Source organism: Budorcas taxicolor, chromosome 4, assembly GCF_023091745.1.
Source record: "Budorcas taxicolor isolate Tak-1 chromosome 4, Takin1.1, whole genome shotgun sequence".
NCBI lineage: Eukaryota > Metazoa > Chordata > Mammalia > Artiodactyla > Bovidae > Budorcas > Budorcas taxicolor.
The window spans coordinates 78065246-78207892 of record NC_068913.1 but is presented as its reverse complement, the minus strand read 5'-3'; the positions used below and the strand labels follow the sequence as shown (position 1 = coordinate 78207892).

The 142647-nt window shown below is 50.1% G+C and overlaps 1 protein-coding gene across 1 annotated transcript; it reads left to right on the top strand.

Moving 5' to 3' along the window:
• Window positions 1-34412: 34412 nt before the first annotated feature.
• ADCY1 (adenylate cyclase 1) lies at window positions 34413-133144 on the top strand. Its single transcript, XM_052638959.1, has 20 exons — window positions 34413-35057; window positions 49065-49214; window positions 62034-62152; window positions 68587-68698; window positions 79286-79413; window positions 86846-87004; window positions 89848-89989; window positions 91396-91551; window positions 98552-98746; window positions 98902-98999; window positions 99936-100020; window positions 103261-103350; window positions 103850-104106; window positions 104386-104512; window positions 119081-119197; window positions 120003-120149; window positions 120768-120866; window positions 128773-128887; window positions 130734-130858; window positions 132806-133144. The coding sequence occupies exons 1-20, from the start codon at window positions 34413-34415 to the stop codon at window positions 133142-133144; spliced, it is 3405 nt and encodes a 1134-aa protein (XP_052494919.1).
• The last annotated feature ends 9503 nt before the right edge of the window (window positions 133145-142647 follow it).

Below are 142647 nucleotides of genomic sequence, written 5' to 3'. Positions count from 1 at the left end.
TTTCCTTTAAAGAAAATTTTAAACCAAAAGAACAATTTATATAAACATCTCCAGCAAAAGTAATTGAGAATCCAGTCATAAAAACTATTGCAACTGCATAATCTACATATTATAGTCTGCGTAGTCTTAATATTTCAAAGGGTAATAAACTATACTAGCCATCATCTCATGTTATTTCTCTGTTAAGTATTTTTACAGCAGATACAAACAAGTTAGGCAAGTTTTAAAAATAATCCCAAAAGAAAAAAATTACTCCAGGGAGTTAGGCATATGGTATAAATAGGGAAAGGCCGATTGCTCCAGACCAGGAGCATTTCCATCTCCTTTCCTCTGTTGTCCGTAATGTGAAAGGCAAGAGAAATGCGGCAGAGAGCTGACTCATGTGGACGAGGCTTATCTGTGACACGGCTCCTTGGGGCAGCCTGACCCATGAATTGCAGCCACTTGGCTGTGACCTCAGAGAGGAGGAGGTGTGTCATAGTCGGTTCTGGTGGCCATAACAAAACACTACAGATTGGGGATTTAAACCACAGACATTTATCTCTGGACACTGGAAACCCAAGATGGAGGTGCTGGCCAACCGTTTTCCAGGGTTTGCAGATAGCAGCAAGCTCACTGTGTCCTCACCCCACAGAAAGAGAAAGCGAGGGGCAAGCTCTGGTGTCTCTTCCGCTTCTTAGAAGACACTAATCCCATCACAGGGCCCACCCTCATGCCCACGTCCAACTCTAATTACCTCCCAAAGTTCTGGCTTCCTAAACCATCATATGAGGTGTTAGGGTTTAACATATGAATTTTGTCCATAACATGGTGCCAGTCAGAATCAAGTTCCCCCAGGAACTCAGAGTGTGGCTGACACCCGCTTCTACATGTCTTGCACTGGCTGAGCCCTGAGCACTGGAGAAGCCTGGACATCTGCCCTAGATGCTTCATGCTCTGGTCATTCACCACTCGCTTCTTTGAGTGCTGGCCTCTATATATCTGCCGGGCCTACTTTACACCTACGATGTCCAGTATGGAGGCTGCATTGTGTCTTCTGAGGCATTTTGTCAAATCCAGGCCTGGGATCAGCTGATTTCAAGTCAGTAATCATGCTATATGGACATGAGTATCTTGTTTTAAGAAAATTCTTAGTATACAGAGCTATTCGTTTCTTGGGCTGCTAGAGAAAATGGCCACAGATTTTGTGGCTTAAAACGATAGAAACTTACTAGAGAAGTCAAGGTGTGGGCAGGCCTGTGTGGCCTCCAGAGGCTCCAGGAAAGGATTCTTCCTGCCTCTTCCAGCTACTGATGGCTCCTGTGTTCCTGGGCTTGTGGCCACATCATTCCAGTCTCGTCTTCATCTTCACATGGCCTTTGCTCTGTGTGTTCCTGTGTGTCCTCTCCTCTTCTTATCAGGACACTCATCCTCGGATCATCACCCTAAATTCAGGATGATCTCATCTTGAGATCCTTAACTGAATTATATCTGCAAAGACCCTATTTCCAAATACAGTCATATTCTGAGGTTCTGGGTGGACACGAATCTAGGGAACACTCTCCAGCCTGCTCCAAAGTAAGGAATATTGTACATTTGTTCTTAGACTCCCTAACCTACAAATAGAATAAGTGTTGCAAGGCAATAAAAGGTAAGTTCTTAAAATCATGTATCAATGCTAGAGTCTTTCTCTCTTCTTATTTCTGAATAATTCTCGACTCAGTTTTCCTCAACAGCCTTTCTTTTTTCCTACTCAAGCTATGTCAGGAAGTATTGCAGAATTTTCCAAGGCCTGAGCCACGACTGCCATTTCTTACCCTGGTTTTGTTGCCTCTGAGTGATTTTCTTGGGAAGAGGCAAGGGGAGTCAATCTTAGGCATCAGGAGGGAGGGATGGTCTTCAGGGTTCAACACGGGGTGGGTAAACCACTTTTAAGAGGAGTCCACGTGGCCATGTGGCCACCACCCAGGGCTCAGGGATGTGTTGGTGGAAGGTGAGCTGCAGCACCGACAGCCTTAAAGCAGACCAGGAGGTAGGGTTGGACTCACTCAACCAGTTGTGGGAAATGATTGGATCTTTCTGAGAAAGAAGTCTAATGGAGCTGTGGTCCATGGTCACTGGTATGTTAACAGCAAGAGGGCACAAGAGGGCCTGGAAGCAGCGTCAGCATCCAGAGGGGGTTTTCTCAGCCTGGACGATAGCCAGGGAGCATGCAGATAAGGCAGTGATCGTAGAACAAGAAATGAGAGCGACAGGCTATTTACAATAGCCAATACCTAGAAGCAACCTAAGTATCCATCGACAGATGAATACAATGGAATATTACTCAACCACAAAAAAGAAGGACATATTGTCATTTGCAGTAACACAGCTGGGCCTAGAGAATATTATGCCTAGTGAAATAAGTCCAAGAAAGACAAAGACTGTATGTTTTCATTCATATGTGGAATCTAAAAAATAACACAAATGAATTTACTTACAAGACAGAGACAGACTCACAAGACATAGAAAACAAATTTATGGCTACTAAAAGGGAAAGAAGAGGGATAAATTAGGAGTATGGGATTATCAGATACATACAACTGTATAAATAACAGCAACTTACTGTATGGCACAGATTTATTCAATATCGTATAATAACCTATAATGGAAGAGAATCTTAAAAATATAGCTATAACTGAATCACTCTGCTGTATATCTGAACAACTCTAGCTTCACTGTAACTGTGTGAGAAGCTGCACTGGGAGTCTGTGCTGGGTGTGTGTCCCGCTTGCTTCTTCACTCCCACATGCTCACTCAGACAGGTAACTCACGGCATTGATCCATCTCCTCAGCACCTGTGGGTGATAGCGGTGCCCCCCATATTGACCGGGGGGTGGGTATGAGGACCTGCTGCCTTTCCTAGCAGAGACACCTGTGGGGCCCGACAGGTCGGATCTCCCCCTGGTGGGGTTGAGCTCTGTGTCTGCTGCTCAGCCTGCCTCTCCCACCCACAGACACTCATCCTGAGGGCACCCAGCAAACTTTGTGCACACGGGCCCCCATCTCAGAGACAGCCTCTGGGACCACCCAGTCTGCAGCAGGGCCTGGCGATTATCACACCTCCTGGGGTGGTCCTACGGACTAAAGAGATGCCGTTGGTGGGATATGAGGGGCCCTTGGCAGGTGGGAGCTAACCAGGGTATGTCACCTTCCAGACTGCTCCAGGGGAGGCAGTGGATAGTTAGGGCAGGGGCTCAGAGTGAGAGAAAGATGCCCTCCTCATTAGCTGAGGGGGGAATGCTGTGGATCAGCCGGCTTCACAGCCCTGGTTGCAAAGAAAATGGCCACCATATTCTTTTGTTCACCATGGACTTGCAACATAGAGACAGGACAGGCTGAGTTTGCAGGAGAGACCAGAATTAGACTGCAGGTGGTCGCGGATCTGGAGGCCTTGGGAAAGCGAGTGCTAACGGCAACGTGGAGATGTTAAAAACTACACACTTAATTGCTCCAGAAAGTGCTGTGAGCATCAGAACTATATTTGGACTGGAAGGGCTTATTGGCAAAATATTGCAGCAGATGCTGGAGGGAGGTTTAATTGGAGGAGTCTGCATGCTCCGTTCCCCGAGATTCTGAGTTTGATGCCACTTAATTTTTGCAAAATAGAACGTCTTTTAAAAGGTTGAGAGCTACAATATAAGCCATTCATAGTTGTTAGAGCGGCATTTTTATTTTCAAAGTAATTTAAAGTAATCTGTAATGACTGAGAAAGAAAATGTGGTTTCTGGGCATGGGGTGAAGGAAAAACTGCAGCTGACATGCTCCATGTCATTATTTAATTTACCCTTCACACTGAAACCCCCAAAATTAAATCATTTCTTTCTCCTTTCAAAATAGATTAGGCATCAGAGAAAGCCAGTGAATAAAATTGATTCTATCATTTCTAATGAGGAGAAAACACTGTACTTGAGAGTCATAGAGTTTTCAAGACACGTTTACAAACATTTTTTATGGCATATTGCAGTAAATGTGGGGAGGCCTAACCCAGCTTCTTATCTAAGAATTGCCTTCTTTTTCTCCATAGTTGTCCACTGAGACTTTCTTCCTGGTCCCCAGACTGGCTGCAGTTGATTGGACTACAGAGCATCACCTGGCAGGAGTGAAATCTGGCTTTCTCTGCTGGGGGTAGAGAGAGGAGGAAGGAAGAGACCACAGCAGCCAGACAGGGATCTTGGAGATGTTTATTCTGGGCTAAGTGGTCCTCCCCAGCACCCCCAGGCATCCCAAGAAACAGAAATTCTGGGTTAGGGCTCCTCAGATGCATCATGGGCTACCCTGGTGGGGTCAGTGGTAAAGAATCCACCTGCAATGCAGGAGACCCGGGTTCAATCTCTGAGCTGAGAAGATCCCCCGGAGAAGGGAATGGCAACCCATTCCAGTATTCCTGCCTGGGAAATCTCATGGACAGAGGAGCCTGGTGGGCTACAGTCTGTGAAGTCACAAAGAGTCGGACATGACTTAGTGGCTAAACAGCAAGATGCAACAAGAATGACCCAGAGGGCATGTTGCTGAGCCCCAGCAACAGCTTCGGATTCAGCAGGGCAAGTGGGGCCTCAGAATTCTCATGTCTAGGAAGTTCCCATATGATGCTGATGCTTCTGGCCTGGGAACCACATTTGAGATCCACTGGTCTAGACAAATATGATGATGTTTCCCATTCAAATACAGTGGACTCTAGAACAACTTGGGAGTTAGGGGCACCCACCGTCTGCACAATAAAAATCTGAGTGTAACTTACAGTGAACCCTCCTAGTCATGTTTCCTTTGTGTCTGGGTTTCCTCCATATTAGTTGTTCTGCATCTTTGCATTCAACCAACTGCTGATTGGATGGTGTTGAACTACAGTATTTACTCTAAGTGGACCTGTGCAGTTCAAATTTGGGTTGTTCAGGATCTGCTGTATAGTTGCAAACGAGATTCACACAGAAATGCAGGCTGGAGCATAGGACATTCTAAGAAAAAATAGGGAAGAAAGTCATTCCTCTACCCTCTACCCAGCCTGAGGTTAAGAATTTAAAGTAGAGGAGATCCCAGAGTGAGTGTCAGAATGAGCTGCCCTCAGGTAGGGTGTGTGCGTGCATGCTCAGCTGGGTCTGACTCTGCGACCCCCTGGAGTCCACTGGGCTCCTCTGTCCATGGGATTCTCCAGGAAAGAATACTGGAGTGGGCTGCCATGCCCTCCTCCAGGGCTTCTACCCAACCCACATCTTTTATATCTCCTGGATTGGCAGGCGGGTTCTTTTTCCACTAGTTCCACCTGGGAAACCTGCCCTCAGGTAGGCTGCTTCTGTTAGGAAGCCAGCCAGACACAGCTGCCCTGTACCCTGCTCCCACCTCTGAGATGGTTCACCTTTCCCTCTCCCACTTGAACAGTGGTGGGTGGAGCATTACCTGAGATCCTTGCTCTCGTGGTCAAGGACCACTGCTAGGTGTCCAGCCATAGGTTGGCACAGGTGCATCAAGACCTAAAAAGTGACTCAAGGTAACCCAGGGTTCATTACACTGTATTTGTACTAAATTAGCATTGTGGTTTTTGCACTCACCCTTTTGCTTGGGTGCTTATGTGTGCCTATGCACTAGGAGAAAAGTTATGTGACCTAAAGCTGTCAATCAATTTGTCAGTCAAGTGACACAGGACACAGGGAGGGACTTGCCACCTCTCCGAAACAACCAACCCCACCGTAGGGCTGCTTCTGGTTTCCAAACAGCCCGCTGTCATCCTTTCTCGGAAGTGACTTTCTTTCTGCTTAATAAAAGTCTTGCTAATTTAAACTGCTTTATGCCCCTCCACTGAATTCTTACCCCTGAGCAGGGCAAGAATCGAGGAAATTGCCATTCCGCCAGTGACACTTCTGGCAGTTACAAGTTCATAAAACAAGATTAGACAAGGCTTCTCCCTTTTTTGTTTAAATATAATAAACATACACACTTTTCTCAAGTCTGAAGCTTGCTGATTTGTTGTAAACCTGTGAATCCCCTGACAACCCCTAAACGAAGAGCCATAGACCATTCTCAGAGCCTCATACGTCCTGTCCGTCTCGTTCTTTCCCAGTCCGCCTCTCCATAACCGAGGTAACTGCTGGCTGATTGAAAGCAACACCACTAATGCGGCCATTCCTGAACTTCACAGGAATGAAAGCAGGCAGCAGGCCCTCTCAGTTCTGACTTCATAATCCTCTGAGATTCATCCAGGCGTTGCCTATAACAGCAGTTCAGCTTTTTTTAAAGGTGTGCAGGCTTGGCCTTTAAACCACTTTTCATTTTGAAATAATTACAGTCTGATAAGAAGTTATAAAATAGAGTGGTCTCCTGTTGCCTGCAGCTGGTCTCCCTGGTTGTTGCCTAACTGTGGAAGATCATCCATACCAGGACGTTGACACAGTACACTGTGTGTGTGGTTATAGTCCTATGTCATTTGTTACATGTGTTGATGCCTGTAAACATCACTGCAATCTACGGCAAGGACCTCCCTGTGCTACCCTTTTGTAGGCCTGTTCACCTCTTGGTGGGTATGGAGCCAAAAGACACAACCAAGACAAAGATCAGGAAAAGGAAGGATTTATTACTTGTAGCAAGTAAAGAGAACACCAGAGATGTTTCCCAAAGCAGTGTCTCTCCCAACAGCAAAAGTGGGGAAGTTTTAAGCTAAGGGTACATGCATATTCATGATGGGGCTTGGGTAGTGGACAGAGACCCAGCCTTAGTTGACTGAAGTCACGAGGGTCAGAAAAGGCCATCGTCATCATCCCTTAGGTTCTAGCTGACCTGATGGTTGAGCTTCAGGCTAATCTTTATCACTGAAAGAGAACTGGAGGTCTTTACAACTGATATGTTATCTTTGCTATTATTACTTTTCTTCCTAGATGGGGAAACAGTAGAAACAGTGTCAGACTTTATTTTTTGGGGCTCCAAAATCACTGCAGATGGTGACTGCAGCCATGAAATTAAAAGACGCTTACTCCTTGGAAGAAAAGTTATGACCAACCTAGACAGTATATTCAAAAGCAGAGACATTACTTTGCCAACTAAGGTCCATCTAGTCAAGGCTATGGTTTTTCCTGTGGTCATGTATGGATGTGAGAATTGGACTGTGAAGAAGACTGAGCACCAAAGAATTGATGCTTTTGAACTGTGGTGTTGGAGAAGACTCTTGAGAGTCCCTTGGACTGCAAGGAGATCCAACAAGTCCATTCTGAAGGAGATCAGCCCTGGGATTTCTTTGGAAGGAACGATGCTAAAGCTGAAACTCCAGTACTTTGGCCACCTCATGCGAAGAGTTGACTCATTGGAAAAGACTCTGATGCTGGGAGGGATTGAGGGCAGGAGGAGAAGGGGACGACAGAGGATGAGATGGTTGGATGGCATCACGGACTCGATGGACGTGAGTCTGAGTGAACTCTGGGAGATGGTGATGGACAGGGAGGCCCGGCGTGCTGCGATTCATGGGGTCACAAAGAGTTGGACACGACTGAGCGACTGAACTGAACTGAACAGTTGTTTGTTCTTGCCTTCTTTTGTTCCCTTAAGATTATTAATTACTAAGGCCTGTCCAAGGGCCTGGTTCTTTCTCTGGGCATCCCCTGGTCTATCTGCTCACAGTCACCCTGCCTTCTTTCTCCCACGACTATCCCTGATGCATGGTACACACCTGTCTCTTCCCCACCCTTATGATTTTGTCATTTCAAGAGTTTTAATTATATGCTATAATTATAGATTATATAACTGAACAATGCAGTATGGAACCACCATTTTTCACTCAGCACAGTGTCCTTGAAATCTTGAAAATCACTGTGTGTATCAACCTCTTTCCTTTTCTCTGCTGAGTAATATTCCACAGGTTGGATGGTTGGAGAGGGAGAGGTTCCACCCTAACCCCTCTTGAGTTCTTTTGGCTAGTCTAATAATTAAATTGACACAGAACATGTTAACGAGAGGAAAAAGAATTAATTTGTGTTCATAGAGGTTTCATAGAGGTGGGACGTCCAAAGTGACCAAAGCAGACTATTTATGCAACATTTTTTAGACAAAGAAACAATGATTTGTGAAGATTTAATAAAACAAAGGGACTTATGCTTGAGAGAGCAAACTAATGAAGAATTAAGCTTTGTTTATACAGCTTTCTTAGTCTTGAATCCCCCAACTCTGGTGATAAAGATGCTTTCTGTCCTCCTGGTATGGGAAGATGTGGGAGATGTATTTCCTGCTTTCAGAGGAAAAGAGTGGAAGGAAGTCAGAGTGTTTTTATATCTTTTTCTTTCACAGGCTGTTTCTCAACTTAATTCAAAATTTTCAAATATGCCACTGTGGCATATGTTGGGATGGCCAGCTCTGAGCCTCAGTGGGAGAAGACTAGTTTGTTTCACCATTCATCCACTAAAGGACATTTTGGTTGTTTCAGTTTTGAGTTATTATTACAAACAAAGCTGATATTCATGTACAGGTTTTTGTGCAGACGTAAGCTTTCATTTCTCTGGGATAAACAGCCAGGAGTGAGATCGCTGGGTTGTGTATTATCAGCGTATGTTTAGTTCTTTGAGAAAACATTATACTATTTTTCAGAGTGGCTATACATTTTATATTTGCATCAGCACCATTATAAAGCCAACTTTTCTGCATGCTTGCCAATATTAGTACCAAATTTTATGTCTGTTTTAGCTATACTAATATTTAATAGATGAGGAGTGGTATCGTGGTTTTTATTTGCCTTTCTTCTAATGGCCACAGATATTAAACATCTTCCCATGCTCTTTGAATATCCCCTTCCATGATTTGTGTATCTTAATCTTTGCCCATTTTCAGATTGAAATATTTGCTTTTTACTGTTGAGTTTTGGGAGTTCTTTATATATTCCAGATATTAGTGTTTGCCAGCTATGCAGTTGCAAAAATTCCACCCGCCTCCCCAGTTTGTAGCTTGTTTTTTAAATCCTTTGGATGGCATCTTTTGCGGAGAGAGCGAAGATTTTAAATTTTAAGCTCAATCTATCATTTGTTTTCTCTTATGAGTTCTGTGTTGATGTCAACTCTAAGAGCTTCGCAACATACGCTAGATCCTGAGAATTTTCCATTCTGCTTTCTTCTGGAAGTGTTATAGTTTTACCTTTTATGTGCAGGTCTGCGATCTTCGTTGAATTAATTTTTATAAGGTGTGAGGTGTGAAATTGAAGCTACGGTTCATTTTCCTGTCTATGGATGTACAAACACTCCGGTAGTGTTTGTTGAAAGCACTCTCTTCCCTCCATTGGATTGCTTTTACATCTTTCTCAAAAATTGCTTGGCTGAGCTACTGCCACCCAGGGAAAGCAGACTGCGGGGGCCTGCCGGGACTCTACTCACGAGGAGGCTGGGCTCCACGAGGCTGCTCTTCTTGGATACTTCTTGGAAACCTCAACAGCTCTCCCCAGGATATTTGGGGCCAGCTGTCAGGACAAACCCCCTCTTCATTGTAGCCTTTAGAGAACATTTCATGAGCAGACTTGCTCAGGACCACATTTTGTGCTGTCCGTGGTTTTCCCTTTATTATGAGTAAGAATTTCATTCTCTGTATTTATGTGATATTTACATTTCATTCTTTATATTTCATTTAATTTCATTCTTTATATTTATGTGATATTTACAAAGCCTTGGTGAGGCTGGTTTAACTATTTCCCCATTTTCCAGCTGAGGGAGAAGAGCTGTGAAAGGTCCCAATCAAATCCAGTCAGTGTCTGGGGCTCCGCATGTCAGCCTGGCTTCCTAGGCCATGAACAGAACTGGCATCTAGGTTCTAACCAAGAGGTTCAGTCAATTATTACCACTGGAATTCACATAGTTTCAGCTCAAAGCAGCAATTCCTGAACTCCAGACGATTCTGCCTGATTCCCTGATGTAAGCATGGGTCTGAGAGCCTATGGAATCAACCAAGTCATTCAGTGAACAAGGGTGACTGGACGGTCATCTCTGAGGCAACGTCCTGGGGAGAGGTGAATGAAGTGCTGCATTTCCTTAGAATCTGCAACACACATGATGCAAACTAGGGGGCGCCCCCTCCACCATCCTAGGGGAAATTGAAAGTGTCAGTTGCTCAGTCTTGTCTGACTCTTTGCAACCCCATGGACTATGTAGCCCACCAGGCTCCTCTGTCCATGGAGAGTCTCCAGAAAAGAATACTGCAGTGGGTTGCCGTGCCTCCTCCAGGGGATCTTTCCAACCAAGGGATCAAACCAGGTCTCCTGCATTGCCGGCAGATTCTTTACCGTCGGAGCCACCAGGGGAGTGATGGGATAAACACAGTGAAGATCTTTGCATGATTTCTTCTGTCCTGTTTGGGGGCATTGAGCCTCACCTGAGCCTGGAGGAGGATGGTCAACAGTGGTTATCCCTCTCAGGAAGCTCACAACCTCTCATGAATTCAGATATCATTCTACTCTGGGACCAGTTTAATGGAAAAAAAGGGAGAAGGGAATATTAACAAGTAATATTTACTGAGCACTGACCATTTCCTGGGTAGCAATATTAAAATATCCTTCCTTGCAATGGCCTTGGAGTTACGCTATTATGACTCCCATTATACAGATGAAAGTCAAGGCCCAGAGAGGTCAACCAACTGGTTCAAGGTTATCTGGCCAGAAGTGTTGGAAGAGGGTTATAACTAATCTGAGAGTAGAGTTTTGTGGCCTGAAGTTGGGGTGCAGAAGACAGGGCTCACTCTACCAGAGGGAGGAGAGTCGTGGGGCTAGGAGTTCAAAGGTGGAAGTTGAGAGCTGACGCAGGAAGGCTGAGCAAGGATTCCCAGGTGGAGAAGATGGGCAAGGGCAGTGAGGCAAAATGGGCTTGGAGGCCATGGTGAGCCAGGTGATTTCCAAAAACCACAAGCCCCTCGAGTCGGTTGGGGCCTGGGGTGTGGGGACAGCTGGGAGGTCAGACAGAAAGGCAGGGGGAGCCTAGAGCATGTGTGATCTTTACAGTCTGAACCAGAGGTGATTAGGAGGCTCTGGACAGCGTTAGGCACAAAGAGACACACCCGTATTTTAGAGAATTCAGCTTAATGACAGTGGGCAGGTGGGGGTGGGTAAGAGAGGGAAGAAACCACCATGGTGGGAAAACAGCTGAAAGGCTCGTGCCTCTCAAACAGCAGGGATGGGGAGAAAGAGACGCAGAGGTGCCCACATGGCCGAGAGATAGGTATGTGACTGGATACAGGAAACAGAAGCATTTAGCATAATCCCCAGGAGTTTTTCTTGGATGATGAGTAGACGGAAGAGTGATTTATTAAACAAAAATAGACCAAAGACCAAAACAAAACAAGAGAAATAATGACAAGAGAAAAAACCAACACGGGCAAAACAGTTTGATTTTAAGGAGAAACCAGGGGGAGGGGATTTCAGTTTTTCACAGACTGAGCTTGCAGGGTTTGTTCAGTAGGTAGAGGAAGAGGCTTTAGAGAGGCCTTGGTGGGCACATTGTAGGCCAGAGGCTTCTACGAGGGGAGACTGAGAATAAGCCGTCACTGCAGTTGCTGAATTTTGTTCTGTGTTTCCGATGATTCGACTCTGAGAATCTGTAAGACAAACATAAGAATGAACAGACCACTGGGGAAAAAGTGACAAAGATGACAGCGCAAGTGCAGATGTGAGCCTTCAGGGTAAATGGGAGTAAATCCTCTCACATCATTATCTGGCCACTCAGAAGCCAGCGGGGGTGGTGCGGGAAGTAGCTGCCACCGTCTGTCGTTTTACAGCAAGGAGCTGGTCCGGGATGTGCAAGGAAATCTAACAGAGACATTAGTCCTGGAAGACAGAATGAGTTAACCTGGCTCCTTTATTAACCCAGACACTCACCAGATGAATGGTGATGACTGAACTGTGCATCAGCGCCAGGAGTGAATCCAGACAGGATTGACCCCGATTGATCTGAAGCTGTTAGCAGGTGTCTCCTCTGGTTTTCGCCACAGAATCAACAGGCTTGGAGGGGACCTTTTCCTTAGAAAAGGTCAGAACCCAGAGTGGGGAGGATATTAGCATTCCGCTGAGATAATGTAGTTTCAAACGGATGTTGGAAAATCGAAACAGATCTTTGGTTTCAAAATAGAGTCTTGCTAAAATAGTCATTGCTTTTAGGGAAATTATTACCTGAGTGGAGGTGAAGGGACCCTGTTGGGGTGCTGGAAATATTTAATGTCTTGATTTGGATGGTACATCTGCGGGTTTATGAATAAGTAAAATTTAATCTGTATTCGTAACATCTATACATTTTATTGTATTGCAGCTGAATCATGTCTCCCCAAAATTTACACACTGAAGTCTTAATCCTTAGACCCTCATAATGTGACCTTATTTGGAAACAGCTACGTCATTGAAGATGTAGCTAGTTAAGATGATGTCAGCTTGGAATAGGGTAGACGCTTAATCCAATATGGCTGGTCTCCATATTAAAAGGGAAAATTTGACATGGACACACACACACACGAGTGCCATGTGAAGACTGAATTAAGCTGCCGCAAGCCAGGGAACCACCAGCAACTGGAGAGAGGCCTGGAAAAGACCCTCCTGACACCTTAATCTTGGACTTACAGCTTCCATAACTGTGAGAGAATGGATGTCTGCTGTTTATGCTGCCTGGCCTGTGTACTTTGTTATGGCAGCTCAAGGACACAAATAAAGAATACATAACATTACCAGTGGCTAAGACTCCATGATCCCAATACAGGGGACCTGGGTTCAAGCTCTGATTAAGGAAATAGATCCCACACACTGCAACTAAAAATGCTGCATATCACAATGAAGATTAAAAATTCCATGTGCTGCAAATAGACCCGGCACAGTCAAATAAATAGTAAAAAAACAAATACACAGCATTAATAGGAAAAATAAGAAAATGATCATTTCAAAGGACACAGGAAAAGCATTTGACAAAATCCAACACCCTTTCACAATAAAAATACTCAACAAATTAAAACCAGAAGGAAACTTCCTCAATATGTTAAAGGTATCTGTGTAAAACTCACAGCTAGCATTATACTTAATGGTGAAAAGTTGAATGTTTTCCTTTAACATCAGGAATAAAGCAAGGATGTCTGCTCTCATACCCTCTATTCAACACTGTACTTCAGGTTCTAGCCAGAACAATTAGGCAAAAAAAAAAAAAAAAAAAAAAAGAGAGAGCGAGAGAGAAAGAAAAGAAAAAGAAATAAAAGGCACCCAGATTGGAAAGGAAGAAGCAAAACTGTATTTGAAGATGATATTATCTTGTAAAAGACAATCACAAGGAAGAAATTTACGAAATAAACCAACGGAGCTAATAAATTGAACCAGTTTGTAGGATACAAGATCAGTGTACAAACCAGTTTAAATAAATGGATAAATGAAGAGATGGCCCATGTTCATGGATTTGATGTCATAATATTTAGATAGCAATACTCCCTAGATTATTAATATCTGCGGATTCAATGCTATCCCTCATAAACTTTCAAAGGCCTTCCCCATCCTCCACCAAAGCAACAAACTTATTCAAAAACCTACATGGGAATGCAAAGGTCCCAAATATTCAAACAATCTTGAAAAAGAAGAATAAACTTTCAAAGTTGGAGAGCTTATATTTCAATTGAAAAAAACTTACTGTAGAACTAAAGTAATAACAGCAATAACTCAGTACAGGAGTGAGAGTGAGGACCCTGGGGCTAAGATGCCCGATAGAGCCCCAGATTACTGCTGTGGGATTGCATGGGCAAGCCGGCTGCAGCTCTGCCCCTCAGTGTCCCCACCTGTCCCGATGTCCAGGATCCTTGCTAGGACTGCAGGAGTCAAGATATATACAGTGTATCTCACAGCAGGGCATGGCACACAGTGAGGGCTCTGAATACTAATCCCTTTTGTTTACAGAGGCTTCTGTCATAGCTCAGTTGGTAAAGGATCTGCCTGCAGTGCGGGAGACCCGGGTTTGTTTCCTGGGTTGGGAAGATCCCTTGGAGAAGGAAATGGCAACCCACTCCAGTATTCTTGCCTGGGAAATCCCATGGACAGAAGGAGCCTGGCGGGCTACAGTCCGTAGGGGTCACAAAGAGTTGGACACAACTTATCGACTAAACAACAACAATAACAACATTATTTATAGGGACCAGAGATCAAATTGCCAACATCTGTTGGATCATCGAAAAAGCAAGAGAGTTCCAGAAAAATGTCTATTTCTGCTTTATTGACTATCTCAAAGCCTTTGACTGTGTGGATCACAACAAACTGTAGAAAATTCTGAAAGAGATGGGCATACCAGACCACCTGACCTGCCTCCTGAGAAACATGTATGCAGGTCAGGAAGCAGCAGTTAGAAATGCACATGGAACAACAGACCAGTTCCAAACTGGGAAAGGAGTACGTCATGGCTGCATATTGTCACCCTGCTTGTTTAACTTATATGCAGAGTACATGAGAAACGCTGGACTGGATGAAGCACAGCTGGAATCAAGATTGCTGGGAGAAATATCAATAACCTTAGCTATGCAGATAATACCACCCTTATGGCAGAAAGTGAAGAGGAACTAAAAAGCCTCTTGATGAAAGTGAAAGAGGAGAGTGAAAAAGCTGGCTTAAAATTCAACATTCAGAAAACTAAGATCATGGCATCTGGTCCCATCACTTCATGGCAAATAGATAGGAAACGGTGGAAATAGTGACAGATTTTATATTTTGGGGGCTCCAAAATCACTGCAGATGGTGACTGCAGCCATGAAATTAAAAAACGCTTGCTCCTTGGAAGAAAAGTTATGACCAACCTAGACAGCTTATTGACTTTCCTGGTGGCTCAGGGGGTAAAGCATCTGCTTGCAATGCGGGAGACTCGGGTTTAATCCCTGGGTTGGGAAGATCCCCTGGAGAAGGAAATGGCAACCCATTCCAGTACTCTTGCCTGGGAAATCCCACAGACAGAGAAACCTGTAGGCTACAGTCTATGGGGTTGCAGAGTTGGACACGACTGAGCTACTGCACTTTCACTTTCAGACAGCTTATTAAAAAGCAGAGACATTACTTTGCCAACAAAGGTCCATCTAATCAAAGCTTTGGTTTTTCTAGTAGTCATATGTGGATGTGAGAGTTGGACTATAAAGAAAGCTGAGGGCCAAAGAATTGATGCTTTTGAACTGTGGTGTTGGAGAAGACTCTTGAGAGTCCCTTGGACTGCAAGGAGATCCCACCAGTCCATCCTAAAGGAAATCAGTCCTGAATATTCATTGGAAGGACTGATGCTGAAGCTGAAACTCCGATACTTTGGCCACCTGATGCGAAGAGCTGACTCATGCTGGGAAAGATAGAAGGCAGGAGCAGAAGGAGACGACAGAGGATGAGATGGTTGGATGGCATCACTGACACAATGAACATAATTTGAGCAAGCTCCAGGAGTTGATGATGGACAAGGAAGCCTGGCGTGCTGTAGTCCATGGGGTTGCAAAGAGTCGGACACGACTGAGCAACTGAACTGATTATTTATAATCACTGTAGAAAATAGGAAAATATATTTAGGAAGCTGTGTCTTCTGTACATTGAACATTTTAACCTGCTTGGAATCATATGAATGCATAATGTTGACTTTCCCTTTTTCCATGCAGCATGAGTTCATGAAAGCCCATTGTCTCATTAATAATTTTAGGTCTCTAGATGCACTGAGAGCTTTCTATTTTTGTTTGTGTGAATATATGAACTAGAAACTGTGGGGAAATCCAGTGCTTTCCCACTGAAACTACTCACTCTGGATCCAGTCAGAATAAAACTCACTGAAGTCATCAACATAAATCTTTAAAGTGATGGAAAAACATTTAGGTAAATGTGAAAATTCTTCCTTTAGCTTTCAAATCCTGCTGTGCTGGATTTAGTGATGTGAATTACAGTTCTGGTCCTGTGATGGTTTCCTCCCCTTGGTGGGTGGGAGTGGTGGAGCCTTCCCCCTTTGCTTTGCCTGCCTGACCCACTCAGAGTGAGAGACAACACAGCGACCACCCTGACAATTTAATGGGAAGAGTCACCGCTTCTGTAATTATGTGGTTATATATAGAACACATTATGTCTGTCAAATAAAACTGTTAATTTCTATTCCTGTTCAGATAATGGGAAATGCAAATTTTAATAATGTAAAAGCATTTCCCCAAGTTTTCAATCAGATTTTGGTGCTTTTATCTTATAAACTGATTGAGAAAATAGAGCAAAACAGGCTCTTTAGGCAGAAAGAAATATTTATTGGTAGTACTTCATAATAAATACAGTAGGTCCCTGGACCAGTAGCCTCACATCACCTGGGAAATTGTTTAAAACGCACATCCTTTGGTCCCAGCCCATACCTACTAACGGAGAAGGCAATGGCACCCCACTCCAGTACTCTTGCCTGGAAAGTCCCATGGACGGAGGAGCCTGATAGGTTCGGACACAACTGAGCGACTTCAATTTCACTTTTCACTTTCATGCACTGGAGAAGGAAGTGGCAACCCACTCCAGTGTTCTTGCCTGGAGAATCCCAGGGACAGGGGAGCCTGGTGGGCTGCCATCTATGGGGTCGCACAGAGTTGGACATGACTGAAGTGACTTAGCAGCAGCAGCATACCTACTAAACTGGAAGCTGGGAGAGGGGAGGGCAATCCTCCAGGGGATGCTGACGCAGACTCAAATTTGAGAACCACTGGTGGCTCGGTGGTGGAGTCCTCCTGACAATGCAGGTGACGTGGGTTCAATACCTGGAAGGGGAAGATCCCCTGGAGGAAGAAATGGCAACCCACTCTTGCCTGGAGAATTCCATGGACAGAGGAGCCTGGTGGACTGAAGTCCGTGCATGCTTCATGCTAAGTTGCTTCAGCCGTGTCTGACTGTGTGCCCCTATGGACTGCAGCCTTCCAGGCTCCTCTGTCCACAGAATTTTCCAGGCAGGAGTACTGAAGTGGGTTGCCATGCCCTCCTCCAGGGGATCTTCTGAAGCCAGGAACTGAACCAACATCTTTTACCAGATTAGTGGTTCTTTACCGCTAGCACCACCTGGGAAGCCCAGGCTTTAGAGTTGCAAAGACTGCGAGAGCATGATTCACAGCATGGGATTTGGGATAATATTCTCCACTACATAATTCAGCAAAATACACACACACATACAAAAACAGTTTAAGTTTCTCTCTTACTTTCATAGGAAGAAACAGTGAGCTAGCAGTGAGGGGGTTCTGTCTGAATGAAAGATAACTTGAATGTTTCTGTAGTTCAGCTTTTTCCTGATCTTGAGAAATAGGCTTTTAAAAAATGTGTGTGCCTTCCTAAAGTTTCATAATTTTATCTCTATAGGACTTGCACCCCTTTTGTTACATGTATTCTTAGGTACTTTACAGTTTTGACTGTCATTATAAATGGGATCATTTGGAAAACTCTGTTCCTGTTTCAGAGATATAAATACATTCTTAATTTTTGCTGCTGATCTTCTAGCCAATCATATTGTTAAACACATATAATATCTGATGATTTAGGTATGGATTTTCCTGAATTTTTGATGTATTTGTTTGACCAAAAAGCTTGTTCATGTTTTTCCATTACATCTTATGGAAAAACTTGAACAAACTTTTTGGCCAATCCAATAGAATATCACATGATATTTAAATAATAATAGCTTGGTTCCTTATGATTTTCCAATGCTTAAAGCTTTTAAATCTTTAGAAACTCTTTAATACCATTTACACTGATTTAATACTGTTTATTATACTTTGCCAGGATCTCAAATAAATAGTGGATATAAATTATGAGAATGGGAGTCTTGTCTTATTCTTGATTTTTAAAGAAAATGATTCTAAGATTTCATCACAAAAGATAATGTTTTTGAAGATTTTTATTAAGTTAAGAAGTCCACTTCCATTTTTATTCAATTAGACTGATGAAGAATGTGTGAAGGATTTTATCAAATGCTTTTGTGGCATCATTTGAGATGATGGTTTGGTTTCTCCCTTATTAATCTATTAATTTGGAGAATGATATTTATAGATTATTTTTCTAATGCTAACAAGGCCTAGTAGTTCATAAAACAAAGTGGAGTGTACCCTCTTTTTCTATTCTCGGGAATTGTCTCTGATTCTGGAGCGATGGATTCCTCAAAAGTTTGGCAGAACTGATCACTAAAATCTCCCAGGCTTACTATTAACTACTGACCCAGTTCTTTTAATGATTATACCACTACTGAAATGTTTCATTTCCTCAAGATGTTATTCATTAGTTATATATTTTTTTCAGGATTCAGATTATCAGTTCAGTTCAGTTCAGTTCAGTTCAGTCGCTCAGTTGTGTCCGACTCTTTGCGACCCCATGAATCGCAGCACGCCAGGCCTCCCTGTCCATCACCAACTCCTGGAGTTCACTCAAACTCACATCCATTAGGTCGGTGATGCCATCCAGCCATCTCATCCTCTGTCGTCCCCTTCTCCTCCTGCCCCCAGTCCCTCCCAGCATCAGAATCTTTTCCAGTGAGTCAACTGTTTGCATGAAGTGGCCAAAGTACTGGAGCTTCAGCTTTAGCATCATTCCTTCCAAGGAAATCCCAGGGCTGATCTCCTTCAGAATGGACTTGTTGGATCTCCTTGCAGTCCAAGGGACTCTCAAGAGTCTTCTCCAACACCACAGTTCAAAAGCATCAAACGCTCTCAAATATGTTGCCACAAATTTTGTAAATGGCATCATCTTAATTTCTTTAAACTGTAGTTTTGGTAATTAAGTCCTCTTTCATATTTCTAATATTTTCTCTTTTTTTTCTTATGATTTTTATTTATTTATTTTAGTTATTTTTGGCTGCCCTGGGTCTTTGTTGCTGCCCTTGGGCTTTCTTCAGTTGCAGCAAGCAGGGGCTACTCTCCAGATGCAGTGTGATGAGTTCTCGTTGTGGTGGCTTTTCGTGCTGTGAAGCATGGGCTCTAGGCACAAAGGCCTCAGGAGTTGTGGCACATGGTAGTAGTTACTCTGCTGCATGTGGGATCTTCCTGGACCAAGGACTGAGCTGGTGTCCCCTGCAGTGCAAGGCCTACTCCTAACCACTGGACCACCATGAAAGTCCCCGTAATATTTTCTTATACTTTCCCTCCTTTAAAACAATCAACTTCTACAAAGAACTGTCAGTTTTCTTAGTCATTTTAAAGAACTTATTTGGCTTTATTGATTTTGAAGATTGAATGTTTGTTTTCTATTTAATTTTAGAATTTAACATATTTTCACATGATATTCTATAGTTCTTTATATAGCCTCTTAGGTTGAGTTCTTAGTTTTTTATTTTTAGCCTCTCTTCTTTCTTATTAAAGTCTTTGAGGCTATAAACTTCCCATTAAATACTTTGTCCATTGTATCTCAAGGTTTGGTATGCAGTATCTTTTATTGCTCAGCTTTGAGTACTTTGCATTTTTCTGGTATTATTTCACTTTGAGTCATGAGTTATTTTGACATATAGAAACATTTAGTAATCATTTTATGTTTACACATATTTTACTTTTATTGTGGCTGGATGACTGGTTTGTAAATATCTGAGTCTTTGACTCAGATTTTTGAGATTTACTTTGTGACCTAGTGTTTAACTTTTGTAAATGTTGCATAAGTACCTAGAAGAGTGTATTTTTGAATAAATCAAGTTTAATAGTCTTCAAACCTAGTTTACCTTTATTCATTTTTTGTCAGCTTAAATTATTGATAATTGAAAAAGGAGGATTGATATCAACTACTCTGAATGCTGCTGCTGCTGCTGCTGCTGCTAAGTCGCGTCAGTCGTGTCCGACTCTGTGCAACCCCATAGACGGCAGCCCACCAGGCTTCCCCTGTCCCTGGGATTCTCCAGGCAAGAACACTGGAGTGGGTTGCCATTTCCTTCTCCAATGCATGAAAGTGAAAAGTGAAAGTGAAGTCACTCAGTTGTGTCCGACTCTTAGTGATCCCATGGACTGCAGCCTACCAGGTTCCTCCATCCATGGGATTTTCCAGGCAAGACTAGTGGAGTTGGGTGCCATTGCCTTCTCCGACTCTGATAATATACTTGTCAATTTCTATTAGTTCTACCAATTTCCTTTTTTTTGGCCATAACTTGAGGCACGTAGGATTTTAGTTCTCTGACCAGGGACTGAACCCATGCTTCCTGCATTGGACCACTGGGGAAGTCCCAAGCCAATTCTTAATTTATATATTTGGAGTTGACTTTTTTCATGCAAATTCAGAATCATTATAATGTATGGATTGAATATTTATCTCCCTCCCCCAAATTCATATGTTAAAATCCAATCTCTAATGCAGTGGCATTAGAAGGTAGGTCATTTGGGAGATAATTAGGTCATGAGGGTTGAGCCCCAATGAATGGGATTAGCACCCTTCTAAGAAGAGGTTCCCAGAGAAGGCAATGGCAACTCACTTCAGTACTTTTGCCTGGCAAGTCCCATGGATGGAGCAGCCTGGTAGGCTGCAGTCCATGGGGTCACTAGGAGTCAGACACGACTGAGCGACTTCACTTTCACTTTTCACTTTTATGCACTGGAGAAGGAAATGGCAACCCACTCCAGTGTTCTTGCCTGGAGAATCCCAGGGATGGGGGAGCCTGGTGGGCTGCCATCTATGGGGTTGCACAGAGTTGGACACAACTGAAGCGAGTTAGCAGCAGCAGCAAGAAGAGGTTCCAGGGAGTTCCTTGGTAGCCTCATGGTTAGGACCCTGGGCTTTCACTGCCGTGGCTGGAGTTCAATCCCTGGTTGGGGAACTGAGATCCTGCAAGCTGCAAGGCCAATAATAAGAATAATAACAGGCCCCACAGAGCTAGTTTGACCTACTCCCACCATCGAAGTAGAAGGGAAGTCAGCTGTTTGCAACCTGGAAGGCAGTTCTCACCAGAACTTGACTATGCTGGTACCTTGACCTTGGACTTCCAGCTTTGGGCCGTGTGGAAAGAAATGTCTGCCATCATGGTGTTCTGTGAGAGCAGGCTGAGCTGACCACAACCTGTGTCCTGTGGAGCTATTGTCATTATGTTGTGATCTTCTCTGGCCTCAGGAACATTTTCTGTATGACACTTATCCTGCCTGGTGTTAGCCTCATTAACCAGTTGTCCTTTATTCAGTGTTTCCATTTCTTTCTTTTTTCTTGATTTTTCATCTTTGGGTGTTGTTACCTATTAACTCTTGTAATCAAGAAATTACTTAATTTTGTTTGTATGCCCGATATTTGTCTTTCTACTCCCCACACAGTTCAGGTCATTTTTTCTGGGTTCATTTTCTTTTTCTCCTGGAGCACTCTTTTAGAAATTTCATTATTGTCCTTATATTGGTGCAATTTTCTTGATCTTTGATTTTCTGAAGATATATTTCGTCCCCATTCAGGAAAGTTTATTCTGCAAATTACGCCATTCTCAGTTGAGAGGTATTTTTACTCAGTCCTCAAAAATTGTAATTCTTCTGTTTTGAGAGCTGTTTGTTGCTATCTGAAAAGTCTGTTCTCAGGCCACCTGTTGTTCTTTTGTAAGTAGCAGATCCTTCCCTTCTGGCTGCTTTTAAGACGCTGTTTATTATAGTCTGTTGCTCGTTCATTTCTGTAACTACACCTTTAATTCCTTAGGAAATATATTCATCATTAGTTATACTCTGTATATGATGGTCTTTGAGGGTCCAAATCCATGGTTGTTTGTTTTCTGTTGACTGTCACATTCAGTAGTTTGTTTTCTTATGTCCTTGATGATCTTTGAGTATGAAATAAGGTTGTTTATCTTCGTCTGAGGAGAATCAGGCACTCAGACCAAGGTGCTTTCTGATGGGTAGCACTTGTGATTCTGTTGGTAGCCAAGGGGCACTTCTGGGTTGAATTTCCTGTAGGTTCCCTTCTTCCTTCCCTCCCTCTTCCCCTTTCTAACTTTCAATATAAAACATTCAAACAGAAGGGAAAATGGAAAGAGTTTTCTTTGATTGAACCAATTTGATGAAAGTTATAGACAACTAATCTGCCTCCTGAGAAATCTGTATGCAGGTCAAGAAGCAACAGTTAGAACCGGACATGGAATAATAGACTGGTTCCAAATTGGGAAAGGAGTACGTCAAGGCTGTATATTGTCACCTTGCTTATTTAACTTATATTCAGAGCACATCATGTGAAATGCCAGGCTGGATGAAGCACAAGCTGGAATCAAGATCGCTGGGAGAAATATCAATAACCTCAGATATGCAGATAATACCACCCTTATGGCAGAAAGCAAAGAGGAGCTAAAGAGCCTCTTGATGAAAGTGAAAGAGGAGAGTGAAAAAGTTGGTTTAAAACTCAACATTCAGAAAACTAAGATCATGGCATCCAGTCCCATCACTTCATGGCAAATAGGTGGGAAAACAATGGAAACAGTGAGAGACTTTATTTTCTTGGGCTCCAAAATCACTGCAGATGGTGACTGCAGCCATGAAATTAAAAGATGCTTACTCCTTGTAAGGAAAGTTATAACCAACCTAGACAACATATTAAAAAGCAGAGACATTACTTTGCTAACAAAGGTCTGTCTAGTCAAGGCTATGGTTTTTCCAGTAGTCATGTATGGATGTGAGAGTTGGGCTATAAAGAAAGCTGAGGGCCGAAGAATTGATGCTTTTGAACTGTGGTACTGGAGAAGACTCGAGAGTCCCTTGGACTGCAAGGAGATCCAATCAGTCCATCCTAAGGAAATGAGTCCTGAATATTCATTGGAAGGACTGATGCTGAAGCTGAAACTGCAATGCTTTGGCCACCTGATGCAAAGAATCTACTCATTGGAAAAGACCCTGATGCTGGGAAAGATTGAAGGCGAGAGGAGAAGGGGATGACAGAGGATGAGATGGTTGGATGGCATCACTGACTCGATGGACATGAGCTTGAGTAGGCTCCGGGAGTTGGTAATGGACAGAGAAGCCTGGCATACTGCAGTCCATGGGGTCTCAAGGAGTCGGACACGACTGAGCAATTGAACTGAACTGAACTGATAGACATTGTGAAATTTCATCCCTGAATATCTCAGCATCCACATCCTAAGAAACAAGACACTCTAGTTTGTAACTGCAACATAATTATCACTCTTAAGAAAAGCAAGTCAGCTGGCCACTTACTAATTACCTGATATCATCTCAGACTCAGGGTATTTTCACATTTCCCTCACTGTCCTCAAAGGCTAGTTTATGGTTAAAAACTAGGATTCCAAAGATTATCATATTAAGTGAAGTAAGTCAGACAGAGAAAGACAAGTATTATACAATATCACTTATACATGGAATCTAAAAAACATTATAAGTAACTTATTTACAAAGCAGAAACAGACTCACAGACATAGAAAATGAATTTATGGTTACTAAAAGGGAAAGGTGAGGGAATAAATTAGGGGTATGAGTTTAGCATATACCACTGTATATAAAAGAAATAAATACAGATTTACTGTATAGCACAGGGAGCTATATTCAGTATCATGAAATAGCCTATAATAGAAGTAAATATGAAAAAGAATAGATAGATAAACCTATATATGTGTAACTGAATCAGTTTGTACACCTAAAACAAACATAATATTATAAATCAATGGTAGTTCAATTAAAAAGTAACAACTAGGATTCAATCAAGGTTCATGTATTACTGTTGGTTATTATGTCTCTTTTATTCTAGAACAGTCTACCCTCCCTTTTGTTTATATAAAAGTGGTTTTCACCTAACACATAATTTCTCAAAGAGGAGTCTGGGATTGGCTGAACCTACACCAGTGAACTTCAGCAGGTGCCCAAGGTGACGGCTCCAGGTTGTCCCTTTCTCCTCGCCATTGGGAAGGAAGGAGTGGAAGACTGCCTGCCCCTCAGCCCCTGAGCCACTCCTTTCCTCATTCCCACATTCCTGAATCACCCTCCCCGGGGGGCTGACCCTCTCCTCTGAAGGTGAGGTGACTGGCTCCCCCTCCCTACAGTCTCTTTCAGGGGATTTGTCAGGGGCTTCCCCCACACCTCCAGAGTGGGCAGATCACCTCATGTTCATAGCAAGGAGGGATCATCCATTACCTTCCTTCTAACAGATGAAAATGTCAAAGTTGAGAGAAGCGAGGCTCATGGAGGTTGGCTCTGGAAGAAGGTCAGTGGTAGCAGCAAACCTGTGGCTATGCAAGGCCACAGCTGAGTTCTGAGTGTTTTTACAAAATGAACCTTGCCCCCCACTCCCATAACTTCCACCAAATTCCAGGTGCAGTGCCTGGGAGCGCCCAGCCTGCCTGCTGTGATCAGGGGTGCAGGCGTGCACACCAGTGTGCTCAGGGCTGAGGCTGCACTCTGCCGCACGGGGGACCTGGGCTATACCACTTTGTGCCCCACGAGCCTTGCACAGTGGGCTCTTACACTGTGACATCCTCACCAGCATCCAGGACTGCCCGTCCCCCCAGGTGCACTGGCACCTCCTTGGAGTTTGTATTCTTGCAGGAACTTCTTAGCATCCTAACTCTCTGTTTCTTCCTGGGAACTTTAATTAATACATGATAAATAAGCATTTACTCCCTACTTGTAACCATCTGTGGGGTGAAGGATGCCCACCTGTAGTGTTCCAGCTCTCTTTTAAAACAACATCTGACCAAAGAAAAAGCGCGTTGACCAGACTTCAGGGCAGCCCAAGGGCTGGTTTGCCATCACTTCCGGCCAGGTCCTGGAGGCAAGCGCATCTTTCCCCTACAGGCCAAGAACAGGGACTTGGTAACTATGAACTGAAAGCACATATAAACTGGCCTGCTTTCCTCTCACTGATAACAATTTGTCTTGACCTGAAAAAGACATATTATTACAATAATAATGTATATTTTGCTTATGCTTTACAATGGCTGAATTGTAATTTATCTATTCTGACTTATTCATTAGTCCTCATAGCAAACCTGTAATGTGTTAGATTTCCAACCTCATGATATTAAATTACATTTTTATGATTATAAAAGGTTTTCATAAAAATTTTATAAGCCATAGAAACATACATACATAGGAGAAAAAAACAAACATCCATATTCTCTGGGGACCTGCGGAGGGGAGCTAAGCCCTGAGGGTAGAGGAGAGGGACATGACAATGAGAAAGAAGTGACTGTGTAGGAGGAAGCTAAATAATTGTCTTTTAAGACTATAAAAGTTTCCTAGGGCTGCTGTAAAAAAAATCCACAAACTGGGTGGTTGCGTTATAGTAGAAATGTATCCTTTCCCGGTGTGGATGCCAGGAGTTCAAAATCAAGGCATTGGCAGGGCTGTGCTTTCTGTGAAACCCATAGAGGAACCCTGCCTTTCAGCTTCCAGCTGAGGTGGTGGCTGGCCAGCCTTGGCATCCTTGGCTTGTGGCAGCATCATTCCAAGCTCTGCCTCCGCCCTCACACGGCCATCTTTTCTTCTCGTTTGTTGTTATTCAGTTGCCAAGTTGTGTCTGACTCTTTGTGACCCTCATGGACTGCAGCACACCAGTCTTCCCTGTCCTTCACTATCTCCTAGAGTTTGCTCAAACTCATGTCCATTGAGTCAGTGATGTCATCCCCTTCTCCTCCCACTTTCAATCATTCCCAGCATCAGGGTCTTTTCCAATGAGTAGGTTCTTCGCATCAGGTGGCCAAAGTATTGGAGTTTCAGCTTCAACATCAGTCCTTCCAATGAACACCCAGGACTGATTTCCTTTGGGATAGACTGGTTGGATCTCCTTGCAGTCCAAGGGACTCTCAAGAGTCTTCTCCAACACCACAGTTCAAAAGCATCAATTCTTCGGCGCTCAGCTTTCTTTATAGCCCAACTCTCACATCCATACGTGACTGCTGGAACAACCAAAGCTTTTACTATACGGACCTTTGTCAGCAAAGTGATGCCTCTGCTTTTTAATATGCTGTCTAGGTTTGTCATAGCTTTCCTTCAAGGAGCAAGAGTCTTGTAATTTGGTGGCTGCAGTCACCGTCTGCAGTGACTTAGAGTCCAAGAAAATAAGTGTTTCCACTTGGACACCTAAATGTAGGATGATGGCATCTTGAGACCTTTAATTAATTGCATCTGCAAAGAATGTTATTTCTAAAGTCCCATTCTGAGGATGAGTTCTGGGGTGGAATCCCATTTAGTCTGCTACAGAGATAGAAGTTGATGAGTGTGGGAAGGCAGGGGAGTGTGGAGGGAATTGGTGTGGGGCTCCTTCGATGAAGAGGGAACTGAGCTGGTCCATAAATGGGGGTGTGCTGATGGTGTTTTATCCTACTAGCGACCCAACCTTCCCCAGTTGACATGGTTCCAATGGGCTGCAAAACTGTGTGTTTTCCTGATGCCCTCTTGCCTAGGGAGGAACAGGACCCAGACTCAGGCTGGCTGTTGGAGACCTTAGGCTCCTAGCACAGTAACGGTCCCAGCAGTGAGCACGTGGGGGCCACTGGGCTGCCTCTGCTGGCATGTGGAGGACAGAGCTAACCTGGAATGACCCAAGGCACAGGAGGCACCTGCCCTTCCTTGTGTTGCTCCCATTGGTATCAGGAAAACATGATTTGGGTTTCAGGACACATCAGAGATGTGTGTGAACAGACCTGCCACTGTGGTTTCCATTCCTCTTGATTGATCTGGAAGGTTTCTGGCTGATACAGTGGGTGAAACTCTGCAAGGCAGAGGAGAGGTTCAGAGAGGACCTGGCCACACGGGGGATGGCAGGGAACAGTTAAAGAATTACCAGTCTGAACTGGGGGCAACCAGCATGCAGTTATGTAGGAGAGGGGACGGGCTGGGTACTGGCCTGCCCAGCCTTGCCCAGGGCGGCACTCATGCTACACAGTGCCCCTAAGTGTTCCGTAGTCAAGTTAGCTGAAAGGCAGCGTTCAGCCAAGGTAAGCGGGGCTCCTGTCTGCAGCATCTCTTGAGAGCTTTCAGACACAGCATTTCTTTTCTTAGGGTTTTCCTCAGGACGCGTGTGCTGTAAAAAACACGCTTGGGGGATGCTCTGAGGCAGTAGGAAGCATCTTTTTTTAGAGTATGGAATGGATAAGATGCTTTCTACATTTTAGGGAAAATGTGCCAGCGTCTGAGTGACGGGAGGGAGGGTGGTTCCAGTGGTCTTGGCAAGAGGCAATGAAGACCCGGATGAAGGCAAGCTGCAGCCGGCGAGAGAGGAGATGCATGGGAGGAAGCTATTTCAGGAGTCGGATTCATAGGACTTGGAGGCAGATTGGACATGAGGCGAGGAAGGCAGGCTTGGAGGGAGAGGCTGCCGGGCTCTTTATGGGTATAAGGCGGTGCCTGGAGACTCAGGGAATCCAGAGTGGGTTGGGGTGGGTCCCACTCGCATTTCCCGTGGGCTGAGCTGAGTGCTGTCAACACTGAGTGTGACTCAGAGCTGCAGCTCTTTAACACAGGGAAGGGTCCGCTTAGCCAGACCCCACGGTGGCGAGGAAGGGGCCAGTGGGCAGCATGGCTCTGCACCAGACTCCACCCTCTGCAAAATGCAAAACACAGGGCTGGGAGCTCATCATCCAGGTGCCTCGGGCTGCATTTACAGCACTCTAAGTCCCTCCCCTTTACAGGAGATGCAAAATGCATTTAAAAATCCTTCTGGAGTTTTGGTTTTCCTTTTAGTCCCAGATGGCCTTTTCAGCCTCTGGCGCCTATATTTAACCTATTTAATGAGATTTCTTTTCCAGTAATTCCTGAAACTGGTAATCTCTAATTGGGTCAAATTCTCTACCCACAAGCCAGCGATTCTATTTTTAGTGCAAATCCTCAGGCTGAAGCTTCCCTGCCTTTCAGGCACAGCTGTCAGAGCCGACTCTCCGCCGCACACAGCTTATTTCCCACCCCAGCGCCACCCCCCCACAAACGCCCGGCACGTTTCAGGGTGAGCCTTTAGCTCCGCTCCCCTACCCCCCCCCCCCCCCACTGCCGTCTTCAGCTCGACCCCTTGGGGAGGGTTTATACAAATCCATTTAGTGCCGGTCAGCTTAGGTCCCCTGGGTCACTACAAATAACTGTCGGCAGGTGGCTTTGGGGCAGTGCTGAGCTGGCACCTCTCCTGTCGCCTTCTGTCCCCGTGGTGGATGGTCTGCCAGGAGAGTTGGTACTAAGAGCATTGTTTCAGGAGCTGTCAGGACCCCAGATGTCACCAGGGAATCCATAGGGAATCCCAGCTTTGTCCTCATCACCCAGGGCCCGCCACTTGGTGTCAGGGTGCATGCCAGGCACTGCCTCTGGGGTGGGTGGTCCTTGTCTGCACTGACCACCCTGTCCTCACTAACAGCAGAGGTGACCATCAGGACACTGTGTCGCCTCCTTCCTCCTGCTGGACAGAACCACACTCCCGTGAGAACACTTGGCCCCCGGACAGTCTCCACCTAGATGGAGAGCTCCCCTCCTTCTCAGAAAACACCAGTGCATACCTGCCCAGAATCTAATTTCTTTTGAAAAAAAAAAAAGCAATATAGAGAACACAGGAAGGGGATGCACTTGCTTTGGCTCATGGAGGGAGGTGTGTTAGATTAGGGCAGATGGTTTTTCCCTGGAGCACCTGAGTCGGCATGGATGGGGCTTGAATGAATTGCTGTCTGCACCTGAGAGTGGCCACCGTGGCCTACATCCCAGGGTCGGTCAGTGGACCTTTTCATCCTACCTGTGTTGATGTCAACCCTCCCAGAGTCATCTGGGCCCTCCCACCCTGCTCGTGGCTGATGTTCACTCCTCAAGAGGCCACTTGTTGTCTCACCAAGATGACACAGAAACTTCACAGGAACCCTGGCTCTGGGCAGTAGAGGAGGTCAGCAAGCCCCATGCCCACCACCGCCTACCACCACCAAGTCTGGATTAATTGTCTAGGCCCCGCAGTGTGCTCTGGGCATCAAGAACAATAGCCCACCCTTCTGGGTGCACAGATGTGGTTCACAGAGCCCAGTGTAGCCTGACCCCTCTCTCCCATCACAGGGGTCTTCCGAGGACATATCCTGCTTTCCCGATAGATGATTGCCACAGGTGCGATCACGTATCTATCTGTGTGATTGCTCCGCCGGCACTCGTCTCTCCCACCAGCCTGGAGTCCTGCTCTGCTTGATGCCAAATCCTAAGTGACAAGGGCAATCGGCGAAAGTGCCTGTCACACCAACCTCCTCCCGCCAGCCGGGTCTCCCTGCAGAAGCGGTGGACACTCAGATGTTATCTGATGCCTTTGCCCCTAGGCTGGCCAGAGACGCTAGCGCAGAAGTGAGGACGCTGAGTCCCCCGGGATCTGCGAGCCCACCACCCTGGGGAGGCAAGTGGTAGAGGCACTTTGAAGCTAGAGTTAGCCCTCTTCCTGCTGGCACTGCAGGGGACAGTGACATGTGAAGGGGAGGCTGGTCATCTGCCTACTGTCATCTATCGACTTGTCCAGGGGCAGCCCCTGCTTGGGCTTGAGGACTTCAGGAGGGGAGCACCTCCCCTGGTGGCCTCCCCGGGCCTCCAAGTTGTGATCCTGGGTCAGCCATCTAGGCTTTCAGTCGGGAGAGTAAAGGGGCCTCTTAGTTTTCAGATTAAAAAAAAAAGTTTTTTTAATTGAGGGATAATTGCTTTATAGTATTGGTTTAATTTGTTCCATGCATCAACATGAATTAGCCATAGGTGTACATATGTCCCCTCCCTTTTGTACCTCCCTCCCACCTCCCACCCATTCCCACCCCTCTAGGTTGTTACAGAGCCCCAGTTTGAGTTCCCAGAGTCATATAGCAAATTCCCACCGGCTATCTGTTTTGCCTATGGTAGTGTAGACGCCTCCATGCTACTCTCTCCATTCATCTCACCCTCTCCTTTCTTCCCCATGCCTTTGTCCACAAGACGATTTTCTATGCCTGCATCTCCATTGGTGCCCTGCAAATAGGTTCATCAGTACCATCTTTCTAGATTTCAAATGTATGCGTTAATATATGATATTTGTTCTTCTCTTTCTGACTTACTTCACTTTGTATAATAAGCTTTAGGTTCATTCCCCTCACTAGAACTGACTCAAGTGTTCAGATTAAGATAGTTGGGGTTGGAGTTCGCCTGCCCCCCTTTGACTGGAGGGTTCCTGAACAGACCCCCTGAACTTTTCTAATCACTGTCCACAAATCATGCCTGTGGGCCTCTCAAGCCCCAGACAAGAAGTCCACCGGAGTGATCTGAGGCAGGCCTGGGAAGGGTGCCTGGCCCGGCTGTCAGGAATGTGCATCCCAGTGTCCCTGGAGGCTGAGCACCCCCAAGCCACCTCGCTGCAGGGCTATTCCACTTTAACGGCTCTCTTTTGAACCTGTTATGTGGGTCATTTGATTAAGAAGCAATGGCTCTGACAAAATTAACTTTGTGGAATGTAGTTTCCTGTTGAACTTTCCTATCTCCATCCCAACCAACTTGCATTTCCACAGTGACTCAGAATCTGTCCACTAGAGGTAGGTCTCTTCCCCACAGACCCACAGGCAGACCTTTGTTCCAAATACAGAGTGGTGGCGTGTGGAATAAGAAACACTTGTCTGCAAGCTAAGTCTCGGCCAAAGTCTGAGGAAGTCCATGGGCTGGCTTAGAGCCACTACCCTGGTATCATGGTCTCTGTTCAGAACGCCTGAAACTTATACATTGACCTCAAAGCGTTTGAATGGCCTTTGCCCCATTCCTGTATGCAGGGATCACTGGCCCATGAGGGGCAAAACCCATTTATTTTGTGCTGATGAAGTAAGTGCAGCTTCTGTGGGCATTTGTGCCTCTCTTCCTACCATAACCCTGTGGGCCAGGGGTTGTTACCTACTCCATCTAAGGAGGACACGAGGCACAGAGAGGCTGAGTAACCAGCCCAAAGTCACACAGCTGAGACGGGTGGTGCTGGGACACCTGCCCAGCTATGTGACTCAGGGTCCACCATCCCTGTGGTGTCTGTGATGCTGAATCTGGCTTCAGGCTGGGTCCACCCTGAATCATACTCACTCATGATCTGAAACTGGATTAGTTTCTGCAAAGTTCAGGGCCGTTGGCAGTTGTGATGCTCAAATGCAAACATACACATGAGATTTGTAAATAATCAAAAATCAGAGGGAGGCCCGGTGGCGTTACTGGTGCAAGAAATACTGCCTGTCTGCCCCAAGAGATGCGCCAGCTCTCCTTAGGAAAGTGGGGAGAGGACTGTGAGCAGCTCACCACAGGGGAGAGGAAAACTTTTGTTTGGTGACAAGGTAACCGAATGTCTGTCCTCCCAGGCCAGCAGGACTCAATGTGGCCCACGATGGTGCCCTCTATCTGCTCATCTCTGCTGGGGAGGACGTGCTCCCCAGAACAAAATTTCCCCTGGTGATCTTTGCAACCCCTTTGCTATCTGTCAATATTTACTCTCTGTAGCATGGAACATTACCCAAGATAAACCATATGCTAGAGGTATTAGTCTGCTAGGGCCCCTGTAATAAAGTATTGCACCCTGGAGGCTTAAACAACAGAAAAGAGATTTGCAAACAATTCTCTCACAGAAGTGGGAGGCCTGAAGTCCAAGATCAAGGTCAGTGGGGAGGGCCATACTTCCTCTGAAGACCCTGGGGGAGGATCCATTCCTGGGCCTCTCTCCTGACCTCAGGTGCTGCCTTGGCTTGTGGCGGCATCATTCCAGTCTTCATGCGCTATTCTCTGCTTGTGAATCTGTCTCCAAATGCCCCCTTGTATAAGGACACCGGTTATATCGGGTTAGGACTCACCCTACTCCAGAATGGCCTCAACTTAATTGCATCTGTAATAACCTCATTTCCAAATAAGATCATGTTCAGAGGTACTGCAGGTTAGGACTTCAGAGTATAAATTTGAGGCGGACACATTTCAAGCCATGACACCCAGTGAGAGTATTGGATGTATGCATTTGACTCTCGGATAATTTCTCTGATAGCCCTGGGTGCAAAGTGCCCATGTGAGGTCTTCTCCTTTCCTTCCAGCCAATGGGATGAGACAAGAGGAACCTATGAGCAGTGCACATCTGTACTGTGATGGTAACAATCTCTCCCAACAGCTGGAGTTAAGGAGCCATAGCCTCCACAGCTCCCACGAAGCTCTGGTGCATCCCCATCTCTGGCCCTGCAGGAGCATCTCCAGGCCTCTGCTTCCTGGTCAACAAGACAAGGGTGATAAACCTTTTCACCAGGATGCCATGAGGTACAAAGGACATGATGGACGTGACAATGATCTGTGAACCATGCCCCGTGGCCCTGGATGCTTTGTCAGGAGGAGCAGTGTGCTGTGTCAGGAGATGCTTTGTGTGTAGCAGCAAACAAAAGGCATGGTGCCGTGGCTGAATCTCTTCCCATCGACCCTGTAATACACAGGCTCTGTAGAAAAAGTATTCATCTTGCCCGTTAAATTTGTTGGGTGAGGAAGAGTGTGTTACTGATTTGTGAACTTTGTACCCAGATCACTTTATCATACTTCTTGCATTCTTACGTAGTTTGATCCATTTTTGGATATTATTCAGCTTTCTTTTCACAAAGTCATTAAGATATAGAAATATACCGCATCATTTAACAAGAGAATCTACTCTTGACACTCAGTACTTAAAAAGAAAAATCTTGCAGACTTTACTACCTTTTGGGGACGGGCAGAAAACCAGATGATGGAAGATGGGCACTTTGCCAAGTGAGGGGGAGGCAGGAGATCTTCCTGGTTCAGTTGCTGCCCTCCCAGAGCTTCCAGATCCATTGGGGTTGGAGACAAATGAACTGATGACCAAACAGAGTGGAGGGTACTAGGGAGAGTAGAAACCAGGATAAGGAAGCAATTGGCTGGGGCAGGGGGAGTCAGGAAGGCTTCACAGAGGTATCCTGTGTGGGGAGGCCATTTCAGGAGGAGGGACCAGATGGCCACCCCAAATTTGCTGATATGAACAGCTACAGCTGGGAAACAAGGGGTGGAGGTGTTCCTGGCCTAGGCAGAGACTGTGAGGTGCTGTGTTTACAACTATCACAGCTGATACCAGGTTACTTCGGACCTTTTATAAAAATGGCAAGTTCACCTGGCTCAACTAATACTGATTCCAGAAAGATGTGACATACACCTTAAATTAAATTTTTGTGTCCATATAAGAGTATATGGTGCAGAGGTTCTCAACCCTAGAGCCCCTCTAAAACAGACCCATGCCTGAGCCACAGTAGTTTAACCTGTTTGTCTAGAACTGGGCTCAGGGAGGACCCCTTGTAGGGGGCTAGCCTCCTGGTCTCTGTGACTCCCTGGGATCTCCGGTTCCCAGTCCACCCACGAGGTGGTCCACTCATATGAGAAGCAGCAGGGGCTGATGGAGCAGACACTGGCTCTGCTGGGAGTCCTGATGCCTCTCCACATCTCCTGGAGTCAGCTGCTTACTCTGAGATCCTTGTGTGCTAAGAAGGACAGAAGCACGGACCCCCAGGGGCTACCGTGAGCATGATGCAGGCTAAGGCTGGCACAAAGCCGTTTCCTTTAGAGTGAGTGCAAGCAGTGGGTGCCACACACGTGCCATGGCAACAGTCCCCACATTTGTCCTGCTGAAGAAAACATCTCATCACTCCGGTTTCCAGCTTCCACTTAGGGCAAACTGCAGCTTCCCCTTTCCTTTCCCTCTCCCACTCCATCCCTGCACCAAGAGCCCCTCACCAGCTTCCCTAGACTCTATTGCTGTGACTCTAACCTGGCTCCTCCAGCACTCAGGTGGCACTGGCTACGCTGCGTGCAGGCCGAACTTCGACTGGGTTTCTGCTTGTCGGATCTCACCACCTGGTCATTGCTTCCACCCCTGCACCCGCTGACAGGGGTGGTAGGAACCAGGACAGGACTTGCCCACAGCCTGCCGTGTGGCGGGCTCTGGGTGTAGAGAGGCTGGGAGGAGGGAGATGCCGCGGGCCACCACCTTCCTCCCTGCCCCCGGGGTCCTAGGGCATCCCCTCACCTCTCAGGACTCTGGCTGGGTATGGGTCTGTGGTCAAGCATGGGCTCCCTTTTGGGCTCCTCTAGAATAGAGTCACCCGCTTTTATTGGGGGGGTTACATTAGACAAGGTAAGCTGCCCCCCCTCGGGGGGAACGGTGCAGAATTCCAGCACTTTTAACGCCCCAAGAGACAGCATAGTGCGAGGCGTTGCGCACCAGTGGGGAAACTGAGGCCGGGAGGGGTCGGCTGGGCGCCCAAGGTCAAGCGACTCCTCGGGCGGCGGGGTGTACAGATTGTGGAGTTGGGGTGCGGGCCTCGCGCACGCGCGTGGGCCTCGCGCGCCCAGGCCCGCGGCTCCGAGCTCGGTTGTCGCAGCGCGGTCGCGGGAGGACCGCGGCCGGGGCGCGGGCGGCGCCAGTGCGCAGGCGCGGCGGGCGGGAGGGGACGCGCTCGGGGCGCGCGCGCGGGGCAGCCGGCGCCCCAACTCGGCCCGCCGCGCCCCGGCGCCTCGCCGCCCGCCCGCCCGCCCGGCGCCCCGGCCGGCGAGGGGCGCGCCCGCTGCATGGCGCTGGGATGGCGGGGGCGCCGCGCGGCCGAGGCGGCGGCGGAGGCGGAGGCGGCGCCGGCGAGTCTGGGGGCGCCGAGCGGGCGGCGGGGCCGGGCGGCCGGCGCGGGCTGCGGGCGTGCGATGAGGAGTTCGCGTGCCCCGAGCTGGAGGCGCTGTTCCGCGGCTACACGCTGCGGCTGGAGCAGGCGGCGACGCTGAAGGCGCTGGCCGTGCTCAGCCTGCTGGCGGGCGCGCTGGCCCTGGCCGAGCTGCTGGGCGCGCCGGGGCCCGCGCCCGGCCTGGCCAAGGGCTCGCACCCCGTGCACTGCGTGCTCTTCCTGGCGCTGCTCGTGGTCACCAACGTCCGCTCGCTGCAGGTGCCCCAGCTGCAGCAGGTCGGCCAGCTCGCGCTGCTCTTCAGCCTCACCTTCGCTCTGCTGTGCTGTCCCTTCGCGCTCGGCGGCCCCGCCGGTGCCCACGCCGGGGCGGCAGCGGTGCCGGCGACAGCCGATCAGGGAGTCTGGCAGCTCCTTTTGGTCACCTTCGTGTCCTATGCCCTGCTGCCCGTGCGCAGCCTGCTGGCCATCGGCTTCGGGCTCGTGGTGGCCGCCTCGCACCTGCTGGTCACAGCTACGTTGGTCCCCGCCAAGCGCCCACGTCTCTGGAGAACGGTAAGTGTCGCCGCGCGCCCTCGATCCGGTCTGGGACACACCTGCTCTCGGGAGGGACTGGGAACGCGGGGAGAAGGGTGCGAATCTACCGACTGGGCAGGTGGAGAGACTGAGGCCCCGAATTGGAAGGGGGACGTTCAAGGTCACTCAGGGAATTGGGGACACATTGAGGGCTGGCACCCTGGGGCCGGACTCTTCCCCGAGTTACAGTCCACAAGCGCTCCTGGATGTGGAGTGTGGAGACCCGAAACTAGCGGGCGTGGAGAGGGCAAGGATTGGCCCAAGGTCACCCAGCTGGTGAGCGGCCGCTGAGCCCAGAGCTCTGGTCCGACGCTGTCTGGCTGGAGCCATCCCCACAGGATGGACAAAAAATAGGTATGAGGAGCCGGCCTGGCAAGCAGGATTGCTGCGGGCTGTGCGCTCAGCCCGGGGCTCCTCTCGCTTGCGCCTGGAGCGCGGAGCGCGTGCTAGGCTCGCAGAGTCCCCCTCCCAACCCTGCCGTCATGCGGGATGTGGGAAGCGGGTAAGGACTTTGGCCCCCTCCAGCCACCCTGGCTCCCATTTGTGGGTCCGTTTGGGGTCCTGAAGGACAGGGTTTGCCAAGGTCGCACAGGGCTCTCTCTGGTCCCTCTCGACCTGCTCTGCCTCAGCCGGGATCCAGGCTCGCAGCGCCTGAACTTTGTCACTCTTTTTCCCCACAGGCAAGATCGTGGTGAGGACCCCATATTGACTGCTTCCTAGGGGCTCCTCCCCAGCCCAAGGACCCCAGAGGTCTTAGGCAGGTGTCTTTCAGCCTGGTGATTTTCCGTGCAGCCCAGCCCATCCCACCTAGTCTTGGAGGGCCCAGAGGGAGGGTTTTGTTTCTCCCTCTGGCTTTATTTTGGCGGGAGCTTGGTGGGAATCTGATGGGTTGGGGGAGCCCATCTAAAGAGAAAAAGGGGGATGTGAGGAGACAGGGGTGAGGAAGGGCACCTGGACAGAGCTGGCTTTGGGAAGAACAACTGGGGGTGGGGGAAGTGATGAGAGTCAGATAGCTGGTTCCAGGGCCCCACCAAGGCCCCTCTACACAGGGACCAAAGGAGGTGCCCCCAGACGGTGATGCCTGGAATGCACAGGGTCAGAGGGGCCATGGGACACCCAGGAGTGACACACATTTCAGGGCCCAGAGAGGCCAGTGTGTGGTAGGGGCTGGGGAGGCGGAGGGAGGAGGAGGGAGTATGTGGAAGGGAGCGGGCTGAGAGGGGCTGGTGGGGTGGGGGAACAGAGGAGGAGAAATAGAGGAGAAGGCCAGAGACTGAGAGGAGGCTGAGATAAAGGCAGAAAAACAGGGAAAAGGGTCAGGGGGCTGGCTGCCCCCAGGGAGGGGAAGGAAGGAGTGGAGAGGGGAGGGCTCCATTCTCCAGCTGGCCTCCCGCCTTGCATCTTAGGCTTTGAGTGGGGCTTGTTTGACCTTCTCAGGGGGCACTCCTGTATCTTTCCCCCCACCACCCTACTATGTGTTGTGTTTGCTCCCCTCCTCCTCCCAGCCAGCTCCTCCCAGCAAGGACCACCTCTCTATCCTGACAGAGGGGGTGGCTCAGTGGCCAGGTCAGCTTCAGGTGAGAGGGGCCCTAAGCTGCCTGGACAGGCCCGGGCTGAGTTCTGGTGCCCCCAGGGGTTCAGGCAATCGCTTCAATGAAAGGCTGTACTATTGTCTCTTTTTATAATCACCAATGTTCTAGGTAGCCTGTAGACATTCCTTTTAGAGAATTAAAAGATTAAGGGATGGAGGGGGAGGCTGGGAGAATCTGTAAAGGTGCCCCAGGCATTCAGAACTCTACCCTTCCCCCAGGATAAGATGAGCTCCTGTATTTTAGGGAGGAAGGGAGCCCATCCTGGACTTAGGTGAATTCTTAGGGAGCAGACACCTGGGTTTCAGTTGGCTAATGGCTGTGACTCCATGGGCTAAGCAGACCCTTCCCTCACTGAGCCTCAGTTTCCTATCCTGTCTTACGGGGCATCACAGCTCACCTTCAGGGCTGAAAAAAGTTCACATTGGAAAAACACATATTCAGAATCTTGTGCCACTTCTGAATTGCTGTGGCTTCTTTAGAATGTTGGTATTCAAGTCCACCAGTCTGTACAGGTGGTGGTGATATTGACGGACAGATGGAGATGGATGCGGAGAAACATGCGGTGATCAGACCGCCTGGTGTCCCAGGGATTCTCCCTTCCAATGAGAAAATTCTGGGAGTCTGTGAAATCTGTCCTTACTGAGCTCTGCAACTTGGTGCTTGAGACTGGTGGAGAAGATGGCACCCACATTTGCGAAGTGTGTTGGTTGCTAGTCATGCTTACGCCTCCCTGCCCTGCAGTGCACTCACCTGCTGGCAGTGCCACTCCCGCAGGACAGAACCCAGGACAGGCAGGAGGCCTGCAGGACACAGGGCAGAGGCTGAAAGGAGGCAGAAGGGCTGGATGGATGAGCCAGTCTGTGCTGGGGTGCCGTCTTTGCTGCAGATACGCAGCGTGTCGTATGCTTGCTGGAGAAAGCCTGTGCTGGGGCCTGAGACCTGGGTTAAAGTGTGGGCTCCTCTGGCCCTCCATAGAGGGGTTCCAGGGGTTTCCTGCAGCAGTCCTGGGCTGCCCTGGTGTGCTTTGGGGCTCTGTAGGGCTCAGGCTAGCCCAGATGCTGGGAGGCAGAGGAGAACACACAGAAAGCCAGACTGCTGAAATTTGGGGGGCTGGTGCTCCTCCCTTTCCCAGGAAGGTGTGCCTGCTACTGCTTCCCACTGGGGCAGAAAGAGTTTAAGGGAAATGGCCTTACTCCCTTCTGGCCCAGGACCAAGGCTGGGCCCCATAAATGTAGACCGAACAGACTCCCTTCTGTGTCCCTTGCTTTCAAGGCCCAGTGGTTGTACCTCAGCACAGTTACTTTTATTTAACTGGGTGACATGTCAGAACTGAAGGCATCCCATGCAAGAACACCAGAGGCCTGCTCAGAGTCAGCAGTGGTGGGCAGGCTGCAGAGTCCTGGGCTTTTGAGGGTGGGGGAAGGAGGGAAGCTGGCAACGCCAGATGTGTCCCTTGCTGACTTACACACTGGAGGTGGCTGTGCTCAGGTACAGGGCGGGGAAGTAGAGTCAAGGGAGTGCCTGTGAAGGTCACTGCCGAAGGTCATTGCCGTGGTGGGGGAGGATGGGTGTCTCTGGAGAAGGGTGGCTGGCTCATGGTGCCTGCCCTGCCCCCCAGGTGCCTTGGCTATGGCAGGTGCAGGAGGCAGAGCCCCAGCTTCCTCCTTGTGCTGCCCCTCTGCTCCCAGCTCCCAGAGACGCGCTCCTCAGCCAGGTGGGGCCGGGCTGCTGTGTTTTTCAGAAGGCGGACAGTGCGGGTCCACTGCAGGGTGCAGTTGGCAGGAAAGGAAAGGAAATAGGTTTACTGCCTGAACCAGGAATGGTAACAGAAATCATGGCTGTCCTGGGGAAGTGGGAGCTGGCCAGATTCCCATCCCCAGCCCTCCCCCTCCACCCCCCACCTTGTAGTGTGGCCTGAGCTCTTGAGGAGCTCGGAGTGCTGGCAGGTGGAGCCACATGACTGCTCTCAGAACCTCCGCGCGTGCTGGCGGTGCTGGCGGTGCTGGTTGCCACACGGGCTTTGGCAACCCATGCCTCTTGCCCCTGTGTCTCCTACTCCTCCTTCAAGGCAGGCCTCTGGGGCATCTGTCAGGACCTGTGTCCCTCCCTCAGCCTAGCCCCTCCTCAGGTGCCCCCCACCCCAGTTGTCCTCTGCCCCACTGGCTGGCCCTCTTCCCCTCTTTGTTTAGTTACTAAGTTGTGTCTGACTCTTTGCGACCCCATGGACTGTAGCCCACCAGGCTCCTCTGTCCATGGGATTTTCCAGGCAAGAATACTGGAGTGGGTTGCCATTTTCTTCTTCAGGGGATCTTCCCAATCCAAGGATCGAACTCATGTCTCCTGCATTGGCAGGTGGATTCTTTACCACTGAGCCACCAGGGAATCCCTCTTTCCCTCTGGTCCCCTGCAGACTCTTTGCACTCCCTGCACTGCACCCTCTCCTGACCGCCGGTGCAGCCCTGCCGCACAGCTGGCCCCTCAGCCGAGCATTGCCCCTTCTCCTCTGGCTGGACTCTTTCCCAGGTGGGGCCCCTCTTCCTGCTCCCCTAACCAGCCTTCTGACCATCGCCACCAATACCTCCCTCTCCCCCCACCCCTACCCTGACTGGATTCTGTCACCTGTTTGTTCACCTGCCTTGGCTGAGCCGAGTAGGGAGGGAGGAGGCGGCTCCCCTGGCACAGGCTTGTCCTGGGCTGGACACTCCTCCCCCAGGCCTCCGGCTGCTGGGCAGGGCGCAGCACTGGCTTCCCATCCCCTGCATCTTTCAGCCTAGGCAGTTTCCAGTGTCTCTTCTAGGCCTGCAGGTTCATGTCCGTGGGCATCTAATCGGAAACTCCTGAGTCCTTGGAACCTGGGCTCCCAGCCCTCTTGTCTGATGGGCGGTTCCCTCCCTAAACCTGGTCTGTTTCCATCACAGCTGTGTTATCCTCTCGCTCAGCAGCCAGCTCCCACAGTAAGAAGTACCTAGAGTTGCCGACACCAGGGCAGCAGGAACTAGGGAGGTGGGGCCTGGGTGGGGAGACCATCCTGCATCAGAGTGAGGGTTCCCACCTGCTCCCCCTCTGGGCAGTCCTGGGGGTCCCAAGCTTTCCTCTGCTGCCATGGATCCCCAGACTGTCCATGTGCTGGAGTCTGGCCCCCTGGGTGGACTCAGCGGAGGGGCTGGGGACCACTGGAGCAGACACAGCTGTGAAGCCTCTGCAGCTTCTCGGGCTGTGGCACCTTCTCTAGATGGTTCTGGGTCCACACTTGGGTGCCAGATGCTGAGCCAGGGGACAGGACCGCCTGCCCTCCAGGAAGTTGGTCTTTGGGGACCCCGATCAACCACTGGAACTGCAATCTGTGCTGGGGGGAGTGTGTGTGACCTTCGGAGAAGAATAAAGGGGACAAGGCAGAGGGAGGGCTCAGGCCTGCCTCCTGGGGACAGAATACTCCAAGGTCCTGGATAGATGAGGCCAAGAGGCTGCTGGGTTCTGGGGCTGCAGGCAGCTGGCTGAGGGAACGAGCTGGTCACCATGGGGCCAGCGAAGCGGGTGTGGAGGAAAGGGCAGGTGTGGGGGAAGCCCTAGTGTTTGGGCCACACAGAATGTTTTCAGGCCTTCCTTAAGCGGGTCCTGTGGGAAACGTCCCCACCCACTGCCCTTTCCATGAGCTCCCTCCCAGTGGTTCTGGGTTGCTGCCCTTCTCTCCTCATGTCTGTGATGTCCAGAGGGCCAGGTTGATGGGCCAACTGCTCTGTGTTGCAAACTTGAAGCCCAGAAATGTTCTTGGGCCATTTCCTGACTCAGATGGTGGTGGGTGGGCTTACAGAGTGGGTGGGGTGGGAACTCCCTGCACCCAGGGGCTCCACTCCAAGCTGTGTAGCTGAGGGCAGGGCCCTTACCCTGTGCATCCCTTTACTCTGAGGTCATGCCTGTGGTTGTGCAGGTACAGGTGGCCACCGGGGACTGTGCCATCCCCACGGCATGGAGCTGGCATTCAGTGAGGTGGAAGCCATCTCCTGTCATGCACTCATACACGAGCACTCACACACACACAGACTCACACCCTTGCACACTCACACAGGAATGCATGCACCCACATGCAGACTCACATACAGGCACACGCTCACACGCTGCACTGATTATTTTTCCCATTTCCTGGGTAGATGTGTTTTCCCCAAGGAAAATGGGGTCTGGGGCCCTCCAGCCCCGCGACCTCAGAGGCCAGACCTTGGAGTGAGACCGGGCCCCAGGCTGCACCCAGATGGGGAGGCTGGGTGACGGAGGCCATGCATGTAGGCCTGAGAGCCATGGGGTGACAAGGACCAGGATCCCCAACTGTTTGGGCCCCTCTCCCCTCTGTCTGCTCTGTGAGTCTCGGCAGGGCAGGTTGGGCTTCCTTGTGCACACATCCGTGTGTGGGGCGTGGCGTGAGAATGACACTCACTGCCTTCACTGCCCCAGTGCAGGCTGCCCCTCACTGCTGCGTCTGTGTCCCTCCTGTCCTCGTCCTCCCTAGGCCCTGCTTTTTCCCCTGCATCTCCCGACCCTGCCTTCCTGGATTGGAGGGTGGCGGGATCTGCTCTGATACCCGAGCTGCCGGTGTTCACTTTGCCTCCAGCTGAGGGAGAGCTTCTTGACTCCTGGGTCTCTGGGTGGGGCTGTGCAGGGCATGAACGCAGCTCTGGGGGTGGGGCTTGTGTGTGTACATGTGTGCATGAATGTGGGCACAAGTGAGTGCACATGTGTAATGTGTGTGGATCTGTGTGGGCATGTAGTTGCCTGTGTGTACACCTGTGCATGCGTCCTCCCGTACAGGAATGTGAGTGTGTTCATGTGTGCGTGTGCATGTATTGATAGCATCCAGAGGCCCAAGTCCCACCCCAGACCTACAGAGTCTGGGTCCCTGGGTTTGAGGCCACCCACTGTTCTTCCAGAATCGAGCACTCACCTTGTGCCAGGCTTGGTGTAGGGTGTGTGGTCTGAGGGCCCACAGTCCGTGCACAGGGATGGAGAGCAGGGCCATTGTGTGTGTAGGTCTGGAGTCAGGGACACTTGCTGAAATGGGCAGTGTAGCTGAGAGGGGGCAGGCCAGGGGTCATGGTCCATAGTGATCCTGTGGGCAGTGGGGCTGCTACAGGCCCAGACCAGGGTGTCCTGCTATTCTCCTGAGGGGTGCCCAGGTGAGGGGGTGCCCAGGTGAGGGGGTGCCCAGGCGAGATGTCCAAGTGAGGGATCCAGGATGCCCACTGAGGGACTAGAGTGTAGGGGAACAGGTCGCCTGCCCCAATGAGTAACCTGGGTGCAAGGGGATAGGATGCCAGTTAGGGACCCTGGGGATGGAACTCCCACCCATGATGCCTCAGGAGCTCTGGACAGCTGGGTGCCCCCTCTTGCCTTCCATGCTCTCAGAGGGGAAGTCCTCCCCAGCGCCAAATTCCCAATCTGAGGGCGGCTTTGTGTTTTGACTCTGAAGTACAGAGTCGCTCTACATAGCTCAGCTTTCCCTGTGCTGAAGTAGACCCTGACCTTCGGGAGCACAGCTTCCTCCACTGGGTGGATGGGCCTTACTGCTCATGCAGCAGCTCGTCTGGGGCCCAAGGCACCACGTGCCCAGGCTGGACGTCAGGTGCCACACACTGGACAAGGAGGATGGCCAGCTACAGAAGGGCCTGGCTGCTCCAACCCGGGCCAGGCCTGGGATCCTGGCCCCATGGTCAGCCTTCCTGTGTGACCTGTCATCCCATGCAACGTCCCCCTACCGCCCTTCTCAGCAGCTGCCCAACGAGCTCCTGGGAGACTGCAGCCTGGGTGCCTCCCGCGTCTGCACTGACAGCTTCATGCCGCATCTGAGCATCTGAGTGAGGTGTCTGCTCTGGGACTCTCTGTCCACTGCTGCTGGGAGAACTGGGTTGTGAGCATTGGTGGTCAGGGTGGAGGGTGCTCACTGAGAGCCTTGTGCTGGAGTGGTGTGCTGAGTGATGACCTCTGAAAGAGTGTATTTTTCTTGGTGCCTTTGCCTGGTTTCCTTATGTGAGAAATGCTGTCATGTTAAAGGAGTATGTTGCCTTCTGAATCATCCGTGGCCAAAGGGATCTGAAATATGTGCTCTTTGAACTTGTTTTGCAAGATGGCTGCTTTTCCAAACATACTTGTCCTGCTCTATGGATGAAAAGCTCAGTGAGCACATTTGGGGAGTCACTGGTGTAGCCTACGGATTTGGAAATATCTCTGCTACTTTATTGTAAAGCAGGTCTTTATCTGCAGGAATCACAGGTGGTTCCTGGGCCCTCACCATGTCCCTGGAGGACCCTGTGCAGTGGGATCCATTCCTGAAGTCCAGTTTGTTCAAGGGTCAGAAATGAGCAGTGAGGTGAGAGCCTCTGTGTGGCTAGAGGCGGTGTGTGACCCAGCCCATGTGTGCACACTTCTGGGAACTGTGTCCCCCCACCCCACCCCGCCCCACCATGCCTGGCTCCCACCAGCTCAGCATGCCCCAGAAGCCACATCACTCCAGACACTGGGACACACTGATGCCGTGCCTCTGTCGGTCGTGGAAACGCTGGGATCCCTCCCCACTGCCCGTCTGATGACAGATGCGAGAGTTGGGCCGCAGTCTTATCAGGTCTTGTCTGAGGCAACCTGGAGAGAGGTTGGGCAGTGCCCCTGGCAGTGCAGGTGTCTCCCTGCACCTCCCTCCGCCCCTTTCCAGGGCTGTGCCAGGGCCAGGCCACCTCCCCACCCACATGCCCTCAGTTACTCATTCAACAAACACCAGAGCACCTGCTATATTATGAGACGTTCCCAGATCTGTCATGGACCTGACAGACTGAGGCCTCTTGAGAGGCAGCAGCAGGCAGGGGAGGTGACAAATGAGTTAATAATATAATGTATTGGAAGATAGTAACTGCTGAAAGCAACAGAGGGAAAGAAGTGGAAACGGCCAGCAGGAGAATCCGGAAGCCGAGGCGGAAGTGTGTGCACTTTTAGCCAGGGGTCAGGTAAGGTTTTCGTAAGGTGACATTGGAGTGGAGCCCCTGCAGGTCAGGAGTGCATCAGGCACTGTGTGGGAAGGAGGTTCCTGCCCAGGAATGCAAGACAGAGGCCCCAGGCAAAGTGGGCCAGGCCAGGGGTACGTGAAGAGGACGGGCTGTAGGGTATGAGCCACAGAGAGTTTTGGGCCCAGGCGGGCTCAGGACTAGGGATTTAGAGCAGAGGACTGTCCAGGAGCCTCAAGGGCCAGGAGGGGCACAGGCTTGGGTCAGGAGGCAGCTTGGCAGCCGAGCGACGGATGGCAGGGAGGGCAGTCAGGGGCCCCTGTGTTGGAGATAGAGCCGGTGGGATTTGCTGGTGGTGGAAAAGGGCCGTGGCCTGAGAGGTTTCCAGGGGCCCGGATCAACTGAGGTGGGAGAGGCTGCTGGGGTGAGTGCTGGGTGCCACCAGGGCCTGTCCCAAGCAGGCTTGAACAGACACCCAGGAGGAGACACGCATGGACAGGGGAGGGGGACGGCTGGCTAGGCCAAGCTGAAGGTGTCGGTTTCGGGGTCTTTGGTACAGGGATGGGCTCCCAAGTGGAGTGAGGCTGAGATACCACAAGGGGTGGAGTTTGGGGTAGAGAGGGGTCCAGATGTGAAGCTTGGACCAGAGGATGCTGGGGAGGGCGCCCATGGAGGGGAGATCACGGCCTGAGCAGGGTGGGCTGGACACTGGGACCTGAGCCTGGGTTCGGGATGTGAAGGTGGTCCTGACCTGGTCACAGACCACCCAGGACAGCTGCAGAAGGGATGGAGGCTGGAACTCCATGGGGCCTTTCCAAGAGTTTTGCTGAAAGGGGAGAAAACTGGGCAGGCCCAGGAGAAGAAGAGGAGTCTCATTTTCAGGAGAAAGAAGTAATCGTGAGTTTGAGAGCAGTAGGTCCCAGCTGGAGGGTAGAGGGGATCCTGGGGGCATGGGTGTGGGAGTGGCTGGGTCGGGCAGAGAGAGGGCCCCGGGGGAGGAGGAACGGGTGAGGATTGGGATGGAGAAGCTCTCCGGGCTGCCGGTGTGAGGTGGTGCACTCACTCCTAGGAGATGGCCGGGTGGGTAGGCCCAGGTGTTTCCTCCAGCAGTGTGTGGAGCTGGATTTGACCAGCCCGGCGTTTCCCGAGTGTGAGGGGCAGGAGAGTGTCCTGCTGGGCCATGGAGTTTCAGCTGGAGAAGAAGAGAGCTCTAAGGGCAAGCCTTCAGGGGTGAGAAAGGTGCAGATGGGGTTCCTGGCAGGGCCCAGGCATCCAGGGGTGCATGGCCTGCAGGGGGTCCTGGGGGCCCTGGATGCTGAGGCCAGATATGTGGGGGAGGTGCCCTGAGGCCAGGAGTGAGGGCAGTTACAGGGAGCCCGGGTGGTGGGGCTGCTGGGTGTGCCCTGCCTGCTGCAGCTGGGGGCCCTGCCCTTCCTCAGGGCCCCTGTGTCTGTAGAGTGAGGATGCTGGTGGGGGTGGCAAGGACCTGTCAGTCCCAGGAGACGTGTTCCCGGCTGTGTGGTACTCAGCCTCCACCCCAGCGTGGACCCCTCCCCAAGCTCAGAAGCCTCAGCCTGGCTCCCCAGCCCGGCAACTACTGCTGCCAGTGTGAACCAGCGCCCCCTTCAGGCCACACCGGCCAGCAGGTGACCTCTGGGCTTCTCTCTGCCTTGTCACCCTCCTCCCTGGTCACTGACTAGGTAGCCAGTCTTGAAACTTCTCTGTGCCCTGTGTGGCAGGACCTGGGCCTCTTGTCACTGCTGTGCCTGTCACCTTGGTTCCTGATCGTGGGGTGTGGGGATTGAGTGGGGGCAGGGAGGCAGGTTGCTGGGGGCTTTGGCATCATGTGGACGGCCTCCTCCTTTGATTTCCTGGGGGAAGATTGGCAGGTTTGTGAATGTGAATGCAGAGCCTCGGGCAGGGGAGACCCCCTATCTCTGCTCCACTCTGCCTGCTAGACTCCAGCTCTGGGGCAGGCCATGGGGCTCTTCTTTGTGTGAGTGGCTCAGATGGTGTTGGCAGGGCATCCAGCTGCAACCAGCTGGGCCCTGGTGTCCCTGGGGGATCACTGTGGCCACAGAGTAAAGGGAAGGTGTGAGGAAGGTGGGTGTAGAGGGGGTGACAAGGTGACCCAGCTCACCCCCACTCTGCTACTGATTTTTCACTTGACCAGATTGCCCAGCCTCTGCCAGCCCTTCTGCCCGTTGGCCCACACCTCTCTGCCCAGACCTCACTGGGGACCTCCACTTCCCCCTGTTTCTGCCACAGGCCACCTGAAAAGCCTTGTCTTCCAGGCTCAGGTGTGGCCTGCCACTTCGTGCACCCTGTACCCAGCTGACCTTGGGTGCCTGGCCCCTCAGTTGGACTCTTTGTCCTCTACGTGGCAGTGACAGCTGAGGGCTTCACTGCAGGGGTGCTGGGCTGGACAGCATCTCAGAAGAGGCATCCTGTGTGTTATCTCGTCTCCACGTTCAGAACCTTAAATCGAAGCTAGGATGGCATGCAGAAGCAATGAATGATTAAGGGTCTACTGGGAGTTGAGTGTTTTGTGCAAAGACTCACTGTTGTTTAAATTTTTAGAAACCTGTCCGGCACTGTACCTGTGAGTGTTTTAAATACACTTAGTATGTGTTTAAATATTGATTCTGCCCGCCTGCCTGCTAAGTCGCTTCGGTCGTGTCCAACTCTTTGCGACCCTATGGATGGTAGCCCACCAGGCTTCTCTGTCCATTGGATTCTCCAGGCAAGAATACTGGAGTGGGTTGCCATGCACTTGTGCCATGCACAACCCTGAAGGTTGTCCCCTTCAGGGGATCTTCCTGACCCAGGGATCGAACCTATGCCTCTTATGTCTCCTACATTGGCAGGCGGATTCTTTACCACTGGCGCCACCTGGGAAGACGAAGTATTGATTCTACTAATGTGCAATGTGTTGTTTCATATACGCTAGTCTTCCTGGTGCCACCAGAAAAGTGCCTTCATCAACAGACTGGCATGAACTGGTCCCAGATACAGCAGGTGGTCCTTTAGACACAGAAAACACTGTCTGGAACGGGGGCCCAGTGCAGCTGCCCTGGGTGCACCAGTGCTGGCCACCAGGCCTGAGACTGACTGGCACTGGCCTCGGAGAAGCACGTGTGTTCCAGTCCTGCACCTGGTTAAAGCATGATGCTCCAGCTAGGGCGGCACTCAGATTTGCAGGTGTTCAGGGTCACAGTGAGGGTGATCAGGGTCACATGCAGGATCACAGGGAGATGATGAGGTCATGGAGATGTCCGGACCTGACTTGGAGATGGTCAGGTCCCATGGAGATAATCAGGGTCACATGAAGTTGCTCAGGTCATATAGCATTGTCCAGGGTCACATGGAGATGGTCAGGTCACAATGCGACATTCCAGGTAATGGCAGGCACCATTTTTATTGGACTTTCGGCTGTTCTCTTAGACTTCTCTCAGGATGGCCGTCCCTCTCTCTTGGGGGGCAGAGGTAGGATCCAGGAGGTGATTTGCAGGAGAGTATTTTGTACACAGTCCTTGTTAGGTGTAAGCGTGTGTCCATCCTCTGCCAAGTGTAAGTGGACAGGTTGTCCCTGTTGAGTTTGCTGGGGGCTCACTCCCCTGCTGGGGGTTTAGGGAGATGACCATTGGGTGCTGGGGTCCTGTGGATTCCAGTTGCTTGGCCTGTCTCCCTGTGTCCTCCTGTGAACAGTTTCCATGTCTCTAGATGGATGTTACTACCAGCTGCGCCCTCCCTGTCCTTGTCCCTCAACTCTCCCTGTTCAGGCCACCTTGCCCGTCACTGCCTGGACTCTGGCAGGTGTCCTCTGATTGTGGACTGATGTCCCATCTGTGTTTATTTGTCCTGTGTAGTCGTGTGTGACATCAGTCCTGGGTGGGGAGTATTTCAGGTTAATCCATGAGGATCGGTGACACTCAGAACCTGCAGGAAATGCTGGAGTTTAATCAAACATAAAATCATCCATTTTTACAGTGACTGTGATGGAGGTGGGTGGGTGCAGCAGTTTTATAAACACTGCAGCCTCACAGGGAGGTGGGTGGGTGCTCTTTCTCTCTCAGGGGCCTGGGGGCTCCAGGGGGATGTGCTGAGGTTCTGTTGGTCCATGGAGGCACCTCTGTCTGGCCCTGGGCCCTGTGGCCATGAGAGGTAGGTACAGGTCAGCTGAGGAGGCTGAGCAGGGGACACGGGGTCTGATCCTTCCCCAGCCCTATCACTCTGTGCGGTGTGACCATCATCTGTTGTGGGTTCCTATGAAGTCCCGTGAGCTCAGTCCTGGGCAGTCTGGACTGGACTTGCGATTAGGCAGGTGAAAGCAGGAAGTGGTCAGACTCTGCGGTCCTCAGACTTCCTGCCTTAACTCCCAGGCTGGGCAGAAGCTGCCCTGGAAGGGTCCTTCCTGGCCGGGTCCCTTTCTGGCTTCTTGTCTGTTGACGCGGAGTGAGAACTGGAGCCATCAGAGGCTCTGGACGCTGCATTTTCTTCATCTTCATACGGACAAAAGTTTGCTTCGTACCCAAATGCCATTCTTTCTTTTTGGTTTTTAATCAGCTCGCCTTCGCTGCTTTTCTCCAGAGCTTTCCATGCTGCCTTTATGGGAATAACCACTCTGTCTTCACCTTCGATACTTCTAGGTGTAGTGTTTCCTTGGGCTGTTGTGATGAAGTGCCCAGACTGGGCGGCTTTGACAGCAGGCGCTACTTCTGAGTTCTGGAGACCGGTCTTCCGTGAGGCCTCTCTCTGGCTTGCTGACGGCCGTCTTCCTCGTGCAGCCATCCCGCAGTGTGTGTCTGTGTCCTCATCTCCTCTGATAGGGACACCAGTCACGCTGGATTGTTGTGGATATTGTTTAGTCACTAAGTTGTGTCTGACTGTTTTGTGACCCCGTGGACTGTAGCCCCCCAGGCTCCTCTGTCCATGGGATTCTCAGACAAGAATACTGGAGTGGGCTGCCATTCCTTCCTCCAGGGCACCTTCCTGACCCAGGGATCGTGCGTGTCTCCTGCATTGAAGGCGGATTCTTTGCCACTGAGCCACCAGGGAAGCTCCCCGTGTTGGATTAGGGCTGCCCTAATGGCCTCACTTTCTCTTGATTACTTCTTGAAAGACCCTGTCTCCAAGTATAGCCCTCTCTGGGGGATTGGGGGTCAGGACTTCCATGTGAATTTTAGGGGGTGCACCTTGCATCCTTGCCCACTATTCCATTACATGACAAGCTTATAGCACAGATGACCCCTCAGAGGGTGCGGGATGAGGCCTGGCTGTGGCCACATGAGGCTGGCTTGGCGTGTGGGTCTGGCTGACATGGTCATTTCATGGGCTGGTGGTTGCAGGGCGTGGAGGAGCCTCTGCCGAGCCAGGCCCCTGGTGCAGTTCTCTGCATTGTTCTCTCCCCCCAGCTGGGTGCCAACGCTCTGCTCTTCCTTGGTGTGAACATGTATGGTGTCTTCGTGAGGATCCTGGCTGAGCGCGCCCAGAGGAAGGCCTTCCTGCAGGCCCGGAACTGCATTGAGGACCGGCTGAGGCTGGAGGACGAGAATGAGAAGCAGGTCAGTGCCCAGGGCCTCACCCAGAGGGGCGTGGGGTGCCTGGGGTCGGGGGATGGAGCCTCACAGTCTTCTACGCCGAGGGCTCTGGGAGTGGGGCCAGCCTGACTCACCTGAGAGTCAGATAGGGGTCTCAGGCCCCCACTGGCTCCTGTGCCTTCGTGGGCCAGCTCCCTCAGTCTGTTGGGAAAGAGAGGACAGCTGTCGGGGGCACTATGGGAGTGAAGGCAGAAGAACTGCCATCTGTGGCCTCAGTTTACCTGCTGGTGTTATGTGGTACAGGACTATGGAGGAGATGCCCGGGAGCCTTTGCAGGCCTTAAGTGGAGGTAGAGGAGAGCTGGGCTTGGTGCCTCTGGAAGGGCTGAGTTGTTAGGAAGTGGGGGTCACCGTGGCAGCCCCACAGCCGAGCTTGGCTGAGGCTGCAGAGCACCCTGCCTGGCTCCTGCCAGCCCCAGGGGCAGCGGCACTGTACCCTGTGATCTAAAGGCTTGGAGGGAGCCGGGCTGGGTCCCCCCCGCCCCAGCCACTGTCAGCTGCATGTCCCGGGCTCACTCCTGCAGCGCTGTTTCCTCTGCTGCTGTCCTGGGACCACCAGGCTTCTCTGAGTGCTCTGGGTGAGGCCTTCAGCTAGGAGCCCCCAGACCCCTGGGCTTTATGAAAGTGCAGAGGCTTGTTTTCCTGGGGTGGGATGGATGGGATGGGTTTATAAATGAGATGCTATTATTATGGTAAATATAAGGCATGAAGTACTGACTGTACATTTAAAAATGTACACATTTCCATTTATAGGTATTGTAACGATGCCTAGTATTTACAGTAAAAGTTGGATATCATTTAAAAGTAGATGGCTTATGTATATTTGGATCGTGTGTAGATCCGTGGGTGGCTTTGTCTGTGAGTGGTGTATGGATGTGGGAGCTACTTGTCTGTGAGGAAATGTGCACACGTGTGATGTGCGCGTGTGCACGTGTGTGTTTTGTGGGCACATGTATGTGTGGATTTGTATTTCTGTACACATGTGTATTAGATATGTGGGGCATGTGTGCAAATGTATATAGGCGTATATATGCTCATGTTAGTGTGTGGGTATATCCACGTATGTGGATTTGCATTCTTGTGGATCTTGTGTGCATGCCTGTATGTCTGTGTCCACGTGTCCACGTGTGTATGGTTGTGGATATGTGTGCATTTGTGTGTATGTGCGCATGTGGATGTGTGTATATGTGTGCACACACATGTGTATACTTGTGCATGCTCAAGTATAAGGAGTGTATCTTCTGGGGCTGTGCCCTGAACATTTTTCCAGACCAGCATCATTAGCACTAATGGGGACTCTTTGTTGCTTAGAGGGCCTTGAACTTGGTGTCTTTACCTTTATCACGTCCAAGAGATCCCAACAGTGAGTCTTCAGAGTTCTCTCCCCTTAAATACATCTGCTGAAGTGCTGGAAAGATTGATGTGGGGGCCATTCTTGTGTGGATGAATCTGAATCTTCCTTTGCATTCCCTCTGTTTTCCCTCTTCTCCACCTCCTTTCAAATGTCTTCCTTTCCCACATTTTCTAATTAAAAAAATTATTTGTCTTTATTGCCGTACAGTTGATTTATAATGCTCTGTTAGTTTCAGGTATATAGCAGAGTGATTCAGTTATACATATATATATATTTTTTTCAAAAAATTCTTTTCACTTAGAGATTATTACAGAATAGAGTTCCCTGTGCTGTATAGTAGGTCCTTGTTGGTTATCTATTTTATATATAGTAGTGTGTATATGTTAATCTCAGACTCCTAATTTATGCATCCCCCCTTTCCGCTTTGGTAACCATAAGCTTGTTTTCTCTGTCTGTGAGTCTGCTTTTAAGTTCATTTGTATCATTTTTTTTTAAGATTCCACATATAAGCTATATCATTTGATATTTGCCTTTCTCTGTCTGGCTTACTTTGCTTAGGACGATAATCTCTAGGCCCATCAATGTTGCTACCTATGGTATTATTTCATTCTTTTTAACTGCTGAGTAATATTCCATTGTCTAAGTGTAGCACATCCTCTTTATCCATTCATCTGTCTGTGGACACTTAGGTTGCTTCCATGTCTTGGCTGTTGGAAACAGTGTTGCAGTGAACGCTGGGGTGCATGTACTTTTTAGAATTATGGTTTTCTCTGGACTTACTTTCTCTGATTTTGTCTTCATTTCTTTTCTTACTCTTGCCACCTTTCCTACAGACTACCTAGCTTCCACCCTTAAAACATGTTCAAATGCTTGATGCGCCCTCTGTCTCTCGGGTGGGTCCTGCCTGTCAATGGTGAGGATGCTGGCCGCACATGTGGGTTCTGCAAATGTGTTTCTCCCCCCGTGCCCACATTCCTGCCCTGGGAACACAGTGGCTGAGCAATCTCTCCTGCTCGCGTGGAGCAGTTGCCAGTCCAGCCTCTGCTGCCGTTAATATGTCATTTCTCTGCAGCTCTGAGAGCAAGGGTTTATTTTCTCAGTCCTACAGCTGAGGAAACCCAGACTGGCGGAGGCTCAGAGACTCGTCTGAGTTCTAATAGCAGGCCTGATGTTCTTAAGCAGGAAATCTACAAAATGGTAAATGTCACCCAGTCCTGTCAACCCAGCTGAACGCTCCGTATTTTCAAGCCTTTGTCCTTATGCACGTTCTCTCCCCATGTCATTGTCATTTTGGTGTGTACACGATTTTATTTCTGCATTTTGACTTATTTCCCATAGGTGTATCCAGCCGGTGCTCTAAAGGTAATGGAAAATAGCTGCTGCTTCCTGTGTGCATGTCTGGCATCTGACATTTAGATACTATGTTTTAAAAAATGTTTCTTTTTTATAAGCATCTTTATTCATATAAACTTGAAATATCTTTGGTTATATCCTCAAGAGTGCAAATAGGATGTTATTTCTCTCCCTGGGTCCTGGGCATTTTCCAAAACATGTTGTGCTTCATTTTATCTTTATAAGTAATAATTAGTTACACTGGGCTCTGGGGAGCAGTGGTTGAGTAGGGTCCTGGGGCCAACAGAGCCAGCCTCGCAGGGAGCCTGTCAGAAATACAGATTCTCAGGCCTGCCCAGTCCCATGGGTGGGAAAGCTGGGGTGGGCCCAGCAATCGGGGTTCTGGTGTGTATTCCCATTGTTGCTTGTGATTCACTTTTCCCCTCCCTCCCCCATTTCCCCGCTTCCTGTTAGGACGCGGTTCCTCCCATTTATTCAGATGCTGGCTACTAATGCCGTGGCCACTTCTCCATGTGTGCTCACCATTTGTATTTCTGTGTGGAGTGCATGTTCTAATCCTTTGCCCGCTCATGCTCTGACTTTCCTGTGGGTTTGAACAAGCCTCTCACTAGAGAAAGGCTGGCGCTTCATCTGAAGGGATCCCCATGTTGCCCAAGCCTGTTCCTCTAGCTCTGCTTTTCTTTGTGTAAAAACTCAATCTTTCATGTTTTCCAACGTATCAGTCATCCTCCTTGGTGGTTTCATCTATTGCTGCGGAGCTGAGCACACGGAATGTGGAAGTGAGTGAGGATGGGTCATCCCCATGAGTTCCCCTGGCTGGTCCTGCGAGGAGGCGAGGCAGCATCCTGCCTCGTTCTGTGTTTCTGATTGGAACCGGCGGGTGGTATCACAGGACAGCTGTCTCCCTGGGCAGCCTTGTACCCGGCACTCAGGTTACTCCCTGCCTCTGGTTTGCCTGACTGTTTTTAGCTCAGGGAGCCTTGTCTCTTTGGGTGGCAGGAGGGAAACCCTCAAGCTCACATGGGGCTCAGGCACCCCTTCGGGGTTCTCAAGCACCCGTAGGCACTCGATACATCAAAGCCTGCCCGGGGACCACCTGGGCAGGGGAGCCGGGGAGCCTGCAGGTGGCCAGCCACCTCTGCCCAACTCATGCCTCTGTGTCAGTGTGAAAACCGCAGCCCCCTGAGTTGCAGGTGAGGGGTGCCCCAGCCATATGGGCTTGTCATCTGTCTGTGTTTTCATGTCTCAGCTCAAGTTGTAGAGCAGTCCAGTTCCATAGTTGCTTCTAGAGTCTTCTCCAGGCCCTGACCCCATCAGGCGGCACCCAGGGTGATGTGGGGGGACGTTGGTGGGTACAGCCAGTTTCGTGGAGGCAATGCTGGGGGTGCACCCCAGTTCTGGAGGGGCCACTGGGGTATCTGGCTCCAGAGTGACCCCTGTGTGACAGCAGGTATGCCCCTATCAGCCTCTGCAGGAGGTGGGGTGACACTGCGCTGGGGCTGGAGGGATGGGAGTGGGGTCCTTGAACAAGGCCGAGTTGGGGAGGAGCTTGAGCGCAGAGGCCGAGCTGGAGAGGGAGGCTGGGCTTTGCACTCTGTGGAAGGACGTGCATGAACATGTGACCATGTGTATGTGACGTGGGGCCTCTGATGTGTTCGAGCAGGCCAGACAGTTGGTCAGATGCAGGTTTGTGGGGGTCGGTGTGGAGGCAGGACTTGGAGGCAGGTGGGGGGCAGATACTCTAGAAGTTGGTGGGTTGTTCTTTCCTCTCTTCCAGGGTGAGTATCCTCCTGGAGGTATCGCAGTTGGAGTCTTTGAGAGACAAGCAGAAGATTGTGCTTCGTGGCTTGAAGCAGATATTTCTGTTGAGCCCCAGCAGATGTCTTCTCCCTGAGATGTACCCACTCTGCACAAATCTGCCACCAACATTGTTCTTGCCCATGTTGATCGGTTACTTTCTATTGTAGTTGGTTTATAGGGGCTTCCCTGGTGGCTCAGTGATAAAGAATCTCCTGTTAATTCAGGAGACATGGGTTCGATCCCTGGTCTAGGAAGATCCACTGGCGAAGGAAATGGCAACCCACTGCAGTATTCTTGCCTGGAGAATTCTGTGGACACAGGAACCTGGCAGGCTACAGTCCATAGGGTCGCAAAGAGTCGGACACGACTGAGTGACTAAGTGCACATATTGGTTTACAATACTGTGTTATAAACAGTTTCAGCAAAGTGATTAAGTTGTGCAGGTTTCAGGGTGCACTTCATCACAACCCTTGGGGAGAGCCTCTGACTGTCAGAGGGAAGGATGCCACTGTGAGCTCTCACCACTCACCTGCTCTAAACCAGGAAGGACCCGTGGGCGTTCCATACCTGTAATCACTGATTTTTAAGGCAACCCTGAGAAGAAGGTGATAATTGCTCCAGTAATCAGGAACATCCCCTCCCCTCCTACATTGTTTAGAACTAATTAGCCCTGTGGTTGCTGTTTAGAAAGAAAATCCATCTGCTTTGTCTACAAAATCTGAGTTTGTATTTATCTCCTGCCCTTCTCCCTGCACGTGGGGGCAGGCATGGTCTCCCCAGACGAGTCTCCCAGAGCAAGGCCTTCTCCGACGTTTTCACCAGTGGGAATGTTTGAAGTGGTCGGTCCTCCTCAGTGCAGCCCGCAGGAGCAGAGGGGCTGGAGAGGATGGGCAGGGGGCCCGTCTGCTTCACTGGGCACACTCTCGTTCTGGAAGGTTCTCTGCTATGCTTTGAAATAGCTACCTGAGTTGTCAGTGTCCCCGAGGCTGACTCCTATAAGAGAGACTTGTATACGCTGAAGTGACCCCCACCCCCCAATCAGAACAGACAGTGGCCCCTACACAGAGCTGCCCAACCCTGTTCTGTCCCGCAGGGTCTTGGCAGAACAGATGAATGAGCTTGATCTGAAAGGGTTCTTTCCTCTAGGTTCTAAGATCTTTAATTTTAGGCCTCAGTGTCCATAGTTGAGCATGTAAGAACTTTGTTCTGTTTTATAAATCTGAGAACTGGGGCTGGCTTGAAGAATTTAAATGATGTGGGAAGGATAATAAGGCAAGTCACAAAGTAGCTGGTGACTCAGTGAGGACAGCAGAGGCCACAGCCCAGAATCCCCCCAGACCAGCCGTGGCCCACTTTCTCCCTTTATAGCCCACGTCTCCTCAGCCATTGAAAAGGCTCACACAGAGGTTTTGGGTTAAAATATTCCAAAGGGCTGTGAAAGGGTCTTTTTAATAGGTCTCTTTCAGTTTCAGACAAAAGTTGGTTCTTTGAAACAGAAAAGCCTTAGAGAGACTAACCAAGAAGAAAGAGTGGACCCAAGATGATTAGGGACGGGAATACACACGCCACAGAGATAAAGCTGGGTTAAAAATAGATAAGAGGGAAGTACTTAGAGGTTTTTAAGTTTTTTTTTTTTTTTTTTTTTTTGCCAGAATATTTGAAAACTTAAACAAAGTGGACAAATTCCCAGAAAGGTGTTAGTTACTAAAATTGATTCTAGAAGAAAAAGAAAGCCTGAAACATCCTATGATCATTAAAACGATTGACTCAGTAATGAAAAGCTTGCCCCAAAGTCATCACCAGACCCCAGTGGTTCTACAGCTGAGTCATAGAAACTTCTGAGGAAAACGTTGTTCCAAGCTGATCATCCATAGGACAGAAACTCCTTGTGAGAGTGCAGGGTAACCTTGCTCATGGTTTTGGAGGACGGAGCCAGAATTCCAGAATCTCAGAAATGCAGGTCAGACAGACGCACAGGGGAGCAGCTTCTGCCCCCCTAGTCCTGCATTCATGACTGGTATCTGCCCTGAGGCCCTTTGCCTCTTGGTGCCAAGTGGGTTGGGAGAGGCCCAGCTGGAATTCCTGCGGGGGGTGGTCATCCTTGACCCAACACATCTGAATGCTTGGCCTATGGCTCCAGGGACCCTGGGATGGAGGGAACCTGGTCTCAGCCAAATGTGGGACTGCATGGGAGACAGCAGCAGTTGGCTCCTGTGGGGAGGCCCAACTGGAGGATGGGGTTTCTGAGAAGCATGCTACACGGCGGCAGGAGGTGGGGTGTGCATTGGAAGAAATACAGAAATATTTGATTGGGGCTTTGAAAGTTATGTAGGAGTTTGCCAGGTAGAGGCTGGGAAATGGGGAGCAGTAGGTGGCTTTCACTCAGAAAATGGGGGGTGGGGTGGGGCACACACGTATTCCAGTCAGTGCAGGCAGGTTGGTAAACTGCAGCTCTGTCTTCCTTCATCTTGCAGAGAGCTGGGGCAGAGTTGGACAACCTGCTTCACTGAGGGAGGGTAGGGAGTGGACAGAGACCGCTTGGGGGCCTCGTGATCACAGCTCCCCACTGGGGTCTAACCCTGAGGTCTGAGCCTGTCAGAGCTGGGGAGCATAGGGAAGGGAGTGAGAGGCCTCTGAAGGTCACCCCTTTGCTCCTTGGGGCCTCCTCCTTACTGCTCCCTGCAGCCCAGCCCAGAAGCCTGGGCTTGCAAGGTCCGACCCCTGAGATCAGTGTCCTTGCCCTGACTGCAGCGGCCACCACTCCAAAGTCCCTGACATGCTTCAAATGCCGTTATTAGGTCATAATTTCAAAATTGCAAGCAATTGTTTGCAAAGTGTATACTCAGTTTGTCATTCTAACAAGATAAATAAAACTTTGACAATTTTGATTTCCTATTGTGTGAAAAAATTTACCAAGAGAAAGCAAATTTCTTTTTAAGTGATATAGGATGGAGTTTTAAACAGATCTGTCTCATTCACAGCACCTTTAGAAACCACCATAGTTGTTATTTATTTTTAATTAAAAAGAACCTATTGATCTATAGTTTACATACTATTAAGTTCAATTTAAAGTTCAAAACAACTAAATGACTTTTCCGATATTTTGGGTGTGTAACCATTATAATAATCTGTTTTTTGAAAATTTTCGATCACCCCAAAAAGAAAGCTGTACCCATTAGGGGTCACTCCTTATTCTAGACGCTGTTAATCTGTGTTCTGTCTCTGTGGTTTTTCCTACTCAGGAAGGTTCTTATAAATGGAATCATACAGTACGTGGCCTTTTGTGTCTGGCTTCTTTCACTTTGCATGTTGTTCTCAAGGTGTACCTGTGTCGTAGCACTGGTCAGTGCTTCATGCCTTGTTTGGCTGAATACTATTCTACTGTGTGGATGGACCACACTGATAATCCATTCAACTACTGATGGATGTCTGGGTTGTTTCTACTCTTCTCTTATTTTTCCAGTCTATTTTCTCTGTTTTTCAGTTTGGTCAATTTCTACTGTTCCATTTTCAAGTTCACTAAACTTTCCTTGGTCCCCTCCATTCTGATGTTCCCATTTGTTGAGCTTTTTATTTCAGGTTTTTTTTTTTTTAAGTTTTAAAATTTCCATTTGATTCTCTTATTGTATCTTTTAGTTCTTTGCTGAGAGTTTGTGTTTTTTTTTCACTTTTACAAGCATACTTGTAGTTGTTCATTGAATCATTCTTAGGATAATGGCTTTAAAATCCTATTAGCTATTCTGATTATTGTCATTTGGTGTTGGAGTCTGTTGATAACCTTTGTTCATTTGTCGAGATTGTTTTGGTTCTTTGTATGATGAGTGATTTCTGATTGGAACCTGGACAACTGGGGTATTGTGTGTGAGACTCTGTGTCTTATTTGAACTTTTTCTTTTAGCTAGCTTTCTATGACTTCACTTGGTAGGGGAAAGTGGAGACCACCACCTCAATACTTCCTTGTTGAGGTACAAGTCGAGGTTCCACACTGAGCCTCTGTTGGGACTTGTGGTGGTGGGGTACCTCCTTACTGCTGTGCAGGAGAGAGTTCTGGCTTCTGACTTGGAGAGAGGAGCAGGAAAGCCCTTGGCTCTGCTGATGCAGTGAAGCAGGGTTGGTGGGGTGCACTGGGTGTTGCCAGCTGGTGGCGAACAAAGGCAGAGTTCCCCACATAGCTTCTCTGGCACCCCAGCCTGCGGAAGATGGAGTTTTGCTGATTTTTTGGAGTGGTTTGCCTGGAGTGGGACCAATATTGTATAGCAATTTCCATCTCATGAGGCTACCCCTGTCCTGATCATTTAGTCAGAGAGGGTCGAATTTGTTGGAGTTTAGTGCTGTGCCTGTTGACATTTCCGGGCCACCCACTTTCCAGCACCCAGTCTGGGGTATGTAAGGCAAAAAGAAAGTCCAGGCCCTCACCTGCAGGCCATCCCTCGCACAGAGGTTTCTGCCTCCCTCCCTCTGCCTTTCAGAGCCTTCAGATGACTGTTTTATATGTAATGTCCAGGACTTTTGGTGTACTTAGTGGGGGAATAGGAGAAGGCAATGGCACCCCACTCCAGTACTCTTGCCTGGAAAATCCCATGGATGGAGGAACCTGGTGGGCTGCAGTCCATGGGGTCGCTAAGAGTCGGACACGACTGAGCGACTTCACTTTCACTTCACTTAGTGGGGGAATAGGGAAAAGTGCTTTTCCATCTTTTCAGAAACAGAGTCTTCATAATTGTTGTTTAAATATCTAATGTTTATTAAGGTAAACGTATTAAGTCACATTTTGATAATCAAGATAAACATTGAGGTTTTTATATAGCCTTCGTAGGATGCTGGGATGTTTTGTACGATTCATATTTGTAAATTTGTCCCTTTGATTTCTGGCTTTGTATCTTATTTCGCTAGTTAGAACTCATCATGTAGCTGTCTGCTTCTAATGTAATGTTTATTGCTGCCTGAGGCTTTAGGGCTGGGTTTGGAATTGGATGTGGATTTCAGGTATTATCTTTATGATGTCAGCCGGCTAAGTTGTTTGCTGCTTTTTGTTTTTAATCAGGGATGGGCGCTTGATCTTTTCAGATGGCTGGCTGCTTTGCTCCCTGTGGGTGAGGTTGTGTACTTTCAAGTCTTGATTATTAATGTGTGTTGGCTTCAGGCACTATCACTAATCTTGTGGATGGAGTTAATGCTGAGCCCTTGGTTGGAAAGATAGCCTGCTGTTAGGAACTTCACATGACAGTGGCTTATGCAAGTGAGATAACTCTTTTTCTCTTACATACATATGCCAGGGCCGGCACTTTATGGCCCGTGACGCAGATCTGACCCATGCAATCCTCACAACCCAGTCTCCATCTAGTTAAATGGTCTGCCATTGCTAGCGTGTAGCTTTCATCCTCCTGAACTAAGATGGTCGGTACAGATCCAGCCATCATGACTGTATCCCCAGCAACAGGAGGAGGGAAGAAGAACAAACTGTCTTTAGGGAATATTCCAGAAATTTCCACTTGATCCCTCAGCTCCTGTCTCCTTGGCCACCTCTAGTTGAAGAGGAGGCTGGACAATACAGCTTTCATTCCAGGTTTTCAAGCCCCCTGATGAGAATGAGGGCTAGATTGTGGTGCTAGTGGTGGAGAAGGGATCCTGGGACAGTGCCAACCCAGCCGTCTGTCTCGGCACCCCACGCTGCGCTGGGTGTGCGCCCTGGGCTGCAGAAGCACCTGGCCTAACCCTCCATACCGGCCCCCCGCTTTCCTCCTGAAGTCCCGGGCTAGTCAGCGTGGCTCTGCTTTTCAGTCCTTCCCTCCTGGTGGCTGCCTCGGTTTCCTTGTTCTAACTCCAAGTCGTGCAGGACAGCTGAGGTGATGCAGAGACCGAGAGAGGGGAGGGCTCTCCTCAGCAGGACCCCCGAGGGGGAGGCGGCAGCTCACTCAGGGAGAGCGGTCAGTGCTGGGGCTGTGAGACGGTGAAGGGAGGTGTGAGGCAGGCACCGGGGGGGCAGTTTCCCTTGCTTGATTTGACTTGGGTGACACCCGAGTGCTTTTCCAAGAGCAGGTGACAGATTTAAAAGACGCAGGAGACAAAGAGCAAAGCCGTGAAGGGCTGTCATCGGAGGTGCTGGGAGGTGTGATACAAGATAGGGACTCCTGTGGGTCAGCGGGGGCCTGAGGTGTTCATCCCTTTCTCAGAACACCCTGCTGAGGAGTTTGGTGTGGTTATCACCTTGATAGACAGGGTGGGATTGAGACAGAGCTTAACTAATGGCCCCGGAAGAGGCAGAGTCGGGATGGGAGGCCAGGCAGCTGTCCTGCAGGCCCTGGGACTCTCCTCCCTGAGACCTCCCTGCATGGGGCTCTGGGGTGCACCCTGAGCCCCTAGACTGGCAGGTGGCCTGAGGGGCCTGCGCTTGTCGACGCCCCTGATGCTGGGGTGGCAGGGAGGGCTCTGCGTGTTCCCAGGGACCTTCCAGGGTGGCCTGCCTTGTTGTCCAGCTGCTTCTGTTTTCCCACCTTGCACCTCAGGGTAGTGGCAATCTCTGGAAGCTTCCAGGTGGTCCTTTGATGGTGGCCTGAGTGAGCCCCCTGGCAAGTACTCTCTGGGACAGTGGGCTCGCCTGCAGAGGCTCCTGTCCATGGGTGGTGCTCGGGCTCTTCCCCAGAGGCCCCACTGCTAAGGAAGGGCTGATCAGGTCCTGTCTACACTCAGGTCACACACCAGCTCCCACGCCCCGGGCACTGGGACTTTCTGTCCCCGAGGCTGCCCTCATTTCTATCTTGGAGGGGCCTCTCCCCATGTGGCTGGTCACAAAATGTCATGGACTGCTGGGCTCTTGTGATGTTCCTCCTAAGTGTGGGGGTCTGTCCAGCCTGGAGCCATGTGGGGGCCACAGTGGGTCCCCCCACCCCACATAGACCAGGCCTGGTTCGCCTGGGTGCACATACTCAGTTCCACCTGGTGCCAGGCAGGGCTGGGCCTGGCCTCCATCCTCAGAAGTGTATGTGGGGATGCGTCACCTGGGGAGACTCTTCCTGTGCATCAGATATATTCTCCCATTTAAAAATAACTGTAATCTGGAGCCAAGGGGGTGAAACCCTGACACCCCTACCCCAGGCCCCGGAGGCCATTTCCTGGAGGTGGGAGTGCTTTCAGGGTTGGTGACTGTTGTCACTGCTGCTGCTGTGATTGCCCTCCAGAGGATGTCACGTGGGGGAGCGGCTGCTCCCAGTCAGGGATGTGGTCTCATACTGCAGGGTAGACCTGGGGTCTATGAGGGTCTCAGGACTTGGGGACTGCACCCGGCTACGTGGTCTAAGTGGGAGATGCTGGAAATCCACGTGGCCCCTTCTGAGCCTCCTCCGTTGGCCAGACTGAGGGCCCAGGGGCTGTGGGCCCAGCTGGGTTGAGGGGTGCCACTGAAGAGAGAGTGAGGGAGGGACTACTGCCCCCTCCCTGCCCCACGTTCACCCTTGTAAGTAGGACGATTGCAGGCAGGATCTAAATTCTGCACTTTTATTTTCTTTCCAAAGCAGAGTGTGTGTGGTTGGGGAGGGGCTCTGAAAGGGACTAAGGGAGGAGTGGGGGGTCTCACCCCAGGTTTCTAGAACATGGTTTCTCAGACACGGTGTGACCGGTGGGGTTGAGGGCAGGGAAGGATCCGTCATGAGGAGGAGGGGCGGGGACTGGAGGAGGAAACCAAGGTCCAGAAAGGGTGACAGAGCCCCTGGGGGCAGCATGGCTCCTGTGGATAAGCCTAGGCATTCGGTCCATACTCTTGGGGGTGGAGAACCTTTGACTCCTGCAGGTCTGGGAGTAATCAGAAGACAAGACCAGGAGAAGATGCCACATTGTATCCAAAGTCACTTATCTCTGTGGAACATGGGCTCCTGTCTGTCGATGGGCATGGGCAGCCCACCTTGAGGTCCCTCTTGAGGCTGTGTTGGGCGGTGGTGTGGGGAGTGAGGCTGGCCTGGCCTGGTTGGAGGCAGCGGTGTCTCCTGCCTGTGACCCCCACTCACTGGAGCTGGGGCACATGGTGAGCTTGCCCCAGCAAGCTCGCCCAGTGCTCTGGGGACGAGTTACCTGTGTGGTGACAGTCCAGGCCTGGGCACAACCCACCAAGGCTCTGGGGCTGGGCAGGGTCCGTGGGTCTGAACCACGTGCTGGCTGTGTGTGAGGAGGCTCTGGGGCCCCTCGTGGAGGGCAGCTCCTTGGCACCCAGGTCACTGGATTGGGCATGTCCAGGAATCACAGGGAGGAGCTGCTGTGTCACCCGAGCTTGTCTCTTCTGTCCAGGAGCGGCTGCTCATGAGCCTCCTGCCTCGGAATGTTGCCATGGAGATGAAGGAGGACTTCCTGAAGCCCCCTGAGAGGATTTTCCACAAGATTTATATCCAGCGGCATGACAATGTGAGGTAGAGCTGGCACTGGTTTGGCCCTGTGATGGGCCTGGGGAGCTGAGGTGGGAGGTGATGGAGGTGTGGGAGGGGTGATCGGGGAGGTGGGAAGTGATGCAGGAGGTGGGAGATGGTAGAGCAGGAGGAGGTAATGGCAGAGGTGGGTGATGATGGTGGAGGTGGAAGTGATGGTGGAGGTGGGAGATGGTGGAGCAGGAGGAGGTAATGGCAGAGGTGGGTGATGATGGTGGAGGTGGAAGTGATGGTGGAGGTGGGAGATGGTGGAGCAGGAGGAGGTAGTGGCAGAGGTGGGTGGCAATGGTGGAGGTGGAAGTGATGGTGCAGGGAGTGGTAGAAGTGGGAGGTGATGGTGAAGGTGGAGGTGATGGAGGAGGAAGTGGTGATGGCAGAGGTGAGCAGAGGACCCTAATTTGAGGGAAGGAGGGAGCAGGTGTGGGTCAGGAGCCCAGGTGAGCACTTGCCCAGCAGGGAAGCAGTTCCCACAAGGGGTGTGGGTGGGCTTCTTGGGTGATGCATTTCACAGTTGCTGTTTCTCATTTCTTCACCTTCTGTTTCCTGTATTGGCTGGAGAGCATGGGCACTCTGTCCCTTAGCCAGACTTGGGCAGTGGCCGTTGGACTGGGAATTTGCCTGTAGCAGGTTAATAACTGAGCATTGTTCTAGTTCGTGCTGGGCTCTGGGGTAGGTGTTCCTTTTACTCTGTTCATCTCATGGCAGCCCCGGGAGGTAGAGATGGTTATTCCCATTGTATAGGTGAGGAAACCGAGCCCTTGGAATGAACCAACTTTCCCTGGACACTCTAAAGTTTGCTAATTTGTTTTCAAAGATTCTGTTAAAATGTAATTTATTATATTAAATCATGCATTGCCTTTAAAGGTACTTAGAATAGCAGTGTTTCCTGTCCGGGAGTAATACTTGACAAAAGTGTCAGGTAGGAAATGATGATTTGAAGGACCCGTGCACTCTGTCTCCTTTTGGTCTTTGCTGGTTTTCTTGGGTGTTGGTGTCAGGCCTCGCTGCCCACTGAGCCCCTGTGGACACAAAAGGATAAGAAAATCCTCTTTCTGTCTGTGTCGAGTGCTGCAGGTTGGGTCCCCATGAGCTGGTGCTTGTTTGTCTGAAATGAGCCAAGGCCCACTGCTGCCAGCCCATCCTTGTCAGGGTCCAGGCGCCCCTGTGTGTGATCTGGTATGGCTAACAGCTGTCTGGTGAGTGCACTCACTCCCACTGTTGTCTCTCTTGATAAGGACCAGTTTTGTCTTCCTACAGAAGACGGTGAAGCCGAATGGGATTAAGGCCTGATATGTGAGGCCAACGTTCAAGCCCAGTCAGGAAAGGCCACTTGGTTCTGTTTAATATCATCACACCCTTGATATCTATGAGCACTGTCACCTCTACTTTATAGATGAGGAACTTGAGCTTCAGCAAAGTGAGTTGGTGCAGGACTCCCTGGCCAGTGAGTGATAGGGCTGAAGCTAGTCTAGGATTGGCTGATGCTGATGTCTGCCTAGACCTTTCCACTTTGCACATTACCTTTTGTTACTGGGACTGCAACGAGATCCAACCAATCCATTCTAAAGCGGATCAGTCCTGGGTGTTCTTTGGAAGGAATGATGCTAAAGCTGAAACTCCAGTACTTTGGCCACCTCATGAGAAGAGCTGACTCATTGGAAAAGACTCTGATGCTGGGAGGGATTGGAGGCAGGAGGAGAAGGGGACGACAGGATGAGATGGCTGGATGGCATCACCGACTCAATGGACGTGAGTTTGGGTGAACTCCGGGAGTTGGTGTTGGACAGGGAGGCCTGGTGTGCTGCAATTCATAAAAGAGCTGGACACGACTGAGTGACTGAGCTGAATTGAACTGAAGGACTCGATTTAGTGACCAAATGCCCTGCTGAGAAGACCAGACTACCACAGGGCACACCTTGCCAGGGCAGAGCATCTGCAAACAGCAAGGAAAGCATCAGATATCAGGGGTCTTCTGGGGCTGCAGGTAGAGGTGGGCATGTGCACGGAGCACCCAAGTGCCTTTCTCTTCCTCTCCTCTCCTGTAATGGTAATACAGATGTGACAAGTTACTATTCCCTGTTGCTGCTGAAAAATCTCTGTCCGTGTCCTATGATGGGCTTCCCTGATAGTTCACCTGGTAAAGAATCTGCCTGCAACGCAGGAGACCCTGGTTCAATTCCTGGGTTGGGAAGATCCACTGGAGAAGGGATAAGCTACCCACTCCAGTATTCTTGGGCTTCCCTTGTGGCTCAGCTGGTAAAGAATCCGCCTGCAATGTGGGAGACCTGGGTTCGATCCCTGGGTTGGGAATATCCCCTGGAGGAGGGCATGGCAACCCATTCCAGTATTCCTGCCTGGAGAATCCCCATGGACAGAGGTGCCTGGTGGGCTACAGTCCATGGGGCCACAAAGGGTTGGACACGACTGAGCGTCTAAGCCCGTGTCCTATGGTGGGCCAGTGTGCTTGGTGCAGGCAGGACAGCCCTGAGATAGGAGAGGAAGCTGAGGCTCCCTGTCACAGATAGTGCCAGCTACACCATAGCCCTTCTGGCTGCCCTCCATCAGGATTCAGAGACATCTTTTTATAGCCGAAATACGGACATCTCATTGGGCTCTCTACAGTCCTTTTACGTCCAAGCGCAGTATGGCCTGGCTGAGTGTTGAAAGCATGTCCCAACATTCACATACACACCATTGTCAAAGACTGAGAGACTTATTTTCTCCAAACATCTAAGAAAATTTCTGTCTAGTCATTAGCTGAGCACTATACCAAGTTAATGAAGCAAAGACTTTTGTAGCAACACATAACAAAGAATACAGACTTTATAGAATTAGTTCAGAAAAGTCACTAAAGAAGCAATAGGATAAACAAACAGTAACAGCAACAAACCCTGAGGGGGATATGTTTTTCAGAGTTGCCAGGTTATATTACCCAGTTTTCAATAAAAATATATAAAACATGCAAAAATCAAGAATGCATGGCTTAAATAAGAATGGATTTAAAAAGCAGTCAATAGAAACTGTCCCAGAGGAAGGCCAGACATTGAACTTGATAGTACCTTTAAAATCAGCTATTTTAGATAAGTTCAAAGCACAAACCATGTCTAAGAAACTAAAAGAAAATATGAGAGTCATTTCTCATCAAATAAAGAATACCAATGAAAATATAAAAATTATATAAATGAACAACTGAATAGAAATTTCAAACGTGAAAAATAAAATGAAAAATTCATCTGGGGCTTAACAGCAGATTTGAGCAGACTGAAGAAAGAGTCAGTGAATTTCAAGATAAGTCGCTTGAACTTATCTAGTCTGAAGAACAGAATGAAGAAAAGGATGAAGAAAAATGAACAGAGAACTGAGGGACACCATCAAATGCAACAACACACTCATGATGAGAGTCTGAGCAAAGAGCAAAAGGGGAAGAAAAACTGAAAACAGCAATGGCCCCAAATGTCCTAAATTTGATGAAGAACACTTAACTACATCAGAGAAGCTCAAATAAGATAAAGAGAACCACAGCTGCACGCATTATAATCCAGCTGTCAGACGCCAAAGACGTAGAGAGAATCTTGAAAGCAGGAAGAGAGAAGCACTTTAGTAAAGTTTCTGGCAGATTTCTCATCAGAAACCATGGAGGCCACAAGGCGGTGGCATGGCTTATTCAAAAGCTGAACTATGAAGATAAGAATTCTATACCCAGCAAAAGTCACAACAGCACCCGCTGCTGTTCTCTCTGCCTGGGGACCCTTCTCCGGTGTCTTCATGGCTCCCCTTCTCCTCCCTTCAGGACTCGAGTGTCACCTGACTTACTCAGAGCTCCACACCCATCTTCCCTCCTTCCTGTTCCTCCATAGTTACACTTGTCACCTTTGACATACTGTGAGCATCCACCTCCTCTGACTAGAATGGAAACTTCTGGAGGGCAGTGATGTGTGAATCTTTTTGTTCACTGCTAAGTCCCAAGCATCCAGAACACTGCCTGACATGTAGATCCTTCAATAAGTATTTATTGCATTATAACACTCACAAATTTTTGTAACTAAGCAGTTGGTGAGCTCTTATTAGGTGCAAGGTGTTATTCTAAGTGCTTTGTTGATCCGTTTAACCCTCACGACCTATCATCTGGACTCCGGTCTTATTCCCATTTTAAAGATGGAAAGACTGACATGTGAAAGTGTTGGGTAGGTTGCCTGAGGTCCCAGCACATTGCCACAAGTAGCAGAGCTGGACAGTCCTTCTAGAATCCAAAGTCTCACCACTTCTCCCCCCAGCCTTCCCTGGGCTGACGCTCAGGAGCCTCTCATCGTGGACACTTGTGTTCCACTGCTGACTGCTTGTGTCCATGTGCCAGCCAGTCTGCCTCTCTCAGCTTTTGATGAGTTACTATATGGTTTCTCACCCATCTTAGTTTCCACATACTATCTGCACTTCTGAATCAATGCCCTCTTCCTTTTTTCCTTCCTCCTTTCCTCCTTCCTTCCTTTCTTGGTTGTCTGGAAAACCCCTGGATAGGCTTCAGACCCTGCTCCAGCCTGGCTGCGTCCTTGAAGTGGGTGTTGTGCCTTCCTGCTGAATTCCAGCCTTACCATATCATTGCTTCCCTGTGCTCTGTCCTTCCCTGCTCTGAGCCTTCTGAGGACCGGGGCCTGGGGTGTAAGAGATCCGCTACCTGGGTACTTTAGGGGTGAGGTTTCCCGTGGGTGGTGGAGGTGGACAGGCAGGGAAACACTGGGGGCTTTCCAAGCGTGGAGGTGGGCAGTGCTCAGTCAGTGTTCATGGAACTAAGTGAATGAGCAGAGGCTGAGAAACCAGAGGCTAGAGAAGGGCGTGTGAATGCATGGGTAGTTATAGAGAAGGAATAAAACACGGTGGATCCTCAGAGATGTAAAGAAGCCTGAAGTTTATACTAAACAGAGGGGAGAAAACTGTTGTTTGTCTCCGCCCACTCTTGCAGTCCCTTTGCTTAGCTCCTCAGTATCAGTGACACACCTATAGCCTAGACACAGTTTTTACCCATTCGTTCATTCCTAACATAGACATGTATCTCCTGTTGCTGTGTTTGGTACAGTGGGATGTACAAGTCAGGCCTGCGTCCTTAAGCTCCTCACAGGCTCAGTGGGGGATGCTCTTCTGCAGTTAGAGGATTATAACGGCATAGCAGAGTTGGCCTGGGGTGAACACAGCTGCTCTCTGCACTTGGGCAGGGCGTGGTTGATGTGGTGGGGTGAGGACCTCATCAGAGAGAACCTCTCTGAGATGTGGGTTCCCACTTTCTGCCTGTAATGTGGGTTCCCACTTTCTGCCTGTAATGTGGGTCCCCACTTTCTGACATGAGGTATCATTGAAAATTCAACCCTGAGTTAAGATCTGGCATTAGGAATTAAGATATGAACGCAACTGTGTCAAAAGAACAAATTCCTGTACACATCACTTTCTTCATTTAAATTGGAGATGCACGTTTATGTCTCGTTAACCTCTCCAGTACCATGTGAGTGACCTCCCAGGTCTCATAGCCGAGGGTGCTTTTGGCTGCAGGTGACAAAAGTTGGCCATACAGTGTCTTCAAGAGTGAGGGTGTTCCCCTGGGGTGAGTGGTTTGGAGGTGACACCTGGTACTGGTCCAGGAACTCTGTGATTAGGCCTTGTGGTTCCCGTGGAGCAGCTTATTCTGAGCGAGGCCCCTGGTCACCTCTCCATCATCCCTCACACCTGTGGGGGATCAAGGTGCTGGGAAGACTCAGCAGGAACCCCACTCTCTTCCAAATGTACGGCTAGGGGAAGCTCTCTGTTGCTTTACAAGTTCTCTGTCCTGCCTTGGTCCTCTATGTTGATTCGTTACTTAAGACTTTTAAAGTCTTTGCAGCATCCAGGTTGCTGGCTGTGTACTGTGGGTGGACATGGTGTTGTAGTAAATGGGTGCCCAGCATCTAAGAGAGATGTTGCTTTCACCCTTGTAGCTGACCGAGGGGTGGCCCTGCCCACAGCACGGCACCCCTGGGGGGCTTTGACAGGGCCTGGGCTCAGTCACTGGCATCAGTTGTGGGCGTGAGGGCTGCTCATTCCTTGAGAACATGTCACTGTTGCTCACCTGCCACCAGCCATGACCCCATCACCAGGCCACCCTGGAAAGTGGAGAGGCCTAGTGGACATTGAGCTGCTCCCTGGGTCTGGGGGACACTGAGTATATAGACAGCATGTGGGGGTCACCGCTGACCCCACAGTGTCCTGGGAGGAGTCAGCAGGAACTCTGAGTGGCTCCAGCATTTCCTCCCTCTGTGACTGAGGAGTCCCCCGGCTTCTCCTAACCTCAGTCTTGTCCCGGATCCAGCAGGGATAGGCAGGGGGCTGGCTGTGGTTTCAGGTGACGTCTGTCTGAGCCCATGGAAGAGGGCAGCTGGTACCTCTCTGTCTTGCAGCATCCTCTTTGCAGACATCGTGGGCTTCACGGGCTTGGCGTCACAGTGCACGGCCCAAGAGCTGGTGAAACTCCTCAACGAGCTCTTCGGGAAGTTTGACGAGCTGGCCACGGTAAGTGCAGCCACCCCCTTCATCTGATGAAGTTGCTCCTGGGGCCAAGACATCCTGGTGGATCCTCTGGTGGAGATGTGGTCTTGGCTGTTGTTTCAGTATCACTGGTTCCTCCCCTGGGACCAGAGTGCTTGCTGCCTTTGCAGACGGCAAGAGGCTGCATGAACCCACTCAGCACCTCCAGTGAAGGGCCCTGGGCAGGCGGAGGCGCTGGCTGGGTTATGGGGCCCTGCGTGTGAGCGGACTGCCTGCAGGCCACCCTGCACCTTCTGTCCCTTGGCAGACGTCGCCTGGGCTGACCTTGGTGGAGGGAGGGTTCTTTGGAGCAGGCTTGCACTGCCCTTTTCTGGGACGACTACCTGGACTTGAAACTTGACTGCTGGGGGTCAGTTGGTGACATCTCAGGACACCTGCCCCCTTTTCTGTGCTGTGGGCTGAGCACTGGGGTTTTGAGATCTTCCTGGGGCAGGTCACACCTAAGGTCTGTGGGCTTCAGTAGCCATGGCACGTGGCTTAGTCGCTGTGGCTCCTGGGCTCTAGAGCGCAGGCTCAGTAGCGGCGGTGCATGGGCTTGGCTGCTCTGTGGCATACGGACTCGTCCTGGACCAGAGATTGAACCATCTCCCCTGCATTGGCAGGTGGATTCCTATCCACTGTGCCATCAGGGAAGTCCAAGATGATGATCTTTATAAAAAATTTGTTTTTTTTTTTTTTCTATTTCATTTTGGACAGTTTATGCTGCTGTGCCTTCAGGTTTGCTAATCTTTGCATCTACAGCGTCTAACCTGCCATGTACCATCCAGTGCGGCTTCCGTCTTCTCTAGAAATTGTTTCTTGAAGCAGTTTGTATCTTTTGTCCTTGTTGAGGTGACTGACCGTGAGGAAGCTCAAAATTAAAGTGGCCTCGTTTGCTTCCTATTTATTGCTTTCTTTCTCTGTTCGTTCGTGCGTTGACATTGTGTCTCAGTATATTCTCGCTCTGAGCTGCTTGTGTCCTGTTCTGAGGAGCACCTGGACGTGTTTTCCTTGTGTATGTGCTTGCTTTGTGTCCGAGTGCCCTGTGTGGAAGGTGTGGTGACCCCGGGGGTGCAAACGCATCCTGCTTTATGAAGGTCCCTGGTGGGTGCTTAGACGGACTCATGGTGTATTTGTCTGCATCTCTGTGGGAGCTGCCGGTTTGCTTACCCTGATCCACGGCTGACGACCGCGGATGTGCCCTATGTTTTTGACCTTTCCTCCATTTATTGGATCTATTTTAGATTTGTGTTTGTTCTGATGTCTGTGTGTATCTCGGAAACTGGCCACACCCTTTGAATTTACCGAGAAACACCTGTCCTGGGTTTAGCCTTGCTCCTCCACCACCTGTTGGGGGTGGGCCCATCTCTGGATGTCAGTTTTTCCCATGGGAAAGTGGTCTGCCCAGACAAAGCAGATGCCCCTCTGGCAGCTTCCAGGAGGCGTGGGGTAGTGGGGAAGGTTCCTGGTTTGCCAGCCACGGAGATGAGCCTGGGTCCATGTTGGCCTCTTGTCGGCTGGGCCAGGTGGACTGGTCCTCAGGGGTGACAGGCAGGTGAGAGCATGGTCTTCAGCTCTGGTCATAACACCAGGAATCCTTCAGGGACTGTTTCCAGCAAGAGCTTGTTCTCGACCCCGGTGTGGCCATTGCCAGGCACAAGAAGGGGATGCATTGGATTCAGGCCAGTGCCCAGGGCCAGGCAGCTGACCCGCACACATCATGGGTGGTTAGAGAGCTCGGACGAGTGCAGAGGCTTCCCCTCTTTAGGTCCAAGCATTGCTGGGGTATGCGGGGTCTGCCGGGGGCTCTCCCTGGGGACATCAGCCCTTGGGCTTGGCCAGTCCGTATTGTCTCTGAACTCAGACGCTTTGAGAGCCTTTCCAGACCATGAGGATCTGACACGGAGGAGCACTTGGACAGGAGTGTAAGGGGCCCAGTGCCTGATGGATGACTGTGATGACTTGTGTTAGTGAGGGCATTATTTCCCAGTTACTTGTGTTACTCTGGATGATTCTGAAAGGGACCCATGGAAGCCTGTCGGAGGGTGGAGCTCCTCACCCAGTTCTAAGCTGCTTGGCTGTATGTTCGTGTCCATCCTTCCTATCTCTGTCTTTCTTCCTCCTCCTCAGGAAACTGTCCTTGGGTCATTTCAGAGGGTCATACCTTCGTGTTCTGACAGCTGGTCCCATGGCCGCATGGAGCTGGCCACGTCCAGGCCTGACACGTGCTCAGAGTCCAGTGGTGACTCTGCTCGACAGTGTGCCTTCAGCAAAGCTGCCTGTGCACCTGCTGTTGGTGGGGGTGAGGGGTGGACTGGAGCCCTAGAACGGAATCAGAGAACCTTGGCCAGGGAAATTACAACCCAGGCAGGGAGACCTTGAGCCAGTTTTGTGAAACCCGGATTTTGCTGAACGGGATATGGTCAGAATGTAAAGAGATATCGTGAGCACAGCCTAGAGGGGGCGGCCATGGGACCATCACCTGAGCTCAGCTTGGAAACCTGACCCAAGGGTACGATTTTAAGTGATCAAAGTAGAATGTAAAGTTGCATGTAGAGTAGAATCCCAGTTTTCACAGTGTGTGCACATACTATACACACATTTACAAGAGTGCCAGAGAGAAAAAGAAAGTCTGGAATGAAATATCCCAGAGTAACCATGGTTGTTGCTAAGCTGTGAGATATAATATTTAATTTTCTGAACTTTCTGCATCCTGGATAATGAACCTGGATTTCTTTAATTATCCCTTGATTATCAGGGAATAAATATTGTTTGTTGAAAAACCAGTAGATGTTTGGAACTCTGATGAGTCTGTCGTTTGTATCAGGCCGCCTGTAGAAACTCACCTACCCTGTTTGCCAGAGGAAACTTTGTGTTCAGCAGCTGCAGTGGCTCAGGTCCCTCTGTGGGGAGGTGTGCTCCAGGCAGAGGGAGGAGCGAGATGTGGGCAGCAAGGCTGACCTGAGGCTTCGGTGCGGAGGAGCGGTGAAGGGAGAGGCAGGGAGTCCTGGACGGGGCCTGGAGTGCGGTGCAGAAGAGGGTGTGGTGCCTCTGTGTGTCACCGAGAAAGCACGTGTCCTTAGCTGGGTTCAGAAAGCAGCTGCCAGGTCTCTACTGTGTGCCTGAATTGTCCTGGGTAATGGGGCTGCAGCAGGAACAAGTCAGATGCAAACCCTGTCCTTGAAGCTTTTAGGAAATTCACACATGCACAAAGTTAGAGATAGTAACATCACAACCGCCCCCAAGCACTCACAATCCTCTTCGCCAGAAACTAACGTCCGGCTAGTCTTGTGGGTCTGCAGCCTCCCCCCAGATCCTACCCATCAGCATGCTGCATCCTTGCAGCCTTGGAGAATGGCTCTTCTGTTCAGCACGTTGTGGCCAGTGCCAGTTTGACACCTCTATGACAGCTGCCCACAGTTACAGATAATTGAGTCCTGATCTGGGCTTGGTCACCCTGCTTGTCTCAAATGCGTCTCTTCTTCAGAGCTCATTTGTTTCAGTCAGGATTCACATGAGATGGATGTATGTCTGAGTTGTGCCTGTGGATTTTAATTTATGGAGGTGTCGACTAAAAAAATATTCACAACCTAGAAGCTGAGAGTTACTTTTAATTCGGTGGGAATTTTGGGGACTTCAAGCCTAGGAGACAGTATCTCAAGTGACCCTGAGAGAACTGCTCCAAGGAGGCAAGGAGAGAGCCAGGTTATATAGAAGTTTTGCAACAAAGGGCAGATAGTCTGATCATTAAAAAATTATTTTCAATTAAAGAAAAACAGATAACCCAAGTTAAGGAATTTAGTGCTTTTCTGTGTATGGGAAGACGCAGGTCTGGGCTCAGTGAAATCATTCCTTTGATATGCCCTCAGCTATCTGGGGCTGTATCCTGTGTTTTTCGTTTCCTGAGTTTCCTCTGGGCTCAGTGGTAGTGAGTAGCTTCAGTCTGATGGGCTGCTAGATGGCAGGTATTCTTTTCCTTCCTGAGTTCCCTCAGGGCTCACGGGCTCACTCTGAGGGCTGCAATCTCTGATGGCTGTGACATCCTTGTTTACTGATATGGCAGAAAATACTCCATTTTTCAGAGGTGACAGTGATGGCAGGGGGGCTAAGGCCAGAGAAGGATGCTCTATCAATCACAGTCCCCCAGAGGAGGGACCACTGGGTACCCAGGAGGCAGAGAGGCTGGGAGAGGGGGACGGGGCTTTATAGGTGTTTCCATGGCGATGAGCAGATATAGGGCTGGACAGTGTGGATGGTGAGGGCTCTGGGATGTCGGTGTCTCCTGCCCCCTGGTCCCCACCCTGGTGATTAGGGCGGGGACAGTGGCTGTGGAGTATGAGAGTCCGCAGAAAAGGTGTGGGCTCTGATCCGCCAGTGGGACAGGAACAAGCTGTCTACTGTCTCCAGGAATTAGCCAGCCCTGGTAAGCATCCTTTCCTACCAGCAAGGCCCCTGAGATATCAGACCTTCATAGCATACAAAAACCAAAAGACCAGATGGATACACACATCGTATTCAGTGGGTGTGCCAAGTGTGTCTTGGTTTTGGTTTTTCCTTGCTGATGCTCCTGCCCTTGCTGGCCGCTCAGCCCCAGGGGTGGGTGTGCTCTGTGCTTCTCCCGACCTGTCCAGGCACCTGAACGGCCTGACCTTCTGTGCCGGCCCTAGGTCCTGAGCTCTCACCTGTGTTCACGACACTGCCCTGATCACTGTGCCTCTCCCCTGTGCTGGCTCCCCTGTGCTGGCCCCTGCTCACCAGGATGTGTGGATCTGAGGTTCCTGTGTTGTTATGGGCTTCCCAGGACGATGTGCCTGAGGGTCACAGCAGGTGCCTCGAAAGCTTGGCTGATCTGTATTCACTTGGGTTTACACACTCAGGGTCAGTTTTCTGATCCTGTTGTTTCTTCTGCATTTATTAGCTCCTGATTCTTTAAAAATGAAGCACATTTACTCATGAGCTGTTTGGTTATCCTCAGTGAATGCTTGATTCTTTTCATTTCTTTATCAAGTTTCAGGACTGGATCCTCCAAGGGGGTGAGCCTGAGGTTACCTCCTGCTTCCTGGTGACTTGGCCCACACCCTCCCAGCATGTTCCTGCCTCACACACAGATGTGGCATTTTTCAGAAGCTCTAGTTTCTCTCAGCAGGAAATGGGTTTTCCAGCCTGTAATCCGGGTTATCTCTGGGCCTGTGACTTTCCAAAGGACAGAGGTGGAAGATGTTTTTTAGAAAAACGGAAACAAATTCTGAGTTCATATGGATATTTCCAGTTCACTCAGTCCTTTGATTTTTACATTTGTGTCTCTTTTCCTTTGATGTTGGAAACTCTAATGACAGTATTATAATTTTTTGTTTCATTCTTTTATGTACAGTTGATTCAAAATAGCATCAACAATGTTATGACCCACAATAAGACCACTGAATACAGTCTAAGATTTCTTTAGTGGTTTCTGAGGTTATCTTGTCCTTGGATTATATCCCACTAGTGTGTGTGGGCATGCATACTCAGTCACTTCAATTGTGTTTAACTCTTTCCGACCTGATGGACTGTAGCCTGCCAGGATCCTCTGTCCATGGGAATCTCCAGACAAGAATACTGGAGTGGGTTGCAATGCCCTACTCCTGACCCAGGGATTGAACTTGTGTCTCCTGCATTGCGGGCGGATACTTCACCACTGAACTACCAGAGAAGCTGTATATCCTGGTGGCTCAGAGGATACAGAATCCACCTGCCATGTGGGAAACCTGAGTTCCATCCCTGGGTTGGGAAGATCCCTTAGAGGAGGGCATGGCAACCCACTCCAGTATTCTTGCCTGGAGAATCTCATGGGCAGAGGAGCCTCGTGGGTACAGTCCGTTGGGTCGCGAAGAGCTGGGCATGACTGAATGACTAAGCACAGCCCACAGCACTGGTATATAGTCAAAGATGTATTTTCTCACCTGGAATAGTTCTCTGCTGTGTGGTCACATTACCAGTGAGGCTACAGTTAGGTTTAATTTATCTTGGTTTTGATTTTTAGGCATCACTGTTTTAAATTAATTTTTCTTTTTAAGTACATAAAATATTGGCATGGCTCCATCCCACAATGGAGACTCCGAGACAAGATACTTGGATACTTACTGCCAAGTATCTGCAGGGCCAACATACTGCCCTGCCCCACCATCTCTCCCACCCCATGCATTTAGGCATCTGTGCTGTGTTTGGGGTTGCCCCTCCATTGTTTTTTTGGAGACCAGGAGCACATATGTACATGTGACTGTTTATTATTGAAGAGTATGCCTCAGTGGGGCTTCCCATGTGGCTCAAGTGATAAAGGATATGCCTGCCACTGTAGGAGATACAGGCAGGAGACAGCAGTTTCAGTCCCTGGGTCAGGTTGTCATTTCCCAGTACTCTTGCCTCGGAAATCCCACGGACAGAGGTGTCTGGGAGGCTACAGTCCACGGGAACACAAAGAGCTGGGCACAACTTATCGACTGACTGACTGAGCCAGCCTCTCTGGGACCCGTTGTTTCCCGCTGATGGCCAGATACCGTGCAAAGTTAGTATGACTCGGCCAGCTGGGTTTTGGATGCAGTCACCTGGGGATCAGGTGCAGTCACTGGGTCGTTTCCAGCTCTCCGTCTGCACCTCCATTTCCCCAGGGCGGGTGCCACCAGGTCCTGGGAGCTTCCTTGCCTTCCCAGAATCCAGGTGCAGCATGGGGTCCACCTGATGGCCTCTGGCCTCTCTGAACTCCCGTTTCAGAGTCAGCCTCAGCCCCAGAGAGGTTTGGACATCTTTGGGTTCTGAAGTTGCAGTGGGTCTTCCTGATCCCACTGAATTTTCTGCTTCTTTCCAGGCCTAGGGCCAGTGGGGCAGGCTCACAGATCCTTTGAGCTTGAGGATCTCTGCCATCCTCTCTGGCAGAGCCAGTCAGGTCCAGAGTTGACCTGCAAGCCTGCACAACACATCTGGAAACCAAAGCGTGAGACCCTCCTCCCTGGATCCTCCTGCAGCTCCTCTGCTGCTCTGAGGGGGCTCTGTCTGTCATGTCCCCATCATTCCTGTCCCTTCTGAGCCAGCTCCTCCAGCCCTCCCCCTCCATTTTCTTTCTTGCTTTGGCTGGGAAACAGCTGTTCAGCTGTCACGCTTCTGCTGGGGAACTCCAGGAGCCGGTTTCAGTAGTTACAGGGAAGGTGTTGTAATCTAAAACACCCAAAGCAACGGAAAAAACCTTTTTTGGTCTCTTAAGCTTGTTCACCAAAGCCGGTAGAGTTGAGATTAAAAAAAAAAAAAAAAAAACCAACAAGGCGATGTGTTAGCATTTCACTTCCCTAGTCTGTCCTGGGCTGTGTTGGCTGCCCTGCGGTGGAGCCGGCCTGGAAGGTACCACCTCAGGATGGTCGCCAAGAACGCGTGTGTCACTGACTGGCTGTAGCTATCCGCCCAGCCCTGACTGTGTCGACGGTCCAGCTGAGGATGGGTCTTCCCTAGGAAGCTCTCCCCAGAGCGCGGCGGCCCTGTGAGCCTGTGGCCTGGGTGTTGCCTGCTAGATGCTCTCGTCCTCCCTTGGAGAGCCCCCACGCTGGGCAGGGAGGGGCACTCCTGAGGCTCGCTGGGGCACCGCTTGCCTTCATCTTCGTTTACACCTCGTTATTCCAACGCCTCCTGTCCTGAGGGTCCGGCCATCAGAGAGCCTCCCCAGCCCCACGGAGACTCCCCTTTCCGTGGCGGCCACTCTGAGCATCTGTGTCACAGGGGACAGTCAGGCTCACGTGGTGGCTGTTTGGGGCAGCCCCACCCACAGCCTCTGATTTTCCTTCGAATCTGATGGTACAGCTGCCACTTCTGACCAGCCTGTTGAATTTATGGTCCATTCACTTACACACACACACACACCTGCCCACACCTTCCAGTCTAGGGCCAGTCCTGTCGGGGACACACAGAGATAAACCGGAGGCTGGGATCATGGGGCCTGGAGGTGGCCAGGAACACGAGCTGGGGGATGCAGGGACGTCCACAGTCACCCACACTCATGCCCCACGGGGATGCTGATGGAGAGGGACACCTGTCAGAATCGGGGCTTGGTGACCTTGAGGAATCTTCAGCAGGAGCAGTGCCTCAGTGGAGTAGGTTCTGTCACTTCTGTGGGCTCCTCAGAGGGAGGGGTCTAGCTCCCCAGATGGACAGCTGGGAGGAAAGCTGGACGAGTTGGGGGTTCATGAGCTTTCCTCCGAGGGTCTCTGGGTCCAGGGAATGGTGGAAACTGGCAGTGGACCTGCATCTTATCCTGGGCCCTTGGGTCCAGGGAAGGTAGCCTGAGTGTGAAGGTGGGGAGGGGTGGGGGAGGGAGCTGTCCCTCAGTGAGCTGCACCACGTGTCCTGGCAGTGAAGGGACAGGTGGGGGCGGACATGCTAGAGATTCCGGAAGAGAGCCCAGTGCTGCCTGCTGGCTTGGGGAAGGCTGCCTGCCAGAAGCCTGGCCCTTGGCTCCATGATGTGGACATCTGCACCTGGCTGGCCCTGGGCTCCCCGACTCTGTCAGCCGCAGCATAGTCTGCCCGTGGGACACTGGGAAATCCCTTCTGCAGACGAGGAGGCAGGTGTCTGACGGATGAATGACTGCCCCTGGTCACTTGAAGGCTGAGTGGCCAGATCTGGACCTCCCTGAGGCCAGCTCCCTGATCACAGCAGGTGCCTTCAGGGCTCGGGCTGAGGCAGACCCAGTCACTGGGCTTTCCCAGAGCCCTCCCAACAGGGGGAGCATCCGCTATCCTTCTCCTCTTTGACCCAGTGTCCCCATGGGAGGAGCGGGGCACTGAGTCATCTGTACAGAGACGCCCCCTCTTCTGATGCCTGGATCACCACTCCGGAGAGCATCGGGATGCTGGCCCTGGCCTGTACCCCACCCCTCTGCCTGGTGGAGAGTGTCCTGCCGCGGTGCATGGGTGGGGAAGGCTGAGAATTCTCACCCCAGGGCACTGAGAACTCATAGCATTCAAGAAAACCCGCAGGAGGCAGCTCGTTCGTAAGAAAATGAAGAGCAGAACTGAATATAACTCACAGAATGTGTTCTCAGAGTGGGGTCAGCGTAGCTCTGGGCTTCCAGACCGCCTGGGCGCTGTGAGATGCGCCTTATCCAAGGACAGGCGGTGTGAGGCCCCTCTCCTTCACAGACGTCCTCCAGGAGAGACCATGGAGTGAATGGTGGGACATAGAATCAGCTGGAACAGATAGAATAGAATAGAATCAGAACCTGGAGCACAGAAAACAGCTGTCTTCTGTGAAGACAGACACCGAGACTGGCGAAAGGGAGAACGAAGCCCTGCTTCTCACAGTGATTGTTTTGGAAAGTGTAATTTTTCATAAAATGTGTTACATACTCTTGTTAATATGTAATGGATTGGCTACTGTTACTTTATTTATTTTTAATGGTTTTTGTTTCCTTTATTAAAGTTCTTCAAGGTTAGTGGAAAAAGACATAAATAAAACCCATAAATAATCCAAAACTCTAACTTGAATCAACAGTTTTACCCTCCCCACGGACGATGCTGTCTTCAGAATCCTTTGTATCATCTGAAGCAGCACAAATCTGAGTTTCACTTCCTTTTTTCTTCCAGCTCTTTCCACTTTGGGATCCTGGTGAACATGTTCCATGGAGGGAGGAGGAAGGGAAGAGGGTCGTGTATTACTTTAGATGCATTAATACATTTTTAAAAAAGCTTCTCAGTTGTAGCTTCTTATGTGGTAATATCCATAGCGCTAACCTACTTACACGAAAACTTGTTGAGGTCCTCAGTTATTTACGGGATATGAAGGGGTGTTGAAAACAAAATGTCCCAGAAATGCTGTTTTAAGGCTCTCCTTGTATAAAGCTGACAGTCACCATCGTCATCATAGCCGGCCCCGATGGGTTAGTGCAGGACGGATGGTAGCAAGCGTCTCCTGTGTCTCTCTGTCCTCAACTTGAGGGTGAGGTGGAGCCAGCATTCTTCCTGTTGTGTAAATGTCAGAGGAGACCTTGTGTGGCATAGGATGCCTTTCTGAGGCGTTCCCTGTGAGTGGTGAGGTCGGGGTGCAGACCCCGGCTGGTGATCCTTTGGGGAGAGCTGCTTACATGGTCTGTGGACCTCGACTCTGGGTTAAGCTATGGGGCGCTCAGAGGTGTGTGGCCTGGCCCTTCCTGGGGTGGGGAGGGGTCTGGCATGTTCCAGAAGAGCCATCACATGATGATTTGAGTTGGTGGTCAGACTGTCCCAGCCCCTCTTGGAAGAGAGGACCCTTCCCTGGGGAGAGGAGCTGGCTCCTGGGCGTGGGGTGGCCTCCCGACCTTGAAGGATCTGTGGGTTTGGCCCTGGTGAACTGAAGGGCAGGAATGGTGGAGGGGTGTGGGGCAATGTGGGGTGCCCCAAAGCAACCCTAATCCCAGCCATGGGGAATGCCTGCGCTCTGGAGGTACCCTGACTGTGGGGGGGTTGCCTGGACCTTGGTCTAGGTTGTGCCTCCAGCTCAGCCTCTGGTGGCAGAGGAGCAGGTGCTCTGGTGGCCCCAGGTATATTGCTAACTTGTCCTTTGCCCTCTCGTCTGAAGGAGAACCACTGCCGCCGCATCAAGATCCTGGGAGATTGCTACTACTGCGTGTCTGGCCTCACTCAGCCCAAGACTGACCACGCCCACTGCTGTGTGGAGATGGGCCTGGACATGATCGACACCATCACGTGAGTGCCCTGTGGGTACCCTGCCCCACCATGCAGCCTGCCTTGTCCTGGCCAGGTGTCCAAGGTGGGTCACCTGTGTCGTGGCTGCAGAGAACCAGTGCCTCTTGGCGAGGTGCTGGGTGAAGGCGCCCTGCCTGCACTGCGGAGCCCTGCCTCTGGGAGTCCCTACTGTGCATTTTGTTGGGGCTGTGTTTTTTTTTTTTTTTGTTCGTGGTGATCCCAGGTATTGTCAGCTGTGTGTTGTTGCTGTTGTTTTCGCTCAGTCATGTCCAACTCGTTATGACCCCATGGACTGCAGCATGCCAGGCTTCCCTGTCCTTCACTATTTCCCTGAGTTTACTCAAGCTCATGTCCATTGAGTCAGTGCTGTCCAACCATCTCATCCTCTGTCGTCCCCTTCTTCTCCTGCTCTCAATCTTTCCCAGCATCAGGATCTTTTCCAATGAGTTGGCTCTTCCCATCAGGTGGCCAAAGTATTGGAGCTTCAGCTTCAGCATCAGTCCATCCAGTGAATATTCAGGGTTGATTTCCTTTAGGATTGACTGGTTTGATCTCCTTGCAGTCCAAGGGACTCTCAAGAGTCTTCTCCAAAACCATAGTTCAAAATCCTCAATTCTTTGGCATTCAGCCTTCTTTATGGTTCAACTCTCACATCTCTATATGACTACTGGAAAAACTATAGCTTTGACAATATGGCCCTTTGTTGGCAAAATGATGTCTCTGCTTTTTGGTAAAATGTCTTGGTTTGTCATAGTTTTTCTTCCAAGGAACTGTGCGTTAGTCCAGTCAAAAGAAAGAACCTTTCTAGCTTAGCTAGATGAGATGCTCAGGGAGTTGATAGTGGGAAAGTGTTAGTTCCTCAGTCGTGTCTGACTCTTTGTGACCCTATGGACTGTAGCCCACCAGGCTTCTCTGTCCATGGAATTCTCTAGGCAAGAATGCTAGAGTGGGTACCCATGCCCTTCTCCAGGGCATCTTCCCCACCCAGGGATTGAACCCAAGTCTCCTGCATTGCAGGCGAATTCTTTACTGTCTGAGCAACCAGGGAAGCCCTGGTTGTGGGAAAGGTTTGGCTCAAATCTGGCTGAATCCCAGTTGAAAAGGAATCACGTGTGCTCGCCCATGAGGCCAGATATCCAGGCGTCAGGTGTCCCCTGTGGAGAGAGGCTTAGATGGAGCAGGTCTTTCTGGAACACTGGGAGGCTTGCCTGGTGGTTTCCTAGCCAGTCTGTCTCATCACAGTCCTCATCAGGGCCTGGGATGAGGCAGTAGGGGGCCTTCTGTCAGGTTAAGGATGGTGTGGAGCTGGGAGGGTGAGATGGTGGATGGGGCATAGATCCACATTTCAGCTTCTCAGCAGTGTGGAGAGATGGCTTCGGCTCAGTGTGTGGGGTTACCAGGGCCTGGTGTGGTCTCACACTCGGAAGAAGAGGCTTAATAGCACAAGAGTGGAATGAGACAGGGGTGAACAGCAGGCTTACTGCACCATCCCTGTGCGGCAGCTTTCAGGGTCCACACACTGGGTGTAGAAACAGGGTGCTCAGCACGCTCAGACTGCATGCTTGGTCTGGTGGCCCACTTCTCAGGAGACAGGACCTGCGTGTCAGCATTGCCTCGGCGAATTGAACCCCCAAGGGCTGCTCTGCCCAGCGAGCCCATGGCAGCTGATCTGGGCTGTGGTCTAGAGTGGATAAGTACCCCCCACCCCCAAGTGATTTCAGTATGTAGCCGCTGCGCTGGAAAAAGAAGCTGAACTGGGGGAGAGGCTGGTTGTTGACCATTGTGTTTTTTGGGGAGGTACCCCTGGGTGGTGGGCATGGTGCCGTGAGTGACCAGGAAGCATCAGAGCCTGCAGTGCTGAGATGTCCCTGGCTGAGGCCACAGAGCGGTCTGCTGCAGGCCTGGGGACCTCTGAGTGGACAGAGGAAGTCCAAGAGCAGGGGGGATGGTTTGCACGGTTATGAGATTCCTAAAGCATCTCCTACAGACGCTGTGCATGGTGATACGGATGCTCAGGATCAGGAATGTTCCTGTACTGTTGGACCACTGCTGTCAGCTCCCTTTTCAGGCTGATGCTCTGCTGGCGGTGGACCCACCAGAATCATCTCGAAACAGGGCGGTCCATTCTGACCCTGTGAGCACAGGACCAACTTGTGTGGGTCAAGCATTTGATATCACAGGATAGAGAGGAGTGTAGTAAGAAATTCATAAAAACCGAGGAAGAAATCTCTGCCAGGGCAGGTGAGCAGCCTGACCAGCTCTGACTTGGGTGAGAACGGAGGGCTCGCGGGTCTCCTTGGACAGCAAGTGGGGAACGATATTGTTTTCCACTTGGTAGAAAGTTCATTTCTATGGGGAAAACAGATGAAAAGATTTTTCATGTTCCGTGTAAAAGACAAAGCAAAAAGTACCGACTTGAATGTGGAGTCCCAGGGCTTCCAGGGACAGAGGAGCCTAATGGGCTGCAGTCCAGGGGTTCACAAAGAATTGGACATGACTGAGCACATGAGCACAGAGGACTCTTACCCTCCCAGGAGAGTGGCAGTGCCTAAGGCTGTTGCCCCGAGGGCCCCTGGGCTCCTGCTCTGGGGCATCTGGACCCTGTCTGCCCTCAATACCCAAATCAGATCCTTCTCTTAGACTTGTGGGCCTAATTAAGGTATGCAATACACTCTTAAAAGAAACACCACAGATTAAGTTTGTTGGTGTGATTTTTAATAATAATTTAAAGTTATTTATATTTATATATATATTGCTGGTTTTGGCCAGATGGCACCTGCCCATGGGAGGAATGGAGATAGAGTGGGTAGTGCCTTACGTGCCCAGTGAGTGTGATGACTGGCTTGGGCTTGACCCTGCAGAGCTGTGACCCTGGCCATCAGTTTCCCCATCTGTAAAATGGGAGTGTCAGCTTCATGACATCCAGGGCTCTGAGTGAGGCTGGACTGGCAGAAATGCAGGGCAGTGGAACCCACTCTTGGCCTCTACATCTGGGCTCTGCGGCCTGATGGTCAGGGGCTAGACCATGAAGGTTCCAGGGAGATTTCTCCAGGACTCCTTTTCTCTCTCTCTCTCTCTCTCTCTTTCTCTCTCTCGGACTCCTGGTGGTGTCATCATGCTGCTTGGACCTATGTCCTTGACCCTAAGTCCTGTGACCCCTCCCCAGGGTACCCAGGCCTGAGCCTGCCCCCCCCCCCCGCCCCGCCCCCCACCAGAGGGTGTGCTGCCCATGTGAGATCTGTGCCACCACTCTTTCCTGCACCCCAGCACCAGCTTTCCTTCATCAGGCCTTGAATATTATTAGGTCAATCCTGAGGAACTGCTCCTCTGCAGCCAGGTCTGGTACATGAACACTTCCTAGGGTTCAAGCCATCAGTCCCCAGATTCAGGTGTTCTGAGTGGGTTGGGGCTTCCTGCCCAACGAAGCAGATGGGCCCCCTGTCCCATCCTTAAGGTGGTGCTTCAGTTTCCTCACATCCCTGATTTTCTCTGCTGTGAAATGAGCTGTTGTGAGAATTAAATGGGATCCCAGGTTAAATGGGCGGGCAGGGAAGATGCTGGATCCCCAGGCACTGCAGATGTCAATTCATCAAGTCTCCCCTTCCCAAAAGGGAGTGGCTCAAGGGTGAGCCAGCTGGGTGGCTTCTGTCCCTGGGGCTCTGGAGCATCCTGATTCTGTGCATTTATAGGAAAGGGGTTTGTCCACTCCACAGGGAGTGCTTCGACCATCACAGGAGTTAGCCAATCACAAGTCAGACCTCCAAACATACAAGTACCATTTTGCTAAATTCTTAATCTAGACATGGCTTTGCTTGCAGTCTGGGTAGTTTTAGTTCACTATAATAAGTAGAAGTAAATGGCATGTACTCTTCTTTCCCTGACCCATCTTTGAACTGGTAAGGGCCAGCTTGCCTGTGCTTACATCATGGGTAGACCCGATGTACCCAGCTGGAGTGGAGGTCGAATGAGAAGAGATGCTCCAGTGGCAAAAATCATTTCTGATGGTTCTGGAGGCCCCATTCTCCCCCTCCTCAATTTTCTCAGTTCTTGGTAAATGTTCCTCAGTGAGACATTTTTTTTTTTAATGGTTTTTCTTTAAAAAAATTTTTTTTATACAATTAAAAAATTACAATATAGTTTTTATACAATTAAAAATTACAGTATAGTTATTCATAATATCGTGTTAGTTCAGATGTACAGTGAAGTGATTCAGTTATACATATGTGTATATTCTTTTTCAGGTTCTTTTCCCTTATAGGTAATTACAAGGTATTGAGTACGGTTCCCTGTGTTACACAGTAGGTCCTTGTTGGTGATCTAGAGTGAGACAGTTCTTGAGGAAAGATTTATCTTAAGTGATTGTTCAGTTAACTGCATGGGATGACAGATGGAGTGAATTGGTAGAGTGTCCTGGGCTGCCTGGTTGGTTGGAAGCTGGCGAGGGTCCTACATACCAGGGACCCCTGAAGACCTGCTTGAGGGAGGTGGACGTGGGTCCTAGAAGTCCCCCTGCCCTTCTTCGATTGCTGCAACAGTAGAAATGCCTAAAATGCACAAAAACACCTTTTGCAAGTTTACTTATTTACATTTCCCAAGTTGATTTCTTTTTGTGAATTAAAAATTTTTTTTTTTTAATTTTGGTTTTCTTATTTCAATACCTTTAATTGGAGATTGGCAAATGAATGAAAAAACGTTAAAACTGAAAAAAAATACACATTCAAAATATATTCAGCTAATTAGGTATTAAAGATATGTGGATAGCCAGACTTTCAAAAAACCTTTATTATAAGTTGGTGACATGCATACTTCTGAGATTCTCAGAGCTGAACACCAGTCTGCCCTGGACCCTGCATAGATGTATCTGATTCTGTGGTCTGGCCTCCTGAACGCAGAGGATGGTGAGCTAGGCTGGAGGGCCAGCCAGGAAGGTGGTGTCTTAGCTCACCTTTGGAGCCCCTGGCTGCCATGGTTTTGGGGGACAGGCCCTTGGTGGATGAAGTGACCAGTTATGGGCAGAGCTGCTCCTGGTTAGAGGCCAGATTGGGGGGAAGGTTTGAGTGGAGGCTGCTTGGGCAGGGGGCTGTGGCCAGTGGGGGGCCCTGTGGCCAGGCAGTGGGTAAATGAGCAGTGTGTAAGTGGAAGTTAGGGCGAGGGCAGGTGAGGGAGACGCTGACCTGGCAGGTGGGCTGGGTCCAGCGAGCCTCGTTCTTCCTGTGTTATTACTGACAAATGGGACTTTGTCAGTAATGCTGACAAATCCTGGCCTCTCTGGAGCAGAGTGGCGGCAGCTCAGGGCCGAGCAGGTTTGCCATCAGCGTCCCCTCTTGTTGGAGTGCCCTATGGAGCCTCTGTTAGTATCTCCACAGCCCATGTAATAGGAGCAGCAGGATGTGGGTGCTGAGGGGCACTAGGGTTGAGTTTGAATGCTATCAGAGCCTGTGAGGGCTCATTCAGCCCCACACTGGATTGCACACAGTGAGACCGAGGCCAGGAGAGGGCAGAGGTCAGTGTGGTCAGTTGCCAGGTCAGATGGGGTTTCCCCAGGGGCCTGCATTTCTCTTAAACCACCTCCCCTGGCCTGTGCTCCTCCCCACGCTCTGTTCTCCTGCGCCTCGACCACGGCCCCTCATCCTGTCCCTTCCTGGTTGCAGCCTCTAGTCCTTGGTCTGAAGACAGGACACTGCCATTGAAGCAACTGAGGGTGCAAGAGCTGGGCTGGGGAGGTGGAGCTCTGAGGGCTCGGCCGGTGGGACCCCCTGGGTGGATAAGTGTTCCCTTCTTTAACACTGCTACTCCTGTTCTGACGATCAATAAATTGTGAATCGTTAGTAGGGGCATCATTTACCAATAACCTGCTATGAAGAGATGATGGGTTTCAGAGTCTTTGGGGATTTTTAGCCATTTCCATCTGGCATTCCTGTGGGTGGCCAGCTCTGTCTTCCTTTCTGCACAGAACTGGCTCTTTTTGCTGTCAGAGGCCTGGTGAGCCAAAGCTTTGGGACCTTCTTTCTTTTTCACTCTCCTTGTGATGTTGTGGACTTAAGCTGTGTCCTGATCACATTCATTTTTTCCAGATGAATATTCCCAGTCTCTTTATTCCAACATCACTCAAAGCTCCTCATTCTTTAATTTTTTTTCAGTCCTTTAGGGTTTTTCTTTGGAGAACAGTGAGCGGGCAGTTCTCAGGAGCTGTGGGTGGGTGAGGGGAACGGAACTGTCCTCATCACGGGACTGCTGTGTCCCCCAGTTTGGCTCAGCCTCCCTCCATTCTTGCTCTGGAACTTCTAACACACCTGCTGTGCAGGGCCACCTTTGCACCCACCCAGGGTGGAGGGGCTGGGGCGCTGTGACTGACCCCCTGCCCACCCTCACGCTTCCTTGTAATTCTGTCACTTGGAGCACACCAAGCAGGCCTGATACTTCTTCCTCAACAATATGCTCTAAGACTGTTCTGCCTTTTGGGGAAAAGTGGAAAAAAAAAAAAAAAAAAAGAAACATGGCATCAGAGGGTCTCCCCGTGGTGGCGCTACGTCTGCTGTGCTCTGACTTGTGATCACAGCCCCTCATGTGCTTCCCGCATCTCACTCCACTGTGGGCGTTGTGGGCCTGGAGAGACCCTGCAGGCATCTTCATGGCCCCAGAGGGGATTTCTGAGCTCTGCCCGCCTACAGGTTGCCTTGAGTCTTTCCAGGAGCTTTAAAAACCACCTCCCATTTCATCACCCAAACGCCTCCAGTGACACTGCCCTCACTTCCAAGGGTGGTCTCTCCTGGGGGCCTCAGGGCTTCAAGCCACCCTCTGCTGGAAGCTAGAGCCCAGGAACATGAGCGGCTGGGCAGGTGGAGTGCATACTGGCCCTGCAGTCTGATTTCAGCATCCACCCGTTTCGTCTTGTTTTCTCCTGTGAGTTGACTGTGGCACAATTTACGTCCCACAAAGTCTTCCTGTTGTTCGGGCGGGTTTGCAGAGTCCTGAGCCTCCCCACAGGATTAGCCTGCCTTCTCAGTCAGGAACTTGGGTTCAAACCTTGACCATTCCTGGGGCTCCTAGAACCCCATCAGATGTTCCCCATGGCTCTTATGCTGGCCCCAGGGTAGGCAGCAGGCATGAGCACCCCTGATCAGGTTGGTGGTACAGAGAGCAGGATCAGGGTCCTCGGACTGGGACCTTGGGCTTGTTTCCCTTCTGTGGCTGCCCTGGGTAAGGAGCGGGGAGGGGAGGTGGGGTGCCTTGTGAGCTGAGCAGTGGCCCTGGAGTTTTGAGGAACCAGCCTGGAGGGACCCCTGCCCACCAGAGGCCACAGCTCAGGGGTCAGGCTAATTAGGTCAGGAGACCACCGTCCCATCCACGCTCCTGCTCTCCTGTGCTCATGGCACTATGGGAGCAGACTGCAGGGTCCCAGCTTCCGCCCTGTGTCTTATGTTTGCTGCAGGTCCGTGGCTGAGGCCACTGAGGTGGACTTGAACATGCGTGTGGGGCTGCACACCGGCAGGGTCCTCTGTGGGGTCCTGGGCCTGCGTAAGTGGCAGTATGATGTGTGGTCCAACGATGTGACCCTGGCCAACGTCATGGAGGCCGCCGGCCTGCCTGGGTAAGTCCGGGACCCTGAGGGCAGGGGCAGGGGATAGTACTTGGCCCTTCTGCTTGGAGGGCCGGGAAGCCTGGCCATCCTAGCCCCCATCAACAATTGGAGGGGCTTGTGCTGGGCTTACTCAGACTCCTGGCCTTCACGGAGAGCAGGCAAGCTGACCGGAGGAGGTGGTGACTGAAAGCCCCGTGTCTGCCTGGCTGGGAGCTGTCCAGAGTGCTGACTGCTGCTTCTCATTTCACTTTCTTTCTCAGACTTACACAGCGGAAAGTGTTGCGGTTTAGCGCCCCACTAGGGAAATTAACAGATTTTCTTCTAGAATGAGGATGTGTTTCTCAATGGGCTGTGCACTTCTAATGCCTTCTAATTACAGTTGCCTGCCTTGGTCTCATTTTATTCAAACCATTCCACAGAGCCAAGGCATTGTATTGCTGTAAAAACATTAATCTGAGAGCTGAGCGGGTGCTCCCCTCCTTCCATGAGCGGTGGGCAGCAGGGGGATGACGTGATTGCAGGAAGGGGGCTCTGAGGCACACTCATCTCTCAGTCACACCCTCCTGCTTTCCTCCCCTTAAGGGGTTCACGGGCTGTGCTCGCAGCTGCTGCCGGGCCCAGCTGTGGTTCCCAGGGGCTAGAGCTGAGCATTAGACGCTTGCACGTGTGTGTCTGCTTTTGCACACTTCCTCTGAACTTCAGGGCAAAGCTCTGTGTCCTCTTCTGTGGCCCCTCTGACCCTGGCTGCCTGTCCTCTGCCTGCCCCCAGGCATCCTGTTCTCACCCTGGAGGCCTGCCATCCTCTGGGCCACGTCTTTCCTCCTCCCTCCTGGCCTGGCCTCAGTGGGGAGTGTGGAAACAGGGGTCCCCTTTCTGTGTGTTGAGGCCCTGAGCTTGGCTGAGGGCCAGGTGGCATCCGAGGCTGCTCGGCGCGCTCTGGAGAGTGGCTTTGAAATCAGGAAAGGGAGGCTTATGGGACTTGAGGAAGTAGTGAGCCTGGAGATTAGAATCCAACAGCAGAAAAAGGGAAAATCTTCCTCAAAGCCTCACTGCACCTGTCCCAGGAATGGCCACAGCATTTCTGTATGCTCGGTTGCTTCAGTTGTGTCTGACTCTTTTTGACTGCATGGACTGTAGCCCTCCAGGCTCCTCTGTTCATGAGCTTCTCCAGGCAAGAATACTGGAGTGGGTTGCCATGCCCTTTTCCAGGGGATATTTCCAACCCAGGGATCAAACCCACTCTTATGTCTCCTGCATTGGCAGGCGGGTTCTGTACCACTAGTGCCACCTGGGAAGCCTAGAGCATTTCTAAGTGAGCTCAAAAACCTTGGCATTGTTGTCTTCAACCAGGCTGCCTTTGAGCATCCCCCAGGGGGACTCTGGAAGGCACTGACCCCTCCCTCCCACACCCTGTCCTCAGTGCTCCCCCCGTCCTGTTCTCTGCCTTTCAGGGTCTCAGGGGGTCACTGTAAACACCTTCTCACTGTGTCTGCCACCTCCCCTCTGGCAGTTGTGCTCACAGCCCCTTGTCTGGCACAAAGTCCAGACTGTCAGCCAGCAAGGAGGTGACAGGAGCTGCCACCTCCATCCTCCCCTGCCTGCTGAGATCCCATGGCTCCTACCTGTTCTGCAGCTCCATGTTTAGGACAAGCACAGGGACTTCCCACCGTCAGGGAGCTCTCCACAGGCCCCCTCACCTGGCCAGGGCCTCTTTCAAGTTGGGGCTGACTTGTAGCTCTGCTCCCCTGACTCCATCTACCAGAGCCCCAGGAGGGGCCTCATCCCCTGTGCCCGTTCTCTACTTGGCTTCCTTCTTCTCTCTTCTCCTCCACCCCACCTTTCAGAGACACTCCTCTCCCTGCCCTCCACCAGAGAAAGACCACCAGCCAGGAGCATAATGATTATAGAGCACCTGACGGGTGCAGCGCTATTCCTGGAGGGGGGTGTCGGCAGCAAAGACAGAGCCCCTGGCCCTGGTGGGGTTCACATATTTGGGGGCCACAGGGAGCACTCTGGGGAGTGCACAAGTGGGGAGCACAACACAGGGCTGGGGGGCCCCCTTTTCATCAGTCAGACTGGGTCTTCCCAGGCACCGAGGTCAGTTAGGGGCTCACAGGCGCTTGGGGGCACTGAAACTCTGGAACTCCACACTGAGCACAAGGAGGAGGGAGAGTGATGAAGGCCCAGACCGGAGAGTCCCTGAGAGAAGGGGAGCCAAGAGGCAGAAAGAGGAGCAGGGGAGGTGCAGGGTGGTGAGAAGGAACGCTCTTAGAGGGAATGCAGGCATCAGGAGGAGGGCCTGGGGAGGAGGAGAGCCGTCAGCTGTGTTCAGTGCTGCACAGTGAGGACCAGACACCGATCGGCTGTGTGTGGCCAGAAGTGGCCTCAGCAGAGGGTTCCGGGCACTGTAGGGCTGGAGGGACAGAGGAGGCAGAGCATTGCCATTCCCCCTGCAGGGCTGAGTCCTCCTGCCCTGGGGATTTTGGAGACAGACCACAGCTTGGGGCCTCCTTCTCCCTCACTTCGCCGCCCTCTGCGTCCCTCGTCATCCCTTCTGCATCCTGACACTTCCTTCCCTCCTCACCTTCAGTTCTCCTCTGGCCCCTTCTTCCCTCTGCCTGCAGCTCTCTCTGCTCTCAACCCTTCTTTGCACATGTTCCCCTCCCTCTGGGTCCCCCTAATGCCCCTCTCCACCTGCCAGCCCTCTGTGCTTGTGCCCCAGGGAACCTGAGTGGTCCTTCCAGAGCCACTGTGGGGAGGGGACATCCCTGCCAGGACCCTGCAGAGTGTCACCCCTGTGGGGGAGGCCCCGCTTTGACTCTGAGCAGGGATCTCCACGCCCTTTTCCACAGGAAGGTTCACATCACAAAGACCACCCTGGCGTGCCTGAACGGTGACTATGAGGTGGAGCCGGGACACGGACATGAGAGGAACAGTTTTCTGAAAACGCATAACATTGAGACCTTTTTTATTGTGCCCTCACATCGGCGAAAGGTAAGCTTGAGAGCGCCTCCTGTGCGGAGCCTTCATTCTCCTGAGATCGCTGCTTCTCAGGCCCTGAGCTCTGCGGACTCGAGAGTGTTCCCACTGACCTTGTGTGCTGGGCCTGGCCTGCTGCACGTGTGGGGAGGGCTGAGGGGGAGGGGCGGGGAGGGAACTTGGAGTCGGGGCCCTGGGGTCCTTAAGGGTTGGGCCATCTGAGTCCTCCCGCACCTCCCTGGGCCTTTGCTGCCTCTCCTGCAAATTAGGTTTGAGAACTTTCTGCAGGAAGTCAGTGATGGATTGCACTGTGGATTGAGGGGTGCTGTGCACAAAGGAAGGCTTGTGACTATCCTGTGTGGGCACTGAAGGTCACTCTACCCTGGGGAAGTGATCTGGACATGATCAAGGGTGACTGAGCCACTTCCAGGGCTCAGGTGAGGGGCGCAGGGCTCAGGCAAGGGGCACGGGGCTCAGGCGAGGGGCGCAGGGCTCAGGCGAGGGGCACGGGGCTCAGGCGAGGGGTGCAGGGCTCAGGCGAGGGGCGCTGGACACAAGAGGCTGTGGTACCCCTTCTGGACACAAGCAGGTCAGATATGAGGAAGAGAGCTTCGGGTTCCGCTGTCCTGGCGCATCCCTGGTCTAGCCCTCTCCAGGCTGGGATGCAATGCACCCATGTGGCATGGGGACCTTGGATGGTGTAGCACTGGCAAGGCGAGAAGAGTGGGGCTCAGGGAAGGACAGATAGGGTGAGGTGAGCTGACTCCTGGAGAAGGGGAGTGAGTGTGTAGGAGAAGGGCAGGTGTGAGGTGGGATGGAGGAGGGCCGGGTGAGAGGTTTGGATGACCAGCTCAGGTGAGCCTGGGGACAAGGGGCCGGGGGGCGAGGCCTGAGGAGGGAGGCCTGGGAGCGGCTGCCCGGAGGCAGGAGGTTCTGAGCTGGAGGAGGGAGCCTTGGGGCCCCGTGTGGATGCCGCCCTCCCGTCATGCAGAATTAAACGACAGCGTCAGTCAGGGCTGTGCTTTGAGGATGAGCAGGATGATGTGGTTTGTACAATGAGCAGCCCCTTTGGAGAAATTTGGGGTGAAAAAGGGAGAGAAAATGGCAAAAGGCAGAAGGGGAAGTCTACAGGAGTGACCCTGGGGGGCTGGTGGGTGACATTCACCAGTGTGGTGCAGACCTAGCTGGGTGATGTCCACACATCCGCCCCGGGATTCAGGCATTGCTCTGGTTTCAGAGGCATTGGGTTGAGTTGAGAGCTGCATGTTTGGGAACTGGGTTGTGGTTCTGTTCCCTGGCAAGCAGCAGGCCTTGAGCTAACTGCCTGTGACCCCTCTGCCCCATCACATTTGTGCTCCCTGCCCGAGAGGCAGGACATGCCTGCTACTCACAGCGTATCTCTTTGCTGCACGTCTGCACAGATATTTCCAGGGCTGATTCTCTCAGACATAAAACCGGCCAAGAGGATGAAGTTCAAGACTGTGTGCTACCTGCTGGTGCAGCTCATGCATTGCCGGAAGATGTTCAAGGCCGAGATCCCTTTCTCCAACGTCATGACCTGTGAGGACGACGACAAGGTAGGCTGGCCCTGCTCCCGCGTGCCGGCCCTGCCGAGTCCCCACCCGTCTGTCCTCCTAGTGCAGTCCTGCTGTGGTCAGCTCCATCAGCCCCGCCCCTCATGTTTCATAGTCTCATAAATGCTCTTTGGAGCTGGGCTGCTTTGCTTTCCTGCAGAAACCTTTTTATTATCTTGTATTTTTTTCCCCCCCACAAGTTGACATTCCATGGATTTATCGGTGAATTCGAGCTCAGATCCCCCAGGTGTTTAAATCTGTCCTCAGGATATTCACACATCAGATGTTGTATGGCTGCTCCTGGAGACTCCTTCCCCTTCTGTCTGCACCCCAAGAGCCTCAGTGTGGTGTCACCATAGCATTGTCCTTCACCTCCGTGGGGAGCATCTCTGCTCCCTCCCTCTGTGGCTCTCATATCAGAGACCCCCCTTCCTTGGTTAAGTCCCTCTAGTTGATGGTACATGGCCTCCAGACTTGATAGAGGTTCCTTTTGGAGGTGTTCCTGCAGGGCAACCTGGGTGCAGGACTTTCCATTTTTCTTCTTGGGTTGGTCAGAGTCACTTTCCGATCTTTAGTCTTCTGCTGGAGTTGGGTGGGGCCTGGGGTGACAGCATAGAGCTGAGTGGGGAGGCAGCACTGGTGGCTACGGGTGGTCCTCAGTGTCTGCCTCAACCACGTGGCCCTTGTGTCTGTAACCCCCCCGATCCCTTCCCCTCCAGGGAAGACCCCGGTCCTCTGGGAGCTTGGGGGAAGCCTATGCTCCATCACTTCATCAGTAGCTCTGAGCATTCTCTTCCTGAGTCCTCTTGTCATTGGCCCTCCAGCCCCTGTCCTTGCACCGACGGCTGCACCTTCAAAATATTCTCACTTTCATAGTCATCTGTGTTCTTGAATCTGTCAGTGACTGATTGCCTGTTTCCTGAGATTGCATTGCTGCCTTCTGCACTCTGGTTTTCTCTGCCTTGTGGGTTTTATGCCTTTAAAAGGAATTCCCTCACCACAGTTTCAGTGGCTTTTCAGGAAGAAGCAAAATCCTGCTGACTCTCACTTGTGGTGCCTTATTCTAGAGGGAGTTTTTGTGGTTTGATTACGGGCTTCTGTTTGGGAATGCAGTAAGAGCTCTGTTGATGGAGAATTCTCCCAAGGAGATTGGTCTTTCCCCTGCCGGCCACGAGGGAGTCTTTAAATGCCCGACCTGTGGTTTCTAGATGTCCCAGGAGGCAGGCACACGCATGCACATGCCTTTGGAGTAGATTCAGGTCTAAGACAGGCCAGCTTCTTCACTGACCCCACTGCTTCGTCTCTCCTGGTCGTGCAGCCTCTCAGGGTCTGAGGTTCAGCCAGATGTCTGTGACTTCACTGCTCATCTTGCTTGGGCCCTGGGTTTTCTGTGAGCCCCATGAGAGCATGATGGCACCATTCCCTGGCCTGAATTCCTATTGTCCTATTGTTTCTGGCCTCTGGTCATTTCCCTTACTTTTTTGTCAGTTCAGTTGTTCATTTCACAATATGAGTTCAGTTCAGTTCAGTCGCTCAGTCGTGTCTGACTCTTTGCAACCCCATGAATCGCAGCACGCCAGGCCTCCCTGTCCATCACCATCTCCGGGAGTTCACTCAGACTCACGTCCATCGAGTCTGTGATGCCATCCAGCCATCTCATCCTCGGTCGTCCCCTTCTCCTCCTGCCCCCAATCTCTCCCAGCATCAGAGTCTTTTCCAATGAGTCAACTCTTCGCATGAGGTGGCCAAAGTACTGGAGCTTCAGCTTTAGCATCACTCCTTCCAAAGAAATCCCAGGGTTGATCTCCTTCAGAATGGACTGGTTGGATCTCCTTGCAGTCCAAGGGACTCTCAAGAGTCTTCTCCAACACCACAGTTCAGAAGCATCAATTCTTCGGTGCTCAGCCTTCTTCACAGTCCAACTCTCACATCCATACACGACCACAGGAAAAACCATAGCCTTGACTAGACGGACCTTAGTCGGCAAAGTAATGTCTCTGCTTTTGAATATACTATCTAGGTTGGTCATAACTTTTCTTCCAAGGAGTAGGGTTGATATATTTACCCAGAACGTGTAACAGGAGCACTCTCAGGCTCTCCTGATTGCCAGCTTGCCAGAGTAGAAATACTGACTTAATCGCTGTCTTCTTCCTGCAGCGACCCCACCCACCTCAACCCCCTTGACTCAACTTAAGCCTCCAGAGATGGGACTGGGGGAGGGGAGTGAGGTGTACAGTTTAAATACATGTCCAAAACTCAGTGTCAGGATAAGTTTCCTACATGCATGCTCAGTTGTGTCCAACTCTTTGCAATCCCATGGACTGTAGCCCGCCGGGCTCCTCTGTCCATGGGATTCTCCAGGCAAGAATAGAGGTTGATTTCCCGCTCAGCTCCATGCTTTCACCCCAGGCCCCACCCAACTTCAGCAGAAGACTAAAGACGATCGGAAGGTGAATCTGACCAACCCAAGAAGAAAAATGGAAAATCCTGCACCCAAATTGCCCTGCAGGGACACCTCCAAAACGAATCTCTTTCAAGTCTGGAGGCCGTGTATCATCAGCTAGAGGGACTTAACCAAGGAAGTGGGGGTCCTGACATCTCCAGGAGTGGGTTCTCATTTCCTCCTCCAGGGGATCTTCCCGACCCAGGGACTGAACTTGGGTCTCCTGTATCTCCTGCACTGCAGGTGGACTCTTTACTGCTGAGCCATCTGGGAAGCATCAGGATAGATAATAGTGCAGTATTTTAAAAAAGTCAAGTGTAATCCAAAAGAAACCACAATGAACAAAAAAATCAAATTTTAGATGAAGCCAGAGCAGTGCAGTCATTGACCTGGAGCCCGAGGCAAGGGGTGGTGTCCCCAGGACTCTTCAGAGAAGTTTGGATGGGGAGAGGGGAGAGAGCGAATCATTCCTGTTGGATTGCCTGGGATGGTGGGGTTCATAAGATTGAGGAGCCCAAGCTTTTCCTGGGCAGAGCCTGCTGACCTGTGGAAGGAGCCTGTGACCTTTGGATTCAGACTGTGTCTGATGAGCCCACATGGTTAGCGTCAGTCTCTCCTTCTCAGGGACCGAGCAGCCCCCTCGGTGTCCCCGCTCGGACCTGAGAGCCGCCAGCAGCAGATCCCACCCAGCCCAGGGCTCCTTAGTTGAGGAGGAATCACATGCTGGGCTCACTGGTCACCTTCTCTGGCTGGCGTCTGCAGCCCATCCTCCTGGCCCCATGGCTGAGGAACCCAGGGAGCCCTGCAGCTCCACCCTTCCCATCCCTGCTGAGGAGACCTGCTGTGCTCAGGGACCCTTCTCTCCTTCCTTTCACACCAGAGTTCGGATTCCTGGATTCCTCCCCAAGCCTGTCACCTCCCTGGCTTTGTGGTCCTTCTCTCTGCCCTGGGAACATGAGGGGTGGTATCCCAGGTTTCATCCTCAGCCTCTCTGTCCCCACAGTCTCCCATGGGTCTCCCCTGGGGGTTCAGGGTCCTTAGACCCCCACTCCAACATCCCCGACATCTCTGGTGCTTGGGACACCTCTGCCGCTGCCTGGCTGGCCCCAGACAGAGGATCCCACAGCCCGGTCCTGTGCTCTGCTCTCAGACGCCTTCCTGCACCAGCCTTCTTCTCCCTCCATCTCACTGTCTCCTCTAGACTCTGATCCCTCGCCCCCGGCGGACCCAATTCTGACCTCTTTGCCCCCTGGACAGCCTCTGTGGGCCCAGGCAGCTCCCCTGCTGGGGAGGCAGAGAGACAGCGCAGGCCCCATGGGCAGATGCCAGGGGCTGGGGGCCCAGCTGGGAGGCCGGACCTCTGCTGCTCTGCTCTGTGCCCTGTGACAGTGGAAACGAGTCCAGGATGCGGAGGGAGCAGTGTCGGTGCTGTGGGAGGGCGTCAGTGGGTGAAGACAGGGCAGTGACAGGCAGGTGGCCTGGGCTGGAGAGTCCATGGTGGTCTTGAAAGGACGGAGTGGAGAGGCTGTGCATGGGCGGGGCTGGCCACCAGTGGGGGTATTTGGGAAGGATGACGTGAGTGACCCGTCTAGTGGCCTCGAGCAGAGCAGCCCCTCCTCTGGGGCCATTCTCCCCAGTGGGTCCCAAGTCCGGCATCTGCTTTAGGACCAGGTTGCCTCATCTTTTCTGTTGCTGTCTTCTGTTCACTTTATCCGCACCTCCAGGCCTGACAACCTGATGGAGGTGTTCTTGCAGATGGAGCCGGGAAGGCTGGTAGGATTAGGACAGTGGGGTCCACCACTGTCTGTGCCTTTGTGCTGCATTTGTGGGGAACTGTGTCCCAGGTTCTGGGGAGTGTGACTCAGGTGTATGTGGTCAGCCTCAGAACACAGCCCGTCTTGGGTTCCCCTGTTCCTGGCTTCTCCTGGATCAGAAGTGCGGGAGCCCAGGGTGGGTCGGCCGCTAGGTGGCGATACCATGCAGGTGCCTGCAGGGTGGCCTGAGCCTCTAGGTTTGGTTTTAGGGCTCCCGCACAGCCCAGTTGCACCCCAGTTTCGGACCGCGCCCAAGGGGCTGCTCTCCTTAATACGCAGAGACAAGCACCTGCAGTAAAACCCGGCCCCCATGTGCTTACACTTGTTCTATTTCTTCCTTCAGTATTCCCAGTTATAAAAGAACTTTATTGTGGAAAATATAGAAAAATACAAACATTCACAAAGAAGAAAATGAAAACCATTCATCTATAATCTGACCACCCACAGCCAACCTATTATTAATATTCTGGTCCTTCTAGCTTCTTAGATGTGTGTATATTTACACATTTTAAAAAATAAAGTTGATGGGATGATATACAGCATTTGCTGCTTTCTTTCACTTGCCAGTGTATCATAAGCATTTCCTTATATTGTTGACTGTTCCTCAAAAATAGGGTTCTTCAGTCATTGAGTAAATCTCCAGCCTAAGGAGAGACCATTTACTTATTCCACTTCTATTGATGTTTAGGTCATTTCTGCTTTTTGTGTGTGTTTTCTTTTAATCAAAGTAAGTAACTCACAGCCTTTTTGCTCATGAACGTGCATTTACATCTCTGATCTTTGTAAGATGAATTTCTCTGCCTCAAGTGTCTGTTTGAGAGTGGGTGTGGCTGATTAGAGGTGATGGTGCCAGTGTCCCCCATAGCAGCAGGTGGGAGGCACGTCTCCCCAGCCCCGGCCAGTGTGGGGAGATGCTCTCCCTAAAACTGCCGGTAGATTTGTCCCTTCTGGAATGTACACCAGGAGCCTCCCAATTTCTCGCTCCCTTTTTGTTTTAATTAATTTATTTTATTAGAGTATAGTCACTACACAGTGTGTTAGTTGCTGCTGTATGATGAGGTGAGTCAGATACATGTGTGCATACATCCCCTGCGCCTGAACCACCCTGCCACCTCTCTAGGCCATCCCAGTGCTGGCCTGAGCTTCCCGTGTTTTATAGCGGCTTCCTGCTAGCTGTCTGTGTCACACGTGGTAGGGTCTTTATGTCAGTGCTGTGCTTTTTATTTGTCTCACCCTCTCCTCCCTCCCCTGTCCGCGTGCCCATTCTCATGTCTGCATCTCTCTTCCTGCCTTGAAACAGGCTCGTCTGTGCCGTCTTTCTAGATTCTATGCTGCTGCCGCTAAGTCGCTTCAGTCGTGTCCGACTCTGTGCAGCCCCACAGACGGCAGCCCGCCAGGCTCCCCCGTCCATATGTGCTAATACGTGACACTTGTTTTTCTCTTTCTGACTTACTTCACTCTACGTAACAGGCTCTAGGGTTATCCACCTAGTTGTCGGTATCCTGTAGATGTTCTTCATCAAGTTGGGGAAGTTCCCCACCATTCCTTGTTTTCTGATGATTTTTATCATGACTGGGTATTGAATTTTGTCAAAAGATTTTTTAGTTGATGTGACTGTGTGTTTTTCCATGTGGTGGTTAATATGGTGTTGATATGATAGCTTGTGTGGAGTGTTCAAATATTTAAACCTTACGTATCTAGAAAAGTTCATGGTATAGACTTCTATTTATATATTGCTGAATCCTATTTGTTAATGTTTTGCTAAGGATTTTTGCATCAATATTCATGAGGGACGTGCCCTCAAAAGTAGTTTTCTTTAATACTCTCTTAGTCTGGTTTTGGTATCAGGATAATACTTTATAAAGTGAGTTGGGAAGTGTTGACTTTTATTTTCTGAAAGAGACTCTATAAAATTGATGTTAATTCTTATTCAAATATTTGATAGAATTCACAATGAAACCATCTCAGCCTGAAGATTACTTTTTCATGAATTTTTAAATTATGAATTAAATTTATGTAGCCATTATAGAGCTTTTCTATTATTATCTTTCCTGTTGGGTGAGTTGTGGTAGTTTGTATGTTTCAAGGAGTAGGTGATTAAGTTGTCAAATTTATTTATAATTAAGAATTTTTTTTTTCTTAATTTTTTTGCTGTACGTGGCATATTGGATCTTAGTTCCCCAACCTGGGGTTGAGCTTGTGCCCCCTGAAGTGGAAGCACAGAGTCTTAAACACTGGACTATCAGAGAAGTCATTGAGTTGTCAAATTTATATGTGAACTATTGTTCATCATTTTTCCTTATTATCCTCTTGATGTCTGCAGTATCTGTAGTAAATTTGCTTCCTTCCTGAATTTGTTTATATAGTTCTCTCTTTTTCTTTGTCATGCTTGCTAGAGATCTGTTGATTTTATTGATATTTTCAAAGAACAAGTTTCATTGCTCTGTGCTCTGGGTCCACTGCACACGTGTGGGGTCCCATAGCCCTCCATAGGGAGCCACTACACAACCGCCACGTGACCCCACTTACAAACACAGAAGCCCCACACCAAGGATGTGATAACTCACCTGGGATCGCCTCACTAGCAGGTGGAGGAGCCAAGAATGCGTCTCAGATCTGCAAACCTGCCCCTGCCCCAGACTGCCAGATCCTCAGCAAGGACCCAGGAGGATGGAGCGTAAGAGCTCCTTTCTTTGTTAAGTGGAGACTCTGACCATATCCCTGCTCTTTTTTCTGTAATGGTCAGCGGAGGGCATTGAGAACAGCCTCGGAAAAACTCAGAAACCGCTCGTCTTTCTCTACAAACGTTGTCCAAGCCACCCCCGGCACACGTGTCAACAGGTACATCGGCCGCCTCCTGGAAGCCCGCCAGATGGAGCTGGAGATGGCAGACCTGAACTTCTTCACCCTGAAGTACAAGCAAGCTGAGCGAGAGCGAAAGGTGAGTGCTGGGGGCTCAGGGTGGCTGGGAGTCAGAGGCCCCAGGGCATCCTGGAGATGTGGGTGCAGCTCCTTCTCACTGTGCTGGTCCTAGGCGTCCTTGGCGCCCTTTCTCCTGGAAGCTGGCGGCTGATGGTCTATTTCTGTGTCTTCTAGTACCACCAGCTTCAGGACGAGTATTTCACCAGCGCCGTGGTTCTGGCTCTCATTCTGGCCGCCTTATTCGGCCTTGTCTACCTTCTAATAATCCCACAGTAAGTCCCATTGTGGGTCCATCAGTCATAAGAGGTTTCCAGGAGTCCCTTTCTTTTCAAGTTCAGGTTCAGTTCCTGTGGCCACTCTCCCAGGGTGCCCACCTGAGCCACACGCCAGTTCTCCATTACCTGGAGGACCTAGCCAAGCGTGCCTGGTGGCGAATGCATGGGACTGCTCACTCTAAGTTGTTAATTTTAAATGTGCTCAGTCCTCAGACACCACATATTTTCAGTGTACTCTGTCCACAGCACATGCATCGTTGACTTCATGGCACTGACTGAGGGAGATAACACACAGGACCACCAGTGGGGACCTCTGGCTTCTGGGTGCTTGTCGTTTTCAGAAACATTTAAATGAGGACAAGTAGCCTCTGGAAAGGAGCAAAAACATAAGATTTTAATAACATTGAATCATCCTAAATCAAAGTGAGTGACAGTTCTGGTTTCTTGGCAAGAAAGACCCCGCTTTTCTTCTAGATGTACCACTTTCTTAATAAACCTCCCGAGTGGAGCAATTCAACCGTGAGTTTCCAGAAGACACTGGAAGCCAGCCCCCATCCCAAGACCCTGTGGACACACAGTGGCCACCTGGATGGCCTATTAGGAGATTCAGCCTAATAAAACTCTTCCCAGATGAAGCCCAGGAAGAGGGTAGCGCTCAGCAGCGAAGTCTGTGCAACCCTAGCCCTTCCTGCACGCGGAGGGCATCTCTCGATCATTTGTAGGACTAGAGAGACCCTGGAGGGGGGCACTTAGAAGTTGGAGTGGACACAAGAAGAGCCTGTCTCCTAGAAGAGGACTGGCATGGGCAAGTCCCCAGAGACCACTGTGTCTTCCTGGGGGCTGGGACCTGCTGGGGGAGGGGAGAAAAGATGGCATCTCTCAGGCGCATGTCGCCTGCCCCAACCTGCAGTGACCGTATGTCTTCTGTTGTAGGAGTGTGGCTGTCCTGCTCCTGCTGGTGTTCTGCATCTGCTTCCTGGTGGCCTGTGTCCTGTACCTACACATCACCCGGGTCCAGGTACATGTGTGCGTGTGTTCCGTACCTGCATGTTATCTGGTCCAGGTACAAGTCTGTGTGTGTCTTGTATCTACACATCACCTGGACAGGTAAGTGATGGCCTCTGGTTGCCCTCTTGGCAGGACAGGTAGGGGCAGTGGAGGCAGTTTGTCCCCTCCCTGGCAGGTGAAAAGGGTCTGTGTGGCAGGAACATATTAAGCCTGTCATGTGCCAGGTGCTGTTTGTAGAGTTTCAGCAGTGTGCCCCATGGACACAAGGGTGGTGGTTGACAGTGATGGAGTAAATGAACACACGTGGCATGACACTGTTCTGTGCAGGTGGAGAGTCCTGCGGCTTCTTGTGTGTTCATGTCCTTGACTGGGGCGTCCGTTTTCCCGAGGATGCTTCATTTATGGATTGAGCTTGTGGTCCTGTGTCGTGTGAGGCTGCTGGGAGAGGACTCTGTCTTGTCTCACATGCCTTTCTCACGTCCTGAGCCTTCATTATCAAACATCTCATGTCCCCACCAGACTCCCACTTGTCACCTCTGCCAGACCCAGGGTTATTTTCCCGCAATTGTTGAAAACAGCTACTTTGGGAGAAGATTGAATCAGTTTTATTTAAATTCTTTATTATTCATAGGTAACTTCTTGAGTTAAGAAAAAAATTCTGCTCACTCAAACCACATTCCCAGATCCTTGATTTCATAGATGGAGTGGCGTCTGGTTTGGTAAACTGAAATTTCCCACTTCAAATAAGATTGCTTTATTCACCTAATTTCAAGTGAAAGCAAGTGCATGTTAATTTCTGTGGCCTGTTGCATTCGTCCCCAGTATTTAGAATCTGTTCCTGGTGGACCAACAGTTCTCCTGGCAGAGGTGGCCCTGACTCCACCAGCCCCTCTCTTTCCATCCACGCACCCCCCCCCGCCCCCGCCCTCACCTGTGGGCCTGAGCATTTTTTCTAAGTGTGTGATTTTTGACTCAGTGCTGCAGCCCATGGTCCTAACAGCTGGTGGCTGCAGGTCACCCGACCAGCGAGTGCCACCGATCCCACATCTGCTCTGCAGGCCCTGTGCTGGGCTCTAAGTTCACTGCCAGGCTTGTGCAGAGGACTGTGGGGCTCTGGGTGACAGGGAGAGGTCAGACCGCAGGCTCTGACTGGTGGGCAGTCGGGGTGGGAACAAGCCTTCCTGCGGAGGCTAGCACGTGTGGAGATGGGGAGATGCAGGTGGGATGGTCCATTGTAGCCAAATATCACCAAAAAAGCCTCGAGTCAACTGTGACATAGAAGTGGCGACAGCCAGGGCTTCTGGCCAAGGGCAGCCGAGGCCACCTGGGACCTTCACCCACACAGTTGGGGTCCCCATCACTAGGGACTAACTGTGGATCATGTTCTGGGGGAACTTTTCATTGTTCATGTCAGTTCAGCTACCTTTTTTCTGTATCATGATAGACTATTTTTCATGCTGTTGTTAGGTCTGTGTGTGTATATTTATATGTGTATCTATCTATATATATATATGAATTGTATTGGTTTGTGTTTGTATATATATATATTTGCTCATGTAAAAGAACTGATAAGTTGACCAAATTAACTGTGAAAAAGGAGGCTATTAGTCTTAAGATGAACAGACAGCCCTCCTTATTCTGTGTGTACGTGCTCCTACGCCTCTCATTGCTCCCAGCAAACAAGTCCAAGCTCTCCTTGGGTCCCTGTGATTGTCATTACTAAAGAGGTATTTTAACTCTCATGTGTTTAATCAAACACAGTTGTAAGATCAGGCATTTAGTATCGAATGAAGAGTCTTAGTACCCCGAGGCTGGGAGTCACAGCTGTTCACCGTTGTGTGATCCAGGGGCTCAAATGGCCTTCAATGATAAAAGGAATTTATTGGCCCACATATTCAGGAAAAACCAGAGGGAGGGAGGGAGGGAGGGGAGGAGGGTGGGCCCAAGGCTGGTTTTATCCAGTAACTCCATTCTGCTACTGGAGACCAATTTTCTCTGGGTCTTCTCACTGCCCCAAAGCTTTCCTTTTAGGGTGGCCTAGAGGCCTCAGTAGTTCTGCTGTGTGTCCACGTCCACCCACCGTGCTCAGAGCGGGAGGGCGACACACCCTGGGCACGGCTTGCCCAGCCTTGGCCAGTGGCCCTCTTCTCCTCACCTCCCGAGAGACTCTTGTCCTGTTCCCGCCTCCTGCAGCCCTGGAGCCAGGCCTCACTCCTGGTGGCACCCTGGGGGCCTCTGAAGTCCACTGGACCAGAAGGAGCATCTCAGGGTTCGCTGAGTAAAAGTGTGTGCAGCCTGTGCTTCATGGGGCTGAGGGCTTGAATCCCCTGGCACATCTGTGGTCTTGCCCAGGGCTCTGTGGGAGAGAAGACAGGGAGGGTGTGATGCAGGTCAGTAAACAAGCAGGGCTGGCACCACCGCAGAACAGCTCATCTTTCCGAGAAGCTCAGAGGAGATCCGTGTTTCAAGGAAAATACAACCATGTAGGAGCCTAGAACTGGGACCCAAATCCATACCCACCGCTGTGTGAGCTGGAGCACCCACTGTCCGTTCTGGGTTGTAGGATGAGTGAAGTTGGCTGGTGGTGTCTGGGCTGCATTTTTTCCCACCTGTAGGGCAGGGATGGTGATGACCCCGACCTCAGAGCAGGGAGAGTTAGGGGGATAACTCTCTAGATGGCCTCAGGCTCCCTGACTGGTCAGTGTTTTCTGTAAGGTCGCTGTGGCTTGTTTTCATTTCTAATTTCAGAAGTGTGAGTCTACAAAGAACTTCTATCCACGAAATCATTTGTTGAATGTTGCACAATGTTTAAACAGACTTAAAACATAATAACTGGACAAAAATTATATACAGCCTGTGTGAAGAAAATGATAAAAGTTAAAGTCTATAAAGGAAGCCACAAATAAATGGGAAGTCTTAACCATTTCTGAGATAGAGGATGCAACATTATGAAAACGTCAGCTTAATCTCTTCGATAAATTTCAGTGCCAGTCAGTGTTATAGAGTGGTGGGAGGTGTGGCCCTTTTGAATTTAAAGATGTCAGTTTTCATCTTTTAGTTTGGGCAGCGTTTTCACCTGGGAGATTAATTATATGAAAACAGCCAAGAAATGTGTGTGGAGGATGAATAGTGGGTGAGAATCTAGCCACATACAGATGGCTGCGGACATTCTGTATCATGATTTATTTACTGTGGACATGATAGGCTTTGCGATAGGAAGCAGTTTATAAAATAGTATTTTGTCATTCAGTGTTTTCCAGGGTGCCTGACCATCCAGATCCGCACCGTCTTGTGCATCTTCATCGTGGTCTTAATCTACTCTGTGGCCCAAGGCTGTGTGGTAAGCGTCTCTGCTGGGTGCAGGGATGGGGGCTTCCCTGCAGGGACCACCCTGGAGGTCCTGTCCCTTGGCTGTAGAGGGAAACAAGGGGGGTCAGAGATCGGCCTGGGGGTGCCCAAGGAAGCGAGGGAAAGGGAACATCTTCCAGTGGAGGAAATGTGATGTCCTCCTGGTAACTGGGGACTCTGCCTTTCATTGTGTGCAGAGGACAAAGCTGAGGCAGAGAAACAGGAGGAGGTGGTATGGAGAGGAACAGAATGGAGTTGAGTGGTTTGGGAGGATGGTAGGGGCCTTGTGCTCCCCTGGCCCAGATCCTGGGGCTCTCCTTCTGGTAGTGAGGAGCCCAGAAGGGCCGTGAGCAGGCAGGAGTGTCCAAAACTTGCCTCTTGGCACCAAGGGAGTGGGTTGGAGTGGAGGCCATAGTGGGCTGGGAGGAGGGTGCACCCTGTGTCCTGAGTGGGGCCCCTCCCATGCTCCTGGTCCCTCCATCCTCCTCCAGGTGGGCTGCCTGCCTTGGTCCTGGAGCTCCAGTCCCAATGGGTCCCTGGTGGTCCTGTCTTCCGGGGGCCGGGACCCAGTGCTGCCTGCCCCGCCCTGCGAGTCTGCGCCCCACGCCCTGCTGTGCGGCCTCGTGGGCACCCTCCCGCTGGCCATATTCCTGCGGGTCTCCTCCTTGCCAAAAATGATCCTGCTCGCCGTGCTTACCACCTCCTACATCCTCGTCCTGGAGCTCAGCGGGTACACGAAGGCCATGGGGTAGGTACGCTGCTCCCGCCAGAGCCGCTGGCCAGGCGTTGCCAGTGTCTGCCTGGGGCCCTGTGTTCCAGTCTGCTGACTAGAAACTCGTTGAGCTGGGGTTGCTCCCTGTCTTCACCTGGGCCCATATGCTAGTGAGTTCCTGGGTTTCTCTGTGGAGGAGGCTCTCAGCCTGGGTCGTTCCTGGGCACCCCTGGGGCTGTCGCATCTGAGAGCTCCCTGGGGATGGGCCTCGTGTTCTTGGCACTGAGATTGGCTTCCTTCCTTCTCTTCCCCCAGGGCCGGTGCCATCTCAGGGCGCAGCTTCGAGCCGATCATGGCCATCCTGCTATTCTCGTGCACGCTGGCCCTGCACGCCCGGCAGGTGGATGTCAAGCTGCGGCTGGACTACCTCTGGGCGGCCCAGGCAAGAGGAGACCCTCTGCTTCCTGTGGGGGGTGGTGGTAATCAGGGGATCCCGTGGGAGGAGTTTCAGGTGGGGGCTCCTGGCTGGACGCCAGTGGCCACGTGGGCATCACTGTTGGGTGGAGGAGGCTGTGGTGGGGCCAAGGAGCAAGATGGCAGGAAGGCAGGAGGGGGACAGCCTGATGAACCCTGTCTGATGGTTAGAGGTTGGCCACTTTGCTGGCTGTGAGCTTCCACGCCCCACAGGTGTTCTGGCAGAGGGACTCAGCCTCAGTAGGCTAGACAGGACAGCAGGTCTCATCAGGGTCCTGGGAAACCCCTGAGGTTGTCTCATCTCACATGGCCTATTCCAGATTGAGTAGGTCTGCTCTGGGGGCCAGAAACCCATATTTTTACAGTGCACACGGGGGAATTCTGACACGAGAGGCCTGGGGGAGATGGAGGAGTGGCAGACCTGGGGGCTGTCCTAGGCCCTGAGGCCAGTGACAGGTGGTGACCCCCAGAGTTCACGCTGCTCGCCTGCCCGGAGCCAGTGCATAGGTGCACAGCTCAGCCCAGGCCACGTGTGGTGTGGTGTGTCTCTGCATCCCACTCCTTGCCCACTCTGTGTCCTCTTGTCACCCTCTCCATGCGTCCTTGTCCCCTGCTCCTCTATAGCCACTCCTTGTCACCCGCTCTGGGTCCCTGGCCCTGGGAACCTAGGCCTTCTTTCTGGTCCAGAGTTCAGGCTCCGTTGATGCAACTTGCTCACTTCTTGGCTCTGAACAGATTGCTTTCCCTTGTTTCCTCGACTAAAAGTGGGGAGGCAGGTGTGCAGTAGAACAGAGGCTGCAGGAGGGTCTTGTCATTTTGCCACATGAAGAAGCAGCCCTTGGCTGTCTGGGGGAATTCGCTCTGTTCAATCCCCACAGCAGCCCTGCCCGGGAGGTGGGATCACAGATGGGGATCAGATATGGATTAACATGCCCAGGGCCAGAACTGGAATGTCCAGGGGTCCCGGCGGGTCTGAGGTGGGTGGGGGCATCTGCATACCAGGAACCAGAGTGTAGCCAGCGGTCCATCCCAGAGCTGCAGCACAGGGGCATCCATCACTGCACCCCAAACAGGTGTGGCCCAGGGGCCCACAGAGAGAAGGCTGTGGCCGTGGGTGCACAGGTGGCTGGGTGCAACCTGCCATCGCCCCATGTTCTGTGCAGAGGGGCAGGCTCAGACAGGCCTACTGGGAGCCCAGGCTCCTCCTGTGCTGCCTGCCCACATCCTTTCTTCAGGAAGATGTGTGACTCCTGTCCACATCCTGTGGTAGAATAGGCAGGAGGTGGGTGGTCAGTGACTGAGGCCCTGGTCAGCTGTGTCGGGTGGGCCTGGAGTTAGGTGGTCTTCATCCCAACCCCCACAAATACCCCTGGGGTCTTTGTGACTCTCTTACCTGGTCCTCAGTCCAGTGGGGTGATGATTCAAATCCTGTGTGGAAGTGTGTTGGTTGGGTTCTGCAGAAAGGAGGTTTATTCCAGGGACTGGCCTGCGAGTTACGGAGGCTGAGAAGTCCTGGACACCAAGTGCCACTTCAGTTCAGTTCAGTTCAGTCGCTCAGTTGTGTCCAACTCTTTGCGACCCCATGAACCGCAGCACACCAGGCCTTCCTGTCCATCAGCACTTGCTGTGAGAGAATAGGAGCGCTGGCATTTGAGGATGGTGAAGATGGACACCCAGCTCAGGCCAAGAGTGGAGTTGCCCCTTCTCTGCCTTTTCCTTTTATTCAGAAGGATTGGATGATGCCCACCCCCTTGGCTGGAGTGGAGGACATCTTCCCATGGTCCAGCCTCTCAGAGCTAATCTCTCCTATGTGTCCTTACACAGACACACCCAGAAATGATGCTCACCAGCCATCTGGATGCTCTGTGGCCCATCAAGTTGACACATACAATTAGCCATTGCACTGAGGAATAACTAGTTTCCTTGCCAATGGGCTTGGCTGGGGCCCTGGCACATAGTAGGTGCAGACACCCTGCTCCCGACATCTGACAGGCTGTAAGTGGACTCCCTTAGGACAGCCGCTGCTGAGTGTTCTCACTATGGGAAGGAGGGGTAGGGGATAGAGGGGTAGGCTGCCTGTGATGGGGGCAGAAGGTAGTGACCATGCTGATGAAAACTATTGTCTACCCTTAAGTTAACCTGGAAAAGGTAAGATGCTAGTTAAGCAGGTTTCTGTGTGCACACTGGGGCAGGTTATATCTTCAAGATCATGAGGAATTACTCCATTACTTGGGGCAAACAAAAGAAAGAAAATGTGTGTGTGTGTGTGTGTGTGCACGTATATTCTGTATGTATGTATATCTGTGCACACATAGATACACTAGGTGAAAAACTTGGCTTATTTATTCCTTTTTATGTAGCAGCTTTACTGAGTTGTAATTCACTTCCCACAAGATTCACTCACTATACAAAGTGTACAATTCAGTAGTTTTCAATATAGTCACACAATTGTGCAGCTGTCACCACAGTCAATTTTAGTATAGTTTTGTGTCCCCCTAGGGACCCCTGTAAGCATCAGCAGTCACTCCCCGTTTCTAACCACCCCCAGCCCTGAGCCACCGTCTGCTTTCTGTCTCCGTGGATTAGCCTGCTTCTTCCACTCTTCAGCCTGTGTGTACTTTTAAGTCAGTGCCTGTTCTGGACAGACTAACTCCCTGTGTGTGGCCAGTGGGAGCCCTGAACCAGGCTTTGGAGGGAGAGACCCCCTAATTCTCTGATTCTAAGGGGCTGTGGCCCAGCCCTGTCTTCACTCCATACCTGGCTTCTGGATTCCAGGTGGGCAGGGAGCTGCTGAGATCTGAACCCCGCATTCCCTCTCCACGGGCAGAAATTCCAGGTGGGCTGTCTATACAGAATTGGCCCCAGTTCTTAGGCAGCATGGCAGGAGTGGTGGTGGTGAAGGCATGCAAGTGGTGTACCCGATTCTGGCTCGTACTCCTCCTCGAGGGGCTCTGGCTACTGCCTTCGTGAGTGCCAAAGCCAGGCCGCCGCTCCCAGGCTTGCCCATGTGATACCCAGCCAGCCTTCCGGAAGTGCCTGGGCTTCTCTGGGCCTCTTGTATGCTGGAGAGTTGGTCATGGGAGGGTGGGAGGGGCTGGTGTTGAGGAAGGGAGACAAGGTGTGTGACAGGAGGGGGACCTTCACAGAGACCTCACGGGGGCGGGGTGGTAGGGAGGCCATCCAGAACTCCGCCTTCTCTGTGGGCAGCCAGGGTGGCAGGGTCCCATCACTGACTCTGGAAGGCGGCCTGGTGGTGGAGTGTGTTGGAGCAGGGGGCCTGGGGAGGGACCCTGGGGGAGACACCACCATCACAGGGGCCACCAGAAGGGCACTTTTGAAGTGGCTGGGTGGAGCCTGGGCAGGGTTGGCCATTGGAAAAGGGGCTAAGATGGAGGTGGGCATGGTCTCAGGCACATATCACTCAGTCTGGGCAGAGGGCAGAGGGCGCATTTCTGACTGACAGCGTCAAGAGAGCTGATGGCACTGGACCATCTGAAAGGTGGGTCAGGGTAGGGCAACCCTAGACTGGTGCAGTGACCAGGGCTGCACAGTAGAGTCCCCATCCCAGACCTTGGGGGCGAAGGAGTGGTTCCCAGAACCAGGACAAGGCGGGCCCCCAGACAGGATTCACCACCTTCGTCCAAGGGACGTGGCCAGCCTGCAGTGACCACGCTGGGAGGGACCTCGTCACCCTCTGCTCCCTGCCTCCCAGCTCCTGCCTGATGCTTCCAGCGGCAGAGTCCAACCAGAAACTGTGAGGGGGCCGGTAGGTAGAGTCCTCTGGGCTGGCCCTGGGTCAGCACAGATGTCAGGGGAAGAGAGCAGTGCACACCCTTCCTGGAAAGGCCATCTGGCCACTGCAGCTTGCCAAAACCTTGCCGGGTAATGGAGGACAGCCTCTTTGTGGTAGACTGCGCTGCTGAACTTGGTCTTGTCCGGCTCTGGCTGGCTCTCCAGGCTGACCAGACTGGCTGGTCTCTGAGATATGTCTGCCCCGCCATCAGCTGGCCCCTCTGGTTTAAGGTCTTTCAGTTAGGAATAGACCCTCACAGCTAGAGAAGAACGGACTGAGGATGAGCTGGGAAGAGCTGGATCGGTCTGAGGGTGTGTGAGATGGCTCCCACTCCTTGACTAAATGCTTGCTCTGGATATCACTCTCAGTGGGACTGAGGCCCTTGCTGTTGGCTCTCCCAGCTGGGGACTCCCTCCCCCAGGGCAAGCAGTTTCTTTCAAATGGGTTGGCAAGGGCCATTCTAGGCATTGCTGCTGCTAAGTCGCTTCAGTCATGTCCAACTCTGTGCGACCCCATAGACGGCAGCCCACCAGGCTCCCCCGTCCCTGGGATTCTCCAGGCAAGAACACTGGAGTGGGTTGCCATTTCCTTCTCCAATGCATGAAAGTGAAAAGTGAAAGTGAAGTCGCTCAGTCGTGCCCGACTGTTAGCGACCCCATGGACTGCAGCCTACCAGGCTCCTCCGTCCATGGGAATTTCCAGGCAAGAGTACTGGTGTCCCTTTATTTTTTTAAGACTTATTTTTTTTTTTGATGTGGACCATTTTTAAAGTCTTTACTGAATTTGTTACAGTATTGTTTCTGTTTTATGTTTTAGTATTTTGACTGCATAGCATGTGGGATCTTAGCTCCTGGACCAGGGATTGAACATGCACCCCCTGTGTTAGAAGGGGAGGTCTACCACTGAACCTTCAAGGAAATCTCTGGTGTCCCTTTAAATGTTATTAAGTCCAGTGGTTGACCCTGTCCTGGGATTCTCCTTCAGCAATACCCCTTGTACACCCAGCCCCACCGTGAAATGAACTTTCCAGGCAGTTTGGTGCAAAAGAGAACCTCTGTGTCATGGAGGGAAGGCTTGGCTGTACGGAACACATTGACGAATTTTTCTAAGGACATGTAACATGAAACGCCTCACTTTCCTGTAAACACAACAAAACAAAAACATTTCTAGACTTTGCCCGTTTGCCCTGTGGATATTTAAGTCTGTCATGCACATATCAGAGTGCCTCAAACTATTGCAAAACTGCCAGACCAAAGGCTCATTGGTTAATTATTTATTGAGACCCAACTGGTTCTATAAGCCTAACAGATGGGCTTTTCCTTCCTGATGACTTCTCAACCTCTTAATCTGTAACTATCAGAATGCTTTTGCTCCAGTGATTTTTTTTTCCTTTGAATTCAATGGATAATCATGATGACAATTATAATAAAACAATTTCTCTACAAGGAATACCTATTCTGAGGGTAATTTCCATTTGTGCAGCTGCTGTTCTCGGCACTCAGAGCAGGGGCTGGCTCAGACATGGAGCTTTTGATCATTGGGCCGAGCTGAGGCCAGCTGCACCTCCTCCTTCAGTCACTTCCCTTCCCAGGCCTCCTTTCTCCACATGTGGGACAGTAACCTGGTCCTTGGGATTATAGGAAGTTCATGCCACCCAGTTCATGACCCTTATCTCACATCTGAAATGCCATGTGTGTTGTTCATCCTGTTCTCTGTTCTTGGCCCCTGGTGTCACCACTGGGACTTGGGTTGAGAACACTCTTCACTGAGGACACTGCTTCTGGGTTTATCATGGCTGTGTTCCGAAACACAGTGCCAAGGAAATGCCCACAGAATCAAACACTGGTGCTGAACTTTGGGCTCTGAGTCCAGGAATGTCCCCCACCCAAGGGAAGTCAGACCTGTCACCATGTTGGGAAGTGCAGACAGCCTGGGGTGGCCCTCTCTCTGTGCCTGGTGTCCTGCCTGGCTCCATCGGTAGCTGCTTATTGAGGACCTGATCTACACCAGGCCTTGTATGGGGACACTCAGGTAGTGGAGCATAACCCTGCCCTGAATGCCCAGAGGCTGATAAAGGATTAAATGTGTCAGTCATAGATGATTCCAGAACAGTGACAGAAGTGCCACTGTATTGCTAAAACAGCCCATAGCCTGACCCAGCCCTCAAGTCAGTGACATCAAGGAATTAGCCAGGGAGAGGTTCCATGGCTGTTGGATGGGGTTTTATAAATGTCAGTTAAATCAGGTTGCTGACAGCGTCCTTCAGGTCTTCTATACCCTTACTGATTTTCTCTCTAGTCGTTCTGTCAAGTTTAGAGACAATGGTGTTGGAAATATCCAGCTATACCTGTAGATAGAGATTCCAACACCATTCTCTCTAACTTCTTAAAGTTCTATCAGTTTTTGTTTTATGTAGTTTGATGATCTGTTTTTACATGCATAAATGTTTAGGATTATGTCCTCTTGATAAATTGAAACCTTTGTCCCTCTTATCAAAAAAGAACCTTTCGTATTCTTCAGTTCAGTTCAGTCGCTCAGTCATGTCCGACTCTCTGTGACCTCATGGACTGCAGCACACCAGTCTTCCCTGTCCATCACCAGCTCCTGGAGCTTGCTCAAATTCATGTCCATTGAGTTGGTGATGCCATCCAACCATCTCATCCTCTGTTGTCCCCTTCTCCTGCCTTCAATCTTTCCCAGCTTCAGGGTCTTTTCTTTACAAAGAGTCAGTTCTTTGCATCAGGTGGCCAAAGTATTGGTGCTTCAGCTTCAGCGTTAGTCCTTCCAATGAATATTCATGTCTGATTTCCTTTAGGATTGACTGGTTTGATCTCCACAGTTCAAAATATTTTCAGGCTAAAACAAAAACTCTAAATAAATATTGAACCTTAAAAAAAAGAGACCTTTTCCTAAGTAATGTGCTTCACTCAGCAGTCTGTTTTGTCTGATGTTAATATAGGTAATCCAGCTCTCTTGTTAAGTCTTTCTCCTCATTTTACTTATTGTATTGTAAAGGTTACTTATGTAACCTTATATAATAATTTATAATATATATAATATATAATAATATGTATAATATAATATATAATAATATACAATATAATATATAATATATAAATATAATTATATATTTTTATATATTATATTGTATATAATTATATATTATATTATTTTATTATTATAATAATTTATAATTATATATAAATATATAAAATTATATATAATTATATAATATAATTATATAATTATATATAATATATTAATTATATAATATATATTATATTATATTACATATTATAATATATATTATACAATTATTATATATAATTATATAATATATATTATATAAATATAATTATAATTATTTATTTATAATATATAAACATTTTATAATTATATATTAATTATATATAATTAATACATAATATATGTATATAAATTATATATAATAATATAATATAATATATAATAATATAGTATAGTATATAATCATATATAATATATATAATTTATATAATGAAGGTTACTTATGTAACCTTATTGTATTTTTTTTTTGGTATAGCAGAGTTTTATTAAAGTATAAAAAGGGACAGAGAAAGCTTCTGGCCTAGACATCAGAATGGGGTCAGAGAGTGCCCTCCTGCTAGTTTTTACCAGATGTTTTATGTCTGTTAGAAAGCTATTAATCAGATAAGAGAGACACCTCAAGGCTGATGGAGTTTCACCAGTCTCCTCTCCCACAATATGCATTTTTGAGATAGGATGGCACGAGGTGTATCATCCCCCAGCCATAAAACAATTGATATGAATACTTGTGTGTTGAGCCAAAAGTTAGTCTTAGGTGGAACCATTTCGAAGAAAGGCAAATTCCAAAGGAAATACATAGATTTTGCAAATACAAAGCAAGTACACAAATCTATTAATGTAGTTAAGAAAAACATTTCCATAAGAAAAATGCATTGATTAGCTTGAGGTTCAAGAAAAGTTAAGTTCAGGTGGAACTGGGTGTCATCATGGCAACACAGAATTTTAAGAGAAAAAAGTCTGACACTTGAAGTTTATTTCCTCCTGCTGCTTAAGGGAGAGATTGAAAAATATCTGACACTTGCAGCCTGTTTCCTCCGTTTGGAGACCCCTGGCTTTCCTGCCTGTTACCCTCTCATTCCCCACTTTTCTTTTAGGAGAATTATGTTGCCTAAGGGAAGGGGCATCATGTTCATTTCATAACTACTTCCTGCTGTTGAGGGTCGTGGTCCCTAAATTGTTGAGGCAACATATTCTCCTAACCCTCATATGTAGTCTCTCATCCAGGGGCCCCAGGTAATAGTTGGAGGAGGCTGTGGCACTCATAGGAGCCTGGACAACCTATTATAACTTAAAACCTTTTAGATGGTTAGAAATAAACCCCATTTTACAGTTACAGATGTAAGGCAAAATAGTCATTAAACCAAGTTAAAACCAAATCAAAATTAAAAGTCAGATTGTGTCTATAATTAAGGTACAATATGTTCAGTTCAGTTCAGTTCAGTCGCTCAGTCGTGTCTGACTCTTTGCGACCCCATGAATTGCAGCATGCCAGGCCTCCCTGTCCATCACCAACTCCCAGAGGTCACTCAGACTTACGTCCATCTTAGGCTTGTTAGATGTCATCAGATCAAGAAGAGGCATCACATATGGTTGTTGTTGGTGAAGGTATTCGCAGACTTGAAGAAAGTCCTTTCTTTGAAGTGGAGTAACCCACCATGGGAAGCCTTCAATTGATGATGAGGTTGAAAAGCTGAAAGCTGAGTCAAATAGTTCTAAGGCTTTAGGATCTATGACAATATCTGTATGCAAAAACAGTCTGTCATAGAGACAGTCCCTTCTTCTTAGGGGCAGTTTGAGCCCTCATTAAAGCTACAGGTAGGACTTTAAACCAACTGTCTTGTGTTTCTTGAGTTAGCTTACATGGGTGTCTTTTAATAATGTCGTTAGCCTTTTCAACTTTTTCTGAAGATTGGGGTCTCCAGAAACAGTGTAAGTGGTATTCTATTCCTAGAACTTTTGACACCCCTTGAGTTGCAGCAGCTTTAAAGACAGAGCCATTGTCACTCTGAACTTTATAGAGTTTAAGATCCCACTTACATCGTGAGAAGTCAGTGAGAAGATTTTGCCCATTCATTAACCTTGGGCTTTTGTGAATACTGCTTTTGATGTGAAAATAGGTGAGGGTCATTGAGCTTGACAATGATAGGAACAGCATTTTGTGCTCAACCCATAGTTTTTCCATCAGCCCACACTCTAGGATTTGCATTTATTAATGGGAGAGAAAGAGCAGGCTCCATATTTATAAAAACAGAGGCCTGGACCTTGTTCAATATATCCCTCCCCAGGAGTGAGGGAGACTCTGGCATGATAAGAAACTCGAGAAAATAGTACAGAGTCCCAGTTGCAGTTTGAAGGATGACTGAAATAATAACATTTGACTCGTCCAGACAGTCCCGTTATGGTAGTGGATCAGGAGGAAAGTGGGCCAGGGGCTTCAGTGAGCACAGAGAAGGTTGCCCCAAAAGAAAATTGGACTGATTGACCCGGAATTGTTAAAACCCGGGGTTCCTCAGGTATAATTAGGATGGGAGCTTGTGTGGGGACCCCTGGGCACCTTTGGTCCTGATTGTCCTGAGAGCCTGACCTCTGGGGCCTACACCTCGGAGGGCAGTCTCTTCTCCAGTATGGTCCTTTGCAGACTGGACATGGAGCTGGGGGTGGCTTAGATGCCTGATGGCAATCCCACTTGAGATACCCCTCCCTTTTCACCTGGGTCCCTCTGGGCACTTTTCCTCAGGCTGTTTCAGAGCAGGTCTAACAGCCACTGTTGGGGCTTCAGTCTATTGCCTGGTTCTTTTTTGCCTGCTATTTTCCTCCTTATATTCTCGACCATAATATACTGCCTGAGCCAGCTACAACAGTTTTTCTAAAGATTGATCTGGTTCGAATGCCTGTTTTTGTAACTTACAGCAGATATCTGGAGTTTAGTGAGAGAGAAATTTATCTTTTAAGACCATTTCTCCCTCTGTGCTTTTAGGATCAACATCAGTAAACTTGCGGAGAGCCTCCCATAGTCTGTTTAGGAATTTAATAGGCGTTTATCAGGAATTTCCTTCTCTCCCTGTTCTATGTCAGTCAACTTAACATAGTCTTAGCTTGTGCTCGCTTGAGTCCTTCAAGAATACATCAGGCAAAGCAGTTCTGTTATGGGAACTGCTTGGCTCCCAGTAGGAAGGAGGGCTATTTCATGATCCTTATTTTCCCTTGTCTCACATTCAAGCCATTCATCTCCAAAAGTAGTAACTTCCCCCAAAACTCGAGTTCTCGAGTTTGGAGTTAGCCTGTCTGGCCCAAGACATACATTACATCTCTCTAAGTAATGTCACAAAGTTAGCCCTATAAAGGCTTCTGTGAACTTTTCTGGATCCTCTAGAAAGTCTGGACCACAGTTGGTATGGTTTGAATTTCTACTGAGACTGAGGAATCCCCTCCTGAAAGGGTGCCTTTGACTCTCAGCCTATTCAGGGGCAAAGTAAGAGGACAGGAGGGAGCTGAAGGTTTCACACCCAAATCTGCACCCTTAGGACATAGGTCTGGCATGTCTTGCAGAGAGATAAAGAGCAACACATATGGCACTTCTACCCATTTCTCTTGTTTTCTATGGAACTGGTCTAGTTGTAAAATAGTATCATAATTAAGAGACCTTTCAACAGGCCAGCGTTCCCTGTCTTCTAAAGGATACTGTGGCCATTCAATATCACAGAAGAAGATCAGGCATGTCTTTTTAAATTCTGGAGATCAAACTTGTCCGAGCTTTTAAAGAATACATTTTAAAGGAGTGGTTCTGGAACTGCTAGCTCCCATCTGTAAGCGAGAAAAAAGCGGCATCCACAGCTGTGGCTTTTTTCAACTGGAAGTGCCCTTCCCTGCTCTAGATGGGGGTGTAGACAGACTCTCCACCAAAGCTTTGCTTCCCCGGTCGGACTTAGTCTGTCCCTTACCAATGCAGGCATTTTACTCGCTCCTCCTGGTTCTACCACCGAGGCCAGGTGGAGAGGCCCCAGGGGTGCATTCCAGATAGCATCCCAAGCTGATTTAGTTTCATACCACCAAGACCTTTGTTTGATTTGCCCTTTTCTCTGATGCCACCTGAGGTGGAGCAGAGTAGTTTCCCCAGAATGTTTCCCAAGCTAGGACTCCTAGGGGAAGGATGTGTCTATGCACATTCCTGTGTACAGGCCTGACTGCAGGAGAAGCAGTGAGTCATAAAGGGATGAGCAACAACCACGATGTCCTTTCTGAGTGTCACCATGCCAGTATATGTGAGAGCAAAAGAGGTGGTGGAGGGTTGGCTAGCAAGGAAAAAGTGATTTTTGTTCCTGAGCTATTAGGGCCAGTCCTTCCAGTTCATTTCCACAGATTCCACAAAAGGAATATCTAAGGAGGTGAGACAAAAGCCACCAGGAAGCCTCCTCTGGTCCACTAAGAGCTAGTGCTACCCAAGGAAGAAGCCCATTGCACTTCCAATTTGACCAGATCCTGCAACTCCTGATCTATGTCCTCAAAAACCTTGTGGTCACCAGCAGTGCTTCTGTCCACATAGAGAGGAGACACAGCCATGACAAAGACTGTCAGATCGCTTGCCCCTGAGGCCGGCAGCGAAGAGCGTGACCTCTAGCCTGAGAGACATTGCTGGAGCTAGAGCTCCGCCTCGCTCCCAAACATGCTCTTGTAACTTTTGGCTCCTAGCAAGGCTAGGCGCTTCCGTGACTACCAAGTTTGGGGTCTGAGTAAAACTACATAGTAACGGCATGAATCACAAGTCCACATAATCTGTGATCCAACAGATTATGTTAGTAGTTCTGATTCCCCACGAAATTATGAAATGGTCAAAGAGACCAGGAAAAGGTGACTGAGAAAGGAAAGTTCGTCCACATGCTTTGCCCATCTCTGGCCGCTCCCCTAGCAGGGACCTTGGGCGACTCTTGGCATGGGCAGGTTGGTATAAATCCTGGACAGGGCTCCCCTTTCTGGGGCTGCCTTCAGTCATTGTGAGTCACAGGGAAACTGCAGAGGAGGGCTCGTCACTTGCTTCGTGCAGGGCGTGTCATTCATTCACACAAGCACACCGCAGAGTTAGTAAAGTGAAGCAGAAAGCGTGCATACTGAGAAAGCAGAGATGCTAGAGCTCTGAGTGTTTTTACTTTGTCCTGAAGATCCCAGACAAGCGCCCAAGGCAGCTTATGGTGAACGGCGTCAGATTCGTGATCTCCGAAGAAGATTTAGCTTTGGGACCAGGGACCAGGCTTGATCACTCAAGAACTTCTGTATAGCAGAATTGTATTAAAGTGAGAAGAAAAGGCTTCTGACATAGACATCAGAAGGGGGATGGAGAGTGCCCCCTTATTTTATCTTTTTATTTAAAGTGGATTTCTTATGAGCAACATACAATTGGATCTTGCCTTTTAATCTAATTCCTAAACCTCTACCTTTTAATTGAGGTCTTCAGATAATTTACAATTAGTGTGATTATTGATGTGATTGTATTTTAATCTTCCATGTTGCTGTTTCCTATTTGTGCCTCCTGCCCATCTATTTGTTTTCTTTTCCCTCTTTTTCTACCTATTTGGGTTAATTAAATATTTTTATTGTTCTACTTGGTCTGTATTTTTATTAGCTTTAACTGTTTGTTGTGTTATTTTAATAGATACTTAGCATTGTCTGTCTTCAAGTGGTATTATACTATCTTACATATAAGAACTTAATATTGATAACAATATATACATCAATTTTTTCCATCCTAGGGATTTTACATTGACATCATCATAGACTTTATTTGTACATATATTATAACCCCCCAAATATATTATTATTTCCATCATAAATATTAAAGTCTACTTTAAAGATAGATTATAATGAAAAAGAATGTTTTTTGTTTACCCACTTAGTTATGATTTCCGGTACTTTTCATTCTTTGTGCACTTCCAGGTTTCTATCCGGTGTTATCTTCCTTCTGCCTGAAGGGCATATGGTTCTCTCAAGTTTGTTGGTGATGAATACTTTCAGCTTTTGTATGTTTGAAAAAAACTTCATTTTGCCTTCATGATTGAAAGATACTTTTGCTGGGTTTAGGATTATGGGTTTTTGATTTTTAAAATTTTCCATATGTTAAAGATACAGTTCCACTGTCTTTTGTCTGGCATTGCTTTTTACGATATTGCTATCATCTTTATCGATGTTCCTCTGACCCCATCTCCTCTCGTGTTTCAGCCTCTTGACAGTGGGGTGGGGGCTCCTCTGTCCCCCATGTGGTCTGATGAGCCTGGTCCACTCTGAATCTCCCCTCTGCAGTGTAGCTGCTCTCTGTGGAGACAAGCACCAGCACTGATCCTCTGCTTAGCTGATGATTGTCCGTGCAGACATCTCACAAAGGGCCTTTTCCTCAAGTGAGACTAGTCCCAGAGTTAGAAATTAAGTTCTCACTTTGTGTGCTTTGGAAAGGTCATTTCCCTCTCTGTGCTTCTCCAAGAGTAGGTGGTTCTCAGAGCCTGGGTACCCCAAAGAGGGGCCTGTACACCCCGGAAGGCAAGTGAGACAGCACAGGAGGGTTTTGGAAGAGGACATCATGATGGTTAGTTTATGTGTCAGCTTGGCTGGATCATGAGGTGTCCAGTTATTTGCCCATACATTATTCTGGGTTGGTCTGGGAGGGTATTTCTAGATGAGATTAGCATTTGAATCTGGACTCAGTAGAACAGATTCTCCTTCCTAATGTGGGTGAGCTTCATCCATCCATTGAAGGAGGCCTGAATAGAACAGAAAGGTGGAGGAAGAGAGAAATGGGGGCCCTCTTTCCTGGCTGCACCACCTGGGACATCTCCACCCTCAGACCTCCAGGAGTAACAGCACCAGATCTCCTGGGCCTCCAGTTTGCAGATGGCAGATGGTGGGGCTTCTCAGCCTGGAAATGGGAACTGAGCCCCTCATTGGCCTTTGAAAGTTCCAGCTGATCTGGGTGATGACTAGTGCAGAATTTCATGGATCCTTTGGGCCCCTAATGTTGATTTAGTTCCTCCGCTTGGTGGGGCCGTGGAGATGAACCTGACATAGACCATCGGTGCACTTGGTGTATAGTTTGGATGATTACAGAGAAGAGTGTGTTAAAGGTGTAGGTTCAGAACTCTTGTTGAAGATGGTAAGGCAGCCATGATTCAGGATCACTGTGTTAGGTGTAGGAACCACTGCAGTGGGGGAGAGAGGTGAAGCTCCGCCCTAAATATAGCATGGACAAGTGGGGGTTTATAGTCAAGGACAGGGTGGGGGGTGGTGGATGGAAAATTACTAAGAGGAGACATCTGGGGTGAGGGATGTTCTGGCTGAACTGACCTAACAGGATTCAGGCTGAGGGTAGGTCACGGAGATCTAACATCACCTGGGGAGGGTTGGAGATGAGGACCATGATCAAATATCTGGGGTGATCAGATGTCAAGGATGGGGTATCTGGTTAAACTGATTTAGCAGGGTTCTTGCTAAAACTAGACACATGAACACCCCAAAGTCAAAACCCTGTTGGAAGAGGGTTCAGAGTCTGATCCAGGTGAGAACTTGTCACACGGCGGGGTGTCAAGTAAGGGAGTGTCATATGGTGGGCTGTCACGTGAGGGAAGAAAGCATGAATGGGTGGCTGGGTGACTTAATGGAGGACCCCCTTCCCAGGCAGAGGAGGAGCGGGATGACATGGAGAAAGTGAAGCTGGATAACAAGAGGATTCTCTTCAACCTCCTGCCAGCCCACGTTGCCCAGCACTTCCTAATGTCCAACCCTCGCAACATGGTGAGCCTAGGGCCTGCATGCACTGAGGTGCAGTGGCCCCTCTGCCCACCCTCAAGGGCAGGGCCAGATCCAAGACTCCTGGGATGTGGGGTTGACAGGTGATCAGAATTGGCATGTCCCCCTCTTTGATCCTGGGAGAGAGCATAGCATCCACTGTCCCCACAAGAAAGGCAGGATACTGCAGTAAGTCACACATGAGGTTGCAAAATGCTGCCTCAAGGCCTGGGTGGCCCCCTCCTGGCTGAGTTTGGCCAGCAGGTGCCTTCGAAACCATACCCCACCTGCTTGGCTATTCACTCCCTTCTCTGTGCTCAGCGCTGTCTGGGTTGGTCTGAATATTCTAATGGCCACAACCTGCTGCAGTAAAACTCTGAAAGCACCTGGACAGCACAGAGCAGGGCTTACAAAAGCTGACTCAAGAATCAAGAGGCTCAGGCTAGGTTTTTAGGTCCTAAAGGCACAAGCCCCCAGGCTCAGCTTGCCCAGCTTTGACCCAGAATAGATCTGGGGCTCATCTTTTCATCTTGCTGGGTCCAGGGCCAGTTGTTTTCCCAAAACAGTGTGTCCTTCCTAGGTGCCTCTGCCTCTATTTGAGGGGGCTCTGCACCCACCTATGAGCTGAATGACCCCCCCCCCCCCATCATCCTAGATCCTCTGAGCCCCTTCCTGATGTGGCATGGGAGTCCCAGCACATCCTGGCAACCACATCTCAGGACCTGGTCTGCAGGGCCTGCCCCCAGTACTAGCCCTGAATGCTGCTCTGGCTGCCCATTCGCTGCCTGACCCAACCTTTGACACCCCCCAGGACCTGTATTACCAGTCATACTCGCAGGTGGGGGTCATGTTTGCATCCATCCCCAACTTCAATGACTTCTACATTGAGCTGGATGGCAACAACATGGGGGTGGAGTGTCTGCGCCTTCTGAACGAGATCATCGCCGACTTTGATGAGGTAAGGGCCGCCCTGCAGTCCTGACACCCTGGGGCCTGGGTGTCCTGGGGTGCCCCCTCCTACAGAGTCCTGAATTGTGTCCACTGATGTAGTGTGTGCTCTGCGGATGGCATGGGGCCAGGGGCATCACATGTATTTTGTCTCCTTGGGAATCGCAGCCGATCGTGACATTTGAGGAAGAAACTTTGCCTTAAGGTGGGGAGGGTGAGTGGTGGTACCTGTGCTCTTCCTTGTGAATGCCAAGCTCAGGTGGGCAGCCTCACCTGCAGGATGGGGGGGCAGGTATCTCTGCACTGTCCACAGTGGGCCTCCAGTCTGTGCCTGCTTCCCTCCCTGGGGCCTGTCCTCCTCCTGGGTGGTCGTGAGGTCAGCTGCTGGAGGATGGGGGTGTGTTCTGCACGGTTCTTCCTTGATGCCTCTTTTAAATGCCTTTGTTAGAGCCCCTGAGGCCTGCATTTCTCAGTTCAATCCCAGAACTTGTCTTGTGCCCATATGAAGAAGACACATTGCTTTCCAGAATGCACCTATCTGCTCTGTGCTTGCTTCCGGCGGCTGTACACTGCTGTGACTTGTCTAAAATGTTATGTAACATTTAACAGTTTTGTGTTTCAAACAAAGCTCATGGACAAAGACTTTTACAAAGACCTAGAGAAGATCAAGACCATCGGGAGCACGTACATGGCTGCTGTGGGGCTGGCGCCCACTGCTGGGACCAAGGTGAGTGTGGACTGACAGGTGTGCCCTGTTCAGGGACTAGGTCCTGGCTCTGTCCCCAGCTGCCCAGGTTTCCATGGGCAGGCTCCATGCTGTGGGCCTCTGCATTGGATTAGGGAGCAGCCTGAAGGCTGTCTTGTCAGTGGCCAGCTCTCTGTAGTCACAGCCTTCTGTGAAAAATCAATGCAGAATGCTGAACACAGGAACTTCCTCCAGCCCTGCCTCCTCACCCCTCCCCACACCCCCACTACTATCCTGGCAACTGGCACTACTGAGTGTTCGTCTCCCCAGACTGCCTATATAAAAAGACAGAAAAAAGAGAGAAAGATGTAAAAAGAAGAAAAAGCCATGAATAGAAAGCAGTTATACATATGGTAGATGCTAACTGAATCAGCAGTCACCTTTAATGTGAGAGGTTTAATACATCAATTAAAAGGCAGAAATTGACAGAGTCACTAAAATTCAAGACCCAACTAGGTTTTCTGCAAGAAGTACACTTTAAATATAAAGCCACAGATACACTGAAAATGAAAGAGATGCTAGCCCTGTTAAAATTTCAAGTAACTATCTTAATTTTAGACAAAGCAAATTTTAGATCAGGGAAAATTATCAAGGATGAAGAGGTACATTACAGAATGATAAAGAAGGTAATTCTCCAAGCATACATAGAAATCTTTGATATTTATGTACTTAACAACAGGAGGCAAAAACTGATAGAACTGCAAGGAGAAGTAGATGAATTCATTATTATAGTTGGAGACTTCAGTACCATGCTGTTGGTAATTGGTAGATCCAGTTGGCTGGAAATCTGTAAAGAGAACTGAACTGAACAACATCATAAATCACCTGGATATAATTGACATCTATAGACTACTTTATTGAAAAACAGCAGAATATACTTATTTTAAAGCTCACATGGGACATTTACCAAGATAGATCACATTCTAGGCCATAAAACAAGCTTAAAAAATTTAAAAGAATTGAAATAATATAAACTATATTCTCAGACTAGAATGTGATTAAAATAGAAATCTACTGTTGTTGTTTAGTTGCTAAGTCTTGTCTGACTCTTTTGCTACCCCATGGACTGTAGCCTGCCAGGCTCGTCTCTCCTTGGGATTTCCCAGGCAAGAATACTAGAGTGTGTTGCCATTTCCTTCTTCAGGGGATCTTCCCAATGCATGTGTTGAACCCTCATCTCTTGTGTCTCCTAGATTGGCATGCGGATTCTTTACCACTGAGATACCAAGGAAACCTTTGCTAGGAGAATCAATTACCAGGAAATAATTGGAAAATTCCAAAATATTTGGAGATGAAACAATATACTTGTAAATGATACAAAGGACACATGAGAAATCTCAAGAGAAGTTGAAAATATTTCGAACTAAATAAAAATGAAAATCAGTTCAATTCAGTCGCTCAGTCGTGTCCTACTCTTTATGACCCCATGGACTGCAGCATGCCAGGCCTCCCTGTCCATCACCAACTCCCGGGGTTTACCCAAACTCATGTCCATTGAGTCGGTGATGCCATCCAATCATCTCATCTTCTGTCGTCCCCTTCTCCTTCTGTGAAAGTGCTGCACTCAGTTCAGTTCAGTTCAGTCTCTCAGTCATGTCTGACTCTTTGTAACACCATGAACCACAGCACGCCAGGCCTCTCTGTCCATCACCAACTCCCAGAGTCCACCCGAACCCATGTCCATTGAGTTGGTGATGTCATCCAACTATCTCATCTTCTGTCATCCCCTTCTCCTTCTGCCCTCAATCTTTCCCAGCATCAGGGTCTTTCAAATGAGTCAACTGTTCACATCAGGTGGCCTAAGTATTGGAGTTTCAGCTTCAATATCAGTCATTCCAATGAACACTCAGGACTGATCTCCTTTAGGCTGGACTGGTTGGATCTCCTTGCAGTCCAAGGGACTCTCAAGAGTTTTCTCCAACACCACAGTTCAAAAGCATCAATTCTTTGGTGCTCAGCTTTCTTATAGTCTGACTCTCACATCCATCCATGACTACTGGAAAAACCATAGCCTTGACTAGATGGACCTTTGTTGACAAAGTAATGTCTCTGCTTTTTAATATGCTGTCTAGGTTGGTCATAACTTTTCTTCCAAGGAGTGTCTCTTAATTTTATGGCTGCAGTCACCATCGGCAGTGATTTTGGAGCCCCCCAAAATAAAGTCAGCCACTGTTTCCACTGTTTCTCCATCTATTTGCCATGAAGTGATGGGACTGGATGCCATGATCTTATTTTTCTGAATGTTGAGCTTTAACCCAACTTTTTCACTCTCCTTTTTTACTTTCATGAAGAGGCTCTTTAGTTCTTCTTCACTTTCTGCCATAAGGGTGGTGTCATCTGCATATCAGAGGTTATTGATATTTCTCCTGGCAATCTTGATTCCAGTTTGTGCTTCTTCCAGCCCAGCATTTCTCATGATGTACTCTGCATATAAGTTAAATAAGCAGGGTGACAATATACAGCCTTGACGTAGTCCTTATCCTATTTGGAACCAGTCTGTTTTTCCATGTCCAGTTCTAACTGTTACTTCCTGACCTGCATACAGGTTTCTCAAGAGGCAGGTCAGGTGGTCTGGAATTCCCATCTCTTGAAGAATTTTCCACAGTTTATTGGGATCCACACAGTCAAAGGCTTTGGCATACTCAATATAGCAGAAATAGATGTATTTCTGGAACTCTCTTGCTTTTTCAATGATCCAGTTGATGTTGGCAATTTGATCTCTGGTTCCTCTGCTTTTTCTAAAACCAGCTTGAACATCTGGAAGCTCACGGTTCATGTATTGCTGAATCCTGGCTTGGAGAATTTTGAGCATTACTTTACTAGTGTGTGAGATGAGTTCAATTGTGCAGTAGTTTGAGCATTCTTTGGCATTGCCTTTCTTTGGGATTGGAATGAAAACTGACCTTTTCCAGTCCTGTGGCCACTGCTGAGTTTTCCAAATTTGCTGGCATATTGAGTGCAGCACTTTCACAGCATCGTCTGTTAGGATTGAAATAGCTCCACTGGAATTCCATCACCTCCATTAGATTTGCTTGTAGTGATGCTTCCTAAGGCCCACTTGACTTCACATTCCAGGATGTCTGGCTCTAGGTGAGTGATCACACTGTTGTGATTATTTGGATCATGAAGATCTTTTTTGTACAGTACTTCTTTGTGTTCTTGTCACCTCTTCTTAATATCTTCTGCTTCTGTTAGATCCATACCATTTCTATCCTTTATTAAGCCCATCTTTGCATGAAATGTTCCCTTCGTAGCTCTAATTTTTTTGAAGAGATCTCTAGTCTTCCCCATTCTATTATTTTCCACTATTCCTTTGGACTGATCCTTGAGGAAGGCTTTCTTATCTCTCCTTGCTATTCTTTGGAACTCTGCATTCAAATGGGTATATCTTCCCTTTTCTCCTTTGCTTTTGGCTTCTCTTCACAGGTATTTGTAAAGCCTCCTTAGACAGCCATTTTGCTTTTTTGCATTCCTTTTTCTTGGGGATGGTCTTGATCCCTGTCCCCTGTACAGTGTCATGAACCTCTATCCATAGTTCATCAGGGACTCTGTCTGCCAGATCTAGTCCCTTAAATCTATTTGTCACTTCCACTGTATAAACATAAGGTATTTGATTTAGGTCATACCTGAATGGTCTAGTGGTTTCCTCCACTTTCTTCAATTTAAGTCTGAATTTGGCAATAAGGAGTTCATGATCTGAGCCACAGTCAGTTCCTGGTCTTGTTTTTGCTGACTGTATAGAGCTTCTCCATCTTTGGCTGCAAAGAATATAATCAGTCTGATTTTGGTGTTGGCCATCTGGTGACGTCCATGTGTAGAGTCTTCTCTTGTGTTGTTGGAAGAGGGTGTTTGCTATGACCAGTGTGTTCTCTTGGCAAAACTCTATTTGCCTTTGCAAATAGAATTCTGTATTCTAAGGCGAAATTTGCCTGTTACTCCAGGTGTTTCTTGACTTCCTACTTCCGCATTCCAGTCCCCTATAATGAAAAAGACATTTTTTGGGGGTGTTAGAATGAAGGGATGGAGCCAAAGCAAAAACAACACCCAGTTGTGGATGTGACTGGTGATAGAAGCAAGGTCCGATGCTGTAAAGAGCAATATTGCATAGGAACCTGGAATGTTAGGTCCATGAATCAAGGCAAATTGGAAGTGGTCAAACAGGAGATAGCAAGAGTGAATGTTGACATTCTAGAAATCAGCGAACTTAAATGGACTGGAATGGGTGAATTTAACTCAGATGAACCATTATATCTACTACTATGGGCAGGAATCCCTTAGAATGGAATAGCCATCATAGTCAACAAAAGAGTTCAAAATGCCATACTTGGATGCATCTCAAGAATGACAGAATGATCTCTGTTTGTTTCCAAGGCAAATCATTCAATATCACGGTAATCCAAGTCTATGCCCCAACCAGTAATGGTGAAGAAGCTGAAGCTGAACTGTTCTGTGAAGACCTACAAGACCTTTTAGAACTAACAACCCCCCCCCCGAAAAAAAAAAAGAAAATATGGCATCAAAATTTGTGGTATGCAGAAAAAGCAGTGCTTAGGGAGAAATTATGTCATTGAATTTATACGTTAGAAAAGAAGACTAATTCAAAATCAGAAAGCTTCCATCTTAGAAAAGTAAAAGTGAAAGTGAAGTCACTCAGTCATAAAGAAGGGCAATATAAACCTAAAGCAACAGAAGGAAAGAAATAATAAAAATCTGAGCACATATGAATGAAATCAAAGACAGAAAGTGAAGAAAATCAATGAAACCAAAAGTTGCCTCTTTGAAAAGATCAATAAATTTGATAATCTCTAGCCATGCTAACCAAGAAAAAGGGAGAAGACACAAATTACTAATATTAGAAATGAAAGCGTGGCCAATTCCACTGAACCAATGGACATTTAAAAGATATAAAGTGTATTATGGACAACTCTCTGATACTACAGTGGAGGTCCTGGCCAGTCCAATAAGGAAATAAAAGTGAATAGATGATTTATGAATTGCAAAGTAAGAACAAACCTTCATTCTCAAATTGCTCGCATATTTAAACTATACAGGGCATAAATGTTTGTATATAAACTGATAGAATTTTTAAATAACTTTGCCAAACTTGCTGGATGTAAAACAGCATAGAAATTTCTATTTTATCTCTGTATCTTAACTACAGACAATTAGAAAAATCAAATATTTTAAAAGTTCCTATTTCTAACTAGTATAAAAATATAACTAAATGACCACAAAATTTGGTAATCTAGGTGAAATGGACCAATTATTTGAAAGACATAATCTGCTGAAACTTGCATAAGGAAAACAGATAATCTAGACAGGTCTGTATTTAATTTTAGAAAATTAATCAGTAATTAATAACTCTCCAAAGCAGAAAGCACTGGGCCCAGATGGATTTGCTGTTGAATTCTAGCAGGCATTTGAGGAAAGTTGGCTCATATCAGTTCCCTAAAATCATACCAGTTTCCTAAAATCTCTTTCATAATATAGAAATAGAGGATATACTTCTAACTCATTTTATTTTACCATAATATCAAAGCCAGATAAAGAATTACAAGAAAGGAAAATTATAGAACTGCATTTCTCATGAATTTAGATGCATAAATCCTTAACAAATATTTACCAGTTGAACCCAACAATATATGAAAAGAACTATATACCACAAACAGGTTGTTGGATTTATTCTAGATAAATGGTTTATTCTAGATGAATGGTTCAACATTTCAAAATGAATTAGTAAAATGTACCATATCAACAGGATAAAGAAGAGAAATCATATGAACATATCAATAAATGCAGAAAAATTATTTGACAGCATGTAACACTCATTCCTGATTAAAAAACACACACACACACACACAAAACCTCCCAGCAAACTAGGAAGAGACAGAGCTTCCTCAACTTAAAGAATATCTGCAAAAGCCCTGTAGCTTTGACATCATACTTAATGGTAAGAAGCAAATAACTTCCACTAAGATGAGGAACATGCCCCCTCTCACCACTCATAGTTGACATTCATACTGGAAGTCCTAGCTAATGCAATAAGACAAGAAAAGGAAATAAAAAGTGTATAGACAGAAAAGGAAGAGTAAAAGTATCTTTGTTCATAGATAACATGATTGTTCATGTAGAAAATAAAAAAGAATCAACAAAACAATGATAGTAAGCAATTATAGCAAAGTTGAAGGATACAAGGTTAGTGTACAAAAGTCAGTTGCTTACTTTTATATCAACAGTGAACAAGGGGAATTTAAAATAACAAATACAATGCCATTTATATTAGCACCCCCAAATTATATATTAGGTAGAAATTAAATATATATATATATATATAATATCTCTATGAGGGAAACTATAAAAGTCTGATTAAAGAGATTGAAGATCTAAATAAGCCAAAAACAACTCAGTGTTTCTGCATAGAAAGACTCAGTATCATTAAGATGTCAGTTATTCTCACTTGATCTGTAGACAATGCAATCCTGATCAAAGTATAGCAGGTTATTTTGTAATATTGACCAACTGATCCTAAGTTTGCATGGAAAGACAAAAGACTGAGGGTAGTCAACACAACATAGCAGAAGCAGGACAAAATTAGAGGACTGACACTATCAGACACCAAGATTTATGGAATTTCCCTGGTGGTCCAGTGGCTAACACTCCTGGCTCCCAATGCAGGGGACCCAGGTTTGATCCCTGATCAGGGAACTACATCTCACATGCTGCAACTAAGATTTTGCATGCTGCAACTAAGATTTCGCATGCTCCAACTAAAATAAACATCTTGCATGATTCAACAAAGATCAAAGATTTCACATCCTGCAACTAAGACTCAGCACAGCCAGATAAATAAGTAATATTAGAAAACTTTCTATAGAGCTGCAGTAATCAATACAGTATGGTTTTGGCAAAAGAGTAGTGAAATAAACCAGTGGAACAGAATAGAGAGCCCAGAAATAGATCTGCATAAATATAATCAACTGATCTTTGGCAAATGGATCAAAGATAGTCTTCAACAAATGGTGCTAGAAAAAATTGGGTATCTAGCTATCTATATTTGTAAAATGAATCCAGGCACAGACCTTACATTCTTCACAAAAACGAACTCAAAATGTATCATAGGCCTATATGTAAAATGCAACACTATAAGACATCTAGAAGATAACGTAGGAGAAAATCTAGGTAACCTTGGGTTTGGTGATGAATTTTTAGATGTGGTACAAAAAGCATGATCTGTGAAAGAAAACACTGTTAGGTTGGACTTGATTAAAATTTTAAAATTCTACTTGTGGAAAATATTATAATGAAAAGACAATCCATAGACTTGGAGAAAATCTTTGCAAACCACCTGATTTGTATCCAAGGAGATACAACACAATGAAAGAGAGTCTCAGTGTGAGGAAGGAGGGTTGGAATTGCTCTTTGCTGTGTGAATGCTGACCATCCAGTGTGCTCACCTTGCTTTGTTTACCGTGGGCCAGTGGCAGCATTGTCTGAGCAGTGGGACATTTGGTTTCCCACAACAGGGTCCCCTCCCATCCCACCAGCCCATTCCTGCAGAAGGGCTCTGCTTAGGTTCCAGTGGCCTCAGCCTCTGCTCTCAGGAGCTGTAAGCCTTGAGCAATAATATTCTACCTCTGTTTCAGTCTCCTCCCTGTACAATGGGATGATAAACACACCCTAGGGCAGCTGTAGGGTGCCACTCAATCCCTGATGAGAACCATCCAGCCAGCCTCCAGCCCCAGCCAGCTATTGACATGGAGATCAAGTCCCTGATCCCATGAGGGGTACAGGGTAGTCCCCTCACCCCTGCAGGCCACTGGCTGAGTGTCTCTGTCCTCTTTGCCCTTACACCCCTCAAATGTAATAACCTGTGTGTGCTCACGTCCAGGCTAAGAAGTGCATCTCCTCCCACCTCAGCACGTTGGCAGATTTTGCCATCGAGATGTTTGATGTCCTGGATGAGATCAACTACCAGTCTTATAACGACTTTGTGCTCCGTGTTGGTATGTGGCAGCAAGCTATTCCATCGCTTGGGCCAGCTCACCCTTTCTCTACTGCCCTGGAAGCCTGTGGCTTGAGCCTTTCCTCATGAGCAGGGGTCACTGGTCCAGACTCCCTTATCTCACAGGAAGGAGGATGGCGCCACCCAGAGGAGTGCAAGGGATGCAGGGACCACTGGGTATCCATGACTTAGAGCTTGGAAGAATAATTGTCCAGCTCACACAACACAGGAGAAATCTTGATTGTCCTAGAGACTCTCAGATACACCTCTGAGCCCACACTTACCTGAAGGAAGATGCCCCGCTTCCTGTCAGCAGGCCTGGGTATCTGATACGCTGCGCAGGAGCCCAGTGGTGTAGGCTCAGGCCGGGCCCTCGGTCCTCCAGGGTTCCTGTCCCTCACCTGTGAGTGAGGAGGAAGACCAGCTGGGATCCGAGCTCCTCTCTAGCTCTTACCAAACTATAGGATTTCTTTTTTTTTTTTTTTTTTTTGTCTTAAATTCACTTTTTTTCCCCCCCCGGGTAGATGGATTTAGCAGAAAAAATTGTATTAGTTGAGGATATAGTTAAACTAGAGATTTCTTTTTCCCTCCCTCCCTCCCTCCCTTCCTTCCTGTCTGTCCCTCCCTCCCCTCTTTCTCCCCACCCTTACCTGTTAGTCTATGATACAGTTAAACTGGACATTTATTTTTGTTTTACAATTCAAATGTTTAGTGACCTTAAAAACAGAACTTAGAGCTGGATTTGAGTGGGTTTGAGAGGTGGTAGCCAGTGTTCACCAGAGCGGAGGCAGTTCTGATGAGCTTAAACACAAGGGCTTACCTGGCCCTGGTGCCCGGCCCGCGGGAAGTGCTGGAGGTGGGAGCAGGGCACTCTCTGTGCCTCACCTACAGGGTTCAGTTCTCCTCTGGACCTGCGGGCTCAGATTCATAGATGAACGGATGTGACAGCAAACAGATCCAAGGGTCCATCAGGGAAATTCTGTTTCTTACTTTCCTACTGAGGACCCACAGGCCAATTGAACCTCCATGCCTGGGCGGCTGATCAGACAGGTGGCTGGATCCTGGCTCAGTCTCACCCACATGAATTAGGGCCTCCAGAGCGGTAGAGGGGGCCTCCCCAGGTTCCCCCAGCCATATGGAAGTGGCCCTTGTGGGGCTTCTCCCTGGGTCCCTGCATCCACCGAGCCTGAGCCTCCTGGCTCACTTTAGCCTGTTCTGCCCCCACCACCTCCCGAAGACACCAAGCACCTACTGCCCAGGCTTTAGGGAGCTGACTGGGTCAGTGTCTGAAATGTTATTAATATGCTTGGGTAAGCTCAGAAAAATTGATGCAGAGTCAAAAGGAGTGATGTGGTGTCAGCCCAGACCTGGCTACAGGGGAGATTTGGGGCACCTGGGCCTGTGTCACTGTCCAGGCCAGTTAGACCCTGACCACATAAAGAGAAGGGAGCCTCACTCTCTTTAGAGCATCCTCAAATACTTGGTTCTGGGCCCCACACCGGAAAGAACAGAGGGATACCATCCGGGGAAACAGGAGCTACTGCCCTTTCTGGAAGAGGGAGCTGGGTGTGGGAACACACCTGCAGACTGAAAGCTTAGCTTTCTTAGCAGCAGGACTCAGCATGGGGTCGCGCTTCCAGGAAATGGGACTTCTTCTTGGAGTGGGGACCGCTGGCTAATGCTGTGGTGTGCAAGTAGAGGTCGGGAGCTGCCCCTTGGCAATGCTGTAGGGTCCTTGCTTTGGGGAGGAGTGTTGCTTGGTCACCCCAGGAAGCCGTGACTTCACGAGGGGCAGCTCCTCCCTTCAGAAGCCTCTGCACTGACACCACACCGTGGCTGTTTTCCAGGCATCAACGTTGGCCCTGTGGTGGCTGGAGTGATCGGGGCTCGCAGGCCACAGTATGACATTTGGGGAAACACGGTCAATGTGGCCAGTCGGATGGACAGTACTGGCGTCCAGGGCAGGATCCAGGTCAGTTCACTCAGAAGTCCCCAGGGCCCAGGTGTCCATCCTGGCGGTGGGAGACTGAGGTGGGAGGGGCAAGGGTCATGTTGGGGTGGCCACCCAGTTCAGCAGCCTGCGTCCTCCTGTCCCTGTCTGCCTTTTCTGGGTGGGGACACTGAGCCATGCAGCTCAGTGTATCTGCGGCTTCGGCGGCGGGGGGTGGGGTGACCCCTCTGTGGTCAGGAGCAGAGTTGGGGTGATGGCAGGGGACAGTTAGTTGGGAGTAGTGACAGCTCCCTAGAAGAGAAGGGGCTTCCTTGCCTTTTGAAAGGTGGGTGCAGTGGGGCCACCTGACCTGGGAACCTGTGGGTGGCTCATGGGGGATGAGACCTTGGTGCCATGACGTCAGCTGGCACTGAAGATTTGAAAGACAGTGGCAGAGAATGTAGTGCTGGGTGAGCAGGGCCAAGCCCTCCTGCTGTGGTCGGGCCTCGAGTCGGCCTCTGAGCACTGCACACCCAGCAGTCACCACCTTGCAGCCAGTTAACACTGGTCCTTTAACTTTATCACAGCTTCTCACTCGGTCCTCCACAGACCCGTGCATTCACCTTAGGGCTCGAGAGAGACACTGGGGTGTGATCCTGCAGGCTGCAGTTCAATGAGAAGGTTGCTGGCCTGGGGCTCTCCAGCATCATGCCCTTTCAGTTCCTGGGGCCCTGCCCCCATTCACTGGGCACTTACTCTCAGGCAGGTACCTATGACGATTCCCAGGTCCCACCTCAGCCATCTGCTTGGGGATCAAGCAGGTGCTTCCCTGGAAATTCCACTATGGGGGTCCAGCACTGTCTCTTAGACAGAGTGAGGTTGACGGGACTGCAGAGCAGGTGTCCCTCCATCCCTGATGCTGGCCAGGCCTCACAGAGAGCTCTAGGGAGAGTTCCTAGTCAGACTATTGGGAAATATAGGGATTCTCCTGAAGATGGTTAAAAGTCAGACTTCCTGGGGGACGCCCTCAGCCTCTTGGGGACCTTGTGTCTCTGAGCCCTTGACCTGGACCCTCTCTGGGACCCACTATGTCAACATCATGCACAGCCCAACTCACAGCCTGGAAATTCCTGGCTCGAATCTCAAGGTGGAGGGATGCAGAGGACAGGGGTAGCTGGAGCTCCCAGGCAACCTGGAAGGACACCCAGGCCCATCCCAACCTAAAACCTTCATTTTCAGCTTTACTGTGTGTAGTGGCAGATTACCTTTACCTCCAGCAATTCTTTGTGCAATGGTCTGGGAATTTTATTGCCTCCCATTCTTCATAAGGCAAGAAAGGAGGGCGCTCACCATAAGGATAAAATTCAGAGGGTTTTGTCAGTGTGTATATTTGGGCTCAAGCTGGACGTCAGGGTTCTAGGGAGTGCAGATCTTTTTGAATGGATGAATGGTGGGTTCAGTGTTTATCACCGTATGTTTTGCCACCTTGCGTCTCGGAGGCCGCATCTGAGAGGTGACCTTTCTGACGATAGCATCTTCCCTGTGTAACCAGCTAGTGAGTGGCTCAGCTCCTCGAAGGACTTTGGGGTGCACTGAGCCTGCTGGGGAACCGCGTAAGGCCATGTAGCTCCGGCCCTCAGTTGGAGCTTGGTGTCCAGGCATCTGGCTTGGGGGTGACCACAGAGCTCACAGTCCTTGAGGCTGGGTCCTTGTGGGCCCCGTCCAGTCTGCTTGTCTACTCTCGGTACTCCTCATGGTGAGTGCTGTCCTCTCCTGTTTGTCCAGGGCCCTGTTAAGGTCCCTCTGAGTCCCGTGCTCTTTGCATGATCACGTCCTTCTCACAGAGAGACCAGAGCGACCATGGGATGAGCATGACTCAGCCTCCAGGCAGAGCTGGGGAGGCCCCAGGCTGGGCCATCGGAGTGGGCATTGCCGGGGGAGGAGGGACCCTCCCGTGGGCTCCCTGTTGACCACCTTTCCCCGCTGCAGGTCACAGAGGAAGTTCACCGGCTGCTGCGGCGGGGTTCCTACCGCTTCGTGTGCCGAGGCAAAGTCAGTGTCAAGGGCAAGGGCGAGATGCTGACATACTTCCTGGAAGGCAGGACCGATGGAAATGGCTCCCAAACCAGGTCCCTGAACTCAGAGCGGAAAATGTGTCCTTACGGAAGAGCTGGCCTCCAGACCAGACTGGCCGCGGGTCATCCTCCAGTGCCCCCTGCAGCCGGCCTCCCGGTTGGAGCTGGGCCAGGGGCTCTGCAGGGCTCGGGGCTTGCCCCAGGCCCCCCAGGCCAACACCTGCCCCCTGGAGCCTCTGGGAAGGAGGCTTAGTGGAGCCCATGCCAGCCGCTCGGGGCACAGGGCACAAATGCTTGAGGTGTTGGGGGTCTTTGGGGCTCCCGCAGGGACCAGCCCAGCCAGCAGAGCAGGGCCGGGAGCCGGTGACTGGGCTGGGGAAGGGGCACAGTCCAGGCATGACTTGAAGCAGCTGGGCAGTGAGTCCAGCAGTGAGTCGGGTGAGGGGTGAACCCTGACCGCACGGACACCGAGGTTTTAGCGGCGACTGTGTTTGCTTTGTCCTCACCTCAGTGGCAGAGGGAGGTTGGCTGGGTCAGCTCCAGGTGTCAGGACCTTCAGGACATTCTCCAGGGCCATGGGCTACAGTGGGAGCCTCAGAGGTCTGGTTGGCAGAGTGACTGGGGCGCCCACCTTGTGCCCTGAGATGGATCAGCGTCAGCCCAGCAGTGTGGGTCCCATGGGGGCAGCGCCAGCCCCGGGCAGTGGCTTGCAGAGCCCGGAGTGGGAGTCAGGACTCGATCAGCAGGGCAGAGCTGGACAGGCCTTAGGGGGTGGTTTGGGAAGAACTGAGAAGCCTCTGTCCCACTGCATGCATGGTGGTGGCCACTGGCTCTCTTCAGATTTAGCTTTCTCTGAAAGTCAGAGGTGGGTCCTCTGGAATTCTTGGGGGCCCTGCAGCCACATCTCTGTGACCAGCATAGTTCATGTTCTGCCTCTGCGTTCTCCACCTGCCCTGCCTGAGTGCATCAGCTCCTGTGAAACCTGGACATTCCCTTTTCTGCCCACGCCACTGTTTGTTCAAAGGAGAGAAGGTAGTTGGTGTCATTTCTTACCTCGCTACCGTGGCAACTTGGGTTCCTGTATGCTGAACAGCAGTGCACAGCTTCATTGACTTTGAAGATAAGTGAACCTCACAAGCATGAGAAAGCTTCTTCCTGGATGGAAGGCATTTCTCCAGCAGAACCAGTCCCCTGGATGTGGAGTTTTGGCGTTCATGGCTGTCAGTTTAGATGTCCCTGCTCTAATTTGCGGGGAAAACGACTGCAAATAATTCTGTGCAAGGCTGGGAATCTCCTACCAGTGTATCTCTGTGATTGCCATGGAGACGAGGAGCATGACCATGCTGGAATATGCTGTTGCAGGGGGCAGGGGTGCAGGAGGGCCAGTGGGAAGGAACTGTCTAGAAATAGCTGGACGTGGAGACCTTGACTTGCGACCACAGCGAGGAGGGCAGCTTGAAACTGGAGGGAAGGTTCTGGGCAGGCAAGTCAATGTGGGAGGGATGTCCATCCGAGACCCAGAGCTTTGACAGCATCTGGAGGGCGTCCTGTGGGTTGCAGGGGAGCCCTGCTTGGCAGAGTTAGCAGCCTGGGTATCCCTCTCTTCGCTGGTCTCCAAGGGCTCCACCCCCTCCCTGGGGGTCCCCACTTTTCTGTATTGGAACAGGGGCTCACTTTGGACTGAACCCCGTGTCCTCTGGGCTCCCCCCATTTTGGGCATGTGTCTTGTGACTCTGGGGGCGGGTAGCCAACAGAGTTGGCCGCTTAGCCAGTATGGATGGGCCAGTGACAGAGGTGGGCAGGTGGACAGTCTTTCCTCAGATGCACCCTGGATGAGTGGTCACCTGCCTCCTACAGACAGGGCAGAACCAAGTCATCTCCAGAGCACATGGCTTCTGCCGGTGTGCACATCTGTGCCAAGCTGTGGGGCTGAGATGCTGTCTCAGGTCCTGCTGCCCATCTGCTCCCCATGGCCGAGCTTCCACCCCAGGGCACGGTGGGAGGAGGTGGACGGCATAGTGGATTATGACAATGCAAAAACGCTCTGTCACCTGGCAAAGGGGGCACTCCATTCAGGGTGCAGGCTGTAAGCTGCAGAGAGGATCCTGGGCCATGTGAGTTAACTCAGTGTGACCAGTGTGATCACATGGCCCCTTAGAAGTGGATGAGGCAGGTAGGAAGTCAGGAATATTCTGAGCATGCGGTTTCTGTTTAAAGATGAGGAGCCACAGTCGGTCGAAGGTGAGGATGCCCCAGCCATCAGCCAGTGAGGAAGCAGTCGTTGCTCCCACAGCCACTGGCTCTGAATTCACATCGACTTGAGCGAGATGGACCCTGAGCCTGGGGTGAGATCCCAGCCTTGCCGTGTTGGGACCTTGGGTCCACAGAGCTGCGGGATCCCCATGTGGGTTGGCAAAGCCACGGAACGCGTGGCCCCCCTGTCACCGCCGCCTCGGGAAGCCATCGGGGCCTCGGCTGTTCTGAAACGGCGAGGTCTCCCCTTCGATGAGCAGAACCACCTTCATCATCAGCAGCTCCAAACCCTACTTGCTTCCTGTGGGCACAGGGGCCGTGTTCAGCCATAACGTTCCTTGGGGTTTGGTCAACAATTTCCTTTTTATTTGTGATAAGACTGTATGATATTGCCTTATTTATTTTTAACCTTGTACAATAATCATGTACAAATATTAGAGCCTCCTGAGTAGGATTCTCTCTAAATTATTTATTTTAAGATGCTCTGTAAATAGTGCTGGGTAAGGTGCTGCCTACTCCCTTCTGACCAAAAGGAAGGCAAGCCAACACCTGGTGTAAACAGCACACTTTAGCCTATGCGTGAGGTCCCTAGTGAATCCCCCTGCTTGGCTAGGCTGCTACCCTTTGGAATGACCCCGATTTTGTGTCCTTTCAAGACTCTTGCATGCCTCTTGTGCCTGACCTCAGTAGATTAGAACGCAGCCCTGAACTTCCAAATGCTTCCATGGCCCCCAACCCTGGGCCAGTCCACTCGGAGGTCTGTGTCCTACAGGGTGGACGCCTCCCCCCAGACCCGGCCGCCGTGAGCCTGCTGTGTTTATCAGACTCCAGAGCCACCAGGGCTTCCAATCCTTTCTGTCACTAGAAGCAATAACTCTAACTCCAAACTGTAGAGACAGGTCTGGTCCAAAGCAGACTGGTGAGTCAGAGACAAGCCATGTGTATGTTTCCCCAAACTGAAGGGCACTGTGGGGCGCTGATACCCCCAATCCCTGGCTGATGTGCAGGCTTGGACAGGGTCCAGCCAGCCTTCCTTGCTTTGTCTCCACCTGATACCATTGTCCCAGCAGCGACCTGGATATAATATTTGAATCCTTGCTTTCACCTGCCGCTCAGGAAGGAAGAGCTGGGTTGGCCTGGCAGCTGTGTCTAGGTTTTCTCCCTGGCAGGTGGACCCATCTCATTTCCAGGGTGCGTCTGCCCTTCCACATGGTGTGTTCTGTGATTCCCTGAGTCTGGGGATCCTGGAGATTTCTCCCTATGTGGCAGGTCCTGCTGGGGACAAAATGCATGATTTGTAAGGCAAACGCTGCCCAAGTGTACGTCCATCACACACATAGGAAATGTGGGTTCCCATGATATGCCCTGCATCAAGCAGTTCCCTTACAGGGGGACCACAGACCTGCTGTCACACTTGTCATTCTGAAGTGTGCAGGCCCATCGATTGTGTATAACTAGCCCCACCGCCCCCGAAAACTAACTTGCCCTGGTTTTGTAATGGCTTCAATTAACAAAACAAAACAAAACCCCAAAATCCAAACTTTGTAGAGGCAATTGGTTTCAAAATATTTGCTTTGGTGAAATATTTAAATGAGAGGTGGGCTGTGGCTGACTGGCAGTTGGAGGACACGACCGTGTCCCAGGGCCCGGACGTCGCCCTCGCCAGCTGCAGTTTGCTTTGAAAGTTGCAAGTGTGCAGTAGCCTTCCCAGATTGTCATGTAACATTCCCGGTTTTGTTGTGGACGATGAAAGATGTGGCATCTCTTCGTGCAGCCTCCTGGGTTTGCATCTGCCTTCACAGGACCGTAGGCTGGGGGTGGGTCTACGTCAGGTTCCAGGTCCACCGGGGGCTGTGCTGCCAGGTCTGGAGGTCAGCAGGGAGGACAGGGGGCCCTAGGCCTGGGTGTTTGGAGGCTAGCTGTAATGGCTCAGGCCTCCACCTTGAGTTGGGAGACAGATGGGTTTTACCCTAGGAAGTTCGCTGACACAGTGCCGTGTCCGATGACGTCTCTTGGTCTGTTGTGAGCAGAGACCAGGCCAGGTGCCCGAGGGTTGGCCTTGTGTGCCATGGGGGGAGTGGAATTGTGACTTTTCCCTGGTGGTCTCAGGAGCTTGGGGCTAGTGCGCCTGCATGGGTGGTACCGGGGGAGTGCCCCAGGCAGCTGTTTCCCACAGTCAAAAGCAGGGAGGGCATCCTTGATTCTCTGTGAACTGATGGCCGGGAGCCCGGCGCCAAGCAGACAGTGTGGGAGGGTGAGTGGGATGCGAGGGACAGCTGAGTGGCTGGGGCCAGGCAGGCATGGCCAGCGGGGTGGTCAGTCACACCAGCTGTGGACCATGGGCTCAGCCCCAGAGGCTGGGACCCGATCTAGATTTCCCTCTCAGGTCAGGGGCACACCCCAGACTGTGGGCATACAGGGGAGCTCCTGGGGACTTCTCACTTCCAGGAGGCCCCAGGAAGCTTTGGAAAGGGTTCAGGGGATTTTCCTTTGCTCTGTGCTCTGTCCTTCCCTCTGTGCTCACATGTGTGGGAGACAGGTCCTGTGATGGTGAGTGGAAATCTGTTTTCTTATTTGTCCATCTCATGAAATTAACAAGCCCAGTTTCAGGTGCCCCATTTGGGCTGGACCTCCCTAAACAGCTTGACCTCATGGTAACAACCCAGACATTCATATTCCTTAATTTTCCTGAAAGTATAACACATGTGTTACTAAGTTTTCTGCCAGAGGCCTAACTTAATCTGAATCTGTGTGTGTGTGTGTGTGTGTGCACGTGCACGCATGTGTGTTTGCATGACATGGTATAAGCAAAATTAGAATCAGTTATTTGTTCCTGGAATCAGCATGGATTCATATAAGAAACAAACTAAGAATACAGAAATACAGACTATAGGAATACAGGAATAACTAGGAATACAGACAGATGACTGCCCCCCAGGGCATCAGGTGAAGCCGTCCCTGTGTGCGCCTAGAGATCGCGAGCCTGGAAGCAGGAGGCAGGGAGGGGTGGACAGAAAGGCAGCCTTGACCCCCGCTGGCGTCCGGGTGGAACCCAAGCCTCCACCTCCAGCAACTACTAGAGAGTAAGAAGGCTTTCTCCCTCCCTCCCTCCCTCCCTCCTTTCCTCTTTCCCTCTTTTTTTTTTTTTTTCAAAAGAATCTCTCTCCAGTATTAGTACAAAGTTCAGGGCATCAAGACCCCAGCCTGGTTCCACTTCCTGTCATCTGTGTGGTGGTTTTATTTTTGTTCTGTTTGGGTTCTGGCATATGTGGAAGCCTGTCGGGAGAGCTGCAGGTGGGTGGCTGTTGGTGCAGGAGTTCTGGAGGAAGGAGCTGGCAGGGCATCCCCCACCTCCCTGCACATGGGCAGCCACTTGGAGGTCTGGCTTCAATCTCTGGGCTGAAGGAGCAAACAATAGACAGATGGTCTTCTAGGGAATGGGTCACAATTGGCTGGGGAAGCCCCGGATCTCTTGTGATTACAGATGGCTCCTATTCTTCAGCCACAAATAATGACTGTCCCTGTAGTTATTAATATAATCCTTCATTCCTTTGTGAAATTCCTGAACTTCCCTGGATTCAGTCTGTTCTACACTAATAACCACAGGGAAATGGCAGGTCACTCCTCTGTGCAGTTAGACTGCATCTCCGGTGGACTTTTCGTGTGACCACAAACTGAGGAAGCCATCATGACTAAGACCCACGTCTAGCTCGGTAGCTGACGGAGCATCTTCCCTGTGCTTCACCCCACCCACCTCCAAACAGCCGGCAGGGGGAGGTGTGGCCGTGCTCTCCACATAGTTGATGAAGAATCTGAGGCTCAGAGAGGCTACAGACGTGGACAAAGTTGCTCAGTCCTGAGCGCAGGACCAGGATTCATTCCGAGCTCCTGGTTTTCCATTTTATTCAGCGCCTCTTGACTCACAGTGAAACTGGGGAAGTTGTGTTTGTTTTGATGGCGCCCTTAGCTTGCTTGCATGTGAGTGGTGGGGGTGCATGCCAGGCTGGTTCTGAGCGGCCAGGTGGGTCCCCAGGCAGTGAGTGTGCCCCACAGCCCACCCCTTGGGTGTCCCTGGGCACAGAGTCATCCTCAGCTGGGCCTGACACTGTGAGATGAAGACAGTGTGTACTCTCCTCTCAGTGCGGGCCCTGCTCCAGTAGCTGGTCCCCAGCAAAGACTTACAACACTGGGCTGGAATCCCTGCCCTGTCTTGTCATCCTTTCTGTCCTAAACCTGAATCCTGCAGTACCGTCTGCCATCGTGTCTTAGAAACTATCCCTCAGTGAGGAGGACCATTGTCCTGTCACTTTCTATAAGGCCTCTCTACCATTGGCCTGGGAGAGAACCAGGCCCTCAGACGCTCCCAAGCTGCACACAGTTCTCCACTTACATGAAGCCAACCGAGCCCCCAGCAGGTGGCTCTACCAGGTCAGAATCCTCTGGTGTCCTTGTCACACTATGATGTGGAAGAGGCGGTCAGTGTTCCTTTCTGGGGATTAGAGAACGTCCAAGAGCAGGTTTCACTGAGAATGTGTGGAAGGTGAGGCAGAGACATGGTGGATGGTGAAGAATTGGGTGCCTGCAGAGTGCAGGTGCCCCTGACTCCCCCAGGGCTGGCTGGCTGCCAGAGCAGGCTGCTCATCTTCAGCAGGATTGGATTCTAAAAACAGCTGCCAGTCCCTTATTGAGAACTGATGTTTAAGCAGAGAGGAATTTCTAGACGACCCCCAGAGATCTGCCCACCCTTGGGCTTCATGAGTGCATGCAGGGAAGCATGCGGGACCAGCCAGCCAGAGAGCCATATCTGGGGCTCACGCTCCAGATGGCACTCCATGGGCAGCGGGCCCACCAGTAGCCAGAACTTGATTTTTGCCTCCCACCAGCAACCCCCACGCAACTCCTGGCCCAGGCACGCAGCACATGTCTCAGGGCACCATTCCTACGTTCCGGGAATCCTGACGAAGCCGCTGCTGCGGCCTCTTCCACGGGCCAGGGTCGCCGATGCTCCCTGGGCATCAGCCCCAGAGAGGCACGTGGTTTTGCCTTCATCTCTTTTGAAACTGTGGCCGCGTGAGCCGTTTGCAGTCAACATCGCATGCTGTGAAATTCCTAACCGTGTAAAACTTAGTTTGGATTCCAAAACTCGCAGCATGTGCAAAGGGACAGGCCCAGGCCACCACGGGTCGTCTGCTGGCTGGCCGCAGCGCGTCCCGCCTCGGCGGATCCTGGACCCTGAGCCTGTGCAGCTCCTGCACCCCTTCTGAGTGTCTCCTCTCAGCCTCAGTGCACTCCCCTTGTCTCTCGTGCACACCGTTCACACCAACTGCACCCCACCTTGCACAAGCAGAGCTAATGTACCAATTCTGACCATCTCTTAGCAGCAGATTCCACTCCCATTTAAGGTAAACCCAAAGCTCACTCTTGGATTTTATTTACTCATTGAGAAGGGTTGTGTGAACCCCTCGCCCTCCTGTGTCCCTCCAGGGAGCACAGAGTGGGCTGGGGTGACACACTGTCCTGCTGGTAGAGCTCACGGAAAATGCTTCTTTAGACGCGGAAACGAAACGTCTGTACCCGAATGACAACAACTCAATATCACTGGGTAACTTCTCATGATAGATTTGTATAATCAATACGGGTCTATTTTTACGTCCACTGAACACTGTAGAGTACCTTCCAGTCTTTTCCAAGATTATTAAATTGAGACAAGTAATTGAATAATTTGTCCTATTTTTATTTAAAAAAAAACAGTGAATGGACTGAAATGTTAAATGTGAATGTACATTTCTTAATTGCAACTTTTCTACTGAGTGTTTGCACTATACTTTCTGGAATCTTATTTAACAAAAATAAAGGAAAAAAATTGCTTGACTAAACTCCTTGGCCATTTTAATAGAAAAGCAGTCGGTTGTGTGGCTATTTTAAAGACACTCCTATCTGTTTAACTTATCCTGTGGGGAGAAAGTGTAATTTTCTAAAATGCTGTCACTCCTTCCTTCCTTGGGCCCCAGTGTCGGCTCTGCTCCTCTGATGAACAGCCCCCTCAAGTGACGAGCAACTGCTCCCAAGTGGGAGCAATGGATGGATACACTTAAGCTCTTTTTAACTTCTTCACCTAAACATGAGAATCCAGGGAAGATAATTTGTATTATTTGGAATTCCCCTTGACTAGTCTCTCTCTGTCTAATGAGTGTCCTTTTGCTTAATCTTTTATAAAAGAACAGGGAAAAATCTTGCCTGTCTTGAATGAAATATGAAAGTTGGGATTTGGTCTTGCTATTGACTTGCTGTGCACTCCTACAGATCTAGTGAGTGGAGGGGCTCTGGGGCCCTGGGCCATTTGAGCAGGTGGGGATGACCACCTCCAGGCAGAGGCCACAGTGATGCAGTATATCTCAGGGCTGCTGCTGCTGCTGCTGCTAAGTCGCTTCAGTCGTGTGCGACTCTGTGCGACCCCATAGACGGCAGCCCACCAGGCTCCCCTGTCCCTGGGATTCTGGGGACAGCATTTAGTGGACTGAATGATGATTGTCTTGTGATTTAGGAAAAAAATTCTATTCCAGCCCTGAGTGGAGTGTGGTCCCTAGTTGTGGCTGATTCTGAAACTCAGGCATCCTCAGAGAATGTCAGTGGACACCCCTGCCCACATCATGGCCCTCCTTAAGAGCAGGTTAAATTGTATCCCTGCCCTGGATGAGCAAAGCTTCCTGCCGGAAGAGGCTGTGGGGTGGTATGAAGAGTGGCCAGGCGACAGTCACCATGGACAGCTGAGATCTACCTGTGGGGAGCCTGGACCGCCAGAAAGCCGTGGCAGGGATGGGCTCGGGAGAAGGGACAGGAGGAGAGGTGGGGTTTGTGGGCTGTGGAAGCACCCAGATATCTGATGGGTTCTGTGTCATGTGGATATGATGGATGCTTCTCCCTGGTTCCCACTGGACTCCTTGCTCCTCTAAGTCTTGGCTAAAATGTCACCTTTCCCAAAGGGCCCCTTCACTTCTGTGGTTAAAGCTAGCCTCCCCACCCCTTGCCTCGCTTTACTCTCTCCTGCCCATCATCACCTCTGAATATACGTACAAGGTATAGGTTTTTTCTGTACCACTTCCTGACTCCTCACTGGAAGGTAAGCCCCTGAGAGTAGGGTTTCTGTCCTTTGTACTTACCTACTCAATAGAAATTTATCTCATGAATCAATGAATAAACAGGGTGACTATTTAGGTGGCCGTATTAGTCTCCTGTAACAAATTACCAAAAGCTGGGGGGCATTTACAACCATAGACATTTATTCTCTAACAGTCTGGAGGCTAGAAGTCTGGGAGCAAGGTGTCACAGGGTTGATTCCTCCTGGGGCTTGAGGGAGACTCTGTCCCAAGCCTCTTCCGTGTTCTGGTGGCCTTGGGGGTCCTGGGCTTGTGGTCCCATCACTCCGGTCTCTGCCACTGTCCTCATGTGGTCTTCCCCCTCGGTGTCTGTGTCTTTTTTGCTGTCTGCCACTGGAATAAGGGC

Bases quoted from the DNA above. Each gene is read 5' to 3' on its own strand.
- ADCY1 (XM_052638959.1), top strand. From the start codon at position 34,413: ATGGCGGGGGCGCCGCGCGGCCGAGGCGGCGGCGGAGGCGGAGGCGGC. The intron at 91,552-98,551 runs GTAGGCTGGCCC...TGTAATGGTCAG, and splicing joins CCTGTGAGGACGACGACAAG to CGGAGGGCATTGAGAACAGC. The intron at 120,867-128,772 runs GTGAGTGTGGAC...GCTCACGTCCAG, and splicing joins CGCCCACTGCTGGGACCAAG to GCTAAGAAGTGCATCTCCTC.